This window comes from Ahaetulla prasina, chromosome 4, assembly GCF_028640845.1.
Source record: "Ahaetulla prasina isolate Xishuangbanna chromosome 4, ASM2864084v1, whole genome shotgun sequence".
Lineage (NCBI taxonomy): Eukaryota > Metazoa > Chordata > Lepidosauria > Squamata > Colubridae > Ahaetulla > Ahaetulla prasina.
Genome location: NC_080542.1, coordinates 50,627,444 through 50,771,622, shown reverse-complemented (window position 1 = coordinate 50,771,622; position 144,179 = coordinate 50,627,444). Strand labels below are relative to the sequence as shown.

Genomic DNA, 144,179 nt, shown 5'->3' with positions numbered 1-144,179 from the left:
CCAACATAGAGTTACAAGTGGCATACCTGAGTGGCGACTGTTTGTTTTGGAAAGAGAATGGCTAACGCACCACAGTTTGCTCGATTTGATCATAAAATACAGACATGGGATTCTTATTTAATCCTTTTTGACTGTATATTGGAAGCTAATGACTGTACAAATATTACAATCATAAACAAAAAAATTTTTGAGCATTTGTGGAAAAGAAGTATTTGAGACGCCGAGGGCCCTGCAGACAGTTCCTTGGGACATGTTATTAAGCAAATTGAGGGAACATTATGCTCCTCAACCATCTTGCATTGCTAGAAGACATGCTTTTTACCATAGGAACCAGGCAGAGGGTGAGTCTATCAGTTGTTTTATGGCAGCCCTCAGGAAAGCAGCTATTTATTGTGAATTTAGCAATTTAGATGAAGCCCTTTGAGACAGATTGGTCTGTGGGGTTCAGGATGTTCAGTTACAGAGACGATTATTGGCGAAACCAGCGTTAATGCTACAGATAGCAGTAGAGGAGGCGCAAGCCACTGAATCATCAAATAAATAAACGGAAGAGACACAGAAGTCAGGCAGTCCGCTGGCGGCTAGAAGGGGGGGAACCGTCCATCGAGGAGAGGTGGAATTATGGGATGACACTGGAGATGAGGGAGATAATCATGATGATGTCCATCGGTTGAGAGCGGCCAGCAAGGATGGCAGATTGACAGAGGATCAATCTCCTCATATATAGGGTGCAGCGGAAACCATCCAAGAGCTATGTGTTGCCATAAAAGCACCATTTGTACATGGTGTGGGAAGAAGGGTCACCTAGCACAAGTTTGTTGTGCTATGTTGCCTGCCCCCACAACTGGGCAGACTTTAATTTGTAATGGAGTGAGAAAGCGTGGCCCACTAAGGCTAACAACCTCAGAGAACAAGTGTTTTACTATTAACACGGATGCCTGTTGTTCAGAGAGGGTGAACAATCAAACTGGGATACTGGGAAGTAGTAAAATATATATTACTGTCCTTATTGCGGGATCTCCTGCCAGATGGAAGTGGATATGGGGTCAGCAACAACAATCGTATCCTGGCAGACTCTACAGAAATTGGTGCCACATGTAGCCAAATGGAAGCTTATGTGTAGTCCTATTCGTTTGAGAGATTATCAAGGAAATAACATCCCCATCAAGGGTAGTGGAACGTTCCATATAGAATATAAAGACTTCTCCAGCCACTTAAATTGGTTGTTGTCGAAGGTGCACTGCCTAACCTCCTGGGACTGGATTGCTTTGCTGGTTTAGGGTTAGCGATTACTGGGGGTCATAAAATCCAGGGAGAAACCATCGGAGAGTTGAGTAAAGAGTTCACTGATGTGTTTGATGGAAAGTTGGGAGAATGTAGAGGTACCCCAAAATCCTTCAGTTTGGATCCCAAGGTGGCACCAATAAGGATAAAAATGAGGAGGGTGCCGTTTGCACTAAAGCCCAGGATTGACAAACAACTAGATAAATTGATTCATCAAGGCATACTGGAAACGGTGGACCAAGCCAAGTGGGAGACCCCTATTGTGACACCAGTGAAACCAGATAGGTCAGCCCAAATTTGTGCGGATTATAAATGTACGTTGAATAGGGCAGTTCAACATAATGCTTATCTGTTACCAGTGGTGCAGCACTTGTTACATTCACTGAGGGTGGGAGTAAGATCTTTGCACTTCCTGGTTGGTGCTGGCCTCCCGAGAAATGACACAAGGCTGGCTCCAGGGGATTATCAACACTTCTTTGTTGGAGGGGGTTTTCCCTGCCGCCTTGAAGGAAGCCTTCCCTGGATCCAGCTGTTTTAGGTAATTATCGTCCGGTCTCCAACCTTCGCTTTATTGCGAAGGTTGTAGAGAGTGCCGTGGCACAGCAGCTACCCCAGTACCTGGATGAAGCTGTCTATCTAGACCCGTTCCAGTCCGGCTTCCGACCCGGATACAGCACGGAGACAGCTTTGGTCGCGTTGGTGGATGATCTCTGGAGGGCCAGAGACAGGGGTTATTCCTCTGCCCTGGTCCTGTTAGATCTCTCAGCGGCTTTTGATACCATCGACCATGGTATCCTGCTGTGCCAGTTGGGGGGGTTGGGAGTGGGAGGCACCGTTTATCGGTGGTTCTCCTCCTATCTCTCCGACCAGTCGCAGACGGTGTTGACGGGGGGGCAGAGGTCGACCGCGAGGCACCTTACTTGTGGGGTGCCACAGGGGTCGATTCTCTCGCCCCTCCTGTTCAACATCTATATGAAGCCGTTGGGCGAGATCATCAGTGGCTTCGGGGTGAGATACCAGCTGTACGCTGATGATACTCAGCTCTACTTTTCCACCCCGGGCCACCCCAACGGTTGTCAAGTGCTGTCCCTGTTTTCTTCTGATAGAAACAGGCTCAAGCTCAATCCCTCCAAGACGGAGTGGCTGTGGATGCCAGCACCCTGATACAGTCAGCTGCAGCCGCAGCTGACTGTTGGGGGCAAGTTATTGGCCCCAAAGGAGGGAGTGCGCAACTTGGGTGTTCTCCTGGATGCACGGCTGTCGTTTGAAGATCATTTGGCGGCCATCTCCAGGAGAGCCTTTCACCAGGTTCGTCTGGTCCGCCAGTTGCGCCCCTTCCTTGATTGGGATTCCCTATGCACAGTCACTCATGCTCTCGTTACCTCTCGCCTGGATTATTGCAATGCTCTCTACATGGGGCTCCCCTTGAGATGCACTCGGAGGCTTCAGTTGGTCCAGAATGCAGCTGCGCGGGTGATAGAGGGAGCTCCACATAGCTCCCATGTAACACCTCTCCTGCACAGACTGCACTGGCTACCTGTTGCCTTTCGGGTGCATTTCAAGGTTCTGGTTACCACCTTTAAAGCACTCCATGGCTTGGGGCCTGGGTACTTACGGGACCGCCTGCTGTTACCTCATGCCTCCCACCGACCCGTACGCTCACACAGAGAGGGACTTCTCAGGTGCCATCCACCAAACAATGTCGGCTGGCGGCCCCCAGGGGAAGATCCTTCTCTGTGGGGGCTCCCACACTCTGGAACGAACTTCCCCCGGGTTTACGCCAAATATCTGACCTTCAGACCTTTCGCCGCAAACTGAAAACATATTTGTTTGTTCGCGCAGGGCTTTCTTAAATTGTCTAGATTCTAAATTTAAATGTTATTTAAGTTTTAAATTGGGGTTTTTTAGATTTTTTATATATTTTAATCTCGACCAAACTGTATAATAAATTTTTAAATTTATTTTTAATTGTACATTGTTTATTTTTATCTTGGTTGTACACTGCCCTGAGTCCTTCGGGAGAAGGGCGGTCTAGAAATCTAATAAAATAATAATAATAATAAAAATAATAATAAAGTTAACGCCACTGCTGAAGCCCAAACTATCATAACACATCGGGGGGGGGGCGTTCCATTGCTGCAGCCTACAGTTTGGGGTGAGCGTGGCCCCAAAGTTGTTTCAAAGTCTGACGGAACGTTTCTTATATGGCATCCCTGGGGTTGTACCCTATTTCGATGATGTGCTCATCTCTGCTACCAGTAAAACTGAATTACTTGAACAACTACGACTAGTGCTACAAAGATTTCAAGAGGCTGGTCTGAAGGTAAAGGAGGAAAAGTGTAAAGTAGCACTTTATACTTTTCAAGTCAAATTCTTGGGATACCCGGTCAATGCATCTGGATTGCATCCCACCAAGGAGAAAGTACAAGCAATATAGGCTGCACCAACACCAAAGAATAAGATGAAACTCCAGGCCTTTTTGGGGCTCCTCAATTTCTATAGTATGTTTTTGCGACAAAAGGTATCTGGCGCTGAACCACTACATCAACTTTTGGGGAAAAAGGTGCCATGGGTATAGGGACGCCGAGAAGCAGCTGCATTTCTGGGGGTGAAAAAATTAATTTTCTCAGATAGCGTCATAGTTCAGTTTAATGAATGACTACCATTAATCCTGACGTGTGATGTATCCCCGTTTGGAATCGGGGGAGTTTTGAGTCATTGCCTTCCAGACAATCGTGAAGCTCCATTGGCATTCTTTTCCGGGACACTATGATCTGCTGAGAGGAACTACAGTCAACTTGATAAAGAGGCGTGGTTGCGTTGGCTAGAATCAAGAGATTTCATGAATATGTTTATGAGTTTTGATTTCATGGCAGATCATAAGCCACTGTTGTGACTAATCATGGGGTACTGGCAAACACCGCAGGTCCTGTCCCCAAGAATGACACATTGGACAGAGTTTTTAGAAGCATATATCTATCGACTTATACATCAAACCAGCATAGAACTCGGCCATGCTGACGGCCTAAGCAGATGTCCGCTATCTAATCTAGTGGAGGATCCAGCCCCTGCAGCATCAGTACTGCTGATTGAGACTATGCCATTCGTTCTTGTTAGAACGAATGTGGCAACCCAGTCGAGAAAACACCGAACGCTCATGCAAGTGTTAAACTGGGTGTGGAGGGGATGGCCTAAAGAGATAGGGAGCGTAAAGTTGAAGTCATTCCGGGCAAGGCAATATGAACTTTTGGTGCAGAAGGGCTGTCTATTGTGGTGGAATCAGGTAGTGCTATCCTCAAGGCTAAGGAAATCATTATTAGAGACTCTACATCAAGGCCACCCCGGAATTGTAAGGATGAAGGCGTTGGCCCGTAGTTACCTGTGTGACCAAAAAAAGATAGAGATATTGCGGAGTGGGTGGCGTTGTGTCAAGTATGCCAGGAATCAAGACCGGCACCACCTGCAGCACCACCACCACGGAACTGGGAAACACCAAAAGGCCCCTGGTCTAGAATACATCTTGATTTTGCAGGGCCGATAAGGAGGTTGTCTTTCCTAATTGTTGTTGATGAGTATTTCAAATGGCGGGAGGTGGCCATAATGAGGTCAACCATGACAGACACTGTTGTGAGAGTATTAAACAAAATGTTTGTGACACATGGGTTGCCAGACATGTTGGTATCGGACAATGGGCCACAATTTACGGCAACGCCATTCGAGGTATTCTTAGTAAACCAAGGAATACATCACGCCTTTGTCACACCATTTTAACCCGCAAGTAACGGGCAGGTGGAGCAAATAGTACGAATGACGAAAGAGGCGTTGGCTCAAATGGGTCCAGAGGGATATCAGGAGAAACGTATAAGTATTTGCTCAACCAACACGTCAATCCCTGGGTAGCCACCAGAAAGACCCCAGCCGAATTACTTATGGGTCACCTTCTGAGAACAAATTTAGACAGAATACACCCTGATTATTCGACAGAAACCCTCACAGACTGGAAAAGTACAGTCAGAACCTTTGAGCAAGATAATCTAGTATACGCCTGGAATTATAACAGTCAACCCATATGGGTGCTGGCACAGATTACCGAAGTTATGGGTCCCAGTTCGTGCTGGGGGGAGCTTGAGGATGGGGGTCTGTGGCACCGACATATCGATCAATGTCAGAGCTGAGCGAAGGGGACAGCCATAAGGGAGCTGGAAACCGGGGTGGGAATCCAGAAGAGTGAGAGGGACGAGAATGCAGTGAAAGGGTATTTGAAGGGTTGAGGCCAGTGCAGAATGAAACACCTGTTATTGAGGGTCCATTGCCACGGGGTCCATCTCGCTTTTCTCCATCTCCAATTAAGGGATATGTTCAGGAGGTAGCCTCAGAGAGTATATGTAAGCCATCTGATGTAGTTGAGGAATCATTGAGAATGCAATCGATGTGTGAGGTCCCGACAGAAATACAGGAGAGCCACCAGTCAATGCGAAGCCACCATGCAACAATATATCTGGATGATTATCTTTGTGGTGTACAAAGTTTCCTCGAGGAAGGGGGAAGAGGTGTTATGTCCATGCAGGCGTGAGCAGAGGCTTTCCCCCTGCCACACATGTATGGGACATATATTAAAGCTATTGGTTATAGGCTGACAGTCTCCCTTTAAAAGGGGCTGTTAGCTAGAAATTGCATGTTGGTTTATACTGAGACCTTATCTTTAAAAAAAATGCTACTGGAAGTTTGGCTACTCGCCTCTGTTTCAACCACACATCACAGTTTTCTCTTTGTTTACTTTTATTTTTTCTCTGAGAATCACCTTCGCATACCACTTAACCTCCAGATCTCCTGAAATTTCTCCATTCATTTCCTTCTGCATTTCCAACTCATAAGTTTTCTCTTTGTTTCCTGTTATTATTTCTTTGAGTGTCAACTTCTGCCCTTTATTAACCTTCAGGGTTCCTGAAATTTCTGTGTCCAACTCATGGGTTTTCTCTTTGTTTACTCTTATTTTTCTTTGAGTGTCAACTTCTGCCCTGTATTTACCTTCAGAGCTTCTGAAATTTCTGTAGTTTCTTCCTTTGAATCTTCAACTCATGAGTATTCTCTTTTTTTTCTCTTATTTGTTCTTTGAGAATCATCTTCGTCCACCTCTTAACCTTCAGATCTCCTAAAATTTCTCCAGTCACTTCCTTTGAATCTCCAACTCATGGTTTCTCTTTGTTTCCTCTTTGTTTCCTCTTGTTTGTTCTTTGGCAAGTTCCATCCGCCCTTTGTTAACCTTCACATCTTCTGCAATTTCTGTAGGAACTTCGTTTTGAATCTCGAACTCATTAGTTTTTTCTTTGTTTCCTCTTATTTCTTTGAGAGTTTCCGTCCGCCACTTGTTAACCTTCAGAGCTTCTGACATTTCTCTAGTTTCTTCCTTCTGTATTTCCAACTTATGAGTTTTCTCCTTGTTTCCTGTTACTTCTTCTTTGAGTGTCACTGTTTGCCACTTGTTAACCTTCAGAGCGCCTGTAATTTCTGTAGGTGTTTCATTTAGAATTCCCATCTCATGGGTTTTCTCTTTCTTTCCTCTTATTATTTTTTTGGGTGTCAACTTCTGCCCCGTATTTACCTTCAGAGCTTCTGACATTTCTCTAGTTTCTTCCTTCTGCATCTCCAAGTTATGAGTTTCCTCTTTGTTTCCTCTTGTTTGTTCTTTGACAAGTTCCATCCACCCTTTGTTAACCTTCACATCTTCTGCAATTTCTGTAGGAACTTCGTTTTGAATCCCCAACTCACTAGTTTCCTCTTCGTTTCCTCTTGTTTGTTCTTTGACAAGTTCCATCCACCCTTTGTTAACCTTCACAGCTTCTGCAATTTCTGTAGGAACTTCGTTTTGAATCCACAACTCACTAGTTTCCTCTTCATTTCCTCTTGTTTGTTCTTTGACAAGTTCCATCCACCCTTTGTTAACCTTCACATCTTCTGCAATTTCTGTAGGAACTTCGTTTTGAATCCCCAACTTACTAGTTTCCTCTTTGTTTCCTCTTGTTTGTTCTTTGACAAGTTCCATCTGCCCTTTGTTAACCTTCACATCTTCTGCAATTTCTGTAGGAACTTCGTTTTGAATCCCCAACTCACTAGTTTCCTCTTTGTTTCCTCTTGTTTGTTCTTTGACAAGTTCCATCTGCCCTTTGTTAACCTTCACATCTTCTGCAATTTCTGTAGGAACTTCGTTTTGAATCCCCAACTCACTAGTTTTCTCTTTGTTTCCTCTCATTTCTTCTTTGAGAGTTCCTATCCGCCACTTGTTAACCTTTGAAGCTTCTGAGATTTCTGTAGGTGTTTCATTTTGAATCCTCAACTGATGAGTTTTTTCCTTGTTTCCTCTTGTTTTTTCCTTGGGAGTTAACTTCTGCCCTGTATTTATCTTCAGAGCTTTTGACATTTCTCTAGTTTCTTCTTTCTGCATCTCCAAGTTATGAGTTTCCTCTTTGTTTCCTCTTGTTTGTTCTTTGACAAGTTCCATCCGCCCTTTGTTAACCTTCACTGCTTCTGCAATTTCTGTAGGAACATCGTTTTGAATCCCGAACTCATGGGTTTTCTCTTTGTTTCCTCTTTTTATTTCCTTGGGAATCAATTTCTGCCCCCTATTTACCTTCAGAGCTTCTTGCATTTCTCTAGTTTCTTCCTTCTGTATCTCCAACTTATGAGTTTTCTCTTTGTATCGTCTTAATTGTTCTTCGAGAATCCTCATCCGCCTCTTATTATCCTTCAGAGCTTCTGAGATTTCTGTAGGCATTTGGTTTTGAATTCTCAACTCATGGGTTTTCTCTTTGTTTCCTCCTATTATTTTTTTGAGTGTCAACTTCTGCCCCGTATTTACCTTCAGAGCTTCTGACATTTCTCTAGTTTCTTCTTTCTGCATCTCCAAGTTATGAGTTTTCTCTTTGTTTCCTCTTATTTGTTCTGTGACAAGTTCCGTCCGCCCTTTATTAACCTTCACTGCTTCTGAAATTTCTGTAGGAACTTCATTTTGAATCCCCAACTCATTAGTTTTCTCTTTGTTTCCTCTTATTTCTTCTTTGAGAGTTCCCGTCTGCCACTTGTTAACCTTCAGAGCTTCTGACATTTGTCTAGTTTCTTCCTTCTGTATCTCCAACTTATGAGTTTTCTCTTTGTTTCCTGTTACTTCTTCTTTGAGTGTCACTGTTTGCCACTTGTTAACCTTCAGAGTGTCTGTAATTTCTGTAGGTGTTTCATTTTGAATTCCCACCTCATGGGTTTTTTGTTTCCTCTTATTATTTTTTGGGGTGTGAACTTCTGCCCCGTATTTAACTTCAGAGCTTTTGACATTTCTCTAGTTTCTTCCTTCTGCATTTCCAAGTTATGAGTTTTCTCTTTGTTCCCTCTTGTTCGTTCTTTTACAAGTTCCATCTCCCCTTTGTTAACCTTCACATCTTCTGCAATTTCTGTAGGAACTTCGTTTTGAATCCCCAACTCACTAGTTTCCTCTTTATTTCCTCTTGTTTGTTCTTTGACAAGTTCCATCTGCCCTTTGTTAACCTTCAAATCTTCTGAAATTTCTGTAGGAACTTCATTTTGATACCACAACTCATGAGTTTTCTCTTTGTTTCCTCTTGTTTGTTCTTTGACAAGTTCCGTCCGCCCTTTGTTAACCTTCACATCTTCTGCAATTTATGTAGGAACTTCGTTTTGAATCCCTAACTCACTAGTTTCCTCTTCGTTTCCTCTTGTTTGTTCTTTGGCAAGTTCCATCTGCCCTTTGTTAACCTTCACATCTTCTGCAACTTCTGTAGGAACTTCATTTTGAATCCCCAACTCACTAGTTTTCTCTTTGTTTCCTCTCATTTCTTCTTTGAGAGTTCCTATCCGCCACTTGTTAACCTTTGGAGCTTCTGAGATTTCTGTAGGTGTTTCATTTTGAATCCTCAACTGATGAGTTTTTTCCTTGTTTCCTCTTGTTATTTCATTGGGAATCAACTTCTGCCCTGTATTTATCTTCAGAGCTTTTGACATTTCTCTAGTTTCTTCTTTCTGCATCTCCAAGTTATGAGTTTCCTCTTTGTTTCCTCTTGTTTGTTCTTTGACAAGTTCCATCCGCCCTTTGTTAACCTTCAAATCTTCTGAAATTTCTGTAGGAACTTCATTTTGATACCACAACTCATGAGTTTTCTCTTTGTTTCCTCTTGTTTGTTCTTTGACAAGTTCCGTCCGCCCTTTGTTAACCTTCACATCTTTTACAACTTCTGTAGTAACTTCATTTTGAATCCCCAACTCACTAGTTTTCTCTTTGTTTCCTCTCATTTCTTCTTTGAGAATCCTCATTCGCCTCTTATTATCCTTCAGAGCTTCTGAGATTTCTGTAGGTATTTCATTTTGAATTCCCAACTCATGGGTTTTTTCTTTGTTTCCTCTTATTACTTTTTTGGGTGGTAACTTCTGCCCCTATATATCTTCAGAGATTTTGACATTTCTCTAGTTTCTTCCTTCTGCATCTCCAAGTTATGAGTTTCCTCTTCGTTTCCTCTTGTTCGTTCTTTGACAGGTTCCATCCACCCTTTGTTAACCTTCACATCTTCGGCAACTTCTGTAGGAACTTCGTTTTGAATCTCGAACTCATTAGTTTTTTCTTTGTTTCCTCTTATTTCTTTGAGAGTTCCTATCCGCCACTTGTTAACCTTCAGAGCTTCTGACATTTCTGTAGTTTCTTCTTCTGAATCTCAACTCATGAGTTTTCTCTTTGTTTCCTCTTTGTTTCCTGTTACTTCTTCTTTGAGTGTCACTGTTTGCCCTTGTTAACCTTCAGAGCTTCTGACATTTCTGTAGGTGTTTCATTTTGAATCTCCAACTCATGAGTTTTCTCTTTGCTTCCTCTTATTATTTTTGGGTGTCAACTTCTGCCCTGTATTTACCTTCAGAGCTTTTGACATTTCTGTAGTTTCTTCCTTTGAATCCCCAACTCACTAGTTTCCTCTTTATTTCCTCTTGTTTGTTCTTTGACAAGTTCCATCTGCCCTTTGTTAACCTTCACTGCTTCTGAAATTTCTGTAGGAACTTCATTTTGAATCCCCAACTCATGAGTTTTCTCTTTGTTTCCTCTTTTTTCTTCTTTGAGAGTTCCCGTCTGCCACTTGTTAACCTTCAGAGCTTCTGACATTTCCTAGTTTCTTCCTTCTGTATCTCCAACTTATGAGTTTTCTCTTTGTTTCCTGTTACTTCTTCTTTGAGTGTCACTGTTTGCCACTTGTTAACCTTCAGAGTGTCTGTAATTTCTGTAGGTGTTTCATTTTGAATTCCTAACTCATGTTCCCTCTTATTATTTTTTGGTGTGTGAACTTATGCCCCGTATTTAACTTCAGAGCTTTTGACATTTCTCTAGTTTCTTCCTTCTGCATCTCCAAGTTATGAGTTTCCTCTTTTTTTCCTCATGCTTGTTCTTTTACAAGTTCCATCTGCCCTTTGTTAACCTTCAAATCTTCTGAAATTTCTGTAGGAACTTCGTTTTGAATCCCCAACTCACTAGTTTTCTCTTTGTTTCCTCTCATTTCTTCTTTGAGAGTTCCTATCCGCCACTTGTTAACCTTTGGGGCTTCTGAGATTTCTGTAGGTGTTTCATTTTGAATCCTCAACTGATGAGTTTTTTCCTTGTTTCCTCTTGTTATTTCATTGGGAATCAATTTCTGCCCCATATTTATCTTCAGAGCTTCTGACATTTCTCTAGTTTCTTCTTTTTGTATCTCCAACTTATGAGTTTTCTCTTTGTTTCGTCTTAATTGTTCTTTGAGAGTGGGCGTCCGCCCCTTATTATCCTTCAGAGCTCCTGAGATTTCTGTAGGCATTTGGTTTTGAATTCTCAACTCATGGGTTTTCTCTTTGTTTCCTCCTATTATTTTTTTGAGTGTCAACTTCTGCCCCGTATTTACCTTCAGAGCTTCTGACATTTCTCTAGTTTCTTCTTTCTGCATCTCCAAGTTATGAGTTTTCTCTTTGTTTCCTCTTATTTGTTCTGTGACAAGTTCCGTCCGCCCTTTATTAACCTTCACTGCTTCTGAAATTTCTGTAGGAACTTCATTTTGAATCCCCAACTCATTAGTTTTCTCTTTGTTTCCTCTTATTTCTTCTTTGAGAGTTCCCGTCTGCCACTTGTTAACCTTCAGAGCTTCTGACATTTCTCTAGTTTCTTCCTTCTGTATCTCCAACTTATGAGTTTTCTCTTTGTTTCCTGTTACTTCTTCTTTGAGTGTCACTGTTTGCCACTTGTTAACCTTCAGAGTGTCTGTAATTTCTGTAGGTGTTTCATTTTGAATTCCCAACTCATGGGTTTTTTCTTTGTTTCCTCTTATTATTTTTTTGGGTGTCAACTTCTGCCCCATATTTAACTTCAGAGCTTTTGACATTTCTCTAGTTTCTTCCTTCTGCATCTCCAAGTTATGAGTTTCCTCTTTGTTTCCTCTTGTTTGTTCTTTTACAAGTTCCATCTGCCCTTTGTTAACCTTCACATCTTCTGCAATTTCTGTAGGAACTTCGTTTTGAATCCCCAACTCACTAGTTTTCTCTTTGTTTCCTCTCATTTCTTCTTTGAGAGTTCCTATCCGCCACTTGTTAACCTTTGGAGCTTCTGAGATTTCTGTAGGTGTTTCATTTTGAATCCTCAACTGATGAGTTTTTTCCTTGTTTCCTCTTGTTATTTCATTGGGAATCAATTTCTGCCCCATATTTATCTTCAGAGCTTCTGACATTTCTCTAGTTTCTTCCTTCTGTATCTCCAACTTATGAGTTTTCTCTTTGTTTCCTGTTACTTCTTCTTTGAGTGTCACTGTTCGCCACTTGTTAACCTTCAGAGTGTCTGTAATTTCTGTAGGTGTTTCATTTTGAATTCCCAACTCATGGGTTTTTTCTTTGTTTCCTCTTATTATTTTTTGGGGTGTGAACTTCTGCCCCGTATTTAACTTCAGAGCTTTTGACATTTCTCTAGTTTCTTCCTTCTGCATCTCCAAGTTATGAGTTTCCTCTTTTTTTCCTCTTGCTTGTTCTTTTACAAGTTCCATCTGCCCTTTGTTAACCTTCAAATCTTCTGAAATTTCTGTAGTAACTTCATTTTGAATCCCCAACTCACTAGTTTTCTCTTTGTTTCCTCTCATTTCTTCTTTGAGAGTTCCTATCCGCCACTTGTTAACCTTTGGAGCTTCTGAGATTTCTGTAGGTGTTTCATTTTGAATCCTCAACTGATGAGTTTTTTCCTTGTTTCCTCTTGTTATTTCATTGGGAATCAATTTCTGCCCCATATTTATCTTCAGAGCTTCTGACATTTCTCTAGTTTCTTCCTTCTGTATCTCCAACTTATGAGTTTTCTCTTTGTTTCGTCTTAATTGTTCTTTGAGAGTCGGCGTCCGCCCCTTATTATCCTTCAGAGCTCCTGAGATTTCTGTAGGCATTTGGTTTTGAATTCTCAACTCATGGGTTTTCTCTTTGTTTCCTCCTATTATTTTTTTGAGTGTCAACTTTTGCCCTATATTTACCTTCAGAGCTTCTGACATTTCCCTAGTTTCTTCTTTCTGCATCTCCAAGTTATGAGTTTTCTCTTTGTTTCCTCTTATTTGTTCTGTGTCAAGTTCCGTCCGCCCTTTATTAACCTTCACTGCTTCTGAAATTTCTGTAGGAACTTCATTTTGAATCCCCAACTCATTAGCTTTCTCTTTGTTTCCTCTTATTTCTTCTTTGAGATTTCCCGTCTGCCACTTGTTAACCTTCACATCTTCTGCAATTTCTTTAGTTTCTTCCTTCTGCATCTCCAACTTATGAGTTTTCTCTTTGTTTCCTCTTGTTTGTTCTTTGAGTGTCACTGTTCGCCATTTGTTAACCTTCAGCTTCTGACATTTCTAGTTTCTTCTTCTGAATTTCTGTAGGTGTTTCATTTTGAATTCCAACTCATGGGTTTTCTTTGTTTCCTCTTGTTTCCTCTTATTTCTTCTTTGAGAGTTCCTATCCGCCACTTGTTAACCTTTGGAGCTTCTGAGATTTCTGTAGGTTTCATTTTGAATCCTCAACTGATGAGTTTTCTTTGTTTCCTCTTTGTTTCCTCTTGTTATTTCATTGGGAATCAATTTCTGCCCCTATTTACCTTCAGAGCTTCTGACATTTCTCTAGTTTCTTCCTTCTGTATCTCAACATGAGTTTTCTCTTTGTTTCCTCTTATTGTTCTTTGAGTCAACTTCTGCCCTTGTTAACCTTCAGAGCTCTGAATTTCTGTAGGCATTTGGTTTTGAATTCTCAACTCATGGGTTTTCTCTTTGTTTCCTCTGTTATTTTTTGAGTGTCACTGTTCGCCATTTGTTAACCTTCAGAGCTCCTGAGATTTCTGTAGTTTCTTCTTCTGAATCTCCAACTTATGAGTTTTCTTTGTTTCCTCTTATTATATTTCTGGGTGTCAACTTCTGCCCTGTTAACCTTCACTTCTGCCCTTTATTAACCTTCAGAGCTTCTGACATTTCTGTAGTTTCTTCCTTCTGCATCTCCAAGTTATGAGTTTTCTCTTTGTTTCCTCTTGTTTGTTCTTTGACAAGTTCCATCCGCCCTTGTTAACCTTCATCTTCTGACATTTCTCTAGTTTCTTCCTTCTGAATCTCAACTCACGAGTTTTCTCTTTGTTTCCTCTCATTTCTTCTTTGAGAGTTCCTATCCGCCACTTGTTAAACTTTGAAGCTTCTGAGATTTCTGTAGGTGTTTCATTTTGAATCCTCAACTCATGAATTTTTTCATTTTTTCCTCTTGTTTTTTCTTTGGGAATCAATTTCTGCCCCATATTTACCTTCAGAGCTTCTGACATTTCTCTTGTTTCTTCCTCCTGTATCTCCGAGTTATGAGTTTTCTCTTCGTTTCCTCTTATTTGTTCTTTGACAAGTTCCATCTGCCCTTTATTATCCTTCAGAGCTCCTGAGATTTCTGTAGGCATTTGGTTTTGAATTCTCAACTCATGGGTTTTCTCTTTGTTTCCTCTTATTTCTTCTTTGAGTGTCAACTTCTGCCCTTGTTAACCTTCAGAGCTTTTGACATTTCTCTAGTTTCTTCCTTCTGTATCTCCAACTATGAGTTTTCTCTTTGTTTCCTCTTATTTCTTCTTTGAGTGTCACTGTTCGCCATTTGTTAACCTTCAGAGCTTCTGTAATTTCTGTAGGTGTTTCATTTTGAATTCCCAACTCATGAGTTTTCTCTTTGTTTCCTCTTATTATATTTCTGGGTGTCAACTTCTGCCCTTGTTAACCTTCAGAGCTTCTGACATTTCTCTAGTTTCTTCCTTCTGCGTCTCCAACTTATGAGTTTTCTCTTTGTTTCCTCTTTGTTTCCTCTTTTGTTCTTTGACAAGTTCCATCTGCCCTTGTTAACCTTCAGGCTTCTGTAATTTCTGTAGGAACTTCATTTTGAATCCCCAACTCATGGGTTTTCTTTGTTTCCTCTTATTTCTTCTTTGAGAGTTCCTATCCGCCACTTGTTAACCTTCAGAGCTTCTGACATTTCTGTAGTTTCTTTTGAATCCCCAACTCATGAGTTTTTCCTTGTTTCCTCTTGTTTGTTCTTTGAGTTCAACTTCTGCCCTTGTTAACCTTCAGAGCTTCTGACATTTCTCTAGTTTCTTCCTTCTGTATCTCCAACTTATGAGTTTTCTCTTTGTTTCGTCTTAATTGTTCTTTGAGAGTCTGCATCCCCCCTTATTATCCTTCAGAGCTCCTGAGATTTCTGTAGGCATTTGGTTTTGAATTCTCAACTCATGGGTTTTCTCTTTGTTTCCTCCTGTTATTTTTTTGAGTGTCAACTTCTGCCCCGTATTTACTTTCAGAGATTTTGACATTTCTCTAGTTTCTTCTTTCTGCATCTCCAAGTTATGAGTTTTCTCTTTGTTTCCTCTTATTTGTTCTGTGTCAAGTTCCGTCCGCCCTTTATTAACCTTCACTGCTTCTGAAATTTCTGTAGGAACTTCGTTTTGAATCTCGAACTCATTAGTTTTTTCTTTGTTTCCTCTTATTTCTTTGAGAGTTTCCGTCCGCCACTTGTTAACCTTCAGAGCTTCTGACATTTCTCTAGTTTCTTCCTTCTGTATCTCCAACTTATGAGTTTTCTCCTTGTTTCCTGTTACTTCTTCTTTGAGTGTCACTGTTTGCCACTTGTTAACCTTCAGAGCGCCTGTAATTTCTGTAGGTGTTTCATTTAGAATTCCCATCTCATGGGTTTTCTCTTTCTTTCCTCTTATTATTTTTTTGGGTGTCAACTTCTGCCCCGTATTTACCTTCAGAGCTTCTGACATTTCTCTAGTTTCTTCCTTCTGCATCTCCAAGTTATGAGTTTCCTCTTTGTTTCCTCTTATTTGTTCTTTGACAAGTTCCGTCCGCCCTTTATTAACCTTCACTGCTTCTGAAATTTCTGTAGGAACTTCATTTTGATACCCCAACTCATGAGTTTTCTCTTTGTTTCCTCTTGTTTTTTCCTTGGGAGTTAACTTCTGCCCTTGTTAACCTTCAGAGCTTCTGAATTTCTGTAGTTTCTTCTTCTGAATCTCCAACTCATGAGTTTCTCTTTGTTTCCTGTTACTTCTTCTTTGAGTGTCACTGTTCGCCATTTGTTAACCTTCAGAGCTTCTGACATTTCTGTAGGTGTTTCATTTTGAATTCTCAACTCATGAGTTTCTCTTTGTTTCCTGTTATTCTTCTTTGAGTGTCACTGTTTGCCCTTGTTAACCTTCAGAGCTTCTGACATTTCTAGTTTCTTCTTCTGAATCTCAACTTATGAGTTTCTCTTTGTTTCCTCTTGTTATTTCTTTGAGTTCAACTTCTGCCCTATTTAACCTTCAGAGCTTCTGACATTTCTCTAGTTTCTTCCTTTGAATCTCAACTCATGAGTTTCTCTTTGTTTCCTCTTAATTGTTCTTTGAGTTCCATCCGCCCTTGTTAACCTTTGGAGCTTCTGAGATTTCTGTAGGTGTTTCATTTAGAATTCCCATCTCATGGGTTTTCTCTTTCTTTCCTCTTATTATTTTTTTGGGTGTCAACTTCTGCCCCGTATTTACCTTCAGAGCTTCTGACATTTCTCTAGTTTCTTCCTTCTGCATCTCCAAGTTATGAGTTTCCTCTTCGTTTCCTCTTGTTCGTTCTTTGACAGGTTCCATCCACCCTTTGTTAACCTTCACATCTTCGGCAACTTCTGTAGGAACTTCGTTTTGAATCCCCAACTCATGGGTTTTCTCTTTGTTTCCTCTTGTTATTTCCTTGGGAGTCAACTTTTGCCCTATATTTACCTTCAGAGCTTCTGACATTTCTCTAGTTTCTTCTTTCTGCATCTCCAAGTTATGAGTTTTCTCTTTGTTTCCTCTTATTTGTTCTGTGTCAAGTTCCGTCCGCCCTTCATTAACCTTCACTGCTTCTGAAATTTCTGTAGGAACTTCATTTTGAATCCCCAACTCATTAGTTTTCTCTTTGTTTCCTCTTATTTCTTCTTTGAGAGTTCCCGTCTGCCACTTGTTAACCTTCAGAGCTTCTGACATTTCTCTAGTTTCTTCCTTCTGTATCTCCAACTTATGAGTTTTCTCTTTGTTTCCTGTTACTTCTTCTTTGAGTGTCACTGTTCGCCACTTGTTAACCTTCAGAGCGCCTGTAATTTCTGTAGGTGTTTCATTTTGAATTCCCAACTCATGGGTTTTTTCTTTGTTTCCTCTTATTATTTTTTTGGGTGTCAACTTCTGCCCCGTATTTAACTTCAGAGCTTTTGACATTTCTCTAGTTTCTTCCTTCTGCATCTCCAAGTTATGAGTTTCCTCTTTGTTTCCTCTTGTTTGTTCTTTGACAAGTTCCGTCCGCCCTTTGTTAACCTTCACATCTTTTACAACTTCTGTAGTAACTTCATTTTGAATCCCCAACTCACTAGTTTTCTCTTTGTTTCCTCTCATTTCTTCTTTGAGAGTTCCTATCCGCCACTTGTTAACCTTTGGAGCTTCTGACATTTCTCTAGTTTCTTCCTTCTGTATCTCCAACTTATGAGTTTTCTCTTTGTTTCCTGTTACTTCTTCTTTGAGTGTCACTGTTCGCCATTTGTTAACTGTCAGAGCGCCTGTAATTTCTGTAGGTGTTTGATTTTGAATTCCCAACTCATGGGTTTTTTCTTTCTTTCCTCTTATTATATTTCTGGGTGTCAACTTCTGCCCCGTATTTACCTTCAGAGCTTCTGACATTTCTCTAGTTTCTTCTTTCTGCATCTCCAAGTTATGAGTTTTCTCTTTGTTTCCTCTTATTTGTTCTGTGTCAAGTTCCGTCCGCCCTTCATTAACCTTCACTGCTTCTGAAATTTCTGTAGGAACTTCGTTTTGAATCCCCAACTCACTAGTTTCTCTTTGTTTCCTCTCATTTCTTCTTTGAGAGTTCCTATCCGCCACTTGTTAACCTTTGGAGCTTCTGAGATTTCTGTAGGTGTTTCATTTTGAATCCTCAACTGATGAGTTTTTTCCTTGTTTCCTCTTGTTATTTCATTGGGAATCAATTTCTGCCCCATATTTATCTTCAGAGCTTCTGACATTTCTCTAGTTTCTTCCTTCTGTATCTCCAACTTATGAGTTTTCTCTTTGTTTCGTCTTAATTGTTCTTTGAGAGTCTGCATCCCCCCTTATTATCCTTCAGAGCTCCTGAGATTTCTGTAGGCATTTGGTTTTGAATTCTCAACTCATGGGTTTTCTCTTTGTTTCCTCCTGTTATTTTTTTGAGTGTCAACTTCTGCCCCGTATTTACCTTCAGAGATTTTGACATTTCTCTAGTTTCTTCTTTCTGCATCTCCAAGTTATGAGTTTTCTCTTTGTTTCCTCTTATTTGTTCTGTGTCAAGTTCCGTCCGCCCTTTATTAACCTTCACTGCTTCTGAAATTTCTGTAGGAACTTCATTTTGAATCCCCAACTCATTAGCTTTCTCTTTGTTTCCTCTTATTTCTTCTTTGAGAGTTCCCGTCTGCCACTTGTTAACCTTCAGAGCTTCTGACATTTCTCTAGTTTCTTCCTTCTGTATCTCCAACTTATGAGTTTTCTCTTTGTTTCCTGTTACTTCTTCTTTGAGTGTCACTGTTCGCCATTTGTTAACTGTCAGAGCGCCTGTAATTTCTGTAGGTGTTTGATTTTGAATTCCCAACTCATGGGTTTTTTCTTTCTTTCCTCTTATTATATTTCTGGGTGTCAACTTCTGCCCCGTATTTACCTTCAGAGCTTCTGACATTTCTCTAGTTTCTTCCTTCTGCATCTCCAAGTTATGAGTTTCCTCTTTGTTTCCTCTTTTTTGTTCTTTGACAAGTTCCATCTGCCCTTTGTTAACCTTCACATCTTCTGCAATTTCTGTAGGAACTTCGTTTTGAATCCCCAACTCACTAGTTTTCTCTTTGTTTCCTCTCATTTCTTCTTTGAGAGTTCCTATCCTCCACTTGTTAACCTTTGGAGCTTCTGACATTTCTCTAGTTTCTTCCTTCTGTATCTCCAACTTATGAGTTTTCTCTTTGTTTCCTGTTACTTCTTCTTTGAGTGTCACTGTTCGCCATTTGTTAACTGTCAGAGCGCCTGTAATTTCTGTAGGTGTTTGATTTTGAATTCCCAACTCATGGGTTTTTTCTTTCTTTCCTCTTATTATATTTCTGGGTGTCAACTTCTGCCCTGTATTTATCTTCAGAGCTTCTGACATTTCTCTAGTTTCTTCCTTCTGCATCTCCAACTTATGAGTTTCCTCTTTGTTTCCTTTTATTTGTTCTTTGACAAGTTCCGTCCGCCCTTTGTTAACCTTCACATCTTCTACAACTTCTGTAGTAACTTCGTTTTGAATCCCCAACTCACTAGTTTTCTCTTTGTTTCCTCTCATTTCTTCTTTGAGAGTTCCTATCCGCCACTTGTTAACCTTTGGGGCTTCTGAGATTTCTGTAGGTGTTTCATTTTGAATCCTCAACTGATGAGTTTTTTCCTTGTTTCCTCTTGTTATTTCATTGGGAATCAATTTCTGCCCCATATTTATCTTCAGAGCTTCTGACATTTCTCTAGTTTCTTCCTTCTGTATCTCCAACTTATGAGTTTTCTCTTTGTTTCGTCTTAATTGTTCTTTGAGAGTCTGCATCCCCCCTTATTATCCTTCAGAGCTCCTGAGATTTCTGTAGGCATTTGGTTTTGAATTCTCAACTCATGGGTTTTCTCTTTGTTTCCTCCTATTATTTTTTTGAGTGTCAACTTCTGCCCCGTATTTACCTTCAGAGATTTTGACATTTCTCTAGTTTCTTCTTTCTGCATCTCCAAGTTATGAGTTTTCTCTTTGTTTCCTCTTATTTGTTCTGTGTCAAGTTCCGTCCGCCCTTCATTAACCTTCACTGCTTCTGAAATTTCTGTAGGAACTTCGTTTTGAATCCCCAACTCACTAGTTTCTCTTTGTTTCCTCTTATTTGTTCTTTGAGAGTTCCCGTCTGCCACTTGTTAACCTTCAGAGCTTCTGACATTTCTCTAGTTTCTTCCTTCTGTATCTCCAACTTATGAGTTTTCTCTTTGTTTCCTGTTACTTCTTCTTTGAGTGTCACTGTTCGCCATTTGTTAACTGTCAGAGCGCCTGTAATTTCTGTAGGTGTTTCATTTTGAATTCCCAACTCATGGGTTTTTTCTTTCTTTCCTCTTATTATATTTCTGGGTGTCAACTTCTGCCCCGTATTTACCTTCAGAGCTTCTGACATTTCTCTAGTTTCTTCCTTCTGCATCTCCAAGTTATGAGTTTCCTCTTTGTTTCCTCTTGATTGTTCTTTGACAAGTTCCATCCGCCCTTTGTTAACCTTCACATCTTCTGCAATTTCTGTAGGAACTTCGTTTTGAATCCCCAACTCACTAGTTTTCTCTTTGTTTCCTCTCATTTCTTCTTTGAGAGTTCCTATCCGCCACTTGTTAACCTTTGGAGCTTCTGAGATTTCTGTAGGTGTTTCATTTTGAATCCTCAACTGATGAGTTTTTTCCTTGTTTCCTCTTGTTATTTCATTGGGAATCAATTTCTGCCCCATATTTATCTTCAGAGCTTCTGACATTTCTCTAGTTTCTTCCTTCTGTATCTCCAACTTATGAGTTTTCTCTTTGTTTCGTCTTAATTGTTCTTTGAGAGTCTGCATCCCCCCTTATTATCCTTCAGAGCTCCTGAGATTTCTGTAGGCATTTGGTTTTGAATTCTCAACTCATGGGTTTTCTCTTTGTTTCCTCCTGTTATTTTTTTGAGTGTCAACTTCTGCCCCGTATTTACTTTCAGAGATTTTGACATTTCTCTAGTTTCTTCTTTCTGCATCTCCAAGTTATGAGTTTTCTCTTTGTTTCCTCTTATTATTTCTTTGGGAGTGAACTTTGGCCCCGTATTTACCTTCAGAGCGTCTGCAATTTCTTTAGGAACTTCCTTTTGAAACTCCAATTCATGAGTTTCCTCTTTCTCTCCTCTTATTATTACTTTGAGTGTCAACTTCTGCCCTTTGTTAACCTTCACTGCTTCTGAAATTTCTGTAGGAACTTCATTTTGAATCCCCAACTCATGAGTTTTCTCTTTGTTTCCTCTTATTTTTTCCTTGGGAGCCAACTTCTGCCCTGTATTTATCTTCAGAGCTTTTGACATTTCTCTAGTTTCTTCTTTCTGCATCTCCAAGTTATGAGTTTCCTCTTTGTTTCCTCTTATTATTTCTTTGGTGTCAACTTCTGCCCGTATTTACCTTCAGAGCTTCTGCAATTTCTGTAGAACTTCATTTTGAATCTCCAACTCATGAGTTTCCTCTTTGTTTCCTCTTATTATTTCTTTGAGTGTCAACTTCTGCCCTGTATTTACCTTCAGAGCTTCTGAAATTTCTGTAACCACTTCTTTTGAATCTCCAACTCATGAGTTTTCTCTTTGTTTCCTCTTATTTTTCTTTGAGTGTCAACTTCTGCCCTTTATTAACCTTCACATCTTCTGAAATTTCTGTAGTTTCTTCTTTTGAATCTCCAACTCATGAGTTTTCTTTGTTTCCTCTTATTTGTTCTTTGAGAGTTCCGTCTGCCACTTGTTAACCTTCAGCTTCTGACATTTCTGTAGGAACTTCATTTTGAATCCCAACTCATGGTTTCTCTTTGTTTCCTCTTGTTTGTTCTTTGAGTTCAACTTCTGCCCTATTTAACCTTCACATCTTCTGAATTTCTGTAGGAACTTCATTTTGAATTCCCAACTCATGGTTTCTCTTTGTTTCCTCTTATTATTTTTTGAGTGTCACTGTTTGCCCTTGTTAACCTTCAGAGCTTCTGAATTTCTGTAGAACTTCATTTTGAATCCCAACTCATTAGTTTTTCTTTGAGTTCCGTCTGCCCTTGTTAACCTTCAGGCTTCTGAATTTCTGTAGTTTCTTCTTTGACAAGTTCCATCCGCCCTTGTTAACCTTCACTTCTGACATTTCTGTAGAACTTCATTTTGAATTCTCAACTCATGAGTTTTCTTTGAGTGTCACTGTTTGCCACTTGTTAACCTTCACATCTTCTGACATTTCTCTAGTTTCTTCTTTGAGTTCAACTTCTGCCCTATTTAACCTTCAGGCTTCTGAATTTCTGTAGAACTTCATTTTGAATCCCAACTCATGAGTTTTCTCTTTGTTTCCTGTTACTTCTTCTTTGACAAGTTCCATCCGCCCTTTATTAACCTTCAGCTTCTGACATTTCTGTAGGAACTTCATTTTGAATCCCAACTCATGGGTTTTCTTTGAGTTCAACTTCTGCCCTTATTAACCTTCACATCTTCTGAATTTCTGTAGAACTTCATTTTGAATCTCAACTCATGGGTTTTCTTTGAGTGTCACTGTTTGCCCTTGTTAACCTTCAGAGCTTCTGAATTTCTGTAGTTTCTTCTTTTGAATCTCCAACTCATGAGTTTTCTTTGTTTCCTCTTGTTTTTCTTTGAGTGTCAACTTCTGCCCTTATTAACCTTCACATCTTCTGAATTTCTGTAGGAACTTCATTTTGAATCTCAACTCATGAGTTTTCTTTGAGTGTCACTGTTTGCCACTTGTTAACCTTCACATCTTCTGCAATTTCTGTAGAACTTCATTTTGAATCTCAACTCATGAGTTTTCTTTGAGTTCCATCTGCCCTTGTTAACCTTCAGAGCTTCTGAAATTTCTGTAGGAACTTCTTTTGAATCTCAACTTATGAGTTTTCTTTGTTTCCTCTCATTTCTTCTTTGAGTGTCAACTTCTGCCCTGTTAACCTTCACATCTTCTGCAATTTCTGTAGGAACTTCATTTTGAATCCCAACTCATGGGTTTTCTTTGAGTTCAACTTCTGCCCTTGTTAACCTTCAGGCTTCTGACATTTCTAGTTTCTTCCTTCTGAATCTCCAACTCATGAGTTTTTCTTTGAGTGTCACTGTTGCCCTTGTTAACCTTCAGAGCTTCTGACATTTCTGTAGGAACTTCATTTGAATTCCCAACTCATGGGTTTTTCTTTGAGTTCCATCTGCCCTTGTTACCTTCAGAGCTTCTGCAATTTCTGTAGGTGTTTCATTTGAATCCTCAACTCATGAGTTTTTCTTTGAGTTCAACTTCTGCCCTGTTAACCTTCACATCTTCTGAAATTTCTGTAGTTTCTTTTGAATCTCAACTCATAGTTTCTCTTTGTTTCCTGTTACTTCTTCTTTTGAATCTCAACTCATAGTTTCTCTTTGTTTCCTCTTATTTCTTTGAGTGTCACTGTTTGCCACTTGTTAACCTTCACATCTTCTGAATTTCTGTAGTTTCTTCTTTGAGTGTCAACTTCTGCCCCTATTTACCTTCAGAGCTTCTGAATTTCTGTAGGTGTTTCATTTGAATCTCAACTCATGAGTTTTTCTTTGAGTTCAACTTCTGCCCTGTTAACCTTCAGAGCTTCTGAATTTCTGTAGAACTTCATTTGAATCCCAACTCATGAGTTTTTCTTTGAGTTCAACTTCTGCCCTTATTAACCTTCATCTTCTGAATTTCTGTAGGTGTTTCATTTGAATCCCAACTCATGGTTTCTCTTTGTTTCCTGTTATTCTTCTTTGAGAGTTCCGTCTGCCCTTGTTAACCTTCATCTTCTGACATTTCTGTAGTTTCTTCTTTGAGTTCCGTCCGCCCTTATTAACCTTCAGCTTCTGACATTTCTGTAGGAACTTCATTTGAATCTCAACTCATGAGTTTTCTTTGTTTCCTCTTAATTGTTCTTTGACAAGTTCCATCTGCCCTTGTTAACCTTCAGGCTTCTGACATTTCTCTAGTTTCTTCTTTGAGAGTTCCGTCTGCCCTTGTTAACCTTCAGAGCTTCTGACATTTCTGTAGGAACTTCGTTTTGAATCTCAACTCATGAGTTTTTCTTTGAGTGTCAACTTCTGCCCTATTTAACCTTCACATCTTCTGCAATTTCTGTAGGAACTTCATTTTGAATCTCAACTCATGGTTTCTCTTTGTTTCCTCTTAATTGTTCTTTGAGTTCAACTTCTGCCCTATTTAACCTTCAGCTTCTGACATTTCTGTAGGAACTTCATTTGAATCTCCAACTCATGAGTTTTCTTTGTTTCCTCTTATTTTTTTGAGTGTCAACTTCTGCCCTTATTAACCTTCACATCTTCTGAAATTTCTGTAGTTTCTTTTGAATCTCAACTCATTAGTTTTTCTTTGAGTTCCATCTGCCCTTGTTAACCTTCAGGCTTCTGACATTTCTGTAGTTTCTTCTTTGAGTTCATCTGCCCTTGTTAACCTTCAGCTTCTGACATTTCTGTAGTGTTTCATTTGAATCCTCAACTCATGAGTTTTTCTTTGAGTTCAACTTCTGCCCTGTTAACCTTCATCTTCTGCAATTTCTGTAGAACTTCATTTGAATCCCAACTCATGGGTTTTTCTTTGAGTTCCATCTGCCCTTGTTACCTTCAGAGCTTCTGAAATTTCTGTAGGTGTTTCATTTGAATTCCCAACTCATGGGTTTTTCTTTGAGTTCCATCTGCCCTTGTTAACCTTCACATCTTCTGAATTTCTGTAGGAACTTCATTTTGAATTCCCAACTCATTAGTTTTTCTTTGAGTTCTGGAGCAGGAGGCCGAGGGCTGTGCCGGTTGCAGATTAATGGGAGAGTTAAATGTGTCTGGAAGACACTGAATGGAAAAACACTACAATAACTATGAAGGGCTGATCTCATTCTGCAGATTCCATGATCGTTGAACATAGGTCCTTGTGAATTCATGTTGGGGTTTATTTTTCTTTGAGTTCCGTCCGCCCTTATTAACCTTCACTGCTTCTGAAATTTCTGTAGTTTCTTCTTTTGAATCTCCAACTCATGAGTTTTTCTTTGAGTTCAACTTCTGCCCCTATTTACCTTCAGAGCTTCTGAATTTCTGTAGGAACTTCTTTTGAATCTCAACTTATGACTGTAATTGAGCCCGGAATTATGATTGCAAGTCATGCTGGTTATTAAGTAGGTCATCAGCTGACCAACCTGATTTTACCTCTTTTGTAGCAGTTAAGCAAATATAAAAAGGAAGCCCATTGCCCAAGCAGCATCCCTCCCCCGCAAAAAAAGGTGGCTGATGGGTTTTTTTGCTGGAACCTGGACATAAATTCTAATATCCAGCAAGAAACATCATAAATTGAGTGACCTAATAGCAGGGTGTGGAAGGCTGTAAATGAGGACCATTTGCCAAGAGTCCAAAATGTGATCATGTGACCAAGGAGGGAGCAACCATGGAACTTTGAATATGGATCACAAGTATTCTATAGGGGATCCATTGTACCCTCAAATGGTCACTAAACAACCTGCTATAAGTCACGGACTACCTATATTTTTCTACATTTATTTTCTTTTCTAGTGTTAATAAATCATAATAGCAAGGCTTTCTCATTGGAAGGCAATAATTTTATATCAGTAAGAGATTTGGAAGGGACCTTTGAGGTCATCTAGTCCAACCCCCTGCTCACACAGGAGAACTGTACTAGGGATTCAAACTGCCAAACTGCCAACCTTTCTGATCAACAAGCTCAGTGTCTTAGCCACTGAGCCACCAGGCTTTTGGTGCCTGGGATTGTTCTGATTTTAGGAATAGACAGGTCAGCTGTCTCTAGTTTCATAACATTAGCCAGGTAGGAGAGTACAATCTGTGACAGTATTTAAAAAGTGCTCCTTGGAAGGGATTGCTTGCCCTCATAAGAACTTGGATACCTTGTTCCAAGTCTTGGAGTTTTTCGTAGACTGAGGTCCCAAATACAAGACTGTTTGTAAACATCCTGCTTAGAAACCGTATAGGATTTAGCCAGGACTGAATGAGAATCCATGAAAATCTCAGCAGTTCCATGTCCTAGAACAGTGATGGCTAACCTATTTGCCATTGCGTGCCATGATGGGGGAGTTGGGGGTAAAGTTCATGCATGTGTGTGCCCACACCCATAATTCTAGGCAGCCCGCCCTGCACATGCATGCGCAACCGCCCTCCCCCCTGCTCCTCGCACGCAATGGCCTGGTAGGCCTGTTTTTCTTTCTCACCTGACTCCAGGTCCTCTCTATGCATTTGGGGAGTGCGAAAACAGCCTTCCCCACCACCTCGGAGGCACTCCATAGGTCCAGCCTCCAGAGCAAAAAAGTCACTTCCTGTCCAACCGGAAGTTGGGAAACGGGCCATTTTGTGCCTCCAGAGGCCTGGGGAAGGCTATTTTCGCCCTTCCTAGATGCATAGACAGGATCCGGAGCCAGGAGAGGAAGAAAAACGGGACTTTCCCACCCCCCGGCAGGCCCTCCAGAGGCAGGAAACAGCCTGTTTCCCTACTTCTGGTGGGCCCAGAGGCCTGAAAATCAGCTGGCTGGCGTGCGCATACCCGCTGGAGCGTGCCATAGGTTCGCCTCACAGTCCTAGAAAAATAGATACACTTAAACTAAAAACTTCTGTTTTCTATCCTGACCACCGAGAGCCCAAAGAAGGAGAGCAAGGATAATAGCATTCAGTTGTCTGTCCTAAGATAAATGGCAATAGAAGTTTAACAGACAAGAAAAAATCCAGCCAGGGCAAAGCGCCTATTTTCTGATCAGTTCCTTGAGCCGGGTTTAAACCTAGTTTCTTGCTAAACAGCAGTGACACACTTTTCATTATTGCCGATCAAATCAAATCTTATTATGATCATAACCATCACAAAGTACAATTATTAAAAAAAGCACAAAGGAAAAATCTGAATAATAAAAATTGAAAAACTAGAAGATATAAAAATATATGATTTAAAAATAGGTAGGTATAGGATAGGATAAATATATAAATATATATAAATATATAGAAGACTGTATGAAATTTCAAAGCACTAGTATATTAATGTGTACTAGTGGTTCTTTAAGTCTAGTTTATAGCACAGGTCATCAACCAATGAATTTTGAGCACTGCTGCATGGAATTTAGCATATTTTAATATAATCATTATTTCTATAGCTTTGTGACCACCTTAAAGACTAACGGAGCTAGTTTGGTGGTAGTTGTTAAGACAGTCTAGAAATGAGGAGTCTGTGAGTTCTAGTTCTGCTTAGACACAAGGTCAACCAGGTGACCTTGGGCCAATCACTCTCTATCAGCCGTAAGAAAGAGGACTATCAAACTTAGACACTTTTGTCTAAGGCAGGACTGGAACTCACAGACTCCCCATTTCTAGACTGTGTCTTAACTACACAAAACTGGCAAACCATTTCTAAAATCTTGCCAAGGAAACTGGGATTTGTCAAGGCAGTCTCCAGGGGTCATAAACTGACTCAAAGGCTCCAAAATAAATGAATAACTAAAATATAAACTAGTTAGTTTATTCTTACATAAGCTTTTGTGAATTTATTTATTTATTTTTGTTTTATTTACTTATTTTGTCACACAGTATACACGCATAAGCATGAAATAACTATACAATATATAAGCATAAGTATATAATAACTATAATAATTTATTTTTTATTTTATTTATTTTTGTCATACAGTATATATAAGCATAAGCATGTAATAACTATACAATATATAAGCATATATATAAGTATGTGTATGTAATAACTATATTAATTGGATATAAGGAAAGGAAACAATAGGACAGGAACGGTAGGCACGCTTGTGCTCTTATGCATGCCCCTTACAGACCACTTAGGAATGGGGTGAGGTCAATAGTAGACAGTTTTTGGTTAAAGCTTTGGGGATTCTGAGAAAAGACCACAGAGTCAGGTAGTTTTCCAAGCGTTAATAACTCTGTTACAGAAGTCATATTTTCTGCAATTAAGATTGAAGTGGTTAACATTAAGTTTAAATCTATTGTGTGCTCTTGTATTGTTGTGATTGAAGCTGAAGTAGTCTTCAACAGGAAGGACATTGCAATAGATGATTCTATGAGTTAAACACAAGTCCTGTCGGAGTTCTAAGTTTTCTAAACCCAAGATTTCAAGTCTGGTGGCATAAGGTATTTTGTTGTATTCAGAGGAGTGGAGAACTCTTCTTGTAAAATATTTCTGGACATGTTCAATTGTATTGATGTCTGAAATGTGGTATGGATTCCAGACAGGCGAGCTGTATTCAAGAATTGGTTTAGCAATGTTTTATAAGCTCTGGTTAGTAGTGTAGTGTTTCTGGAGAAGAATCTACATAAGATTAGGTTTACAACTCTTAAAGCCTTTTTCGCGATGTAGTTGCAGTGGGCTTTGGCACTTAGATCATTGGATATGAAAATTCCAAGGTCTTTAATGGGGTGGGGATCATCTGTAAGGTAATGTCCATCGAGTTTGTATTTAGTGTTTAGATTCTTTTTTCCAATGTGTAAGACTGAGCATTTGCTGGTTGAGATATGGAATTGCCAAGTTTTTGACCATTCTGACACAAAGTCAAGGTCTTTTTGAAGGGTAACTGTATTGTTGGTGGTGTTAAATAGTTTGGCATCGTCAGCGAAAAGAACACAATTACTTTTAGTATAGTCACAGAGATCATTAATGTATAATATGAAGAGTGTTGGTCCTAGAACGCTGCCTTGGAGAACACCGCTATTGACAGGAACAGGATTTGATAGGGCACTGCCTATTTTGACCACTTGTTGTCTGTTTGGCAGAAATGCTGTTATCCAATTGTGGAAGGGTCCGGAGATGCCATAGGATTTTAGTTTTAGGAGAAGTTTGTCATATACCACTGAGTCAACAGCTTTACAGAAGTCTATGTAAATTGCGTCTATTGTTTTGCCTTGATCAAGATTTGTAGTCCATATGTTTTTGCAGTGAAGAAGTTGTAAATTACATGATAATTTTTTTCTGAAACCAAATTGTTTATTAGAGAGTAGATTGTTTGTTTCTAGTTGGAGGATAATGGATTGGTTGATGATAGATTCCATAACTTTAGAGGTGACGCAGCATAGAGAGATTGGTCTGTAATTTTCAACTTGGCTGAGTCTCCCTTTTTGAAGACAGGGATGACCGTGGCTAGTGACCAAAGTTTGGGAAGGGAACTGGTCGTGAAAGCTTTTTCAAAGATTATGCTTAGGGATTCTGCTATATTAGTGGAAAGCATTAGTAGTTCAGTGGTGGGTTGCTACCAGTTTGCCCCGCTCTGCTGTCCCTTTGCAAAGGTTGCTTTGCCCAACAATAGAAATAACCCCAGGTACTCAGACAAGGACTTGCCAAGCTCCCCAACAGTTGCCATCAAATCAGATTCCTAGGATTTTCTGTCTGCAACCTTCGACTTCTACCTCAACTGGAATGGTGTCTCTCCTGGTATCTCTCAGACATCTCAGACGTGGTTCTTAGACATCTCCTGAACACTTGTCACTTTCCCAAAACCTTTACTATGTAAGTATTGCCTTTCCCCCTTCCTTTTTAATGTGTTTTATTAATTATAATGATAGTTGATCTTTCAATCATGTTTATTTTCTTCGTCTACCACTTGAGAGTGTAAAAATAACAAGATGGCTTCACTTTGTGGCTTCTGCTATAAATACAAGGAAATGCGAATACTGCTCATGTGGTCTTTCTAATTTTCCTACAGCTGCAAGAATGCTTGTTGAACATATTGTTGTTTATCATATTATAAACCCAGATAGCAAGGCAGGCACCGTGCTTTAGCAAGTGACTGTGAATCAATAGTTCTATTTTCAAAAGAAGAACAGCAATACCTCAGGAACAAATAAGGTTCCACTTTGATTTCATTGGAGCTTTTGATACCATCAACCCTTCTATCATTCTGGACAGGCTATATAAATTGTATGCTGGAGGTGAGGCTTGAACTAGTTATATTCTTGCTTGAATTTGGCTAGTTTCAAATAGTGGTAGTAGCAGAATCCCATTAAGGATTTCCTTCTTTTTTCCATGTTAACTTTGATTTTTCAATCAATCTCGGGATGAAAGAGATCCAGAAATACCACAAAGGATAGATGACTTTGAGTTTATTTTTTTTCTCAAGAAATATAAAGAAGATATGATAATGGATAGAATAAAATGATTAGGAAACTTGAAACTAACCACAGTTAACTTGAATACTAGTGTGCATATGTGTTTAAAGTATTCATCCAGTTCTGAATGGGGTTATCAGAGAGCTTCCTGATCCAATGTTGCCGCTAAAAACTTGAGCAGCCTCTGTGATAAGAAATAAGCATTCTTCATCAGTTTTGGCTAATAAGCTAGTTGTCACTTTTCCTGCAGGTGGCAACCTGTCTACCCTTCATCCTGCTGTGGTCATCTTCCACAGGGCATTATTTTCAAAGAGCCTTGAAATTTCAGTGGGCCAAACAATGCTGCAAGATTTTTGGAGACTGAGAAATTTCCCATTCTACTCCAATGATTTATTAGCTGCACAGGATGTTTCTGGGCTCAACATATAGGGCTCTTTTGACTTGGGACCAAGATTTTGGAAATAATTTATATTCTCACATCTTTCAATTTGAACGATGAAAGCTTTTTCAAAAGCTGTTTTATTTTATTTTTTTGCTCCTGACAAGTGAAGTGAGGAAGATTGAATGTTTTCCTTGCAAAGGAGAACAGTCTTATACAGCTAACTTTGTTATTTGGCCATCAAGTGAATATTGTTTTGTTCCTCAGTCTTTTTAATATGTTACATTTTGTATTATAAGTGTTGTAGATTCTTAGTCACACTGTGAGTCTTATTTCACTCCCTGCTATTTTTTTTTGTTACAGTTTATCATCATAATTTTAGTTACAGATATAAGAAGACTTGATACTGTATTCTGCATTTTTTTTAAATTTACATTTATATCCCGCCCTTTTTTTAAATTTACATTTATATCCCGCCCTTCTCCGAAGACTCAGGATGGCTTACAATGTGTAAGGCAATAGTCTCATTCTATTTGTATATGTACAAAGTCAACTTATTGCCCCCCCCAACAATCTGGGTCCTCATTTTTAACCTAACTTTATAAGGATTTTATATTACCTACCTTATACCTACCTTGACTCAGATGGAAGGCTGAATCAACCTTGGGCCTGGTGGGATTCGAGCCTGCAGTAATTGCAGGCTGCTGTTTTTTAATAACAGGCTATCTTACAGCCTGAGCCACCACGGCCCTGGTGGTAACCTGGAAACATTATTGAAGGTTTTATAGAGATGCAATAAATAAATAAATGAATATATAAATGTGAGGGTAATCCTGCCACTACACAAATGTCATGTGAATGATCTACACATTTGTAAAACATCATTCTGGCATCAGGAAACCTATACAGATTTTATCATTGGTAGCCACTAGGGCCATGAGTAATAAGAGCCTTAGCCCAACCCAATTGCAGTTGCTCCAGATGGGAGAATAGCTATTCTGAAATGTTTTTAAGCCTCGGGATAAGGATAACAATAAAAAGGTGCATGGAGAAATGTATTTAATAATAAAATATATAGCAATAAACAATGTTCTACATAAGTAGGATTAGAATGAATGAATAAAACTTTATTAGGGTCATCGACCAGCAATAGACATACAATAAATTAAAAATACTACTGACATTAATCGTGTATAATACCATCCTTGTTATGAAAATAGATGATCTCAACCATTAGGGTCACTTCCTAATTTCCATGCGTGGAGAACCGATAAGTATGTGAGTAAATAGGATTAGTCTTCTTCATCTTCCTCTCCTTCATCTGAATTTCTGTAGATATAAAAAGAATAAAAGATGATATTACAATGTGGTTATAGAACCACATAATTTTCTAATCAGTCTGTTCAACTTCGGTCTAGCTATTATTATTATAATTATCCAGTACCCTTATTCTCAGGTGCTTCTAAAGTAATATCCATATATTGAGGTGACATTATTTTTTTGAGAAGAGCAAGAATTTCAGCATTTCAGAGCTGCATTTCAACAACACTCTCATTGCCAGTTGCTTTAAGAGAAAAGGCCTCAGTAATCACCTATAGAATCTTCTCACAGTAGCTACTATGGTTCTGGTAGCATCACTTTCTATCTATGCTAAGGGAGAAGTGAAGCCCTAAGGTGAGCTGTAAGTTTCCAGAGGCCTCGTATTGGCCTTCCAACAAGACTGAGGAAAGAAATACTGAGTTCCGGCTTCTCTTTTTTGACATGTTTGAATGAAATTAATCAATAAATGTTAAATAAATGTTATAATCCACCTGGAATTACCAATATGTGAGTTGGGAAATTATATACATTTGTTTAATGAATAAATGAAATGAATGACTATTTCTATCTCCTGTAAACAAGCATCAGTGCTAAATAAAATATTTCAATGGGAAGAATACAATGGGTGCAACTAAAAAAGCAGGATACCGCTTATTCCTAGTAAACCAGTGTTTGGGAAGATTCTTATTGTGGCATCCAAATGTAAAGGTACTTAGGAGTAAAACACACTATATTCTCTGGGGTTCATCTGTGAATTGGTTATACAGATCAGGAAGCATATTCTTGTATCAAAACCAGAATTGTAACAAGCAGAATATTATCTTGCCTACTGAGATATTTTAACGAGTCCTTTGAGTTTCTGTTTGTTTTTCACTTCCTGCCCTTTCTCAACAATCCTGGAATCTTTTCCTGTATTTTGCCAATATAGCCTCATCCTGCACCTCACAGTACTTTCTGTCCTGAGTAGTACAGCTAATTATTAATAGTACTAGTATTGCAGGCTAACTCTTCCCACAACCAAAATTTATACCCTGACTGGCACAAGGCTGACTTACCATTTTCCCCTTCCAACAGTCAACATTAATCATCAAGAATCACTTAATGATGATCATAGGGTACAAATAAGCAATCAGGAAACAATATCAATATAAATCGTAAGGATACAAACAACAAAGTTACAGTCATATAGTCATACAGTCATACAGTCATAAGTATAAGGAGATGGGTTGTGGGAATGATGAGAAGATTAATAGTAGTGCAGACTTAGTAAATAGTTTGACAGTATTGAGGGAATTATTTGTTTTGCAGAGTGATGGCATTCAGGAAAAAACTGTTCTTGTGTCTAGTTGTTCTGGTGTGCAGTGCTCTATAGCGTCGTTTTGAGGGTAGCAGTTGAAACTATTTATGTCCAGGATGTGAGGGGTCTGTAAATATTTTCACAGCTCTCTTTTTGACTTGTAAAGTATACAGATCTTCAATGGAAGGCATGTTGGTAGCAATTGTTTTTTCTGCAGTTCTAATTATTTTCTGAAATCTGTGTCTGTTTTGTTGGGTTGCAGAACCAAACCTGACAGTTATAGACATATAGATGACAGACTCAATAATTCCTCTGTAGAACTGTATCAGAAGATCCTTAGGCAGTTTGAACTTTCTGAGTTAGCGCAGAAAAAACATTCTTTATTGTGCTTTTTTGATGATGTTTTTGATGTTAGCTGTCCATTTTAGATCTTGCGATATAGTAGAACCTAAAATTTGAAAGTCTCTACTGTTGATATTGTGTTGTGTAGTATTGTAAGAGGTGGAAGTATGGAAAGGTTTCTCCTAAAGTCTACCACCATTTCTATGGTTTTGAGTGTTCCAGATTGTTTATTATTCCATTTTTTATTATTATTTATTATTATATTATTCCAGATTGATTATTGAACTTTCTGAGGAGAAACATTGGACTTAAATATATTGTTTCTGGACTTGACTAAGAACAGGACTTATTAAAATAAGACAAGATTCTATATCGGGGGAAATGAGTGAGTTTTCAAGAAAAATGGTGTTGATGTTTCAGAGCATTAGGGGCACTATAACAAAGAATCATAATGAGATAAAGAACCTAATCAAGACATAAATGAGAAAATAGAAAATATGCTACAACTGAATAATGAATGAAGATCAAAGAACCCAGGAAAGACAGGAGACAGCAGAAAGAATAGAGGATAAGATAGAACAGACAAACCAGGAAACAAAGCAAGAAGATGAAAAGGAGAAGACAATAAATATAATAATGACTGATGAAATAAATCAAAGGAAACCTACTTTAAGAGATTTAAAAATGGAATCAGAGAACCTGGATGATACCTTTGAAAGGGGAATAGGGGTTTGGGTGGACACTCTGGAGCATTTCCATTTATAAAAAGAGCCACTTGTCCATAAGTTACTGCAGCTTTTCTGACTATTCCTCAAATATACAATCCAGTATAGGGGTAAATATAGGATCCAATTTGAATACAAATCAGATAGATAGAAAACTGATTGGAAATTACATCCACGTGTATTCAACAGAAACATACAATGAATATACACTGAAAGGAGCATCTGCTCCTTTTGTAATGGGGGTTTGGTACTCCAGAATGGGAAAAGGTAAAAAGTTGTTGCTCTTTTCTAGTTTTGTTGCTTCATTTTCCTATTTCCTACTAGAACTTTTTCTTTCCACTGTTGAACAGTGAAATAAGATGATGAGATTATGAGATGTTTTACACATTAAACATCCTATAATGCATTCTGAATCATTTCAAAAATTCTTAAAGAGAAATACTCCTGACTTGCACACTGAAGCTACTTACGTTTTCTTTGATGTACCTTCAGTCCCTTCTTCTTCTGAAGCCCTGGTTAAAAGAAAAATTAAAAGCAGAATTTGGGTATTGTTCTGGCAGCAGTTGAATATTATATCTTCACCTGGTCAGCTTTCCCTAGTCATTTATCTGTTTATTAATTTGATTTGTTACCACCCATCTTCTTCCTAAGTAAGCCTGGAAGGCTTACAGCATAAAAGATAAATATTTCTAAGATTATAAAAACGGCTCTAATCAAAGACAAAGTTATAATATAATATAATGTAATGTAATGTAATGTAATGTAATGTAATGTAATGTAATGTAATGTAATGTAATGTAATATAATATAATATAATATAATATAATATAATATAATATAATATATATCAGAATTGGAAGGAACCTTAGAGACCTTCTAGTTCAATCCCCTCCTTAGGCAGGAAACCCTAAACCACTTCAGACAAATGGTTATCCAATATCTTCTTAAAAACTTCCAGTGTTGGAGCATTTACAACTTCTGGAGGCAAGTTGTTCCACTGATTAATTGTTCTAACTGTCAGGAAATTTCTCCTTCGTGCTTCTCTCCTTGATTAGTTTCAACCCATTGCTTCTTGTCAGGTGCTTTGGAGAACAGCTTCATTCCCTCTTGTTTATGGCAGCCCCTGAGATATTGGAACACTGCTATCAGGTCTCCCCTAGTCCTTTTTTTTCATTACACTAGACATACCCAGTTCCTGCAACCATTCGTCATATATTTTAACTTCTAATTCCCTAATCATATTTTTTTTATTAAAGAGTTTTACCAAAAAAATTTCAATACATCCCATTCCCCTCCCCCCACCCATCTTCACCCCCAGACTTCCCAGAGCAAAATACAGGGTATAAGATCTAACAATCATAAGCTAAAATACACTAATTATCCATAAATTCCTATCCCTCCCCTATAACCTCAACTCTCCTTCTCCATAATAAAGAAAAAAAAGGAAATGTTCGTTCATAAGATATTTGATATTTCTTCATCCAATAATTGTTCTAATTGTAGTCGGTCCATCTTCTTCATTCCAGTATATTTTCTTGTGGGTATTCATTCAGGTACACTGAAGTTTCCACCACTTCCAGCAGTTCAGTACTTTTAACATCCATACCCAATAACATCAATTACTAAACATTATCTTCTTCTATTTTTTTTAATATAATCAATCAAACTTTAACATTTTATAAAATTTTCTCTCTTAACTTTTTAACTTATATAAAATTAACATTTAATCCAATTTTTTCCTCCCCCATATCTCCGTATCAATGAATTACCAAATATTTTATAACCATTTTGTCATATAAGCCTTAACCAATTCCATTTCTTTTTTCAATTTTACCCAACACTTTATATAACCCAACATCAGTTTTTGTCCAACATAACTAAATCCACCATATATAATAAAATAACATCAATATAATATATCTCCCACATTTAAGTTACAAATTAAGACATATACACCTCAATTTAATTTCCAAATACCATCTATAAAGCATTTTATATAAGAAGGAAAAAAAAATTCCCTTGAGTTTTATACTTATCTAATTAACTACTTACTAAAGCCAAATATAAATTATCCTTTCTACGTTTTATATCCAAAAATTTTGCTTGTGATTTACCCTTTCCCATAAAAAGGTGCTCTTTTCATTTGAATTGTTGCTTCTTTACTCCTTGTTCTTTACGTTTAGTAATTACAATCATTCTTTGCTCTTCCCCTGCTGCTTTCAACCTTTCTTCCTTAGTCACAGCCTCTACTTTAGATTGTATTTGCTTTGCTACCTTCTCACACTTTTTAACCACTTCCACTTCTCTTCCCATTTTAACTTCTAGCAGTGGTGGAGTTCCAGCCTTCAATACATTAGTATAAAAATCTCTTGCTTTAAACCACCGTATTAAGTTGGTATTTCTCTCCTGCATAATTTACTGTTAGTCCAGCTGGAACATCCCATCTAAACCATATCTGACGATTTCTAAATTCATCCATCAAAAAAGCAAACTCTTTCCTATTTTTTAAAATTTTTGAGGGAATTTCTTTTAGCACTAATACCTCTTGTCCTAATATTTAAGTTTTATTTTTATAAGAAGCTTGTAAAATCTCAGTCCTAATCTTCCTAATTGTAAAATAAATCACTACATTTCTTGGGAACTATCTTTCTCTTGCAACCCATGAATTAACACGATAGATTTGTTTCAATTTGCGTTTTAAGATCTACAGGTTTCTGTCCAATCAATCATCTGTGCAAAAACCTCTGCAAAGACATCTTTTAAATTATCTCGCTTATTTTCTTTCAAACCTCTCACTCTCAATGCAGATTCCATTAGTCTATATTGCAACAGAACTTGTTCTTCATCTGCAGTCTCTACCTTAGTCTGAAGCTCCTCTTTTTTATTTTTAAGTCCAAATTAACTTGATTAACTTCTTCAACTCTTTCATCCAGCTAATTTGTGTATTCAAGAAAACTTTTTTTTTCCTCAAAAAAGTTTTATTTTTACAATCATGTCGAACAACTCATTCAGTGTACAGTTATATACAATTAGTCGGGCCTGCCCAGTCACCACCCCACTTTTTAACACTCTTCCCTCTTTTACCTTCTTTTACTTTCCAGACCTTCCTCTCCTTCTCTTATCTACATCCTCTCCTCCCTCCACCCTACACCTTCCTTCTCCCTCTTCTACCCCTCTTCCTTCCTCTTCTCCTCTTTCCTACCTCCTACTCTCTCTTTTCTCCCTCCCCACCGTTCTAAAATTGGCAACTGGGCAGACCCGACCCTACATTAATTATATTTATACATCTTCAATAATCCCTGTACATTAACCATCACTCCATCTCTACCCTCAACCCCCCAATTCCCCTCCCCCCTCCCTCCCCCCCCCCCCCCCCACCTCCCCCCACAAAATGCAGGGTATCAAAACTAACAATCATAATCTAAAATAATTCCTAAATTATAATCTCTAGTCTCTCCACACTTAGTCACACTCTCAATTCCCCTCTCCTTCAGAAATATATCTAATACAAATTATTTCCTAAATTTACTCATATGCTATTTGATATTTTTTTATCTGATACTTATTTTGAATATAATCAATCCACATTTTCCATTCTAAAATATATTTTTCTTGTGTATAGTCTTTCAAGTAAGCAGAGATTTTTGCCATTTCTGCCAGATTTGATACTTTAAGTGTCCATTCTTCAATTGTAGGTAATTCTTCTTTCTTCCAATATTGAGCAATCAAAAGTCTTGCGGCTGTTATTAAGTTCAAAATCAATTTAGTCTCTATAGCTGTACAATCCATAATTATTCCTAGTAAAAAGAACTGCGGGGTAAACTTAATCTTCTTTTTCAAAATATTCTGCATGATCCACCATACTTTAATCCAAAATGCTTTAACTTTTTTACAAGTCCACCATATATGATAATAAGTGGCATCTTCACAATCACATCTCCAACATTTAGCCTGTACATTAGGATACATACATGACAATTTTTTGGGGTCTAAATGCCATCTATAAAACATCTTATAAAAATTTTCTCTCATATTTTGCGCTTGTGTAAATTTAACATTCCTCACCCAAATTCTTTCCCAAGTTTCCAACATTATTGGTTGCTGAAAATTTTGTGCCCACTTAATCATACAATCCTTAACCAATTCAGTCTCTGAGTCTATTTCTACTAATACATTATACAACCTCTTAATATGCTGTTGGCCTTGATCTCTCATTTGTTTTAACAAATTATCCTCAATTTGCTTAACACCTATTTTTTGATCTAATTTCCATCTAGCTTGTAATTGTCCATATTGGAACCATGTATAATTTTTCCCTTCTTCCCCCATCTTTTCTCTAGATTTTAATTGTAATTCCCCCTTTTCCATACAAAGAAGTTCTTTATAGGTAACTACCTCCATCTTTTGATATATATTTATATTTTCTATCATGTGTCTCGGGATTGCCCATATTGGAATCTTTCCATCTAATTATATTGATATTCCCTCCAAACCCTCAATAATGCATTTCTAATTATATTATTTTTAAATATTTTATCTACTTTCTTATCATATAATAAATAGGCATGCCACCCATATAACAAACCATAACCTTCTATATTCAAAACTCTTTCCTCAGTTAAATTAATCCAATCAGTAATTAATGATAAGACAACTGCTTCATAATACAATTTTAAATTAGGCATTTTAAGACCCCCTTTCCCTTATATCCTGCATTATTTTAATTTTATTCTTGGTTTTTGCCCATCCATACAAATTTACTAATCCCTTTTGCCATTCCTGTAATTTAATATCATTCTTAAGCACCGTATCATTTGAAACAAAAATAAAACCTGGGCAAAACATTCATTTTATAGCCGCTATTCTTCCCAGCAAAGATAGTTGTAACTTCTTCCAACTCTCCATTTCTTTCCATACCTTCTGCCACAATACCTCATAATTATTTTGTATAATTTAACATTTGAAGCTGTAATATATATTCCTAAATATTTAACCTTTTAACGATTTCAAAACCTGTAGTTCTTTCTAACTCTTCTTTTGTTGTATATTCATATTTTTAGTTATCATCTTTGTCTTTTGCTGATTCACCTTAAATCCAGATACTTTACCATACTGACCAATTATATCTTTTAAACCAGTTACTGAGTATATTGGTTGAGATACAGTAACAACCAGGTCATCTGCAAAAGCTCTTAATCTGTAATCTTGATGTTTAACTCTAATTCCCTTTATTCGATCGGAACCAAGTATTTTATTCAGAAGAATTTCTAAAGTTAAAATAAAATGTAATGGGGACAAGGGACATCCCTGTCTCGTCCCTTTCCCAATTTTAAAAGTTTCTGTTAACCCACCATTTACTATTATTTGTGCTGTTTGCTTCTGATATATTGCTTTAATTGCATGGATAAAATAATCCCCAAATTGCATTTTTTCTATTACTTTAAACAAAAACTGCCAATCCAATCTATCAAAAGCTTTTTCAGCATCCAAAAAAAGGAATGCCGCTGATACTTGGTTGTTTCGTTCCAAATATTCAAGTAAATTTACGATTTGCCTCACATTATATCTCATCTGCCTACCCTTAATAAATCCTGACTGATCATTATGAATTATTTGATTCATCACTGGCATTAATCTATTAGCAAGTATCTTGGTAAATATCTTGTAATCAGTATTTAAAAGTGATATAGGCCTATAATTCTCTGCTTTAATACCATCTCGATCTTCCTTCGGTATTAACGAAATAAAGGCTGTCCTCCATGAAGGGGGAACATCTCCTCCCATTTGAATTTTATTAAATAACTCTTTAAGTGGTTCAACCATCTCATTTTGTAAATTTTTATAATAAACAGCTGTTAAACCATCTGTTCCTGGTGCTTTACCGATTTTAAGTTGTTTAATTGCTAACAAAATTTCCTCTGAAGTAATTAATTGATTCAGTTCTTCTCTTTGGTTTTCTGTAAGCTCACAAATATTTTGTTGTTGTAAATATCTTTCTATCTCTGTATCATCAATCATATCCCTAGAATATAACTTACTATAATACTCTAAAAATGCTTTTTTAATCAAGTTCTTTTGATAAACTTCCTTACCCCTATATTCTATTTTATCAATCGTTCGTGATTTCTGTTTTTTCCTTATTAAATAGGCAAGCCATCTTCCTGGCTTATTGGCATTATTAAACGTATTATGTTTTACATATTGTAAATTAATTGCTACTTGATCTGCCATCAACATATTAAACTGACCTCTTAATATATTTATTGATTCTTTTATTTTACTATTTCCTGGGCTATTTATCAATAATTGTTCTTTCTTTTAATTTCCTCTTCCAGTTCCTTTTTCTTTCTGCAATTTATTTTGTATTTAATATTCATTTGTATAAGATTTCCTCTCATATAAGCCTTACTGGAGTCCCAAATCATCTCTATAGATGTCTCTTTTTCATATTCATAATAAAAAATTCTTTCATTTGCTTTTTACATTCATTTACATTTTGTTCATATTTAAAGAAATTCTCATTCAACCTCCATGATCTCCTAGCCTCCTTTTCCCGATCAAATTCAATCCAAACCAGACTATGATCAGATAGAGTTCTTGAACAAATCTTAGTCTTCTTCACTCTAGAATACAAATCATTAGTAATCAAAATAAAATCAATCCTCGAAAATGATTGGTGCCTGTCAGAAAAGAAGGTAAAATCCCTCTCTTCTGTATTATGTTCTCTCCAAATATCTCTTAATTCCAAGTCCTCCATCATTTCAAAAAAAGCCTTTGGTAATTTCACCCGGCTTGATATCTTCCTTAAACTTTTTTTGTCTTTTTGAGTATCCAACACACCATTCCAATCACCCATTAATATATATGATTTATAATCCCAAAATACTATTCTTTTATGTAAAAACTTGAAAAAATTTTCTTGTTGTTGATTCGGAGCATAAACTCCTATTAATAACGTCTTCTTTCCCTCCAACAAAAGTTCAATAGCAATGTATCTTCCTTGCTTATCCACCTCAATTAATTTTGCTGATATATCCTTCTTTATATATATAACTAAACCATTTTTTCTCCAAAGAGGAGGCAACAAAATGTACTCCCAGTTTTGAATTTATCAAATATTTCTGGTCTAAAGATCTAATATGTGTTTCTTGTAAACAGGTAATGTCATTTTAAATTGTTTCAAATAATGAAATACTTTCCTTCTCTTCTGGTGAATTCAAACCATTAACATTCCAAGATAATAGTTTAATTGCCATTATCGGCCAAAGGAAACTTTTGGAACACTAGCCGCAGATCACATTTTGCTTTAGGCCTTGCTCCTCCACTGTTTCCGTTGTAGTAGTTGCCAGTTGTTGTTGTGCCTTCATCTCTTGTTCCTTGCGTTTAGCAGCAGCTCTTGTCAGCCTTTGTTCTTTTGAATCTGAACCCGTCGAGGTATTTCCAACACTTGTAATAAATCTTCTTCCATCACAATCTGTTCTTGTACCTGCTTCACTTCTCTTTCCTTCACTTCAGTCTCCTTTCTTCTAGCTTCCAATGGAGAAGACTTCCAACTTTAATGCCTCAACATAAAATTCTCTTGCTTTTCCAACTGTATTGAGACGATGTACTTTCCTGCATAATATACTATTATACCAGTTGGAATATCCCATCTATATTCAATCTGACGTTTTTAAGTTCATTCACCAGGAAGGCAAATTCCTTCCTAGCCCTTAACATTTTGGTGGAATTTCCTTTAATATTAAAATATCTTGACCAGCAATCTGAATCTTCTCCCCCTTATATGAGGCTTGCAAAATCTGATTTCTCACTGTTCTATTTGTAAAATAAATAACAACATCCCTTGGCAACTTTTTTTGCCTTGCTATCCAAGAATTCACACGATATATTTTATCAATTTGATAAGCCACATCTGCTGGACGAGCTGCTAATATCTCAGCAAATACTTCAGAAAAAATTTCCCTTAAATCCTCTTCTTTATTCTCTTTCAGACCACGAATTTTTAGAGCAAATTTCATATTTCTATATTGTATTAAAACTATTTCATCATCTGTTTTTTCCATTTTACTTTGAAATTCAGCCATTTTATTTTCTAATTTTGAATTATGTTGCTTAATTTCTTCAACCTCCTCTTCCAATAAAATCACATTTGTTGCCAAACTTTGTACTGCAATTACAAATCCTTCCTTAACTTCTTTATTTCCCACTTGAATTTCTGATATCTGCTCTTTCATTTCAGACATCTCATCAGTTATTACTTTAAATTTTTCTTGCATAAAGTCTTTTAAATTCTCTTGTACCGCCTCTAAGTTCAATGTTCTAGTCTCCACTGTATGAGCTGGAGAGGCACCAGCTGATGAGATTCCAGAGCCCTTTGTTACAGTAGACTGTAATTGTTTGGCTGCCATCTTCTATAAAATTATTTATTTATTTCCAACTTAATATTCAGTTTAAATCTTCTTAACCTCTGAGAAACACAGACTTTTAAAGCAATATTTAAAAATCTCCCCTAGATTCTATCAGCAGGCAGCAAAGAGTTAAAGAGTTAAAGTAGCAAATAACATGCAGTTTACCGGCAGACAGCAAAGGCTAAGTATCACTTTCACTTTCCGCTCATTAACTTGTTAACAATTCGCCTCCATTTTCTTGCTGTTTTCAAGCTTGTTACAAAGTAACGGGGAATTGGCTTGGCTACTTGCATAAAGTTCTCCCACTTTCGTTCTGTCCGGTATAATCCTTTATTATCCAAAATAAATCTCGGTGTTTGGTCGTGGTGATTGGTTCCGCCAAAGCAGAAAAATCCTCGGATCTGGAGCACTTCGGGTTGCTGGAGGGAACTTAAGCCACAATTCCTTGACTGATGGGGCCTGAAGCTTGCCTCCTCTGCTGATGTGAATGGTGTGGGCTAGCCTCAATGGGGCGAGACTCTTCCTCAAGTAACCTGGATTTATTCCATGCAGGGCTTTAAGGATAATAACCAACTCTTTGAATTGCACCCAGAAGCAAACCAGCAACCAGGGCAGCTCTTAGAGCAGTGATGTAACATGGGCCACTCTAGGAGCCTCAAGAACCGCCTGTGTTGCAGCAGTTCTCTGCATCAGTTATTGCTTGTATGTAAGCTTGCTTTTTTCTTCATGCACTAGAAATACTATTTGACTCCTTTCCTTCCAAATGCTTATGACTTGCTTTTCTTTGTCTCATGAGGATTTTATTTTATTTTTATTTTATTTTATCAGTAAGAAGGTTCTCTTTCATCTCACATTGTGGTTTCTTCTGCTTGGGCCTAGAGGACAGTCAACCCCATATTTAAGCCTGCACTCAGCTAGAAACTCTCATTTGGGTTTGGGGAGTGGGGCAGTCTGGAAAAAATGCTGCTTTTTGCCTTGTCATTTCAACCAGGTTAGTGAGTGCTAGAACTAGGAGGCATCCTCTGCTTCCCCCAATTTGAATTTTTAATTCTGAATGCTCTTAGAATCTGAAATGTGTTCGCCTACTAAAAAATAAACCCTTTATTGTTCCAGATTATTTCATACTATTACAGTACAGGAGAAATTAGGGTGTTACAATTCTGTGTGCAGTGTATTTTATACTTAGTTTATATATGCAAAGGTTGTTAGGTGTGTAAAGTTATTGATTTTAATAATGATGAAACTGCAATAGTAACAGTACAAATTAGATGTTTTAAACAAACACATTACTTAGAAATAAGTTGGAGGAAAAAAGTTCTAAGTTAAAGAACAGCCCTTGACAGACTGTATTACTCACTCAGTCTTTGGAGTGGTTTCACTAGTGGGCGTCTCTTTTTCAGACCTGACAAAGAACAGACAAACATTTTAGCAGAATAGAAGTTAAAAAGAATTTTGCTCTAGCTAACAATTATATAAAAATAATTTATATTTATAAATTTATATTATATAAAATATAATATAATATTATAAATTTACATTATATAAAACAATTTATAAAAAAATTTATAAAACAATTTATATTGTTTTATTTATATTGTTTATATTTAACACTTATTATATTTATATAAATATTTATATAAATTATTATATATTTCTATAAATTAATATATTTAACAATTTATATTGTTTTATTTGTTTCCTGGTATGATTTGATTGCTTATGAGTAACCTATGACTATTAGTGTTGCATTTTGTGATTCTTGATGAATGTACCGTATTTTTCGGAGTATAAAATGCCCCTTTTTCCCCAAAAAAAGAGGGTGAGAATCTGGGTGCGTCTTATACTTTGAATGTATCCCGACCCAGCTTCTCAAACGGAGGTTTCAAAGGCTGAAAAAAGCATCAGAAATGGAGCTTCAAAAAAAAAGCCCCAATTGAGTTTCACGGAGCTTAGAAAAAAGCCCCAAACAGAGCTTCAGAGGCTTTTTTGCTGAAGCTCTGTTTCATAGCTTCAGAGGCTTTCAGAGTCTTGGAGTCTTCATGTCAAATGATCTAAGTGCCAAAGCCCACTGCAACTACATAGCAAAAAAAGCTCTAAGAGTTGTAAACCTAATTTTGCGTAGCTTCTTTTCCAAAAACACCACACTACTAACCAGAGCATATAAAACATTTGCTAGACCAATTCTAGAATACAGCTCACCTGTTTGGAACCCTCACCACATCTCTGACATCAATACAATTGAACGTGTCCAGAAATATTTTACAAGAAGAGTTCTCCATTCCTCTGAAAACAACAAAATACCTTATCCCACTAGACTTGAAATCCTAGGCTTAGAAAACTTGGAACTCCGTCGCCTTCGACAAGACCTAAGTTTAACTCACAGAATCATCTATTGTAATGTCCTTCCTGTCAAAGACTACTTCAACTTTAATTGCAATAATACAAGGGCAACCAATAGATTTAAACTTAATGTAAACCGCTTTAATCTAGATTGCAGAAAATATGACTTCTGCAACAGAATCATCAGTGCTTGGAATACTTTACCTGACTCTGTGGTCTCTTCCCATAATCCTAAAAGCTTTAACCAAAAACTTTCTACTATTGACCTCACCCCATTCCTAAGAGGACCATAAGGGGCGTGCATAAGCGCACAAACGTGCCTACCGTTCCTGTCCTATTGTTTTTCTTTTCTTCTTCCTATATATGTTTATATGTGTATATACTATATAATCTTTTTGTATGATGTTGTGACAAAATAAATAAAATAAATAAAAAATAAATAAAAGAGGCAGAAAAAAAAAAGCCAAAAAAAGAGAGCAAGGCACAGAGCTAACAACCAAGGAACCTGTTGCTAAAATTCACCTCTGGGAAGAACTGATTGGGGGTATTCCGGGAGGCCAATACACCTGCCAATCAGCCTTTTTCTTATTTTCCTCCCCAAAAACTAAGGTGCATCTTATAGTCCAGTGCGTCTTATACTCCAAAAAATACGGTATTCTATTTTAGTTTTTTTTATGTACACTGAAAGCATATGCACCAAAGACAAATTCCTTATGTGTCCAATCACACTTGACCAATAAAAAATTCTATTCTATTCTATTCTATTCTATTCTATTCTATTCTATTCTATTCTATTCTATTCTATTCTATTCTATTCTATTCTATTCTATTCCCAGGAAATATCTTGGAGGAAAAAGGTTAAATAACAATCCTTGAGAGGCTCTACTACTCACTCAGTCGTTGGTGAGGTTACAGTAGTGGTTGTTTCTTTTTCAGACCTGACAACGAAGAGGAAGGTGGTTTAAGAGGAAGACAAGTTAAAAAGAACTCTGCTACAACTGAGATTGCATCCTTCCTACGAACACATTATTCTGGGAAGGATAATGGCTCATTTCTTTTCAAACTTCTTAAAATGCAAGGAAATTTTAGACTGGATTTTCTCAACCTTGGGAACTTTAAGATGTTAATATTAAGCATGGCTGGATAGGGAATTTTGGGAGTTGACATCCACTCATCTTAAAGGTTCTGTGATTGAGAAACATGCTGTAGATAAATTATCTTCTGGAATGTGGCTGCCAGGAGCGCCAATCTATTGGAGATTTTTTCCCCCTCTTGAGCAAATTAAACTAAATATTGTTCCATCCCAATTTGTTTGCCTATAGATAGGGCTAGGAATTTCGAGTGGCCTTTCTTAATATACCAACTATAAAACACAATCAGTTTATATGAATATGATTAAGAATTCAATAGCAATAGCACTTAGACGTATATACTGCTTCGTAATGCTTTACAGAGTCAGGTTTACAGAATCAGCATATTGCACCAACAATCCAAATCCTCATTTTAATGACACTGGAAGGATGGAAGGCTGAGTCAATCTTGAGCCAGTCAGGATTGAACTCCTGGCAGTGAGCAGTTGACTTAGCCTGCAATACTACATTCTAACCACTGTGCAACCATGGCTCTTTCATAAACTGAATGAATTAGAATCTAGGGGTGGATCTACCTTCAAGTAAAAGAATACTATCCCATACATGTAACTCTACAGATACTCACAGTTTCTTCGAACTGGCCTTTTTAACAGGCTCTGGAGCTGGAGCTGGAGCGGGAACAGGAGCTGGAGCTGGAGTTGGAGCTGGAGCTGGAGTCGGAGCTGGAGGTTCAGTTGCTGCTGATGGGGGTGGTAGTATTATCTCCCTAAGAAGACAAACAGAAACAGAAATTAATCCAAGTTTAAATAGTCAATAAAAAACAAAATTGTGATCTTTTATTTCTTTATGTGAACCCAAAATTTCATAATTTCTCTAAAGGTAGCAACAATTGTGGTATTTACTCATAAGAATCCTAAAATGGTTTTGATGCAAAACCCAGGACTCACCTTTGTTGAATTTGACATCTAGCTTTTCCAACATGTCTAAGCAGACTCTTCGAGCTTTTTTCAAGCCTTTGGTTCTTATATACATTTATTTATTTTATGTATTCTCATTCTGCTTCAACTTGTTGATTCATAGTTGAGAGTGTGACTGAAAGGATAACTGGGTTAAACTGTTGGACCAGGTGTTGGGAGAGCCACGTTCAAATCTCCACAAATGTCATGAAACCATCCAAGTAATTTGGAGCCAGTCAGTTCTTGAGATAAATCTACCTCACAGCTTTGCTGCTGTAAAATGAGTGGGAACTCCCCTATATCTTGAGTCCACAGGAAAAGAAATGGTAAAACATATACCCAGCAAATAAGAACATAAACAAATATGTCTCTAACTTTGGTATTAGAAGTGGATTAGCTTTCTGGAAACCCAGTGGTTCAGGTCTCTTCTATGCCTCGAGAAACAGGCATAGAACAGGACAGGTTGCAACAGAATAACAAATTAATTTTAGCTAATGTAAAATTTGTATGTGTCCTTGAACAAAATAGAATCTGATCCCAACATAAAGAACTTCTATTGCAGTTCTTTTAATGCCTTAAAGCTCTAAGGCTTTAAAGGCACATTTAAAAGCACATCTTAAAGGCACAATTGTTTGTTTAATTGGTTCTGCACCCATATGGCATTCTTGCTCTAAGTTAACCAGTTTTGAAGGATTTACATAAATATTTTGGTGGATTTATTTATTTAACTATGATTGTTGTGTGCATCCCTTTATATCAATGTTGACTTCTGGCAAATGTCTGGACTGTCCCTGCAGTTTTCGTGGAAAGATTTCAGAAATGGTTTGCTATTGCCTCCTTCCTCGGGCTGAGAGAGTGACTGACCCAAGGTCACCGTCCTAGGTTTAATGCCCAAGGTGAGACCAGAACTCACCATCTCCTGGTTTCTAGCCTGGTACCTAAACCACTGCAACAACTGGGTCTTTATTAAGTGTAGCTGTTTCTAAAGTATTATTGAATTATATCTCCACTTTTGGATTGCTAAAATATGAGGAAAATGTAGTTACGTTTGAAAAATAAAATACATTATATATATATTTGTTGTTGTAGGTTTTCATGGGTATATGTATGCAGGTTTTGGTATGTTCGGGTCTTTTCCCGTGTAAGATTGAAAATATTTAGGCAACGTTTTGATGAGATCTCACTCATCATCTTCAGGCTGGAGTTTTTTTGGCTTTATGTGAGCAAAGTGTGGATTTTAACTGCTCTTTCTCTATAAATACTGGTGGGGAGGTGTTTTTTGAATTGCTGGCCTAGCTGTTGCAAGCTGATTGGTTGGCTGTATTACTAATTGGTTAATGGGGTTTATGTGTTTCTGTTTATGTGTTATTATGTTTTTGTGGGAAGTAGTATTTTGGGTCCTGGTCTTGTTCCGAATTCAAGGTCCTGTCGTGTGTTGGTGTCAATTTTTATAGCTGGGATTCGTTTCTTGACTAGGGCTAGTTTCCAGATGTTTGGTAAGCGGGAGGTATCATCACGTTTATTCATGTTATGGGGGTGTTTCTCTATTTCTATGGCTTCCATAATTATTCTCTTGTGGTAATGTTCAGTTTTGGAGATTAATTTGGTTCAAAATCAATGTCATGTCCTGTTGCTTTAAGGCAGTGGTGGGATTCAGCCAGTTCGCACCACTTCAGGAGAACCGGTTGTTAACTTTCTGAGCAGTGTGGCAAACTGGTCATTGGAAGAAATCATTAGGGCAGAGAATCGGTTGTTAAATTACTTGAATCCTACCACTGCTTTAAGATGTTGGGAAAGAGATGAAGTTTTTTCTTCTTTTCTGACTGCAATCTTGTGTTCTGCTATGCGTGCATTTATTCTCCTATTAGTTTGTCCAATGTATGTTGCTGTGCAGATTTTGCAAGACTCCTTTATATATATATATATAAAATTTAAAAATTCAATGAAATTTTCTAATAATTTCATTTCAACAAAAATGCAGAAGAATTGCTGTGGTGCTCTAAATTTTAAATAGGAAAACAACATTTGTAATAGTTTTGTAGTACATTAGTAACTCACGTTATTTCCACAGGAAAAGACTCAGGTATTTCTGGTGATCTAATAAAGAGCAGAAATTACAGTGTTTGATGTTCAACAATAAGATCTAAGATATATTTTTTTTTGTAATTTGTATAATTTGCTCTTCATGTACAGCTTTTGTACATGACAGTTGTAAACAAACCTATTTTCAAAACAATATTACACACATGGGTCCTGCAGTGGTCTATGCCCATGTTTAGAGAAAATAGCCATTGCCAGAAAAGCTAACTGGTGTCCGCAGCAAACTACAGAAGCAGTATATCCAAATTTTGCAGTCAACAACGGCAACATCTGCAATTGCACACATTTTTCATGCTTGCAGATATGTTGTGGCTTTTTTCAGTGGAAGAAAAAAATAAGCATTTCTGTGGAATGCCAAACTTTTACCTCTATAAGAAATATTTGTATGGCTACCTATCTTAAACAAAATTCTGGGTAGTAATAACAATAAAATTAAAAAATCATAAAATGAAACAAACCATAATATGAAAACAAAAACCAGGTTCCGCATTCATGCCTTTGGGCAGTTTCACCACCAGCTTCAGATATTCTTTTTCCATCCTTGCACCTGGATTTGCTGAATCTTTTTTTGGGGGGGTGCTCCATAAGGTAGGGACAGCCATAGAAAAAGGCCCACCTCCGAGCTCCCACTAGATGGCAAGACTTCAGGAAAGCAGCTGAAGCGTACCTACCCTATCCAATCTGGTAGGAAGGGCAGATACTATCAGGGAAAAGCAATCCTGCAAATTTCCTGATCCTTGCCGTGTAAGGATTTAAAGATGACAACCAGGAGTTTGAATTACACCCAAAAGAAAACTTGGAGCCAACACAGTTCATACAACAGAGGTGTAAGATTGGCAAACGTAGGGCTGCATGTGCCATTGTTTTTGGGACCAGTTGTAGCTTCTGAGTTGCCTTCAAGGGCAGTTGAAGTGATATTCAAGGACAGCCCCATGTAAAGCGCATTGTAATGATCTCATTTTGGACAAAACCAAATTCATTCCAAGAATTTTGTAATAAAAAATATAAAGATGTTCTCTAAGTTGCAGAATAGGATGATTCCCTCTCTAGTTTTATATTGCCCAGTGCCCAGTGGAATTCACTGGAGATTGCAATTTCATTTGGAAGAGTCAGCAGTTAAAGGAAGCCAGCTGTCAAAGAACACGGTGGCTGGACACTATCAACGCCTGACATCAATCAGAGCAGACAAAAACTCAAGGAATTACTTCAAGATAGGAAGATGTGGCAATAGGAAGACCTGGTCCATAGAATTGCCAAGAATTGGACATGATTAAATGCATCCCCCTCCTCCTCCTCCTCCTCATGGGTTGTGAATTTCTTTCTTGTAATGTGTGCCAAAGGGGAAAATAGAAAGGAAAAATACCTTGCACTTTCAGGACTTAATATCACTTCCTCTTTGGAGGATTCTTCAATATGAGATTGAGCACTGGTGTATTTTTTCCATTCTTCATCAAGATACATTTCCTTAAGCCAAGGAGGCTTGTTGAAAGAAGATGGTGAAGTCTAAGTATGAGGAAAGGATGTGAACAAATGATAAAAGTTCAGTCTGAGATTGTAATGTTTGTGTTGCATTATCATATTTATATCTCAGATTCAAATTCCAGATCCTGGAATGGAGGTTCTTCCTGAACAAATATGTGGCTAGCAAATTAGAACTTAACTGTGGACTTCTAATTAGGTCATGAGTTTTAGCTCCCTCTTTATCTATGATAGAGAATTCTGGAATGTATTTTGTACTTCTGCTAATTAGTGTTAATCGCCAGTAACATTAGTAGTTAGCTGCAATTAAAAAAGTATTAGCATCCCTAAACTTTGCAAGTGTTGTTATGCTTAATATATTATTATTTTGGATTTAATTATGATGTATGAAATAAATGTATGCCTTAATGTTGTATGGAAATAAGACTTTTATCAATTCATCTGGTCGATACAATTCTGGTTTGAATTGTCACTATTATTCTTATGGAATCTTTTCAAAAGACCAATCTTGCTTCATGCATTCTATCTCCCACATTAATGGATTTGACAGAGCTGGAAAAGATGCTTGCAAAATCTTCCAAAGCCATGTTTGTTCCTCTTTGCTATATTTAATAAGTCACAAATGGTTGTAGCAAAACTTTTCTCCTGAAAAGATGCATTAAGAATAATGATAAATACACAAAATACATAAAAATGTAAGATATGGTTTCCACATTTGATTCAATACACTTCACACATTCAGATTTTCCCTTCAGGTTTTGTGAATCCGGCCATTCTGATTTATTCCATAAATAATTTTCTGGTCATCCATAGTTTGGTACAATGTGGGAACTATGTCATAAAATTCTTCAAAATAGTTCAAAATGTTTTTTTTTTACCTAAAAACTATAGTATATATTTGGACATTTCAAAATGTTAGTTATCTAGAAATTACAGGTACAGGACACGCTGAGCTCCAGACCATTGACTATTACAATGGCTTTCTTCTCATTCTACAGAGAGAAGCTAGAGTGGCTCTGAATTACTTCTACTTGAGCAGAAAATAAGGATGCCCACTATTCCTGAAGGCAACTGATTGGCTTACAGGATCTAGAAGAAATGGTGAGAAGCGGAGAAACTGGCAAATTCAGGAGGAATGGCTGGAGAGCTGCCATCTTTATCCATAGTACTGTCAATATGGAGTGATTATCCTGCCTGTCTTAAATGACTTTAAAACTCAATGAGTGACTTTAAAACAGGAAAGCTACTGTATTTTTTGAAGTATAAGGCGGACATTAGTTTTTTGGGAGGAAAAAAAGAAAAATATAATTCTGCCTCTGCCTCCCAGCATCCATTGGTATTCATCTGGCTAGTGTCCTTGCTGCAAAGAGCAAACAGCCATGTCGTAGGCACATTATCGTAGCCTGATTCAGTATGAGCAGCTGATTAGTGGTTGGATTGGCCTCCCAGTATACCACCAATCAGCTCTTCCAGGCTGTGGGGATAGCCACAGCCCATCGCGGCCTACACATATTGCATTTTTGGCCTCTGCATGTCGTGTTTTCAGCCTCTGCACACTCCATTTTAGACCCATTCCAGGCTGCAGGGATCACCACAGCACATCGCTGCCGATCACCCCCTCTATGTGTCACGTTTTCAGCCTTCACATATCATGTTTTGGCCTCCACGTGTCACGTTTTTGGCCTTTGCACACTCTGTTTTTGGCCTCTGACCATCTCATTTTTGGCCGGTTTTTAGCAGAGGCCAAAAACAGGGTGTATGGAGGCCAAAAATGCGACCTGCGGAGGTTGAAAACACAATGCACAGAGGTGGCAATTGGTGGCGATGTGCTATGGCGATCCCCACAGCCTGAACCAGGACTAAAATGGAGTGTGCAAAGGCTGAAAATGCGACATGTGTTGGCTGAAAATGGCCGAAGGGTGGGGCCTGGTGGGTGGGCAGGGCTTGGCAACATTCATATAAAACACACAGACATTTCCATCCACTTTTGGTGGGGGAGGAGTGCAATTTATACTCTGAAAAGTATGGTACATTTAGAGAGATAGCTAGAGACTTCAGTTACCAAGCACAAGCCAACCTATGTTAAGCACTGCAACCCAATCCTGAAGCTTATTTAATCAGAAGAAAACCTCATTGAGTTTAATATACTCCCAAAATGAATTAAACAAACTTAAGTAACCATCCAACTCACACAAGTGATTCCAGGCAGCTTTCAAAATTTTTAAAAATCCACCATTCAGTGACACCTTAATTTTTATTTTTATTATATCATCATCATCATCACAGTCAGCCAGATGTTCAGACTGGATTTGACATTTTTGTTTACCTATCGAGTCTTAACCAAGGAGCTGGGTAAGCATATCTGGACATTTGATGGGGTTACAAATATCATCGCAGGATGGAAGCAGCTCCAAGTAAAGCTGCCTTCTGTAATTGACTGATGGCAAATTTGTCAATGCCAATGATGGTGTTCAAGTGGCGCTCCAGTGTTTTGGGACTGCACCCAAAGTGCTTATTACTAGTTTACTACCCTTGCTTGCCTTTGCCATAGTGGTTCTATTTCTATTTGTAGTTCTTTGTATTTCGTTATCTTCCCCATCATCATCATCATCATCATCGTCATTATTCAGGCTTTCCTGAGCCACATCTGTAATACTTATGGGAATGTGAAGCCATGTTTTTCAGATCCAATAAGAAAATTGAATATAGCTGGATCATCAGTGGTTGCTTCTGCATTTACATACCTGTTTTTCAGGTGTATCTTCCTTCTGCCTATCCAGAAATGCCCTTAAAGAAAACAGTTAAAAAGAAAAATAGTGAGATCTTAGAATGGATAAAGCCCTTTTGACAATGTTCAAACCAAATATGGCATCCATTTCATGAAATATGGCATCCATGGAGGAGTATACAAACTCTTATCATTTAATGAAAGATGTATATATTTCCATTTCTCAAAATGGACTTAAAAGGCTTTTCAGGCACAAGACTCTTTTGTGCATCTACAAGCTATAACCAAGCAGCAGAAGCCTTAATTGCCTCTTATGCTGAAACATACACTTGCAATTGTCTCCAAAGTTTTAAGAGTACACATTGCAGGTAACCACATAACTCTTTGGAGTTTTACTTATTTTTGGCTTTGTTAGCATGCATGTCATCGTGGAAATCTGAACTTTAATCTTGGTTCAGCACTGAAAATGACTGAAAGTTGCCAAGAGGATGGGGGGAAAAGCATATGGGACCAACTGAAAAATGTAGCAGGAAGCCAATGCTAAACATACAAATTCAGCCAGCAAAAAATCAGATTATTTGGTGATGTTTTTAGTGTTTTCAACTTTTAGATGCAACATCTTGTGAACTAAAATTTGTTTTTTAAGACTGAAACTTTACCACCTAATATTGAGACTGTTCCTCATAAACAGGATTTTCACATCAGAGAGTTGCAAATAACTAAGTATCTCCAGGCAAGAGTTATCGTTTTACAAGAGGGGTTCCTCTGGTTCCTTTGGCAGTTTGATGACAACTGATCTGTTGAATCCAAAAAGAGAGGTGTGGTTGTGAGGAATAATGTAAAGATTTTTCACACTGAGGAAAAAGAATCAATGACTGTCACAGAGAACAATGGCTTTTTTCTCTATACGAAACTTTTCTTTTTCTCCATCTTCTGCTTATAAAAAAGTGTGGGGTCTCCAACATGGTCTTGGTAAACCTCATAACTTGAAGGTCTTATGGAGCAAATCAAGCCTACCAGCCAGACGTTCCCTCTCAGAATTGAAGATGGAATGAATCCAAGCTTGTTACACCCATTTTGTCAGGATTTGTCAATAATTTTACAAAAATCAGTCCCACCCTTTTTTTGAGGTGAGAATATATTATATTAAATCCTGGTTGCAGTAATATGGCCTCCAAGTTACGGTGTTCAAGTGGCGCTCCAGTGTTTTGGCACTGCACCCAAAGTGCTTTTTACTAGTTTACTACCCTTGCTTGCCTTTGCCATAGTGGTTCTATTTCTATTTGTAGTTCTTTGTATTTCGTTATCTTCCCCATCATCATCATCATCATCATCGTCATTATTCAGGCTTTCCTGAGCCACATCTGTAATACTTATGGGAATGTGAAGCCATGTTTTTCACATCCAATAAGAAAATTGAATATAGCTGGATCATCAGTGGTTGCTTCTGCATTTACATACCTGTTTTTCAGGTGTATCTTCCTTCTGCCTATCCAGAAATGCCCTTAAAGAAAACAGTTAAAAAGAAAAATAGTGAGATCTTAGAATGGATAAAGCCCTTTTGACAATGTTCAAACCAAATATGGCATCCATTTCATGAAATATGGCATCCATGGAGGAGTATACAAACTCTTATCATTTAATGAAAGATGTATATATTTCCATTTCTCAAAATGGACTTAAAAGGCTTTTCAGGCACAAGACTCTTTTGTGCATCTACAAGCTATAACCAAGCAGCAGAAGCCTTAATTGCCTCTTATGCTGAAACATACACTTGCAATTGTCTCCAAAGTTTTAAGAGTACACATTGCAGGTAACCACATAACTCTTTGGAGATTTACTTATTTTTGGCTTTGTTAGCATGCATGTCATCCTGGAAATCTGAACTTTAATCTTGGTTCAGCACTGAAAATGACTGAAAGTTGCCAAGAGGATGGGGGGAAAAGCATATGGGACCAATTGAGAAATGTAGCAGGAAGCCAATGCTAAACATACAAATTCAGCCAGCAAAAAATCAAATTATTTGGTGATGTTTTTAGTGTTTTCAACTTTTAGATGCAACATCTTGTGAACTAAAATTTGTTTTTTAAGACTGAAACTTTACCACCTAATATTGAGACTGTTCCTCATAAACAGGATTTTCACATCAGAGAGTTGCAAATAACTAAGTATCTCCAGGCAAGAGTTACCGTTTTACAAGAGGGGTTCCTTTGGTTCCTTTGGCAGTTTGATGACAACTGATCTGTTGAATCCAAAAAGAGAGGTGTGGTTGTGAGGAATAATGTAAAGATTTTTCACACTGAGGAAAAAGAATCAATGACTGTCACAGAGAACGATGGTTTTTTTCTCTATACGAAACTTTTCTTTTTCTCCATCTTCTGCTTATAAAAAAGTGTGGGGTCTCCAACATGGTCTTGGTAAACCTCATAACTTGAAGGTCTTATGGAGCAAGTCAAGCCTACCAGCCAGACGTTCCCTCTCAGAATTGAAGATGGAATGAATCCAAGCTTGTTACACCCATTTTGTCAGGATTTGTCAATAATTTTACAAAAATCAGTCCCACCCTTTTTTTGAGGTGAGAATATATTATATTAAATCCTGGTTGCAGTAATATGGCCTCCAAGTTACGGTGTTCAAGGAAATGCTGGTTCTTCATTAAAGCAGCATATTGAGAGTTTGGAGAAATTGGACTTTGAAATATAGCGGGTAAATAAATTAATATAAGGATCTCTAGAAAAATATTTTAGCTTACCTCAATTAAACAAATTGTTATAATAATAAGCATCATTGCTGTTGTCACCCAAATAGCCAACCTCCAATTGAAGCCATTCCCATACTGCAGAATTCCCTGCTTTGCTATCTGCAAAGAGAAGTAAAGTGAAAGATGGGCCTTTGCTTATTTTAACATAAAAGTTCTTTTCCTCAGAAGAAAAGTATATTCGGGCCCACCTAACCTTTAAAGGCAACAACAGTTTTACCAATTCAGTTTTATTAAAGTAATCATATCTGAAATTTCTGATTTAATTCTAATGAACCTCATTTGGTTTTCCTTTGTTTTCATGTTTCAGTTACTTTAGCTTTGTGCTATACGCCGCTCTCCCCAGACGCTGATCTCAATTTGTAAGAACCTTATATGTTGCTTATTCTTGTACAGTATATAGAGATGGAAATCAGGCAGAGAAGTCATCTTGGCACATGCACATTACTATACACAATCTAACAAGGGTTTTACTCAAAAATAGTAACTGTCTTTATAGAAATGAATGCACAATTTACAGCAATTGGACCTTCTGGGGAAAAAAAGGTAAAAAAAAATATAGGTAACCAAATCTTGTTATACTCCTATTAGTGCATCTGTTAGGATTATTTATGTGGGTTGCTTTTACCTCATTAGAAGGTTTCTCCATTTTTCTGGAACTTCCTGTAGTCATATTGGTTTCATTTTTAGGCAGCAACAAGTCGGATTTCAATAGAGCAGATGCTTCCTGGTTGGTTTTTCTGTTATTCAAGAGTTTTATTACAAGCCCTATTCTAGAAATGAGAAAATCACAAGACATCTGAGTAGATGGTTCTCTGCAGCTTACTATCATTGGAATCAACTGGGCAATTAGGTTCCTTGTAGGCTCATTAAGGATCACATGTGCCAACAGCTTTTGCATCTCAGCTTCAAAGGCATCGTCCTGAAGAAAATAGTTATCAGTGGTTGGCAAAGAGTCACATAAAAAGGGAGCGAAGGTGCTTTGTTCCTGATACGTCCATTGCGCTTCATTTGACACTGCTTTAGACTCCTCCATTGTAATTCTGGAATTCTCTGTGATTTGTTCATTCTGAGTACTTCTCCCTTTTGCCTGCTCACTGGTTACAAGGTGTTTTACATGGCTGGGCCTTGCTGATCTGTTGCCAAATTTCAGAATAAAGACCACTTTATCAGGCTGTTCCTCACCACCACCATCCACTGCAAAAGGAGAAGTCAAAGGAGGCAGCTGAGTTGGAAGGTGTAAAATGGAGCACTTCTGTAAGGAGTGAACGGATCCTTGAGGAATCCTCTTAAGGGAAGAAACCTGCTGAGGATCTAGTACAGGTTGACACCATTTTTCAAAGATTTTATGTGAAGCAGATTTCCTTTGCTCACCTACAGGTTTTCCAATGATTTTTCCACATCTTTGGCTTTTTATTAGCAACCGAACAAAAAAGTCATGAGATTTCTCTTTGTTTCCACTTATTTTATCCTTGAAATGCACATTTGGCCACATATTAACTTTCAGAGCTTCTGAAATTTCTGTAGGTACTTCCTTCTGCATCTCCAACTCATATGTTTTCTCTTTGTTTCCTCTTATTTGTTCTTTAAGAGTGACCTTTGGCCCCTCGTTAACCTTCAGAGTCTCTGAAATCCCTCTACTCACTCCCTTCTGCATCTCCAAGTCTTGAGTTTTCTTTTTGTTTTCTCTTATTTTGTCTTTGAGAGTCACCTTCAGCCACCATGTAACTTTCAGAGCTTGTGAAATTTCTCTACTCACTTCTTTCTGCATCTCATACTCATGAGTTTTCTCTTTGTTTCCTCCTATTATTTCTTTTACAGTGATCTGCGGCCCCTTTTTAACCTTGAGAGCTTCTGAAATTTCTGTAGAGACTTCCTTTTGAATCTCCAAGTCTTGAGTTTTCTTTTTGTTTCCTTTTATTATTTCTTTGAGAGTCATCTTCATCCACCTCTTAACCTTCACAGGCTGTGAAATTTCTGTAGTCACTTTCTTTTGAATCCCCAACTCTTCCGTTTCCTCCTTGTTTTGCCTTATTCTGTGTTTGAGAATCACCTTTGGCCCCTTGTTAACCTTCAGAGCTTGTGAAATTTCTGTAGGGACTTCCTTCTGAAACTCCAATTCATCACTTTTCTCTTTGTTTTCTCTTATTTTGTCTTTGAGAGTAATCTTCGGCCACCTTTTAAACTTCAGAGCTTCTGAAATTTTTCTAATCCCTTCCTTCTGCATCTGCAACTCATGAGTTTTTTCTTTCTTTCCTCTTATTATTTCTTTGAGAGTCATCTTTGGCCCCTTGTTAACCTTCAGAGCTTCTGTAATTTCTGTAGGCACTTCCTTCAACATCTCCAACTAATGACCTTTCTCTTTGTTTCCTCTTATTTTTTCATTGAGTCTCACCTTCGGCTCCATATTTACCTTCACAGCTTCTGAAATTTCTCTAGTTTCTTCCTTCTGCATCTCCAACTCATGAGTTTTCTCTTTGTTTCCTCCTATTATTTCTTTGACAGTGATCTGTGGCCCCATATTAACCTTGAGAGCTTCTAAAATTTCTGTAGGAACTTCCTTTTGAATCTCCAAGTCTTGAGTTTTTCTTTGTTTCCTCTTATTATTTCTTTGAGAGTCATCTTTGTCCACCTCTTAACCTTCACAGCTTGTGAAATTTCTGTAGTCACTTTCTTTTCAATCCCCAACTCATCCGTTTTCTCCTTGTTTTGCCTTATTCCGTGTTTGAGAGTCACCTTCGGCCCCTTGTTAATCTTCGGAATTTCTGAAATTTTTCTAATCGGTTCCTTCTGCATCTGCAACTCATGAGTTTTCTCTTTCTTTCCTCTTATTATTTCTTTGAGAGTCATCTTGGGCCCCGTATTTACCTTCAGAGTTTCTGATTCTTTTCTAGTCACTTTCTTTTGCATCTCCAAGTCTTGAGGGTTTTTTTTGTTTCCTCTTATTATTTCTTTGAGAGTCACCTTCGGCCCCTTGTTAATCTTCTGATCTTGTGAACTTTCGGTAGGAACTTCCTTCTGCATGTCCAATTCAGCAGTTTTCTCTTTGTTTTCTCTTATTTTGTCTTTGACAGTCACTTTCGGCCGCCTCTTAAACTTCAGAGCTTCTGAAATTTCTGTAGGAACTTCCTTTTGAATCTCCAAGTCTTGTGTTTTCTCTTTGTTTCCTCTTATTATGTTTTTGAGAGTCACCTTCGGCCACCTCTTAAACTTCAGAGCTTCTGAAATTTTTCTAATCGGTTCCTTCTGCATCTCCAACTCATGACTTTTCTCTTTGTTTTCTCTTATTATTTCTTTGAGAGTCACCTTTGGGCCTGTATTTATCTTCACAGCTTCTGAAATTCCTCTACTCACTCCCTTCTGCATATCCAAGTCTTGAGTTTTCTCTTTGTTTCTTCTTATTTGTTCTTTAAGAGTCACCTTCAGCCCCTTGTTAATCTTCACAACTTGTGAAATTTCTGTAGGGGTTTCCTTTTGAATCTCCAACTCATCAGTTTTCTCTTTGTTTTCTCTTATTTTGTCTTTGAGAGTCACCTTCAGTTCTCTATTCACCTTCACAGCATCCGAAATTTTTGCAGTTAAATCTTTTTTGAGTTCCAACTTTTGTGTCTCTTCGCTTTTGGTTATTTTTGCTTTCAGAGCCTCTTGTAGGACATTAGATGATTTGTACAGTTTTTTCTGCAGATTTTCATGAAGTTTCGTTTCGTCCAAATATTCATGAGGATTTGATTCAGTTAACCTACTCCATAATTTTAAAATTGATGTCTTAAGATATTTAATGCAATGACCAAGGGTCTCCGAAATATGAACAATATCATACCTGGGAGAATTGGCATTAATTTTGCAATTAATATTTGAGGCTGGGCATGGAAATGGGAATCCACCCAACCTTTCACAATAGAACAATAGAATTCCAGCCAGGAAAATTTGGGTCGCAAAGGGGGCAACACATCTCATGATGCCAATCCCTTCTTGCTCCTTTTACCCAAATGAAGGTTGCTTTGGAATATTGCAGCCAACAATTGAGATGATTCTATGCGGTTACCAAGCAACCACATATTATTCCATATGGAGGCTGCAGGATAATTCCACTGCTGTTTAGTTTACCATGATTCGTGACATCATAGAATTGCCAAAAACTATGGGAGCAATATAGGTAGTGGCCTCTTTCATAGATAGTGAGTTGATTTTATGATATCCCTCAGATGTTTGTGATTAATGTTTTTGGGTCAGTGTCATAGTAAGGAATACAATCTGCTTTCACTGGAAAATCAGATGTAAGACCTGGCTATCATTCTCCAGGTACTAAAACAAATTACTGCACATTATCGTAGCTAGAAAAAAGCAGGATAAGCAGGTGAGGAAATTAGTAGGACTTTAATTTGTATACCTCCGTATAGTACTTCCCAGCATTCTCTGGGCAGTTTACAATGTCAGCATATTGCTCCTAACAGTCTGGCTCCTCATTTTACCAACCTCGAAAAGATGGAAAGCTGAGGCAACCTTGAGCCATTCATGATCAAATTCCAACTGTGGGCAGAGTTAGCCTGTGATAGTGCATGTAAGATAATCATCCACAGAAGAAATATCAGAAATGATAAACAGAAATTTCTATGAAACACACAGCTGTCTTCCTTTACCCAAAGTTTATTGTATTTGTGTCACATTGCAAGCAATCCAAATCCTGGGAGTTTATATGATGAGTATCATCTCTGGGACAATTTACAATAGTCTGGGTAAATCTAAAAACATAAAATGAACCTTGAGAATTTTGAAAATGACAACTCAAGAGAAACAAAAGCAGTAACATCAAAGGTGACCCCAAAATGGTTAAAATCTTTTCCAGAAGAGCTTGATCTTTAACATCTGCCTGAGTACAGTCTAGGACATCAGCCTGATTTCCAAAGGAAGACTTTTTAAAAATAACAACAACAACAAAAACCAGTTGAACTGAAAAGCAATCCCACCTGGCTTCACATTTATCACACTTGGGGATGATAAAGACTAGGGATATTGGTGGGGAGGAGGGACCATGATGATGCTATCTGCATTTAAGTGCCATGGCAAACAGAAACATCCTTGTGTCAAATGTCCTAACGAGTAAATTGATTGCTCATTAGGAAATTAAGTTAATGTATAATAATGTATAATTTCTAATATATTTTATGTAATGACTTATATATAGTTACAATGAAATATATATATTTTGTCTAATATCTTTCTAATATCTTCACTTGAGGATTGGGACATACTGTGCTTTTATGGTTGATTTTGTGGACTTTCTGTTTCACGAACATAAAAGTGAGCCTGTAGCTGCATCATATGGACCCTCTGAACTCCATTCCACCATGGTCCATGGGTGGAGGTTCAACTATGGGTGGGAGACCGAATTCCCACTTTTCCCAACCTTGGGAAAATATCTGAATATAGTCTGACCTCCATATTGCTTACCAACTTTTGAGTTCTGGAGCAGGAGGCCGAGGGCTGTGCCGGTTGCAGATTAATGGGAGAGTTAAATGTGTCTGGAAGACACTGAATGGAAAAACACTACAATAACTATGAAGAGCTGATCTCATTCTGCAGATTCCATGATCGTTGAACACAGGTCTTTGTGAATTCATGTTGGGGTTTATTTTTCTTTTGGTCTTAAAGAATACCTTAAATTCATATAGTTTCTAGTTACAATCTTAAAATCATGAAATTTTCTTTATCAATAGCCCCATTTCTGTTAGTTTGATACAGGTAGTCTTCAACTTATGACTGTAATTGAGCCCAGAATTATGATTGCAAGTCATGCTGGTCATCAGCTGACCAACCTGATTTTACCTCTTTTGTAGCAGTTAAGCAAATATAAAAAGGAAGCCCATTGCCCAAGCAACATCCCTCCCCCCCAAAAAAAAGGTGGCTGATGGGTTTTTTTGTTGGAACCTGGACATAAATTCTAATATCCAGCAAGAAACATCATAAATTGAGTGACCTAATAGAAAGGTGTGGAAGGCTGTAAATGAGGACCGTTTACCAAGAGCCCAAAATGTGATCATGTGACCAAGGAGGGAGCAACCATTGGAACTTTGAATCTGGATCACAAGTATCCTTTAGGGGATCCATTGTACCCTCAAATGGTCACTAAGCAACTGGCTGTAAGTCACAGACTACCTATATTTTTCTATATTGCTATATTTTTCTAGTGTTAATAAATCATAATAGCAAGGCTTTCTCATTGGAAGGCAATAATTTTATATCAGTAAGAAAGTTGGAAGTGACCTTTGAGGTCATCTAGTCCAACCCCCTGCTCACACAGGAGACCTATACTAGGGATTCGAACCGCCGAACTGCCGACCTTTCTGATCGAGAAGCTCAGTGTCTTAGCCACTGAGCCACCTACTCAGGTTTTTGGTGTCTGGGATTGTTCTGATTTTAGGAATAGAGAGGTCGGCCTTCTCTAGTTTCATAACTTTAGCCAGGTGGAACAGCACAATCTGTGACTGTATTTAAAAATTGCTCCTTGGAAGGGATTGCTTACCCTCATAAGAACTTGGATACCTTGTTCCAGGTCTTGGAGTTTTTTGTAGACTCTGTCTGAGGTCCCAAATACAAGACTGTTTGCAAACATCCTGCTTAGAAACCGTACAGGATTTAGCCAGGACTGAATGAGAATCCGTGAAAACCTCAGCAGTTCTATGTCCTAGAAAAATAGATACACTTAAATTAAAAACTTCTGTTTTCTATCTTGACCTCCTAGAGCCCAAAGAAGGAGAGCAAGGATAATAGTTGTCTGTCCTAAGATAAATGGCAATAGAAGTTCAACAGACAAGAAAAAATCCAGCCAGGGCAAAGCGCCTATTTTCTGATCAGTTCCTTCTGTCGGCTTTTAACCTAGTTTCTTGCTAAACAGCAGCGACACACTTTTCATTATTGCAGATCAAATCAAATCATATTATGATCATAACCATCACAAAGTACAGTTATTAAAAAAAGCACAAAGGAAAAATCTGAATCATAAAAATTGAAAAGCTAGAAGATATTAAAAATATATGATTTAAAAATAGGTAGATATAGGATAGGATAAATGATTAGTATATGGAAGACTGTATGAAATTTCAAAGCACTAGTATATTAATGGTACTAGTGGCTCTGTAAGTCTAGTTTATAGCACAGGTCATCAACCAATGAATTTTGAGCACTGCTGCATGGAATTTGGCATATTTCAATATAATTATTGTTTCTATAGTTTTGTGACCACATTAAAGACTAAGGGAGCTAGGGTGTAGTTGTTAAGACAGTCTAGAAATGAGGAGTCTGTGCGTTCTAGTCCAGCCTAGGACACAAGGTCAACTAGGTGACCTTGGGCCAGTCATTCTCTATCAGCCAAGAAAGAGGACTGTCAAACTTAGACACCTTTGTCTAAGGCAGGACTGGGACTCACAGACTCCTCATTTCTAGACTGTGTCTTAACTACACAAAACTGACAACTCATTTCTGAAATCTTGCCAAGGAAACTGTGGGACTTGTCAAGGCAGTCTCCGGGGGTCAAAAACTGACTCAAAGGCTCCAAAATAAATGAATAACTAAAATATAAACTAGTTAGTTTATTCTTACTTAAGCTTTTGTGAATTCCAAAGGTATTTATTGGTCCAATTCATCAGGTGGTTGTTGTTGTTTTTTCAGGGCAGATTTTGTTGGAAAAGTTTAACTCAGAATTCCTCGGGAAAGAATTACTGAATGTGTATCTGCACATCTAAGTTCACTCAGGGACATTTAGTGGGAACTTGTACTTTCTTTTCAAGTGACAGAATTCTTCCTCATCAAACGCCTTCAGTTCTAATACCCTTCAATTGTATTTCTGGTCTGTTTGCTTTTGAAATAATTCAAAGTGATGCTTCTCTTACTGCTAAAGCAATAAATACCTCTGGGAATAAAAGAAAGAAGCCCCCCCCCATTTCCCCCTGCCCTTATGTTAGGATGTTCTACTGAGACTCTGCTCCAAGATGATTAAAGAAGACTTTTTCAGTGGTTTCATACCCCCAGTTTTGCCTGCCCTGTATAACTTCTAATTTACAATATTGTGTGCCACAGAAAAAATTACCACTTTTTAAAATCTTCAAACATATAGTTGGAATACCGTGTTTCCCTGAAAATATGACATGTTCCGAAAATAAGGCCAGGATCGATTTTTGGGGTGGGCATAAATATACGCCCTCCTCCAAAAATAGGCCCTAGTGAAGGGGTGGGTGTGGCCAGCACAGGAGACAGCCCTTCCCTTCCTCGGTCACTTCCTGGAGGTTCAGCCCCATAATTGCCGCCCACCGATAAGCTGAGCCAGTGAGGGCTGTGCAACTCAGCCCAGATCTCCAGAGCACCTCCCAGCTGGCGGCCTCCTTCCCCTTTTCCTGCCAATCTTTCTTCCTTTGGGATTGCAGCACAGATGCTCCTGCCAAGATTGGAAGGCTGAAGGCTTCGGATGGAGCATTTTGGGGATGTGTGTCTGTGCTGTGACCCCAAGGAAAGAACAATCGGCAGGAAAAAAAGGAGCAGGAATTTTCTTGCAGCCTATCCTTTCTTTGGGATTGCAGCACAGACACACATTTTTTTGTTTTGTTTACATTTATACCCCGCCCTTCTCCGAAGACTCAGGGCGGCTTACAGTGTATAAGGCAATAGTCTTATTCTATTTGTATATTTTTACAAAGTCAACTTATTGCCCCCCCAACAATCTGGGTCCTCATTTTACCTACCTTATAAAGGATGGAAGGCTGAGTCAACCTTGGGCCAGGCTTGAACCTGCAGTAATTGCAGGCTTTGTGTTCTTAATAACAGGCCTTACCAGCCTGAGCTAAACCGGCCCCTAAACATCCCCAAAATGCTCCATCTGAAGCCTTCAGCCCTGCAATCCTGCCAGGGGTCTGTGCTGTGATCCCAAAGAAAGAATGGTTTGTGTGTGTGAGAGAGAGAAAGAGAGAGAGAGAGAGGGAGGGAGGGAGGGAGGGAGGGAGGGAGAGATCCAATCCAACCCAACCATGGAGAGTTATTCAGGGCTGGAGCATCCCTCCCTCCCTTCTCCCTTCCTCTCTCTCTCTCTCTCTCTCTCTCTCTCTCTCTCTCACACACACACACACACACACACACACACACACACACATAGAGGTCCCTCAACCCACCCACCCCAAAACCTCGTAAGGCAGCCACATCCCTTCACTAACCTGCTTTCCAGCTCCGTTCTCCACCATCGCTTGCAAGGCAAGAAAAGTAGTCTGTGGGACTATAGTAAAAACACCTTCCAACTTTGCGAGATTTTTTTTCTTCATTTGAAGTTGGAAGGTCTGAACTACCGCATTTTTTTTTACCCTCATCCAACAGACTACTTTTCTTGTCCTGAAAGTGTAGAGGAGAGCAAAGCTGGAAAGAAGGTTAGTGAAAGGATGTGGCTGCGCTGGGGAGGGGTGACGGTTTGGCATGGGTGGTCTGGCTGTAGGGCCTTCAGGTAAGCCAATGTGGGGCCTTGGGGCAGCTCTTCAGTCCCTGCCTTGCTTTGTCCTCCACCATTGCCTTGCTTCATTCTTCTTTGCAACGTGCAGCCTCTAACAATAAGGAGAATTGCAGGCAATTCTCGTTACTGTGAGAGGCTGCACTTTGGTTCTGGGCAGGGGAGGCTTGGTATTCTTACCTGGTTTCCCTCCAGTGTTTCTCTTTTTTCTCTCTCTCTGTCATGTGCACGCGCACGCGCACACACACACACACACACACACACACTTGATCTCTTAAACTGCCGCACACTTTTCACCCAGAGGGAGTTGAAGCAGGTAAGAAGTGTTTGGGCGCCTGGAGGCTCCAGTGACGTCACCCTCCTGCTGGGTGCTCTAACAGAGCACTTCGTGTTAGAAGATTGTAAAAGTCAGTGAAACAGAAAAAAAATCACTGTTCACTGAGCTTAACATACCCTCTGGGCGAAAGAGGGATATCAGAGTTGTGGAAAAGTGGCAGGTCTGACAGGGGGTTTGCTCTCAAGAGCGAATTTTCCTGGATTTATGACCCCACCGAATTCCACTCCCTCCAACTTCAACACGCTCCTGTTTTTATCAGGAAAAAGGAGTGGGAAAGTCGCTTCTGCTCAAAAGGACTTATTAAATTGATTGATTTTCTAAGCAGACGGGAATTTCACAAGCGCTCGATCTTTGATGTAGAATCAGCACGGCAAGTACCGACTCCCTTTTTGAAACAAACCTTTCTTTGTCTTTGATTAATTGACTTTTAAAATGGCGTCTGAAAGTGAAAGTAAAATTTTTTAGTACGATAAAGTAACGTTATTTGTGGATTGTTACAAACGGAGTTTTTTTATACTGAAAGGAGGGAAGGAAAGTTATTAAGTTTGAATTCCTGAATCTTTTGAAGACAGAATGGCAGCTAAACCTTTAAAGCCTTCTGGAAGAAGGGGATCTGAACCAAGTCTTGAGGAAATATTGAAAGAACAATTAAAACTTTCTGAAGATAGGCAAAAAGAGATGATGGAGAATTTTAATGCAAAAATAAGAGAAGATATTCTCATGGCAGTTCAAGGACTGAGTAAAAAAATTGAGGGATTGGAAGTGGAAATGCAACAGATCTCTCAGTCAAATAAGCATTTAGAAGACAAAATGAAAGGTGTTCAGAAAAAAGTGGACCAAAATGAAGATCAGGTTGTGATATTACAATATAAACTTATGGAAGGAGCTCTTAGAATTCGTGGTATGCAAGAAGAGCGAGGAGAAGACTTAAGAAAAATTATATCAGAAGCATTGGCTGAATTTATTGAAGTGGAACCCCAAGAGGTAGCTTACCAAATTGATAAAATATATAGAGTTAATTCCTGGATTGCAAGACAGAGAAAGCTTCCTCGGGACATTGTGGTTTATTTTGTGAAAAGGACTATGAGAAATCAGATTCTGCAAGTTTCATATCAGACAACTTTAAAAATTGGAGAACAGGAGCTGAAGGTGTTGAAAGAGATTCCTTCAAAGATGTTAAGAGATAGGAAGGAATTTGCTTTTTTTACACAAGAACTTAAAAAACATCAGATTCAATTCAGATGGGAGGTGCCAGTTGGACTGACAGTATTCTATCAAGGAAGGAGATATAGAATTGATACTGTTTTAAAGGCAAAGGATTTTCTTTCTACAGTTTTGAAAGTCGAAATAGAAGTGATAGAAAAACTTCAAGAGATTCAAGAAGGCGTGGTGATCCAAGAGCCTTCATTGCTGCCAGTATTAGAGGAACCACAAGAGCAAAGGGTGACAAGAGGAGCTCTTAAGCGTAAAGAAGAGCAACAGTCTCAAAGTAAAAGTCAGGATCCCAGTATGGAAGCCGTGGGAGGAGCTAGACGGAAGATACCGGAGGAGGAGCTTCTGTTGTCTGCTTCAAAGCTTCAGGAGGCCAGTAATGGCAAATAGAATTTTGTCATGGAATGTTAATGGCTTGAACTCAGCTCAGAAAAGAAGGAAAATATTTCACTACTTGAAACAATTTAAAAATGATGTGATTTGTTTGCAAGAGACACATATAAAATTATCAGACCAAAAATATTTAATTAATTCAAAATTGGGTAACCATTTTGTTGCATCAGCTTTGGAAAAGAAGCATGGAATTGTTGTATATATCAGGAAGGATATACCAGCTAAGTTAATTGAGGCAGATATTCAAGGAAGATTTATTGCTATTGAACTGGTGATAGATGCAAAAAAGACTTTGCTGATAGGTATTTATGCACCTAATCAGCAACAAGAAAAGTTTTACAAAATGTTACATGAGAGGTTGACCCTCTGGGATTATAGTTCGTTTATTTTATTAGGAGACTGGAATGGAGTAATTGATACAAGAAGGGATAAGAGAACCTCCTCCAAGAAGATACCTATACATGCAAAATTACCAAAATCCTTTTTTGAAATGATGGAAGACTTTGAGTTTAGAGATATATGGAGGTTACGGAATCCAGATGAGAGAGATTTTACTTTTTTTTCTGATAGGCATCAATCTTTTTCACGTATTGATTTTATTTTAATTTCTAATGACTTGCTTTCTAGGGTGAAGAAAACGAAGATATTTCCGAGGTGTTTAACTGACCATAGCCCAGTATGGATGGAATTATTACAAGGGAAAAAAGGTGGTAGAACATGGAGGTTGAATGAAAATCTGTTTAGATATGAGGATAATGTAACTTATTGTAAGAAACAGTTGAAAGAATTTTTTGATTTTAATATGTACAAAGGGACACCTATAGGAACTGTGTGGGAGGCGAGCAAAGCGTTTATTAGAGGGATATTGATTTACTTGGACAATAGGCAAAGGAATAATAAACAAAGGCAGCGTAGGTACTTGGAAGAAGAAATTCAAAGGAAGCAACAGTTATTAATTCAAAACCCACAAGATCACAAACTTAAAGAGGCTATAAAAATATTACAGAGTCAATTTAATATGTTAATGGCAGACCAGGTGGCAACGAATATACAATATGCTAAACATAATACCTTTTGTAATGCAAATAAACCTGGGAGATGGTTTCTTAAGGAAGAAACAGAAAGCACGTCTCATACAAAAAATAGAATATAAAGGTGAAGAAATATATCAACAGGATAAAATTAAAAAGGCATTCTCAGAATTTTATACTGCACTATATGCAAAAGACAAAATATTGAATAGGGACATTTATGATTATTTGAAAGATTATAAGGTTAATATTCTAACATTAGAACAGAGGGAGGAGCTGAATCGGCCGATAGCTACTGGAGAAATAGTGGAGGCAATTAAACAATTAAAAATGGGGAAAACCCCTGGTACAGATGGTCTTACAGCAACTTATTATAAAAAAACACAGGATGAAATATTAGGCCCACTTAAAGAATTATTTAATCAGATACAATTAGGAGTGGGAATACCCCCGTCATGGAAAACATCTTTTATTTCACTGATACCAAAAGAGGAGCAAGACTGCTCTAAACCTGGTAACTACAGGCCGATTTCACTTTTAAATAATGATTATAAGATTTTTGTAAAAATAATAGCAAATAGATTAATGTTAGTTTTACAACAAAGAATTCATACTGATCAATCTGGTTTTATAAAAGAGAGGCAGATGAGGAATAATGTTAGACAGATTATTAATATATTGGAATATTTGGAAAAGAAGAATACTTCTGCAGTACTTATTTTTTTGGATGCAGAGAAAGCCTTTGATCGATTGCATTGGGATTTTTTATTTAAATTAATAGAGAAAATGCAATTTGGAGATTGTTTTGTTAGAATAATTAAAGCGATTTATGGAGAGCAAACAGCACAGATTATAATAAATGGTAGCTTGACAGAAGTTATTAAGATTGCGAAAGGAACGAGACAGGGATGTCCCTTATCACCATTATTGTTTGTTTTGACTCTGGAACCATTATTAGATAAAATACGAGAATTAACGAAAATAGAGGGAATTAAGATTAGACAATATGAGTATAAAGTTAGAGCTTTTGCAGATGATGTAGTGGTTACGTTAACGAATCCTATAAATTCAAGTAGATTTTTGTTGGAAGTAATTGATAAATATGGAAAGGTATCAGGATTTAAAATAAATCAGAATAAAACAAAAGTGATAATTAAAAATATGTCTATACAAACAGAAACAAAAACTAGAGGAAATGACAGGATTTGAGGTAGTAAAAAAGGTTAAATATTTAGGGGTCTATATTAGCTCATCAAACAAGAAACTTTATAAGAATAATTATGACTTGCTATGGCAAAAAGTTCAGAATGATATGAGTGGCTGGAAGAAATTGCAGTTATCCCTATTGGGAAGGATTGCGGCTATTAAAATGAATGTGTTACCTAGATTTTTGTTTCTGTTCCAGATGATACCAATAATCTAAAAGGATAAAAACTTGGAAGATTGGCTGATTGGGATTAATAAATTTATATGGCAGGGTAAAAAGGCGAGGTTAAAAAGAAAATAATACAGGACCCACGGGAAAGAGGTGGTTTAAGAATGCCTAACTTTAAATTATATTATGAAGCAGTAGCCCTTTCAGTAATAAGTGACTGGTTTAACTTAACAGAGGAAAGAATTTTGAATATAGAAGGTTATGACTTGTTATATGGATGGCATGCGTACTTATTTTATGAAAACAAAGTGCATAGGACTTTTAAGAATCATGTGTTGAGAAGTGCTCTTTATGGTCTGGAAAAATATTCCTATAAATTAGAATACAAGATTCCTATATGTGAGCCATGGACATGCAATAGAGAATATAAATATAGAACAGAAACAGGAAATGATTACTTATAAAGAACTTTTGTATGCTGAAGGAGGTAGATTGCAATTAAAATCATTACAGGTATTAAATGAACAAGGGAGGAATTATACTTGGTTTCAATATGGGCAAATAAGTGCTACATGGTAAGATGATCACAAAATTGGTATAATGCAAAGGGAGGAAAATTTAATAAAGCAAATTAGAAATCAGACCCAGGAGCATATAAAGAGATTGTATAATGTGTTGCTTGAAATAGATTCGGAAAAGGATTTGGTAAAGGATTGTATGATAAAATGGGCACAGAATATTCAGGAACCAATAATGTTGGAAACATGGGAGAAAATTTGGGTTAGAAATGTTAAGTTTACACAAGCACAGAATTTAAGGGAAAATTTTTATAAGATGTTTTATAGATGGCACTTAGATCCCAAAAAATTATCATGTATGTATCCTAATATCCACGCGAAATGTTGGAGGTGTGATTGTGATGACGCTACATATTTTCATATTTGGTGGACTTGCAAGAAAATTAAGGTCTTTTGGATAAGAATTTGGTGGATTATTCAAAATGTACTGAAGAAGAAGATAAAGTTCCTGCCACAATTTTTCCTTTTGGGAATTATAACGGATTGTACAGGGATTGAGACTAAATTGATTCTGAATTTAATAACAGCAGCAAGACTGTTGATTGGACAATATTGGAAGAAAGAAGAGGTACCTACAATAGAAGAATGGATACTAAAAGTTATTAATTTGGCTGAGATGGCTAAAATCTCAGCGTTTTTAAAAGACAATACGCAGGAAAGATATTTAATTGAATGGAAAAAATTGATTGATTATTTACAAAACAGATATCAGAATAAGAAATATCAGATTGCCTTTGAATAATTAGGGTAATGGGGAGGGGGTTGGGAGATGAAAAGCTTTGGATGTGGTTATTTGGATTGGAAGGGAAAATTTTATTCTATGTTTGGTTTATGTATAACAATACCTTGTGATTGACCCGGGAAGCCGGGGGGGGGAGGGAGGGGGGAAGGGTGTTTTTTTTTGGGAGGGAGGGGGGAAAAGGGGGAAAATGTTTTTGTTTTTTAAAACTCTTTCAATAAAAAAAAAAAAGTGTTTGGGCGCCTGATAGGTGCCAGCCTACATTGTCAAATGTTTGGGCTGCTGGGCGCTGGCCTATACACCTATTTGATGCTGCAGGGGCTGGGCTCTTGATAATCGATTGAGGTAAGACTGTTCTTGAAGGGAGCACGAGATGCGTGGGGCCTCCTTCTGCTTTTGCAGTCTCAAAATCGGCTGCAAAAGCAGCCATGATTCTTGCCGTCTCTTCTCTCCCCCACCCTCGCCAGGCATGGCAGGGCTTCCTGCTCCTTCCTTCTCCTCAACAAACGAGTCCCAGGCACGAAAATTGACACCGGACCGAGGTTAACACACAACACCACCACCAATCATCCTCACCAGATTCAAACCCAAACCTATCCCACAGACGAAACACAACCACCATCCAGAAGCCAGACCATGCCGGCACCACTGGCTGCTGCGGCCCCGTCCGATCCCCACATAAAGCAAGCTTACACATGCCAGGAACACATGACAAGACCTTGGATTTGGAGCCAAACCAAAACCCAGGATGCTGCATCACAGCTATCTACTCAAGACATCACATCACAGAACTCCAGAGGCCACAACACCAAAGCTCAGGAACAAAAGACTAGGATCACACCCACACAGGATGCTAGGAAACAGCCGACCAATCTGCAAACACCTACTCCATCTACTAATCAAGATGCAACCACACAGCCAACCAACCCACTCACAGCAACACTCCCCACCTCCCCACCAGTATTTATAGAGAGACGGCAGTTCCGACCACGCTTTGCTCACAGAAGCACGAAAAGCACCAGTCTAAAGATGATGAGTGAGATCTCATCAAAACATCGCCAAGATACTCTCAACTTTACATGGGAAAAGACATGAAAATGCCAAGACCTACATACCTATACCTGGAAAAACCTACGAATATATATATATATATATATATATGTTTTCTGAGGTTTTCACGGGTGTTTGTATGTAGGTCTTTGCTTGTTCGGGTTTTCTCCCGTGTAAAATTGGAAATGTCTTGGCGACGTTTCGACGAAGTCTCATTCGTCATCTTCAGGCTTCAGCTTCGTGCTTCTGGGAGCAATGTGTGATTGCAGCTGTTTCTTCCTTTTAACTGCTAGTGGGGGTTTGAACTGATTGGGTGGGAGCTTGGCTATGCTCTGATTGGATGGGGGTTTTTTTGTGCTCTGATTGGCTGGGGGTGTGTCCTGTGTTGGTGGGGGCTTGGTTGTGCTCAGTTTAGTCTGTGTTGCAGGGGGATTTGAGCTGGTGAGCTGCATGGCTGTTGTTTGGCTTTGTGGTCATGCTACATCTTCATAGTGGGTGTCAGTCTGCTGCATGTATGGATTGGAGGGGTTTGAAATGGCTAATGTTGCAGCTGCGGTCTGGCTTCTGGTCCTTGGTCGTTTGGGTCTGCTTTCTGGGTGGATGTGCAGTGGTGACATCCTGTGTGGACCTCATGAGTGTGGGTCTGGTGTCATTCCTCGTGTTAGGGACTCGTTTGTCAATAAGGGCGGGTTTCCAAATGGCTGGTAGGCGGGAGGTGTCATCTCGTTTGTTCATGCTGTGTGGGCGTTTTTCTATCTCAATGGCTTCTCTGATTATTCTGTTGTTAAAGTGTTCAGTTTTGGCGATAGTTCTGGTCTTTTTAAAGTCAATATCATGTCTTGTGACTTTAAAGTGTTGGACCAGGGAAGAAGTTGGTTCCTCTTTTTTGAATGAGTTCTTGTGTTCTTCAATGTGTGCACTTATTCTTCTGTTGGTTTGTCCAATGTATGTGGTGGGGCAGGCGGTGCATGGGATTTCATATACTCCTTGATTTTCTAACTCAATTTTGTCTTTGGGGTTTCTTAGGATGGTGGATATTTTTCTGTTTGTGCAGAATGCTGTCTTGATGTTGTGTTTGTGGAGGATCTTGCTGATTCTGTCTGTGGTGCCTTTTATATATGGGAGGAGGGCTGTGCCGTTTTCTTGTTCTCTGTCTAGAAGTCCAAAGAGCTTCCGTTTTATGTGACCTCGCATTCCTACGAAACTGCTGCGATCAAAATTTAATCCCCAAATGCTTCCAATTGAAATTCCACTCCAACTCTGCAGCCACCAAACGCATCCTAAAAAGAACAGAATTGGCCTTAATCAGAAATGAACTTCACACAAAAAGATTCCTCCTAGATCAAATCAACAAAGATCTCCTCACACGTCACCTCAAACTCAGCAACAAGATGCACCCTGCACTTTGGGACAAATCCAAACAACTTGCCATCTGGAGAGCCGAAACACAGACCACCCTCAAGACAGACCAACGCACACCAACAAACTCCAAAGACTACAAGAACGCCAGAAACAAACCCTTCCACCCTCACAGCAACACATGAAACAAACAGTGCATAACATCTCAGATAGGATCCTCACCAAAGCTGAAACGGATGTCCTTTCCAAAGGATTCAACTTTGCAGTCACTCCCAAATACATCCCCACCGAAACCATTATATGCGGAGTTGAAACCAGCCTGACCAAAATCAACCCCGATGACGCTAACAAAATCAGACTCGAGATCTCCAACATCCTCTGCACCAGCAAGCCACCCAAAAGCAACTTACCCAAAGAGGAACAGACAGCACTACTTAACCTGAAAAAAGATACCAGCATAATAATCCTACCAGCAGATAAGGGCAACGCCACGGTGGTTATGAACACATCTGACTACCAAACCAAATTAACCAACCTACTCCAAGACCCTGCATACAAGCCCCTAAACACAGACCCCACCACCTACCTAGAAAAAACCACTAGATCCAAAATAAAAGCCTCCCCCATCAGCAAAGAAATCCAACAAAGAATCATTCCCAGAGAGAAATCATCCAGATGCCCTAAGCTCTATGGTCTCCCGAAGATACACAAAGAAGGAACCCCACTTAGACCCATAGTCAGCTCCATAGGCGCACCTCTACAAAACCTAGCCAAATTTCTCGCCAAACAACTACAGCCCTATGCAGAATCCATCACCTCACATGTAAAAAACTCATTCCAGTTCATAGAGATCATAAAGAAACAAAACTTACAGCCCAGCGACCTACTCGTGAGCTTTGATGTCATATCCCTCTTCACCCAAGTGCCAATCAAAGAAGCCTTGACAGCTATCCAAAACAAATATAACCCCCCCAAGCACATCCTAGATCTGACCAACTACTGCCTATCCAACACATACTTCATCTATAATGGACAAAAATACAAACAAGTAGAAGGAACACCCATGGGATCACCCCTCTCACCTGTCATTGCCAATCTCTACATGGAACACTTTGAAACCCAAGCTCTAGAAAAATCTGATCACAAACTCTGGCTCAGATACGTAGACGACACCTTCATAATCTGGCCACACGGGAAAGAAAAACTTGACAACTTCCTCACACACCTCAATAGCCTACACCCCAAAATACAGTTCACCATGGAAACAGAAGTTAACAACCAACTTCCCTTCCTGGATGTCTTAGTCTACAGGAAACCCAATGGCTCCCTAGGACACACCATCTACCAGAAGAAAACACACAAACCGCTATCTGCACGCACTCTCTCACCACCACCCAGCACAGATCAACTCCGTAGCCAAGACACTCATCTCCAGAACAAAATGCTTAGCTGACGAACAACACCTAAAAACCGAACTAGACACTCTCACTAACGTACTAACATCCAATGGATTCCAAAGAAATAAGATTACCAAGCTAATCCAAAAAGAACCCCCCACTAAAATCCAAGACAGAGAACAAGAAAACGGCACAGCCCTCCTCCCATATATAAAAGGCACCACAGACAGAATCAGCAAGATCCTCCACAAACACAACATCAAGTCAGCATTCTGCACAAACCAAAAAATATCCACCATCCTAAGAAACCCCAAAGACAAAATTGAGTTAGAAAATCAAGGAGTATATGAAATCCCATGCACCGCCTGCCCCACCACATACATCGGACAAACCAACAGAAGAATAAGTGCACGCATTGAAGAACACAAGAACTCAGTCAAAAAAGAGGAACCAACTTCTTCCCTGGTCCAACACTTTAAAGTCACAGGACATGATATTGACTTTAAAAAGACCAGAACTATCGCCAAAACTGAACACTTTAACAACAGAATAATCAGAGAAGCCATTGAGATAGAAAAACGCCCACACAGCATGAACAAACGAGATACCTCCCACCTACCAGCCATTTGGAAACCCGCCCTTATTGACAAACGAGTCCCTAACACGAGGAATGACACAAGACCCACACTCACGAGGTCCACACAGGATGTCACCACCGCACATCCACCCAGAAAGCAGACCCAAACCCACACTGATCATGAAGCACGACCAAGGACCAGAAGCCAGACTGCAGCTGCAACCTTAGCCATTTCTTTCTTTTTTTTTTCTTTTTTTATTACTTTTTTTGCAACAAACAAACAAAAAGAAAATACATTATTACACCGTTGTGCTATACATAAAAGGAAGATTTGGGTCTTCGGATATATCCTCATGATTGCCAAAATCCACGTTCTCGAGGTACAGGTACTGAAGCGTCCAATGTTCGAAGCGCAAAGTCCACAAATGGTTTCCAAGTCTTCCAGAAAATATCTTCTTTATACACACCACTTCTAATTTTAATATCACATGTCATTTTATCATTTAAAGCTAATTTCCACATTTCAGAATTCCACTCTTCTATTCTAAAAATCACATCTAGTTTCCAATATCTAGCTATTATAATTCTACCTATTATAATCATAATTCTAATCAATTCTTTTTCATATTTTGTTAATTCTATTTCCTTAATTACCAACAATAATATAGTTTCCACTCTCAATGTTATTACTTTCCCCATCATTTCAAATATAATTTTCTCCAATTGTTGCCAAAACTTTTTAACCTTATCACAATTATACCACATATGTTCATAAGTCCCCAATTCCATCTCACATCTCCAACATTTTTTACTAATTTTTTTATCCATTTGTGACAATCTTACTGGAGTCAAATACCATTTCCAAACAACTTTATAATTGTGCTCTTTAATCCTTATAGATAAAGTTCTCATAATTCTATTCTTCCAATTCACATTCCAATCTGACTCTGGTATTTCAATATTAAGATCTTTTTCCCAATTTGTCCTCATCACTCTTTGTAATTTTTCATCAGAATTTATAATCTTATAAACCCTACTAACGAGTCCCTTTAGCCCAATTTCATCTTTCATAATCCGAGATACTAAATATTCAAATTCAGTTTCACATCTATTTATCGAATAATTTTCCCTTAGTTTTTTTGTCCATTTTTCTATCTGTATTTTTTCAAACCAATTTAACCCTAATTTTTCAATAATTTCTTTATTCCTCCTTTCATTTTCCATAACTTTTATCGAATCTCTAATAATTTCTATATTTTCCTCTTTAATCACTTCATTACGTTTTATATTATTTTTAATCGGCCAAATTCCAATTGTTTCCCCCAAAAAGATTATATCCGGAATTAAAATTTTAACAAATTTATTCCACATTTTACTTAATCCCTTTAACCAATAACTTCTACTTACACATTTTAAATTTGCTTTATCTAAAAACCACCTTGATCCAAATTTCTCTATATCCCTTAACTCTAAGTCTCTCCAATAGTTATCTTCACCTTTAAATATTTTTACCACTATCCGGATACCATACGCACAGTAATAATTAAATAATTTGGGGATTCCTAATCCACCTTCCTTTTGATTTTGATACCACATTTTCTTCACTAATCTAGGTCTTTTACCACCGTTACAAAATTTATCCAGTTTTTTCTGATATCCTTCAATATCTTTCTCTGTCAAATTTAGTGGTAGCATCTCGAATAAAAAGTTGAACTTGGGCAGCAACATCATCTTACACATTGCAATTCTACCAAACCAAGACAACTTTAAAATTTTATATTTATCTATCTTCTTCTCAATTTCGTTAATCACCACATCATAATTAAGTTTTTTCAATTCTTTAACCTTAAGTGAAAGCACTATACCCAAATATTTCAATGTGTTTTTAATCCTTATTCCAAATTGCTCTTGCATATTCTCAGACTCATTACCATTACTATCCATCAATAATTCTGACTTTGACCAATTTACTTTCAATCCTGTCATTTCCTCAAATTCTATCAAATGCTTATATATCTTTTTCAGATCTTCCTCTACATTTTTCAAAATAATTAAAGTATCATCCGCATACAAATTTATCTTATACCCCTTATATCCTTCTAATTCTTCATCTTTTTCTATCATTTTTGTCAATATTTCCATAGCCAATAAAAATAATGTTGGGGACAGGGGACATCCTTGTCTCGTACCAGCTTCTAATTTTATCTCTTCAGTTAATATTCCATTCACCTTCACTCTTGCACTGCTCTTTTGATACAATTTTGAAATAACATGTATAAACTTATTACCAAAGCCTAAAGCCTCCACAATTACTTTAATAGTTTCCCATTGTACAGAATCAAAAGCTTTAAAAATATCCAATGATACTATACCAATTTTATCACCATTATATTCAGCTACATCTATAATATTTAATACTCTTCTAACAATATCACTCATGTATCTACCCTTCACAAAACCTACTTGATTATAACTTATATATCTATCTATAAATCTATTTAATCTATTGCTTATAATAGCAGTAAATATCTTTGCATCCTGATTAATTAAAGAAATGGGCCGATAGGACTCAATCCTTTCTAAATCTTTATCTGGTTTAGGAATTAGGGATATCACCGTTCTATTCCATGACGAAGGTACTTCCCCACCATGTAATATTCCATTGAATAATTTTTGCAATCTTGGTATTATTAATTCTTTAAATTCTTTATAAAACTCAACAGGTAATCCATCCTCGCCTGGAGCTTTCCCTAATTTTAATTTTTGTATTATTCCATTAATCTCATCTTGTGTTATATCTTCTTCCATCAATTCCTTATATGTTTGATCAATTTTCACCACATACTTTTCTAGATAGCTTTGCAATTTTCCCCGATTAATTGGTTTCTTTGAATATAGATTCTGAAAAAAATTTCTAACCACTTCACATTTCTCTAATTTTTTATAACATCTTATACCTCTATCATCTATCAAAACTCCAATTTCTCTCTTCTCTCTTTTATCTTTCGCCATCTTTGCCAATAATTTAGAATTTCTATTACTAAATTCAAAAAAATTCCTATTTAAAAATCTCAAATTTCTTTTTACTAACTCTGTATCTTCTTCTATCATTTTATTTCTTAACATATTAAGCTCCTGAAAAAAATTTTTTTCTTTAGTAAGCAAAAATTGATTTTCCAATTCTTTAATCTGATTTTTATCTCTTTCCATTTTAATTTTATAATTTTTATATTTCCTACTTGATAATTTGATACTCTCCCCTCTAAACACCGCTTTCATCGCATCCCAAACAATTTCAAATTTAACCTCCCCGTTATCATTTAATCTCCAACTTTCCTCCAGTTTTTTAAGTATCCATTTTTTATCCTTTTCATTTTTATACAATTTCTCGTCATATCTCCAATAGCTTCTTTTTTTCTCAAAATTAAAATCTAAGTCCACCATAACTTCTGCATGATCAGAATCTTTAAAAATTCCCACATCTACCTTATCCACATTATTCAACAAATCTTTAGAAAGAAAAATATAATCAATTCTAGAATATGTATTATATATCTTAGAGAAAAAAGTGTATACTCTCTCAATTCCTTTAACCTCTCTCCACACATCGACCACGCCGTTTCGAAGCATCCACATATTTAAAATCCCCATTTTATTTGCTCCTCCACAGCGGGTGGGATTAGTACTGTCTATTTTATCTCTGATTAAATTAAAATCCCCAGCCACAATTACTTTCCCTACACTTTCATTCTCCAAAATTTTTGTTATTTTTTCAAGAAATTCTCTTTGTTTTTCATTCGGTAAATATAAATTAACAAGTGTCACTTTTTCCTCATTAAGATTTCCAACAATTATTACATATCTTCCATCTTCATCCAAAATTACCTTATGTTTTTCAAAGTACACCCTATCTGATATCAGTGTTGCAACTCCTCTAGCTTTTGAAGTTCCAAATGCTTTTTCATATATTTGCATACCTTTTATATACATTCTATTTGAATCTTCAGATTTCTGATGGGTTTCTTGTAGAAATAAAATGTCTGGTAAATCCCTTTTAATCTTAAATTCCAATCTTCTTTTAATCTGATTCCCTGTACCCTTCACATTCCATGACATTATTTTTATAACTCCCATTTAAAATATAAATTTTTTAATCCTATCCCCGCATCTTCCTTTCTGTGCCCACCACCCAACATTAAACTACCATATAACCTATATTTAACATATAAGCAACAATAAGAAAACAGAAAAAAAACAAAAAACAAAACAAACAATAAAGTACAAACAATCTTCTTCCCCCACATCCTCATCGGTTTCGCCTCTATAAAGAGAATGGGGGAGAGGGGACGTGCCAATGCCCGGGCCACTTCTTTCGGGCTGTCTATTTAAATTCATCACTCAAAAAAAAAGATAGCGATGATTCTCTCCCGCATTCAGCTTCGTATTTTCCAAGACTCTTATCTGCTTCTTCTCCTGCTGTATCCTCACGACTCTTCTTCTGTTCAACCAACACAGGTGATATTTCTTTCCTCTTTAACCCTTTAGAGTCTTGCCCTCCAATAGCCCCTTTTTCTTCTTCTGGGATTGATGTTTCCGCGTATGTTCCACCCATCTTAAGCATTTGATCTTTTATCTCCATTAAATCCTCCATCTCAATCAGTCCAAGCTCCCGTAAATATAATAATGCATCTATATCTGGGGTGATTGTACGCATCCTTCCTTTATAAAAAAATTTCAATTGTTGTGGTGGCCTCCAATTGTATTTAATTCCATTATCTCTCAAAACTTTTGTGATTGGTTTTAAAAAAAATCTCCATGCCCTTTCTTCTCTTGATATATCCGGGAAGACTTGAATAGTCTTCCCTTCAAACTTCAAAGCATCTCCCAACTCTCTCACCTTGGCCATAACTTCCAACTTATCACCAAGATTTGCGAACCTGACAAGCACATTCCTGTTAGAACCATTTTGCCTTCTATATCCAATTCTAAAAACACTTGCCAGGTCTGCTATTGTGAACGTAAGTTGCGTATCCAAATCATTAATCCATTTCAGAACCCGCTGTTTCAATTTATCCTCCTTTTCTTCCGAGATTCCTCTGATAACCAAATTATATTTCCTCATCTCTTCTTCCAAAAGACAAATTCTCTTATCTTGCTGCTCATTTTTATAAAATATTTTGCCAATTTGCCGATCTACTTTTGCCTCATGTACATGCATCTGCTCCATTTCATCTTTAATCATTATCATTTCTTCTTTTTGTTTTGCAAAGTTTTCATTCATCTCTTGCTTCAAATTTTGCATTTCGGATGTCAGTTTCAATGTCATATTATCTATACGCTCTGATAGTCCTGCTATTTTTTCCCCAATTTTATTTAAAGCTGCAGCAAGTTGCTGCGTTTCTGAAAGTTGTTGAGTCATTTTGAAAAAAACCAAAAAATTTCCAAACTAGGATTCCAAACCAATTTTACAGAGGGTCTTAGTGAAGATCAAAGGACGGCAGTCTTTTAATTGAAGCGAAGCGGCTTATTTGCACTGTTATCTCTCAAGTTCAAGGATACTCCACAAAGAAACACAGAACCTCTCAGCTAACATTAATCAGCGCCATTTTTCCTCCACGTCAGCAAAGCAGAAAGGAAGACAAACCAACTTAAACTTCGAAACATGTATATCAGTCCTTAATATTCACTCCTTAGCCTCAGCAATAGAAAAATTTTTTTTAACACAGAACACGATAGTTAATTTTGGAAAAACAAAACACAGCAATTTATTCCAACTTATCGTGTCTGCCACCCGGCTCGGCCATCCCACACTGTAGAAACTCCTTAATTCAAGCCGTTTCAGATGACCTACCAGTTTTAAATTCAATCTGCTGGGCTGTTAACACTTTCACTTCATGATTTATTAACTTTTATCCATAACAGTGCATTCCAAACGGCATAAATTCTCATAAATCTTCATTAATAAGCCCTGTGAAGTGAAGGAAAGGTCCTTATCCCACCACGGTCATGGCCACGCCCCCCCGCAACCTTAGCCATTTCAAACCCCTCCAATCCATACATGCAGCAGACTGACACCCACTATGAAGATGTAGCACGACCACAAAACCAAACAACAGCTATGCAGCTCACCAGCTCAAATTCCCCTGCAACACAGACTAAACTGAGCACAACCAAGTCCCCACCCAAACAGGGCACACCCCCAGCCAATCAGAGCACAAAAAAAAACCCCATCCAATCAGAGCACAGCCAAGCTCCCACCCAATCAGTTCAAACCCCCACTAGCAGTTAAAAGGAAGAAACAGCTGCGATCACACATTGCTCCCAGAAGCACGAAGCTGAAGCCTGAAGATGACGAATGAGACTTCGTCGAAACGTCGCCAAGACATTTCCAATTTTACACGGGAGAAAACCTGAACAAGCAAAGACCTACATACAAACACCCGTGAAAACCTCAGAAAACAAATATATATATATATGTGTGTGTGTGTGTGTGTGTGTGTGTGTGTGTGTGTGTGTGTGTGTAGGTCTTTGGTTATTCAGGTATTCTCCCGCATAAAATTGGAAGTTTCTTGGTGACGTTTCGACGAAGTCTCATTCGTCATCTTCAGGCTGGTGTTTACAGCTTCGTGCTTCTAGGAGCAATGTGTGATCACAGCTGTTTCTTTTTTTTAACTGCTAGTGGGGGTTTGAACTGATTGGTTGGGAGCTTGGCCGTGTTCTGATTGGGTGGAGGTGTGTTCTGATCTGTTGGGGGTTTGACTGTGCTCTGATTGGATGGTGAGGTTGGCTGTTCTCTCATTGGATGGGGGGGTGTTCTGTTTGGGTGGGGGGAGTTGGTTGTGCTCAGGTTAGTCTGAGTTGCAGGGGGATTTGAGTTGGTGAGCTGCATTGCTATTGTTTGGCTTTGCGTTCATGGTCATGCTACATCTTCATGGTGGGTGTCAGTCTGCTGCATGTATGGATTGGAGGGGTTTGAAATGGTTAATGATGCAGCTGCGGTCTGGCTTCTGGTCTGTGGTCATGCTTCATCAGCGGTGTGGTTTTCAGTCTGCTTTCCCCGTGGATGCGTGGTGGTGACATGCTGTATGGGTGTGGGTTTTGCGTCATTCTTCATGTTAGGGACTTGTTTGTCCATAAGAGTGGGCTTCCAAATGGCTGGTAGGCGGGAGATATCATCTCATTTATTCATGCTGTGTGGGCGTTTTTCTATCTCGATGGCTTTTCTGATTATTCTGTTGTCAAAGTGTTCAGTTTTGGCGATAGTTCATGTTGTGTTTTGCCCGCTCTCACCGCAGCCGGGGTCTGCTTATCTGCTTCCGAACACTGAAGAATGTCCTCCCGGCCCCAGCCCTGGCTCCATGCCCAGACAGGCTGAGGAGGGGGCATCTCCCGGCCCCAGCCCTGGCTCCATGCCCAAGCAGGCTGCAGAGGAGGGAGCACCCCCCAGCCCCAGCCCTGGCTCCATGCCCAGGCAAACGGAGCAGCTAGACCCCTCCCCCTCCTCCACAGCATGTGAGCCCGAGGAAAGTTTATTTCCAACAGCAGCTGATTGGAGTGACCCTCGCATCAGAAGACTGGATAGGCGGAGGCAACAGAAGGAAGGGAGGGGCAGGCCTTAATGAGTGCTGAGTCATGGAGCCACACCCCATGGCCTATATAAAGGATCTGCTTTCTGGCAGTCTCTGAGTCAGGCAAAGTCGAACTTATCTTGCTGAAGTCACTTTTTGGTCTCCTGCCTGCTCTGAGGACTTTGCTAGGACTTTGGGCAGAGCTGCAGAGGCAAGCCTGATTCGGATTTCCCTGACCCGGCCGTCAGCGGAGGAGTGGGACACGACAGTTCTGGTATTTTTAAAGTCAATTTTATGTCCACAGGACTTAAATGTCCACATTTAAGGTGTTGGATCAGGGAAGAAGTTGGTTCCTCTTTTTTGACTGAGTTCTTATGTTCTTCAATGCATGCATAAGACCTACATATAGATATATATGTAAGTCTTGGCATATTAGGATCTTTTCCCATGTAAGGTTGAGAGTATCATTTTGACAACGTCTCACTCAACATATTCTGGCTGGTGCTTACGGCTTCGTGCTTGTGCGAGCAAAGCATGGTGGGGAGGTGGGGAGTGCTGGCTTTGTTGCTATAAGTGGGTTGGTTGGCCGTGTTGTTACATCTTGATTGGTTGGTGGAGTTGATGTTTGCAGATTAGTCAGCTGTTTCGTAGCATCCTGTGTGGGTGTGGTCCTAGTTGTGTGCCCATTAGTCTTCTGTGTTGTAACGACCTGAGTAATGGGCTGTGTGGTAACATCCTGAGCTCTTGTCGTGTCCCACTCCTCCTCTGACGGCCGGGTCTGGGAAGTCTGTATCAAGCGTGGCCACGTTTTGTCCTCCTGCTCAGCTGCCGGCAATTCTAGCTCGTGGCTGGCTTCTTGCTCACACGCTGTAGGAGGGAGGTTTGTTTGCTCATTCTGTCTGGGCATGGTGCCAGGGCTGGGGGCTGGAGGCATGCCAGGCCATTCTTCTTCACTATCAGTCTCTGGCTCAGATAGCAGGAGATGGGAGGGACCCAGCTGAGAAGAGGAGGGCGGGTGAGGCACAACAGCTCTAGTGTTGTAACCTCTTGAGTTCTGTGATGTAATGTCCTGAGCAGATGGCTGTGATGCAACATCCCGGGTTTTGGTTTGACTTCAAGTTTGATGTCTTGTCATGTGTTCATGGTGTGTGTCAGTTTGCTTTGTGTGGGGATTGGAGGGGGGTGCAGCAGCTGGTGGTGTCAACGTGGTCTGGCTTCTGCATGGTGGTTGTCTGTGGGATGGGCTTTGAATCTGGTAAGGATGATTGGTGGTGGTGTCATGTGTTATCCTGGGTCCGGTATCAATGTTCGTGGCTGGAACTCATTTGTTGACTAGGGCTAGTTTCCAGATGTCTGGTAGGCGGGAGGTATCATCACATTTATTCATCTTGTGGGGGTGTTTCTCTATTTGGATGGCTTCCATAATTATTTTCTTGTTGTAGTGTTCAGTTTTGGAGATTGATTTGGTTCCTTCACAATCAATTTCATGTCCTGTAGTTTTAAGGTGCTGGAAAAGGAAATTTTTTCTTCTTTTCTGACTGCGTTCTTGTGTTCTGTGATGCGTGCATTTATTCTTCTATTAGTTTGTCTAATGTATGTGGCTGGGCAGATTTTAGTAATAACAATAAAATTAATAAACTATAAAATGAAACTATTAAACCATAAAATGAAAACAAAAACCAGGCTCTGCATTGGGGTGTTTCACCAGCTTCAGATATTCTTTTTCCATCCTTGCACCTGGATTTGCTGAATCTTTTTTTGGGGGGGTGCTCCATAAGGTAGGGACAGCCATAGAAAAAGGCCCACCTCCAAGCTCCCACTAGATGGCAAGACTTCAAGAAAGGACCTGGAGTGTACTTACCCTATCCAATCTGGTAGGAAAGGCAGATGCTGTCAGGGAAAAGCAATCCTGAAAATTTCCTGATCCTTGCCATGTAAGGATTTAAAGGTGACAACCAGGAACTTGAATTACACCCAAAAGAAAAGTGGGAGCCAACACAGCTCATACAACAGAGGTGTAAGATTGGCAAACCTAGAGCTGCATGTGCCACTGTTTTTGGGACCAGTTGTAGCATCTGAGTTGCCTTCAAGGGAAGTTGAAGTGATATTTAAGGAAAAGCCCCATGTAAAGCTCATTGCAGTGATCTCATTTTGGACAAATCCAAATTTGTTCCAAGAATTTTGTAATAAAAAATATAAAGATGTTCTCTAAGTTGCAGAATGGGATGATTCCCTCTCTAGTTTTATTTTGGTCATGTTGCCCAGTGGAATTCACTGGAGAATGTAATTATATTTGGAAGAGTCAGCAGTTAAAAGAAGCCAGCTGTCAAAGAACATGGTGGCCGGACATCAATCAGAGCAGACAAAAACTCAAAGAAGTAGTGCAAGATAGGAAGATGTGGCAATAGGAATACCTGGTCCATAGAATTGCCAAGAATTGGGCATGATTAAATGCATCCTCCTCCTCCTCCTCCTGCTTTGTGAATTTCTTTCTTGTAATGTGTGCCAAAGGGGAAAAAAGAAAGGAAAAATACCTTGCACTTTCAGGACTTAATATCACTTCCTCTTTGGAGGATTCTTCAATATGAGATTGAGCACTGGTGTATTTTTTCCATTCTTCATCAAGATACATTTCCTTAAGCCAAGGAGGCTTGTTGAAAGAAGATGGTGAAGTCTAAGCATGAGGAAAGGATGTGAACAAATGATAAAAGTTCAGTCTGAGATTGTAATGTTCGTGTTGCATTATCATTTTATTTATATCTCAGATTCAAATTCCAGATCCTGGAATGGAGGTTCTTCCTGAAGAAATATGCGGCCAGCAAATTAGAGCAAACTTAACTGTGAACTCCTAATTAGGTCATGAGTTTTAGCTCCCTCTTTCTCTATGATAGAGAATTCTGGAATATATTTTGTACTTCTGCTAATTAGTGTTAGTAGCCAGTAACGTTAGTAGTTAGCTGCAGTTAAAAAAAATATTTCACTATTAGCATTCCTAAATTTTGCAAGTGTTGTTATGTTTAATATATAATTTGAGCTTAATTATGATGTATGAAATAAATGTATGCCTAAATAAGGCTTTTATCAATTCATCTGGTCATTACAACTCTGATTTTAGTGAATTGTTACTATTATTCTTAGGGAATCTTTTCAAAAGACCAATCTCTCTTTATATATGCTATCTCCCACATTAATGGGTTTGACAGAGCTGGAAAAGATACAGTAGTTGCAAAATCTACAAAAGTCATATTTGTTCATCTTGGTAAATTTAATAATTCACAAATGGTTGTAGCAAAATTATCTCCTGAAAAGATGCCATAGTAATAGTAATAGTAATAGTAATACACAAATAGTATTACACAAAATACATAAAACTGTAAGATGTGGTTTACACATCTGACTCAATACACTTCACACATTAAGATTTTCCCTTCAAGTTTTGTGAATCCAGCCTTTGTGGTTTATTCCATAAATACTTGTCTGGTCATCCACAGTTTGGCACAATGTGGGAACTATGTCATAAATATTCCTATCAAAATAGTTTAAAATATTGTTTTTTTCCTAAATACTGTAGCATATATTTGGCCATTTCAAATTGTGAGTTATCTAGAAATTACAGGGGTAGGACAGGCTGGGCTCCAGACCATTGTCTGTTACAACAGCCTTCTCGTTCTACAAAGAGAAGCTAGAGTGGTTCTGAATTACTTCTACTTGAGCAGAAAATAAGGATGCTCCTGTTCTTGAAGGCAACTGATTGGCTTACAGGATCCAGAAGAAATGGTGAGAAATGGAGGGAAACTGGCAAATTCAGGAGTAATGGCTGGGAAGCTGCCATCTTTATCCATAGTACTGTCAATATGGAGCGCTTATCCTGCCTGGCTTAAATGACTTTAAACTCAAATGAGTGACTTTAAAACAGGAAAGCTTCATTTAGAGAGAGGGCTAGAGACTTCAGTTACCAAGTAAAAACCTATCTATGTTAAACACTGCACCCAAGCCTGAAGCTTATTTACTCAGAAGTAAGTCTCATTTAGTTTAATATACTCCCAAAATGACAGGATTATATTTTTATTTATTTAAACGAATTTAAGTAACCATCTAACAGCTGCTATTATTATTATTATCTCTTTTACTCATTAAACATGAAACTCAGTCAACTTAAGCAAAGCTTAAAAATGTGTCACAAATACCACTGATGGTGCTAATGGTTGATATGGGTTGCAGCCGGCATTCTAGATATCAATCAAGTATCTTCTTAAAATAAACGTTGTTCCGAGTAACGCAGTCTTTTGCAGTTCCGCTGGTGTTATTGCAGGAAGCTGCAATTTATTGATGTACTTTGCAAAATTCTTGGTTATGGTGCCAAGTGCCCCGATGATAATGGGTATCACTATCACGTTTCATCCATAATAGTGTAGTTTTGATGGCCAGGTCACAATATTTTGTGATTTTTGCAGTTCTTTTTCTTCGACTGGCATCTCCTGGTATAGCAATATCAATAAATTGTATGCTTCTGTTTTTGAAAACTCTGATATCTGGCATGTTGTGTTGTGCAACCCTAACCCCGCCCCCATTCTCTGCTATGCTATGAAAAGGAAAGCACTTTGGGGAACTAGGGAGGAAAGCATTTTCAGGTTCTTTGAAGGGGAGGGGCAAGATGCATGCTCTTAACTGCACACGCCATGGTTGGTATTGGAGGAGAAGAGGCGGAGAAGCTGGGGATGCTGATGCTTTGGCCCTCTGCCCCCCCACCAGCTGCCCCAGATAAGATCTCCACCATCAAGCTGTTTTGAGGAGATTACAGACAGCTTTGTAGTACTCACTAAGCTGGCTCTTCAGTCACAGCACCCGGCACCTCTCCACCATGCAGTCCTTGCAGAAGGCTTTCACTGAGGAAAGAGCCAAAGCCGCCACCATCCAGGAAGGTGCCCCCCCCCGTCAGCCTGGGTCCTCCCCCGTTTCTCTTGTAGAAGTAGTCAGCCACGTCCTCCGAGACCTGCTTGATGGTGTAGATTTTATCAGGGTGCAGCTTCCCCCTCCCCAAATGACCAATCAATCCCCCACCCCACCCCCATTCCCTGCTACGCTATGCAAAGCACTTTCCCCCCCAATCCAAAAAGTGCGGCTGGCGCTGCTACCTGAAAATGCTTTCTTCGCTGGTTCACCAAAGAATATTGGAGGGAAACTGGCCGCCACCTGAAACGCGGCTCTGTGAATTGCAAACACTCTGTTACAAACACTAAAAAATGAGGAAAAAAAGAATAAAGACCATAACAAATTGATTTGTCTTGCAGAATAGAATAGAATAGAATTTTTATTGGCCAAGTGTGATTGGACACACAAGGAATTTGTTTTGGTGCATATGCTCTGAGTGTACATAAAAGAAAAGAAAAGAAATATCTTCATCAAAGGTACAACATTTACAACGCAAATGATCCAATATTACCTTTAAAATGACAAACAAATAGAAGGGTTACTAGATCTAGAATAAACAATGTGGTTTCTGCTAAAAGAAATAATTGCCTGTTGAAACTATACAGTATATTCCAAGATTTTAAAATTGGCTTGATTTTATATATTCAGAGTTCTAGTATCTAAAATAAAATGCACTTCATTGGGCTAGCTGTACATATTTGCTTGTGATTAGACCAGTTTTCTTCCGTAACTTTCACTCAGTTCAAACATGAATCATTGTTTACAAATCTGAATTCCAGCTTGATTCAGATGAAGCATTTCATCCAACTTGAATCATTTTACAGGTATTTTGATTATAGGACTTTCCCCTCCCCTCAATATTTTAATTACCTCATAACAATAATCTGAGACCCAATAAATGGACAAGTTGTCAATGAACAATTCATTATGAATTCTTAATAAAGCTTGATCCATTTTCAAGTTCCACAGAGGCTGTCTGGATACATCTAGAATTAAAATGAAGGTGATTTAATATTTATGTATAAAAAAATCAGAATTGGATATTTTTGTCTAGCAATTGAGACTTGAGAATCCTGGAATGGTCTCTTTTTTCTTGTATACTTTGAGGCCTCAAAAAACATTTCAGAAAGGAAAACATAACCTTAATATAATGTGATTGTTATATGTTCTCTTTATACCAAGTAAACTTATCAACATAGCAGAATATTGCATTATATAGCAATAAAATAATTAACCAATATAATAAAACTGCATTCGTCAAGATTATCTTTGCATTTTTCTTTACTAAGTACTTGACTTACAATAGTACTGGCCGTTTGAAGTTACAACGGCACTGAAATAGTGACTTATGACTGTTTTTCACACTTGTGACCACTGCAGTATTCTCATGGTCACATGATCAAAATTCAGACACTTGGCAACTGGTTCATATTTATGACATCTACATTGTTCTAGGGTCATATGATCACTTTTCAACTTTCTGGGAAGCAAGAATCTGGAAAACCAGATTCACTTAACTGTATTACTAACTTAACAAATGCAGTGATTCACTTAATAACTGGGGCAAGAAAGGTCATAAAATGGAGCAAAACTCACTTAATAAATGTTTTGCTTGACAATAGAAATTTTGAGCTCAATCGAGGACTACCTGTACCAAGCCAAAGTGCTGATTCCATAAGTGAAAAACAGCACTTTATAGAAGTTTATATAAAGAATAAAGAAAGCCTGAATTATACTAGAAACCAGTAATTTAATATATATATATACTAATGTGCTTTTGTAGATAGGCTGCCTCTGTCCAAGCTGCAGTTTCCCAGTCTATCACTGCTTCATATCCTCTCCTTAAAATACTTCTCTAAGCATGGAATTAATTTTATTTTAACATTAAGAAATAATGATTTATTATTTATAAAAATAAAAAATTAAAGGAAAAGCCCTGGTTACTGAAGATTTTTTTTGATAAAAACAAATGCTTCCTTGTTAAATTGAAGGTTCACACAGAGAAACATTATTTCCTCATTTGTAATTTAGATTTATGTATCAGGAAGATGATAGCTGAGTGAAAGCAGAAGTAGAAAATGAAATAAGAAAGCAAATAGTTGATAGGAACGACCCATCTGATCTTCATTAGATAATATACACAGGGAAAGGGTGGAGTCAAAGTGCTAACGGATGTTTGGATTTTTTTTAAACTTTAGAATAGAATAACAGAATTGGAAGGGATCTTGGAGGTCCTTTAGTTCAACCCCCCCCCCCCCGGCTTAGGCAGGAAACCTTATAGTTTCAGGCAAACGGTTGTCCAATCTCTTAAAAACTTTCAGTGTTGAAGCATTCATAGCTTCTGGAGGCAAGTTGTTCCACTGATTAACTGTTCTGTCAAAAAATTGTTCTTAGTTCTAGGTTGCTTCTCTCCTTGATTAGTTTTCATCCATTGCTACTTGTCCTGCCCTCAGGTGCTTTGGAGAATAGGTTGAGTTCCTTTTCTTTGTGGAAACCTCTGAGATATTGGAACACTGCTATCATGTCACCCCTAGTCCTTCTTTTCATGAAACTAGACATATCCAATTCCAGCAACCCTACTTTATACGTTTTAGCCTCCAGTCCCCTAATCATCTTTGTTGCTCTTCTCTGCAATCTTTCTAGAATCTCAATATCTTTTTTACATTGTGGATGCAGTATTCCAAGTGTAGCCTTACCAAGGCATTATAAAGTGATATTAACTCTTCATGTGACCTTAATTCTATCCCTGTTAATGCAGCCTAAACTGCATTGGCTTTTGATCAGCTGTAGCACACTGCTGGCTCATATTTAAATGATTGTCCACGAGGACTCCAAGAACCCTTTGTTACTAGTATTGAACGAGTTACTACCTAAACGCTACCTGACCATTTGGTTTTTCTTGCTTAAATGTATGTTACGTTTTCACCATTGAATTTCATTTTGTTAGATAGCGCCCTTTGTTCAAGTCTGTCAAAATCCTTCTGTATCTTAGGCCTATCTTCTGGAGTGTTGGCTACACCTATAGCTTAGTGTTGTCTGCAAATTTGATGAGTTCCCCATCTATCCCCTTCAAATCATTAATAAAAATGTTGAAGAGTACTGGACCTAAAACAGAGCCTTGAGGTATCCTACTGCATACTTCGCTCCATGTAGATGCAGTTCCATTGAGGACTACACATTGAGTGCAGTTGGTCAGTCAGTTACAAATTCATCTAGTGATGATGCTGTCTAATCCACATTTTTCTATCTTTTACTCCTGCTATAATATTCCTGTTTTTTTAGCATTTGCAAAATTGATAACTTAATTTGGGCAGAGAAGAAAGCTGTGATTTAGGGGCAGGTAGGGCATCAAATATGATCATTAGCCAAAACCTAGAGTCTAAAATGAATACGACAAGGCAAGATCCCTCTTGACCAGGTGGAGAACTGGCCCACAGCTTTTTTTTTATTTTTGTGCACTGGATTTAAATGCATGTTCAGCTTTTTATTGTTGTTTTTAAGCATCTCCTAATGTCTTCAGAAAGAGAAAACAATAAACTGTAAGCCATGGCGCCCTTGAAGCAAAGAATGATTTTTTTTATTTTTTTATTTTTTTATTTATTTTATTTCTTTTTGTCACAACAGTATACACAAACTATTGTCATAAATAAAACAACATATCTTGAAGATATACATATATATATATATATATATATATATATATATATATATATATATATATATATATATATAAAGTAAAAAACTATGTATCAACTATATTAATTTGATATAATGAAGGGAACAATAGGACAGGAACGGTAGGCACTTTTGTGCTCTTATGCACGCCCCTTATAGTCCTCTTAGGAATCGGGTGAGGTCAATAGTAGACAGTTTTTGGTTGAAGATTTTGGGATTTTGAGTAGAGACTATGGAGTCAGGTAATGAGTTCCAAGCATTAACAACTCTGTTACAGAAGTCATATTTTCTGCAATCAAGTTTGAAGCGGTTGACATTTAGCTTGAATCTATCTAAATTTTGAATCTGTTCGTTAAAAGTGGGGCCTTCCCTCCCTCCTTCCTTCCCTCCCCTCCCTCCTCCCCAACCGTCGGTTGATTCCCACTGCTGAGGAGCTCTTCTCGAAGGGATCTGGAGTCGAGCATCTTTTCACCGGGCAAAGCAAAAGCAAACGAACTCTGCGCCTTTAAAAGCTCCTGCTAGAAGCGCGAAGGAGGCAGCGCTTACGAGGTACAAGAGGAGATACTGTGGCGGGGAAGGAAAGGCTTACCGTGGGGCTGAGCTAAGTCCGACACAAGGAGTGCGATAGGCGCCCCTCCGAGATAGGCGGCCGAGCGACCCCGACAATCCGGTGCCACCATACTTGCTGCTTTGCTTGAAAGCGGACGAGCGCACCGCTCTGCCTGACGGAGGAGGAGGAGGAGCTTCCTGCCGTCTCTTTCTCGTGCGCTCCGCGATATTTGGGGATAAAGCAGCGACTGGTGCTGCCGTTGGGCAGTTGCTGCAGTTGTCTTAGAGTTAGGTGGTCTTGAGCATTGAAGAGAGCGCAAAGGCTGCGAAAACGCGGCTCGGTTGACCAGGCTTAATTTAATTTTTTTTTTTTTTGCATTCACCTGGTTTTGGGTTTATTTTGTCATTTCTTGGTCAATTTTATGCAGTATGTTAAGCTGCAGACAAACTACATAAAGGCTTAGACTTAGAGCAAATAAAACATCATGGAAATGTGGTTAAGATTTAAAACTAAGCAACACTGAAAAAAAAAAGGTCTGACAATATATTCTTCTCTTCTTTGTCAAGCCAACAAATAGCTTGATATGTATATTTAATTATAGAAATATTCAATATTCAATCATAATTGGTGGGTGAGGTGGGTTGGGCTGGGCTGAAAAGAACAACTAGCCCAAAGTCACTAAGCCAACTTTTATGCCTAGGAGAAGATTAGAAATCACAATCTCCTGATTTTTTTAATTGTGGGACTCCTCGCAGGAAGTGCAGATAAATATAATGGAGCACATTTCCATCTGTCTACAATCAAGCTTTCCGCAATAATGTTAGCTTTAACCTCACCATCTTCAGTGCCTTCAATGATCTATAAACTCTTAGACCTTCCAAGCTAGAATTGAGGCAATTGTCCCTCAACATAGCTGGAGGATACCTGGCTTAAGGAGGCTACACTAAAAAACTAAACCAAGTCAGACTATTTAGGCCTTTTTCAACCTGCTGCAGATTCCCAAAACCATTCATTAGCAGTCAATTCAAACATGGATGACAGGCTCAATCCATGTTTAACATTAAACCATAACCTAACATATACCAAAGGCAGCTGGGCTTTTTATTGGAATGGAAATGTCACTGAACTTAAAAATCATCCCTAAATGTGAATCTTTGGGTGGGCAAAAGCCTATCCTAGTACGGAACAACCCTTTTTCTGATCGCACTGTAACTGGTAATATTACTTTTATATCACTTCGGGTTCTTCACTCTAGCCAGCCTTACGCTCTCCATTCCTACATTAACTTGACTGAGTTTCATATGAAGTCCAGCAATGACATTCCCTCTGGTATAAATCTCATAAGATAAGACAGGATAACTTTTATTATCACTTTTTTCTGTGACCACACTGGCACACATGAGAAAATGAAATTCTTTTTTGGGGGGGAATTTTTTTTATTTTTTAAAACAAATCACATACAGTATACTTTTTGAACAAAAATATCAGACAGGTACATAGTCAAACCCAATTCTATTTTCCATCACCCTCTTGTATACTTTATCAAATATATTTCCCTTCCCCCCTTTTTAATTTCACCATTTGCGTATCTCTAATATAAAGTTCAATCTAATTCTCTGTCCTGAATTTAACTCTTTAATCAAGTCTAGCCCACCCTTTTTTGCCCCCCTTCTTATCTCTCCCATCTATATTAAAACCCTATATTCCCATTTACAAGTTTCTTTCTTTTCAATCTTTATATCATCAGCATCCATAATTCCATTATATTTCCATAAACATTTTTTAAACTATTATCTTAATTTTATCAAAAGAAAAACAAAAACAAAGAAAAAAGACAAAATAATACCAGCTAACATTCATTATTTCAAAAGATCTCTTATGTATTTAGTTCTCATCTCTTTGATATTTCCAAAGAATCTCTTATGCATTTAATTCTCATCTCTTTAATATTTCAATCTTAGTCTATATTAATTCCCTTCTTGTTTTCCTTTAAAGTTCCTTGCTTTAAAACAATATATCTTATATTTCAGTAAATTCTGCCTATTTTCATAGCTTCAATATCAGTCATTTCTTTATCAATGAAGATTTTAAAATTATCATTCTTAAACTGATAAAAAAGCAAAAGTAAAAAGGAGCAAACGTTTCTCTTATTTCCATAATAATTCCCACAATTTGACCAGTGTACAATAAAATCACTTATCCAACAATCAGTCCTATACTCAAATTATACTCAATCAGGGCTGCTCGACTGCCACTCCCCCCTTTAATCCTTTCTTCCCTTCTCATCCTTCTTAAACTTTCCCCACCACCTTCTCCTCTTTCCTACTTCCCTCCTCTTTCCCACTTCTCACTACCATCCTTTCTAACCCTCTATCTTCTCCTTCTTCTCCTCCTCCTATCCTTTCTTCTCCTCCTTCTTTCCTCCCTACCCACCTACCTACCTACTTTCTTCCTTCTTTACTCCTCTTTCCTTACCCTTTCCCTTCGGGAGTGTTTGGACATTACACCATTCCAACTTGTTTAATTCTACCATTATTCCTGTACAATGGCAACCAATCAATTTATAGTCTTCCCTTCCCTTCCTTCCCCACCCCCGAGACTTCCCAGAACAGAATACAGGGTATTGTAACTAACAAACATAATCTAAAATATAACATAAAACATATTCCATTTCACACCATCACACTATCAATTCCCTTCTTTCTTAAACTAATACATAATAATTCCTAACTTCACTCAAAAACTAAATGATATTTTAATCTGATACTTATTTTGAATATAATCAATCCACTTCCTCCATTCCAATATATATTTTTCTTGTGTACAGTCTTTCAAGTAGGCAGAAATTTTGCCATTTCTGCTAAATTTGATACTTTACTAATCCATTCTCCAATTGTAGGTAAGTCTTCTTTCTTCCAATATTGTGCAATCAATAATCTTGCAGCAGTTATTAAATTCAGAATCAGTTTTGTCTCTATAACAGTGCAATCTGAGATTATTCCTAATAAAAAGAACTGTGGAACAAACTTGATCTTCTTTTTCAAAATGTTCTGCATAATCCACCATATTTTAATCCAAAAGGCTTTAACTTTTTTGCAAGTCCACCATATATGATAATAGGTAGCATCCTCACAATCACATCTCCAACATTTTGCTTTCACATTTGGATACATACATGACAGTTTTTTAGGATCTAAATGCCATCTATAAAACATTTTATAAAAATTTTCTCTTAAATTTTGTGCTTGCGTGAATTTAACATTCCTCACCCAAATTTTTTCCCATGTTTCTAACATTATAGGTTGTTGAAAATTTTGTGCCCATTTTACCATACAATCTTTAACCAACTCCATTTCTGAATCAATTTCAACCAATACATTATATAATCTCTTTATATGCTGTTGACCTTGATCTTTTATTTGTTTTACCAGATTATCATCACTTTGCCTTATACCAATTTTCTGATCTATTTTCCATCTAGATTGCAATTGTCCATACTGGAACCATGTATAGTATTGCCAACGGAGCCAACCAGGAAGTGAAAATTATCATTCTTAAGCTTATAAAAAAGCAAAAGTAAAAAGGAGCGAACGTTTCTCTTATTTCAAAATGCTTTGAAATAAGAGAAATGCTTATATTTATATATTCTCATCTCTTAGAAGTTTTAATCTTAAACTATTTCAATTCAGTTTTTATACGCTTAAAATTCCATGTTTTCTTAGCTTATTCTATATTTCTATTAGATCTCCTTTTTTCCTCTTCCCCCGTTCTTTATGTCTCTCTAATAACCTCTGTATAATCCTTTAAGTTTATATTTTAACATCATAAATTCTTTATTCACTGTCACTGCTAAAAACATCTCTAGTTTTTCCTGAATCATTATTTCCCATCCAGTCTTATAGTTGTTTCTTATATTTCTTGCTTAAAAATCATTTATGTGTTTCTCTTGTTTTCAGTTGTTCTCTGCTTCATTCTTTGGAGTTGTAGCTTGTGTTCTTGTGAAGGTCAGACACCTTGTTGATAGCGACCTCCCTTAAAATTGTCACAATTCTTATCACAGTCATAAAAGATTTTCAGCAATGACCAGGTGCTTCCCCCTTTAGATGTCGCTTTTTAGTCCACAAATCCAATCAACAATTAACAAAAGTATCCATTTTGTTTCCTTTACGTACAGCCACGCCTTGTTTTGTTTCAGCTTGTTTTTTCTTTTTTCCAATTTGTCCCATTTAAAATCTGTAACTTCAATTTAATAATTTGCTTAGTTCAAATCCATAGAGGATAGAGGAAGTCGGAGATGTTCCATCAGAATCCAATTTTAAATCCTCAGGTTTTTTTTCTTTTTTCCCTCTTTATAATCCTTAATCAATTATTAAAAACTTCCAGATTGTCCAAATTCCAACTTTAATTGAAAGTTCTATTTTTCTCTTTTTGTTTAAAGGCTCTAGACTTCAATTTTAAAGCCAAATTTTTGTCAGATCTTTGGGTACTGTTTCCTTTTCTTTTAATCAATTGTATTAACAGTCCTTGTCAATTTAGCCGCTATTCCAGGGTTTTGAAAGTTCGTTGCAAATATCAATTTTAAGATGCCTCACCGTGAGTTGATGTTCACTCACCCAGCTTCAATATTTTGTTCAATTCACTGCTTCAACCTCCTGCACGACCTTATGTGGCCATCCCGACTTTGGCAGCTTGTAATGGCTGCAGTCCTCATTGCTGGGTCGAAGGCTGAAAGGCCAATGCTGCAGGGAATTTGCATATTCCCTGTTCACTCCAGCGGCTCCTTCTTTCTTTGCTGTCCCTGCAGGACAGCTATGGTCCATTACGGACCCCCATAACAATGGGATTTTTGGTGCTCCCCCTGGAGCTTCTGGGGTTTGCATCTGTCTCGTCGTGACACTGGCCATGTCTCCAGCCGAAAATGAAATTCTGATACTTCCTCTCAAAAGAAAATATATAACCATACATATACATGTACACACATAAAATATGCTATACACACACTCGAACACATATTAATCATATATATATATAATTAATATACACCATGTTTTCCCGAAAATATGACCTACCCCAAAAACAAGCCCTAGCCTGATTTTCATGCCTGTGCCTAAAATAAGCCCTACCACAAAAATAAACCCTAGTCAAGCCCCACTCACTGACTGGCAATACAAGATGGGGTGAGGCACAGGCTTAAAAATCAAGCTAGGGTGGGTGGTGGGTGGGAGGAGCTGCTCCATATACTGTGCAATCACTTATCTTAGGACTGCCACAGCCAGGCCTCCCGTGCCTCGACACCTGTCACGCTGCTGCCCAATGTCTTCTGTAGCAGCTCACAGCCACTCTGCTTTAGCTTTGTCCTTAGTTGGGAGCGGGGTGTTTCGTGGCAAAATGGGTGCACATGCGAGGTATTCAAGGTGCAAGGCTGCACTGGTATGATGAACCTCATGGTGGTGCTGCTACTTGCGTGCGCAAAAGCACAAGCCTTGCAGTGTCCTGCCATGAGACGCTGCGCTGGTGCAACGAGCCTTGCGAAGAACCATTTCTGGTGAAGTTTCGGGGAGAGAAACAAGCCAGGGTCTCTGCTGCTTCTGCTTTCCTTGTGTGCAGCCAAAAGTTTGCAAAAGACAGGAAGGTGAAATGCCAAGCTCGACCCATAACCATACCTCGTGTATTAATCCCACTTTCTCAGCCTACTACCCAAGTGACCCTCCCCTCCTGATGAGGCTTTAGGAATACCTTGTAGGCGAATTCACCACCATTTCTCCATGAATTACCCTGCTCCCGACTGAAGGCAAAGCTAAAGCAGGAAGAAGCTGTACTTGTGGCTCCCACCGTGCCTGCTAGGTGGCCTTGGAGCAGCAGAGGCCAGAGCCGAAGCCCCATTTTTGGCTTCTCTGTGATACTGAGCAGCCCTGAAGGATAGGGCAAAAAAAATTAAGACATCCCCTCAAAATAAGCCCTGATGCTTATTTTGGAGGTCAAAAGAAAATAAGACCGGGTCTTATTTTTAAGGAGACACAGGTATAAATATATATTAATCACAGTCCATTTTGAATACATAGTGGGAAAAAGAGTCTTGAGAGTTAACAAGAGTACCGTATATACTCGAGTATAAGCCGACCCGAATATAAGCCGAGGCACCTAATTTTACTACAAAAAACTGGGAAAAACTATTGACTCGAGTATAAGCCGAGGGTGGGAAATGAGGCAGCTACTGGTCAATGTAAAAAATAAAGATAGAGCCAAGTAAAATAACATGAATATTTATTTGAACGAAAAACAATAAAAGTGCAAAAGGGGGAAGGAGGATTCCCAGCTCTAAACAAAGGGAAATCCCGGAATGCCAGCGCGAAAGGCGGTGCTCGCGTTCCTCCTCCCTTGCTCAAAAGCCCCAACATGATATTGGAATTGGATGCCATTATATACCTGCTGAGGGGATAATTTGAATAACTTGAAAGATATAAAAGCTCTAAACATATTTGTTTAAAAATCTAAAATCTATACTTAAAATAAATGAATATAAAGTAATAAAGTTCTTTAAAGTTGTAATTCACTTTGCTGCTGAAAAAGAAAGGAAGCTTAACACCTTAAATGGTATTTATTAACTGAAATATCATCAAATCAAATATATAATGAGGTATATTATAATGACCTTTGTTTTCAGAAAGAAGCATGATGGAAGTTTTTCAATAAAGGGGGAAATATAGAAAAAACTTAGTGTCATGCTCATATATCATCTTTACAGATGTTGTTAACACTATACTATGGCAGCATATGATGGTACAATGTTTCAATCAATTTCAGGATGAAAAACTCATCAATGAGGAGGAGGAGTATAATTTATTAACCTTGTATGATATCAGTTTCTCAAGGACTCTAGAAGGACCCGAGGAAGAAATCTCTGCCCCCTCCCCACTTTCCCTTTCCAACCCAGCCTTCCAAGGGGACCCGAGAGAAAGAAATTCTGCCCCCTCCCCACTTTCCCTTTCCAACCCAGCCTTCCAAGGGGACCTTTGAGGGAGAAATCTCTGCCCCCTCCCCACTTTCCCTTTCCAAGGCAGCCTTCCAAGAGGACCTCTCGAAAAGAGCGAAAGCTTTCTCCTGGCCGTTTTACCACCACCATACCCTCCACGCCGGCCATCCTAGGCTGGGTTAGAAACAAGGAGGGGGAAGTTCAAGGACCACATCGATGGCACGAGCTCAGATTGCCGGCTGGGGATGATGGGCGCTGCAGTGCGATCTCGGGAGAGACTAGGGGGAAGAAAGAATGACTGTTTCCCCACACCCTAGGATTGGGGAAAACATTGACTCCCCCCTTTAGTTGCGGGAGAAGGGTTGCGCTTCAAAGCGGTCGCCTCCATCCATCAATCCATCCTTCCTTCCTTCCTTCCATCCATCCATCCATCCATCCTTTTTTTTTTTTCCAGCGAGCGGTGCGTGTGTGTGACATGCAAGCAAGACGTCTCACGGGGCATGTGAACTGGGTATGTCTAGTTTAGGGGTGACATGATAGGAACATTCCAATATCTCAGGGGCTGCCACAAAGAAGGAGGAATCAAACTATTCTCCAAAGCACCTGAGGGCAGGACAAGAAGCATGGGTGGAAACTAATCAAGGAGAGAAGCAACCTAGAACTAAGGAGAAATTTCCTGACAGTTAGAACAATTAACCAGTGGAACAACTTGCCTCCAGAAGTTGTGAATGCTCTAACACTGGAAGTTTTTAAGAAGATATTGGATAAGCATTTGAAGTGGTATAAGGTTTCCTGCGTAAGCAGGGTTAGACTAGAAGACCTCCAAGGTCCCTTCCAACTCTATTATTCTGTTTTTTTGTTCTGTTTTCTTTCTAATCTATCTATCTATCTATCTATCTATCTATCTATCTATCTATCTATCTATCTATCTATCTATCTATCTATCTATCTATCTATCTAATTAGCTAGCTAGCTAGCTATCATTATCTCGCTTCAAAAGACAAAACCTAAACACGAAGTTGTAGCTGAATAGCCCTACATAATTTAGCTTTTTCCAAGCTGGTGATTTCCAAAGGCTTTGAAATGCGACTTTCCTCATCCTCTGCCAGGATAAGCTGATGTGCTCAGAAGGCTGGGAATGGTGGCATTTCCCTACATTTCTTGTGGGCAGAAGGTGGACCCCTATGTTTCCTTGAAAACACCTCCCAATATTTATTAGAGTGACTTCTCTCCCCAGAAGAAAGGTCTGGCTGTTTAACAATCCCGTCAGCTAAATCCTATCGAGTCAAAGGGGCCAGTCAATGGGGCTAGGATGAAATCTGGGTCACCAGGGACCCTTTTTTTGTGCCCGTTCCCCAACCAGGGCGGGCCAAGCAGCCGCTCTTTTAGCGGCTCTGGAATGGATGTTGAGGTAACCCGAAGAGGCAGCCTCTTTTCAACTCCCCCGCCCCTTTTTTTTAAACGCGTCCTGCCGGGCGGCGACACCAAAAGCGGCGCCCCGTTCTTCTCCGCTCTTTTATTTTATTTTAGTATTCAATCGGCAGCAGAGGCTCGAGCCTTCTGGGGCGCCGGGAAAAGGAGCCGAGGAGCTGCAGCAACGTTGCAAGAGAGCAGAAAAGAGTGGGTGGGGGGAGAGAAGCAAAAAAGAAGAAGAAGCAGCAAGCTTTCCAGCCGACTTCGGTGTGGCGCGAGAATCCGATCCACCGCCTCCTTCCCCCGGCCGACAGGGCTGAACTGCCGCGCTGCACCACCACTTCCCAAAACAGATTTCCAGACTTGGAAGCAGCCCGCCACGAAAGGAGGAGGAGGAGGAGGAGGAAGCGAAGGCGAGCGCCGGCTGCTCCTGCTGCTGTTTCGCGCTCTCCGCCCCCTTCCAGCGCCTTGACGCAGAGCGAGAGAGAGTAGAGAAAGGAACTGCGCCGTCCGACCGGCTGTGTGTGTGTTTGTGGTGGGGGTCTCGTCCCAGCCACCCACCCACTCGCTCCCTTTCCCTCTTCGGAGCGTGGGCTGGTCTTAGAAGCCGCGCTGTCCCGGCGGGGCCGTCGCCTCCTCCTCTTCCTCCACGCTCGCTCCTCTTGCACGCCCCTCAACCCCCCCATCCCCCACCCTCTCCGCGCGTGAAGGTCACCTCCTCCCTCTTCCAGGCGGCGGCGGCGGCTCCGAGCGGAACGCCACAGCCGGCAGCTCTGCTTCCCTCCCACCTTCCTCCTTGCTAAAGGGCCAAAGTCGGCTCCCCCGCCCCGCCGCGGGGACCCGAGCCAAGCCGGTCCCAGTCCAGCCAAACGGTGAAAGCGACATGCGACATGCCCGGCTTGGCTCGGGTCCGCAGTAACTCCCGCCAGGCTGTGCCACGAAGAAACCATTTAAAAGCCCAACTTCTGAAGCACGGAGGGAGAAGAAAGAAAGCCCTGGCGGGGCTTTTAAATGGTTTCTTCGCGGCACAGCCTGGCGGGAGTTACTGCGACAGAGCCAAGCGGTCCCAGTCCAGCGAGCGGTGAAAGCGGAGCGGCGCTCGGCATGTCGCTTTCACCGTTCGGCTGGACTGGGACCGGCTTGGCTCAGGTCCGCGCGGCGAACTGCTCAGCCTTGGGCAAATCCCGCCGGACGATCTCGCCGCCTCTTTGGCATCTCCTGTGCGGGGTTCCCGAAGTACATCGAGACGTAGACTCGAGTATAAGCCGAGGGGGCGCTTTTCAGCACAAAAAACGTGCTGAAAAACTCGGCTTATACTCGAGTATATACGGTAATTCTATATGGCAGGGGTCCACAACCTTTTGGACTTCAGGGACCACCAAGTTCATAATTTTAAATCCTGCAGACCACTAATATGAATCCAGCGCGCCACTTACTGAAGAACTTGGACTCCCAGGGATGGGATGGAGTTCTTCAGGCACTGAGGATTTTGTACAGTATCTGTCCGATAAAATCACTCGGATCTGGGATGGACTGGATGCTGATTGGATAGATTCGGGCGGGATGGCGAGGACAGGTCTTGAGGATATTATCTGGGCTGAGTTTGATTCTGTGACTCCCGATGACACGGACAGGTTGTTGGGTAGGCTGAATCCCACCACATGTTTATTGGACCTGTGTCCCTCCTGGTTGGAGCTGGCCACACGGGAGGTTACACGAGGCTGGCTCCTGGGAGTTACCAATGCTTCCTTGCTGGGGAGCATTTTCCCCACCACCTTGAAAGAGGCGGTGGTGAGGCCCCTCCTCAAGAAGCCTTCCCTGGATCCAGCTGTATTGGCGAACTACCGTCCAGTCTCCAACCTTCGCTTTTTGGCGAAGGTTGTTGAGAGCGTGGTGGCATATCAGTTTCCTCAATAAATGGAGGAAACTGTCTATCTGGACCCGTTCCAGTCCGGTTTCAGACCTGGATACAGCACGGAGACGGCTTTGGTCGTGTTGGTGGATGACTTCTGGAGGGCTCGGGACAGGGGATGTTCCTCTGTCCTGGTCCTTTTAGATCTCTCGGCGGCTTTTGATACCATCGACCATGGTATCCTGCTGTGGCGGTTGGAGGGATTGGGGGTGGGGGGCACCGTTTATCGGTGATTCTCCTCCTATCTCTCTGACCGTTCGCAGACGGTGTTGGCAGGGGGGCAGAGATCGACCTCAAGGTGCCTCACTTGTGGGTGCCTCAGGGGCCGGTTCTCTCGCCTCTCCTGTTCAACATCTATATGAAGCCGCTGGGTAAGGTTATCCGTGGTTTCGGGGTGGAATACCATCTGTACGCTGATGATACTCAGCTGTACTTTTCCACCCCGAACCACCCCAACGAAGCCGTCAAGGTGATGGGCCGGTGTCTTGAAGCCGTGTGGGTCTGGATGGGGAGGAACAGGCTCCAGCTCAACCCCTCCAAGACCCAGTGGCTGTGGGTTCCGGCATCCCGATACAGTCAGTTTACGCCATCACTGACTGTTGGGAGGGAAGTATTGACCCCCAGGGGAAGGGTGCGCAACTTGGGCATTCTCCTGGACGATCGGCTGTCCTTAGAGGAACACTTGACGGCCGTCGCCAAGGGAGCATTTTATCAGGTCCGCCTGATTCGCCAGTTGCGCCCCTTCCTTGACCGGGACTCCTTACGCATGATCACTCACGCCCTCATTACTTCCCGCCTGGACTATTGCAATGCTCTCTACATGGGGCTCCCCATGAAGAGCACCAGGAGGCTCCAGCTAGTCCAGAATGCGGCTGTGCGGGTGATAGAGGGAACACTGCGTTGCTCCCATATAACACCTATCCTGCGCGGCCTGCACTGGCTGCCAGTAGCCTTCCGGGTGCAATTCAAGGTGTTGGTCACCACCTTCAAAGCGCTCCATGGCTTAGGACCGGGTTACCTACAAGACCGCCTTCTGCCACCGATAGCCTCCCTATGCGCTCCCACAGAGTGGGCCTCCTCAGGGTGCCGTCGACCAAACAATGTCGGTTGGCGGCCCCCAGGGGGAGGGCCTTCTCTGTGGCAGCACCGGCCCTATGGAATGAGCTGCCTCCGGGGTTGCGCCAACTCCCTGACCTCCGAGCTTTCAAACGTGAACTGAAGACTCTACTATTTCATCGTGCGGGACTAGCTTAAGTATAATTTTAATTGTAATTTTAAACGGGTTTTAAGTCGGTCTTTGACCGTTTTAGCTGATTTGGCCATTAAATATTTGGTTTTAATTTGTTTTTAAAATTGTTATTTATATTTGTACTTTTAATATGGCTGTAAACCGCCCTGAGTCCTTTGGGAGAAGGGCGGTATAGAAATTAAATTATAAATAAATAAATAAAAATAAACTCTCCCTCCTCTCTCTCTCTCTCTTTCTCTCTCTCTCTTTCCCCCATTCTTTCCCTCTCTTTCTCTATTTTTTCTCTCTCTCTCCCCCCCCCCTTTCTCTCTCTCCACTCATTCTCTCTCTGATTCCCTCTGTCTCTTTCTTTCTCCTTCTCTCTCTCCTTCTCTCTCTTTCATTCTTTCATTCTCTGTCTCTTTCTGTCTCTCTGTCTCTTTCTCTCTCTCTCTCTTTATTCTCTCTCTCTTTCTTTCTCTCTCTCTCCCCCTCTCTTTCTCCCTCTCTCTCCCCTCTCTCTCTTTCTTTCTCATCTCTCTAACCCCTTTCTTTCTCTCTCTCTCTCCCACTCTCTCTCTTTCAGTGTCTTGGGGCTGAGAGGAAGTCAATCGTCCACCTGAGAGACTGAGGTGCAGGAACACCAACAAGGGATGGAAGAAACTGCAACTTTGCAGTGCAGCCCTCGCTGGCTGGAATGAAGTAATCGTGCAAGGGGTGTGTGTGAGTATGCAGGCGGGCCAAAGTAACAGATGGCGGGAACCCCAGGCTGTTTCTTCCCCTGCTGTAGCTTCCTGTCGGCTGAATCCACCAGCGACTGTCCCCGCCCCTCGCCCTCCCTTCCCAGTCACTCCTCACCTGGCAAGGGGAGGGGAGGGGGATATGGAGATTCGCTCCATATTCCAGAATGGGAGCGAAGCTTCATCTCTTGCTGGATCTTTCTCTCTCCCTCTCACTCATTCTCATGGGCCAGCCAGTGTCTTGGGGCTGGGAGGAAGTTAATCGTCCCCCCCGAGAGACTGAGGTGCAGGAGCACCAACAAGGGCTTGAAGAATCGGCCACAAGAGGTTGGTGACCGCTGCTATAAGGTACAAAACTAATACAGAATCTAGTTGTTCTGCTTTGGATAGCACGAAGCTCCTCCCAGAAGGTAACAAAGAAAAAAGGTCATGGAAAGGAGATGTAGCATCCATGACAATATTGCAGACCCCGTCCAAGCAGTATTCATATGCCAGGTCCTGAACAGAAAGAAATGAACATCCATCTTCACCATTCTGCCGTGTTCACCATTCTCTGCACATCCTTTCTATCTAAAATGATAATGCTTCCAAGCCATAGAGTGTTTAAGTATCCCAAATACTTAATTCTTGCACACAAAGATGCTTTGAATAATGGTGCCTGGCCAAAGTTCGTTCTCCTTTCTCACCATCTTCAAAGCCAGATATATTCTGTATCTGTTCCATTATGCAAGCAATACTCAGAAGGGAAAGCAGGAGTCCATGCTTTTATCCACCCTAGGTTGATTCGTCTTCCTTCCCCTTCCCTTAATTGCATTGCAGAAGATTTACATTCTGTAAACTAGAGTTCTGCACTACGAGCACAGTTCTTGTTTTGCATGTACCCCTAGCAAGATCCTGTGCTTGAGAGAAAAGAAGTACCTGGTCTCTCACATAGAGACAGGATCTAAAACTGGTCAGAAGCAGCTAGAAAAAGTGAGAGACTGTTTCCCTCTTCTTTGGAATCTTCCCTCAAGGCAGGGAAGGATGGTAGGCTGTATCTGTTTCACTAGCCTTTGAAAGCCTTTAAAAAACATCTTGGCAAAGCTCCTGAACATTTTCTCCTTTTCCTCAGGAAAGAAAAGCACTACAGGGCCCATACCAGATAGAAGCAATGACCAAAGAGGGAGAGAAAAAAAGAAATGCATGCTTAGGCCAAATTCAATCAAAACCTACAAGGGGGCATAGTCCCTTTGGGATCCCCGAGACCCACCCATGTTACATCATTGCTCTATGAGCTCCATTTCCTGCTGACTTGCTTCAGGGTGCAATTCAAGGTTTTGGTAACATCTTTAAAGCCCTTATTGCATGACGAATTGCCATTGCAATGGGATTGGTCTGTCCCAGCAGGGCCTGCAGAGGAGGCATGTTGTGGGCCTCATCGCCCAGGGTATTTCAGCTGCCAGGATCCAGGAAATTAGTTCAATGGTATTTCATTGTGTAAAATATTACTAAGCAAATTATGGTTTAATATGAACTGTAAACTCCATGTCCTTAGATTATGCAGTGAGATACCTTCAGAGCAGTTTTTTGAAATGGTGCCCTCTCATTGCAAGCCTGTTGTGCCCTGCTGGCATCTTGTGCAGAGTAAAGCTTAATGAAGGCAAGACGGCCAGGCCCAGTTACTGGAGCATTTCTGTGCAGTCTTCCAGAATGGAGCAATCCAAAGGCAGAGAAGGTAAGATTCAGAGCATGCTGGAGGAAAGAAAGGCAAACACAAAAAATAATCTATTAGAAAAGGCAATATTTGTGGAAAAGCCAAAGGGTCTCAGATTGTGGGTTGTGAACAAATAGGAGTCACAATTTTCATGAAAGCTGATTAGCCTTGGACAGGAGGAAAATTGAAGATTGCTAATTCTTGCTTTGCTGGGCAAATCTGTAGTAGTGATTCAGTTTCATGCTAGATGATGATTTCCAATGTGCTTTGGTATGCAAGTACCATGTTCCGCCCAAAATAAGACCCGGTGTTAAAAAATCTTTTGCTCCAGAAGACACATTAGGGGTTATTTTTGGGGAAACATGAGATCAGTGTGATCAGCCTGGCTGGGTGCTCCACCCTCCGATATGCACATAAGAGATGAGCGCATGGGGGCTGATAATGTCCGGCAGCAACAGTGGTGGGTTCCTACCGGTTCTGCCTGGTTCTACCGAATAGGTAGTAACTTTTGGGACTAGTTCTCCAAACCGGTAGTAAGGGCAGCCTGGCCACGCCCCCAAACCAGTTCCCCGGTCGCTGCTTGCTCGCCCACCCAATGCATCCAAAAAGCCTTTCAGTTGCCTGGCTACAGGCGCCAAAAAGTCCTTCAGCCGGTGAGAAGAATGGCAGCAGCAACCGGAGGTCTTTTCAGACCCTGCACCAGCGGCTGGGTGGAAAAGAAGCCTCTCGGCTTCCAAGTTCAGCAGCAGGCTCAGTCCCTTCACAGGGTCGCTTTTCTCTGCACCCAAGAAAGATCAAAAGACACGGAGCAGCCTTTAAGGAGAAAGTTGGCATAGCCGCCTAGACGAGGTAAAAACAAACACACCACTGAGGGAAGGAACCCCACTAAAGCTGCTGGCGTTGCAGTCACCCCTCCCGCGGCTTGGAGCTCCAACCAGAGGAGGCCCTCGGCTGTTGCGAAGAAGCGGCAGCTCCGGGTGCGCCATGCCCACTTCGTTCTCTTTGAGAGCAGCTTTGCAAAGAGAATGAAGTAGGCATGGTGCCCGCAGAGCTGCCGCTTCTTCACAACAGCCGAGGACGGAAGAGTTCGTCAGGAGCGACAGCAGTGAGGAAGGCAGCCGGATCCTCCGCGTAGCCCAAGCTCTCTGGGATGGGTAAACAAGTGTGAGGAGGTGAAGGGGAGCGGGCTCAGTCCCCCACGTGGTGCACCCCCCTCCCAGCCTTCATCTGCGCCTCTGTGCCACTAGCGTCTCCTGAAGCTGCAACCGTTGGAGCTGTGACAGGGATTGGGACAGCCCGGTAAGCCGGGCGCCCGAAAACAGTGTGGAAGTTCCCCACAGTTCCTTGGCTCGTCTGGGCTGCAATTGAGTTCTAACCACTCTGGGTGGCAGAGGGAAACAGGAGCTTTTCTCTGCACAGAGCTTTTCGAATGAGACTTGGAGGAAAGCATGGCTCATGGCTGTTAAATTTTGCTGTGCTGCACCAAACGCTTTCCATAAAGAGTAATGAAGGAGAGAAACAGCCGCTGACCTGGAGAAGACGTGGACTGGAGCAGCTCTGTACACTCCACTGGCTGTTTCTTTCTCTTTGCTTGTCCAGCAGAGCGAAATGTAGCAGCCATGAGCTGCGCTTTCCTCCAAGTCAAATCTGGAAAAATCTGGCTGGGGAGGGGTGCCTCCATCTGCTGGATCAGGGCAGAGGACTCAGCTGCAGTCCAGACAAGCTGAGGAACTGTGGGGAGCCTCCCATGTGTTGTATCCCCCCCAGCCTTCGCCCGTGCCTCCCTGCTGCCAACATCTCCCGAAGCCACCACCGTTGGAACCGTGACAGGGATGGGGACAGCCCAGTAAGCTGGGCACCCAAAATTGATGCAGAGGCATGGGTGAAGGCTGGGATGGGGGGGGGTGCAACATGCAGAAGACTTCCCAAAGTCCGGCACTTGGGGAGGGCAAGGTTAGTGAAATCCCATCTCACCTTGCCCTGCACGGCCTCCGCTGGCTCAGCTGCAGTCTGAGCTGCAGCTGTGCCAGTGGAGGCCATGCAGGGCAGGGTGAGATGGAAGCGCGCTAACGTTGCCCTCCCCAAGTGCCGGACTCTGCCGTTGCCATCGCCCCTGGCCTGCCCGCTTTGGCTGCAACCATGAGGAAGGCCCATCAGATGCGAGAAGGAGTGCTTTTCAGCCAGGAAGGGCAATGGAGGGAAAGCTGAGATGACCACTGCCACCCCACTGTGTCCCGCCCTTGATATGGGGTCGGAGTGTCAACAAAAAGTGTCAAAAAGTCCCAAATTTTTTTGCCACTATTTTGGTGGGTGTGACTTGGTGGGGGTCATGTGACCGAGTGCATGAGTGACATCAAATTGGCCATGCCCACTCAGTCATCTCCCCCCAACCCACACCCATGGAACCGGTAGTAAAAAAATTTAGAACCCACCCCTGGCTAGTACTACAACCCACCAACCCTTGGTCAGTGCACTCTGGGGCTGTGCAGCCCAGGGGTGGGTTCCAAATTTTTTTACTACTGGCTCTGTGAGCATGGCTTATTTTGTGGGTGTGACTTCCTGGTCATGTGACTCAGTGGGCATGGCTTCCTGTTCATGTGACGGTGGGCGTGGCTTCCTCATGTGACTGGGCAGGTGTAGCTCACTGGACATAGTGGTGACTATGTGGTGCTCACTGGTGGGCATGGCCAAGTCAAGGTCACTGACTTCTTTGCCCTAATGACCCCCAGGCAAATCACCAGCTGAAAGGAACACTTAAATACAGCCATTAAGATAAAGGAAATCAGGTTAAAATAGGCTAAAAATAACTTTCCTGGAACTCCCCATTTTCTCTTTCATGGCAGAATTAACTTCCAGGATAGAAAAGACCAAGATTAACCCAGGTAAACAGGTAAGCAGCACCCGGGGCAATCAGAAACACATCAAAACCCATCAAGCTGCAGGAGCTCAGAAAGCTTCAAAAAGCTGAACATATGAAAGCAGCTATTGAGTCACATAAAACATGGTTGATGCAAGAAACAGCCACCACACAAAAATTACACAATCTCAAAAACCACTTATATACACTTACACACAAAATCTCACAAAGCTCTACATATGAAAGCAGCTATTGAATTTGAGTCACATAAAAAAACATAATCATGTTTCATGTGACTCAATAGCTTCCTTTTGTATGTGCAGCTTTGTGAGATTTTGTTTCTGTGGTGAGTGTGAATCATCACACAAACACACAGAATCTCACAAAGCTTGCACAAATCTGAACATATAAAAGCAACTAAAATTTCCTAAATTTTATGTAACTCTATTTCCTAAAAAAAAAAATTAAATTTCATAAAAACAATAACATTTCCCAAAAAGATACATTTTCTAAAAATAATGTTTTTAAATCATAAAGAAAAAAACCCAGCCACTTACCCAACTGAAGGTACAAGGCAGGCAGCAGGCAGGCAGATTCAGTTGCTCGCCGATGAAATGGATGCCTTTCACTTCAAGCCAGGCAGGTCTGCCTGCCAGCCTCTCGGGATTCAGCTCCTGAAGGCTGGAGTCTGTACAAGGCAGGCAGGTAAGGCAGCCTGGAGGGACAGTGGAAATGTTAGGCCACCTGGGATGGAGCCGAGATGGTCCCGAAGCCTACTGGAAGCTGGGGATTTGGCCTGCCAGCCAGCAGAACTTCAGTCAAGCTCCAGCTAGCTAATAGAGGCCGGGGATTCGGCCTGCTGGCCAGCAGAGCTCCAAGAGAACCCTAGATGGCTCCTAGAGGCCGGGGATTTGGCCTGCAGGCCAGCAAGGCTCCAAGCGAGCTCCGAATGGCTAACAGAGGCCAGGGATTTGGCCTGCAGGGTTCCAGGTGAGCTCTAGACAGCTAGTAGAGGCCGGGAATTCGGCCTGCAGGCCAGCAGGGCTCCAAGAGAGCTCCAGTTGGCTACGGGAAGCTGGGGGTCAGGCCAGCTAGTGCTTACCTTTAAGCGGGAGGAGGCAGCTCTGTTGGCAGAATGCACAGACGTAAGCGAGTTCTGCAGGGGAGGTCACCACTGAGACCAGGAGATTGAGAGTTCAAATCTTGCTTTAGCTATGAAAGCCAGCAGGGTGACTTTGGGCCAGTTTCTTTCTCTTAGTCCAACCCACCTCCCAGGGTTGTTGCTGTGGGGAAAAAGTTAAAAGCCCCCATTACTATTGTGATGTGCTTCCTACGTACCTTAGTTAACTGACTAGCAAAAAGTCCATCTCTTTTATCTGTTTGGTTGGGTGGCCTATAGTATACACCTATGGCAATGTCATCCCCCCCCCCCCTTAATATTGATCCAAATGCATTCAAGGCAGTTTTCATCATTGTTGTGCTCTATTTCTGTAGAGATGTACTTATTTCTTATATATAGTACAACTCTACCTCCTCTTTTAAATAATTTAAATCCCTCTAGCTATATGTTCCATTTGTGGGTTTCAACCTGCCAAGTTTCCATAATGGCAACAATATCATATCTTCCCCCATTTACTTGAATTTCTAATTCACCCTATTTATTCCTCATACTCTGTGCATTAATGTGCAGATATTTGAGTCCATTTTGACTGACTCTGTGTTTACTTTCTACAAACCTGTATTGTGCCTGACTTCCCCTACTTCCTTACCACCTGTTTGATTAGTATACATGGTGTGGTACTCACTATTAAATGCTTGATTTTGCTTACCCACACAAAACATCTATGTTCTTACCCACACAAACATCTATGTTGCGTACACTGATAATCCTATTCATTTTAGATTGTTGGGGACAGAATGTTTTGTATCAATTAATTTTCTGTCCCCGCTGTTTAGTTTAAATGTTTATCAAGAAAATCTAATGCCAAGTAACTCAGTCCCTTTCTTTGATGGATGCAAACCATCTCTTTTGTACTGTTTTTCATTGAATATGAATATAGTCATTGAATATCATGACTAATATAACCAAACCCTCCCTTTTACACTATTGCTTTAGCCATACATTAAACTCCACTATATGCTGGCCTTTTCCTTTTTGTTCCTTATATGCTGGTAAAACCTCTGAAAAGGTAAGCCTACAGCCTATACTACTAAATGAAGATATTGAATATGTTCAATATTCATATGTTGAATTATCTGTAAAAATAATAAACATGGGTTAAAAATAAATAAACGGGCATCTGAGCTTAAAACTACTGATATAAATTGGATCTGATCATTTTTAATATGTAAAATGTGTTCTGGGGAATATTTTGCAGTACGAGGGGCATATGAAAGAAAACTTGACTATGGAAATAGTTAGGCCTTGTTCATAAGATGTTTGAATGGTTCTCACACTATTGGTGTTGTGAAGTGCTTTGAAGACATGCCTCTTCATTCAGGCCTTTGCTGAGGGTGAATGACACTTCTTCTTTTTCTGTGTTCCCATCCAGAGTTTTTTCCTGAGAAATTTTATTCCCTTTTTGTTTTTTTTTGAATGCTATTTATTTTTAAATGTCTTTGTAAATTGCCCAGTTTCTGGGAGTTAAACGGCATAATAATTTAATAAATTATTATTATTATTTTTTTAGAGCAAAATTTTTTTATTTTCCATAATAATTCCCACAATTTGACCAGTGTACAATAAAATCACTTATCCAACAATCAGTCCTATACTCAAATTATACTCAATCAGGGCTGCTCGACTGCCACTCCCCCCTTTAATCCTTTCTTCCCTTCTCATCCTTCTTAAACTTTCCCCACCACCTTCTCCTCGCTTTCCTACTTCCCCTCCTCTTTCCCACTTCTCACTACCATCCTTTCTAACCCTCTATCTTCTCCTTCTCCTCCTCCTCCTATCCTTTCTTCTCCCTTCCTTCTTTCCTCCCTACCCACCTGCCTACCTACTTTCTTCCTTCTTTACTCCTCTTTCCTTACCCTTTCCCTTCGGGAGTGTTTGCCGAGCAGTCCCGACATTACACCCTTCCAACTTGTTTAATTCTACCATTATTCCTGTACAATGGCAACCAATCAATTTATAGTCTTCCCCTTCCCCCCCTCATTCCCCCCCCCCGAAACTTCCCAGAACAGAATACAGGGTATTGTAACTAACAAACATAATCTAAAATATAACATAAAACATATTCCATTTCACACCATCACACTATCAATTCCCTTCTTTCTTAAACTAATACATAGCAATTCCTAACTTCACTCAAAAACTAATTGATATTTTTTAATCTGATACTTATTTTGAATATAATCAATCCACTTCCTCCATTCCAAAATATATTTTTCTTGTGTACAGTCTTTCAAGTAGGCAGAAATTTTTGCCATTTCTGCTAAATTTGATACTTTACTAATCCATTCTCCAATTGTAGGTAAGTCTTCTTTCTTCCAATATTGTGCAATCAATAATCTTGCAGCAGTTATTAAATTCAGAATCAGTTTTGTCTCTATAACAGTGCAATCTGAAATTATTCCTAATAAAAGAACTGTGGAACAAACTTGATCTTCTTTGTCAAAATGTTCTGCATAATCCACCATATTTTTAATCCAAAAGGCTTTAACTTTTTGCAAGTCCACCATATATGATAATAGGTAGCATCCTCACAATCACATCTCCAACATTTTGCTTTCACATTTGGATACATACATGACAGGTTTTAGGATCTAAATGCCATCTATAAAACATTTTATAAAATTTTCTCTTAAATTTTGTGCTTGCGTGAATTTAACATTCCTCACCCAAATTTTTTCCCATGTTTCTAACATTATAGGTTGTTGAAAATTTTGTGCCCATTTTACCATACAATCTTTAACCAACTCCATTTCTGAATCAATTTCAACCAATACATTATATAATCTCTTTATATGCTGTTGACCTTGATCTTTTATTTGTTTTACCAAATTATCATCATTTTGCCTTATACCAATTTTCTGATCTATTTTCCATCTAGATTGCAATTGTCCATACTGGAACCATGTATAATTTCTTCCTTCATTCCTCATTTTCTCCTAGATTTTAACTGTAATTCCCCTTTTTCCATAGTCAAAAGCTCTTTGTAAGTGATAACTTCCATTTTTTGTAATATATTTATATTCTCTATCATATGTCTGGGGATGGTCCATATTGGTATCTTTCCATCTAACTTATATTGATATTTTTTCCAAATCCTCAACAACGCACTTCTGACCATATTATTCTTAAATGTCTTATCAATTTTCTTGTCATATATTACATATGCATGCCATCCATATAACAAACCATAACCTTCTATATTCAAAATCCTTTCCTCTGTTAAATTAATCCAATCAGAAATTAAAGTTAAAACAACTGCATCATAGTACAATTTCAAGTTAGGCATTTTAAACCCCTCTTTCCTAACGTCTTGCATTATTTTTAACTTTATCCTCGGTTTTTACCCTTCCATACAAAATTATTAATCCTTTTGCCATTCTTGTAAATTTGCATCTTTCTTCAATATTGGAATCATTTGAAACAAAAATAAAAATCTAGGCAAAACATTCATTTTTATAGCTGCCACTCTTCCCAACAATGATAATTGTAACTTCTTCCATTTCTCCATTTCTTTAATTACTTTTCCCCACAATACCTCATAATTATTTTTATATAATTTTACATTCGATGCTGTAATGTATACTCCTAAGTATTTAACCTTTTTAACTACTTCATATCCAGTTATTCTTTCTAATTCTTCCTCTGATGTGTATTCATATTTTTAATTATCATTTTGTCTTCTGTTGATTCACTTTAAACCCAGATACCTTACTATACTGATCAATTGTCTCCATCAAATATACAGCTGAATGTATTGGTTGAGATAAAGAAACAACCAAATCATCTGCAAACGCTCTTAATTTATAATCTTGATTTTTAATTCTAATTCCTTTTATTCGATCTAAACCACGTATCTTACTCAATAATATTTCCAAAGTTAGAATGAATAATAATGGTGACAAGGGACATCCTTGTCTAGTCCCTTTCTCAATCTTGAAAGATTCTGTTAATCCACCATTTACTATTATTTGAGCTGTTTGCTTTTGATATATAGCCTTAATTGCTTGAATAAAATAATCCCCAAATTGCATTTTTTCTATTACTTTAAACAAAAACTGCCAATCCAATCTATCAAAAGCTTTTTCGGCATCCAAAAAGAGGAATGCTGCTGAAACCTGGCTGTTTCTTTCCAAATATTCAAGTAAATTTACAATTTGTCTCATATTATATCTCATCTGTCTCCCCTTAATAAATCCTGATTGGTCATTATGAATTAATTGATTCATCAGTGGCATCAATCTATTCGCTAGTATCTTAGCAAATATCTTATAATCAGTATTTAAAAGCGATATTGGCCTATAATTCTCTGGTTTAACACCATCCTGAAGTGCTTCCAAATTTAGTGATTTTGTATCTGCTGTATGTGCTGGAGAAACTCCCGGTGTTAATGTACCTGGGGTTTTTGTAACAGTTGACTTTAATTGTTTTGCTGCCATCTCTTAAAATTTCTCTTTAACTTAATATTACGTATAAACCTTTTAAGTCTTTTTTTTTTTTAAATCAGTCTCAGTATCTCTTCTCCCTTCTCATTACAATGTTTAAAAAAAATTTCCAGCTGGCCTTCAGCAATAAACAGCAGACAGTGAGAATTGTAACACTTTCGTTTTCAACTGCGTAGCTCATTAAAGAACAATCGCCATTTTCACTTTGAAGTCAAATCCAAAACTTAAAAAAAAAAAAATAACAGGGAATTGATTGATTACTTGCTTTTATAATTAGAGCTCTCCTGTTTCTGTTCAGTCCGGTATTATCTTCTTTAAGTTAAAATTGGTCCTGGCTAATATTATGTATAAACCTTTTAAGTCTTTTTTTTTTTTTTTAAATCAGTCTCAGTATCTCTTCTCCCTTCTCATTACAATGTTTAAAAAAAAATTTCCAGCTGGCCTTCAGCAATAAACAGCAGACATAATTTAATAAATTATTATTAACACCATTCTGGTAGGAAAGAAGGAAGGAAGGAAGGAAGGAAGGAAGGAAGGAAGGAAGGAAGGAAGGAAGGAAGGAAGGAAGCAGGGCTGAAATGTAAAGTTTGTTACTGCCGGTTCTATGGGCATGGCTTGGTGTGGGTAATGTGATTAAGTGGGCGTGGCCAACTTTTTTTTTTAGTTTTAAAAGCATTTTTTCTACAACCTCTTCGGCTGTAAAAAAAAAAGCTTTTAAAAGGCTCCTCTGGCGATCCCAGCTGAGTTGCCTGATCACCAGAACCTTTTTTTTACAACCTCTTCAGCCGAACAGCTGGTAGAAAACATGTTTTTAAACCAGTGGTCACCAACTGGTGGGCCACGGACCATTAGTGGTCCCTGAGAAAATTTTGGTGATCCACAGAGAAATCTTTCCATTTGTCTCAAGGAACCCAGCCAAGGTTTCCTGTGCTGCTTGCGCTTCAGCGCTTTGACTCCCAGAGACAGGATGGGGTCCTTCAGGCAGTTAGATTGCCTGCCTGTTAGCAGAGAGAAACAGCCGGAGTCATCCCTGGCTTTGCTGTCCATTGTAGACCCTAGATTGGCTCCCTGCAAACTCTCATCTCTCAAGGAGCGCTCGCTGAAGCGGCACGGGAAAACTTTGGCCGGGCTCTTTGAGAGACGAGAGTTTGCAGGGGGCCAATCTAACAACTGCACTGGACAGCAAAGCCAGGGTTTACTCCAGCTGCTTCTCTCTGCTATAGTGCTTCCTGGACGTGGTTTACTGCTCCGAGCCCTAAGCACTCCAAGCCCCAAGCACCTCCTCATCAGTCCCCCGCAGCAGCTCCCCTCCAGCCAGCAGGTCGAGGCCAGCGCCAAGCTGATCCCTTTGTCTACTTCAAGCCATCCCCAATCGGGGACCTCACAAAGTCCTTGCCGCCCCTTCCATCCTTCTGCCCCAACCAGCCTTTTGGATGAGGTGGAAATACTGGATCTTCAGGGGTTGGGTGGCTACCGGGAAGAAAAGGAAGAAGAGCAGCAGCGCTTCCAGGAGGAGGAGGAGGAAACCTAGTAGTAGGGTATCTTTGCCTGACTTTTCCGCACAAAGGCTTGTCTCCCGCCTGGCTCTTTCCCCTTCTTTTCCTGCGGCTCTTTGTGAGGAAAAAAAAAAAAGACCTTTCCTCCTTTTGTATCCAGCTGGCAGTTTCCAAAGTTCACTTTTCCAGCGTTAGCTGCTCAAATCCCCTTTGATTGTGATTTAAAAAAAATATTATTTACATCGGCCATCCCTTTCTGACATCTCCCGTTTTCTCATTGTTTCCCACCCCCCAACCATAACTTTCCCAAGTTCTCCATTTGCTTCTAACCTGCTTTTTTTTTTTTTTTGCCTGTGTGATTTTAAAACAAAGATTTAGAAACACCAGGCTTTAAAGACTTCTCTTTGTATTGGATTGGTGGATAAATCCCAGGTATGAATATAGCTATGCATTTAATATGGGAATGACTATAAATTCTTAAAAGAAACTTAGTGTGAAGCGGAGGAACTGAGATTTGTTAGTTTTGCTTTCTTTGCTGCATTGCCTTGGTTATGTTGTGCAAAAAATAATAATGGTGCACTGGTTAAAGGCGGCTGAGCCTCCCCCCCCCCAGTGGTCCCCAGGATTTAAAATTATGAACTTGGTGGTCCCTGAGGTCCAAAAGGTTGGGGACCCCTGTTTTAAAGGGTTCTGATGATCCCAGCTGAGTTGCCTGATCGCCAGAACCTTTTAAAAGCACATTTTCTACAACCTCTTCAGTTGAAGAGGTTGTAAAAAAATGCTTTTAAAAGGTTCTGGCGATAGGGCAACTCAGCTGGGATCACCAGAGGAGCCTTTTAAAAGCTTTTTTTTTACAACCTCTTCAGTCGAAGAGGTTGTACAAAAAATGCTTTTAAAGGGTCCCAGCTGAGCCGTGTGATCATCAGAAGCTTTTTTTTTACCTTTAAAAGTATTTTTTCAGCCAAAGAAAAAAAATGCTTTTAAAAGTAAAAAGAAAAACCCACGTCTAATGATCCTGCGGCTCAGCTGGGGTTGGATGGGGGCAGGGATTTTTGCTACTGGTTCTCCGAACCACCTGCCGCCATCGCTACTGGATCAGGCGATCCGGTCCGAACCGGGAGCATTTCACCCCTGGAAGGAAGGAAAGAAGGAAGGAAGGAAGGAGAATAGGATCAAGACTCAGGGGAAGAAATGTCACGATATGTGTTCACTACCAAAGTCAGAAAGTAAAGCAGTTTAGTGTTGAAAACTTGACCAGACATAGCAGGGTTTTTTTGTTTTTACAAATAATGTTTATTTGTATCATTAATCCACTATTAATAACAGTGAGCAGCAGATGAGTCCCTTTTATCTGCCCTATCTTCCTTATCCTAGAAATTAAATATTTTTATGGGTGGGAAAGGGAATCTAATACCCTCTAGCCTGACACTGTTTGCAAGTAAATAAAGTCCTCAACTTACAACAGTTTGTTTAGTGACCATTCAAAGTTACAATGGGATTGAGAAAAGACCTATGACCATTTTTCAGTTACAACTTTTGCAGCACCCTGATGATCATGTGATCAAAATTCAGATGAGTGGTAACTGGTTCATATTTATGACCATTGCTGTGTCCCAAAGTCATATGATCCCCTCTTGCAACCTTTTTACAAGCAAAATCAATGGGTAAGCCAGATTCACTCAACAACTGGGCTACCAACCAGTGGTGGGTTTCAAAATTTTTACTACTGGTTCTCTGGGCGTGATTGGGTGGGCGTGGCTTGGTGGTCATGGCAGGGGAAGGATACTGTAAAATATCCATTCCCACCCCACTCCAGGGGAAGGTTCCTGCAAAATCCCCATTTCTGTCCAATCAGCTGGGACTCCGGAGGCAGAGGATAGATTGGGGCGAGGCCAGTCACAATTTTTACTACTGGTTCTCCGAACTACTCAAAATTTCTGCTACCAGTCAGAACCTGTGGAAACCTACCTCTGCTACAAACTTATTAACCGCAGCGATTCACTTAGCAACTGAGGCAAGAAAGGTGCAGAATGAGATAAAGCTCGCTTAATAAATGTCTCCCTTAACAACAGTAATTTTGGGCTCAATTGTGATCATAAGTCAAGGACTACCTGTATCACAAGTCTGTTACTTGTCCCTTTACATTATTTCTGCATTTGGAAGATTCACTTGACCCGAATGATCTTTAAATGAACAAAAAACTTTATAGAATAAGCCATAAAGTACTGATAGTAAGCACATTATGATGTGGGTGGGGGGAAAAAGGAAGCAAAAAAAAAAAATTAGATTCCATTGAGTCCTATTAAAATGTTGCCTTAAGTGGAAATCAGTGGAAGCGGAAGGAACATTACCTTCATTATGAACTGGGATTGTGCCAGCACTTTCTGCCTCTTATATCATGTTTCCCTGAAAATATGACATGTCCCGAAAATATGACATGTCCCGAAGCCTGATTTTTGGGGTGGGCGTAAATATACGCCCTTCCCTGAAAATAAGCCCTAGTGAAGGGGTGGGCGTGGCCAGCTCAGGAGACAGCCCTTCCCTTCCCCCGTCATCTCAGGGCTTCTCGGCCTCTTAATGGGATCAGCTGAGGTGCTCCGGCCACCATTCAAGAAACAGCTGGTTCGCGGGTGCTGCTCAGGCCCCGCCTCCAGCAAGCACAGCCAATTGGGGCTACAAAAAAAGCCAGAAGCCAAGCGGCACACCCCACACACCTCGCGCCCTCCTTAACTAATAGTGACAGTCGCAATTTCGTCCACGGAACAGGAAAGGAAGGCATGGAAATCCATATAGCTGGGACATTGGAAGAAGTCCTGAGAGGAGACGTCACTGCCAATGTGCAGGAAATCTCCTGCACATTTCCTGCACATTGGCAGCGGCATCTCCTCACAGGGTTTCTTCTGATGTCCCAGGTGTATGGATTTCCATGCCTTCCTTTATGGGAGATCGCTTCACGCCTGCATATTCACACTGAAGGCTCAAAATGGGGTATTTTTGCAAACTGCTTGAAAATGGGGAGGGGGGATTTTGCCTCTTATCCTGTCACAGTCTGTGCTGAGCTTCAGAACTAGGTGAGAGCAGGAAAATTCCCCCCATTTTCAAACCGTTCGCAAAAAATGCCCCATTCTGAGCCTTCAGCATATTCTAGGTTTGCAACATTGAAGGATCCAAATGGGGCGTTTTTGCAAAACAGCTTGAAAATGGGGAGGGGGATTTTCCTGCCTCTCATCCTGTTCTGAAGGAAAAGACAGTGTGTATGTGAGAGAGAGCCCTACCCCCTCACCCCACCCCAAGGCAGCCACATCCCTCCACTAACCTGCTTTCCTGCTCCATTCTCCACTGCCATATTCAGGGCAAGAAAAGTAGTCTGTGGGACTACTTCCAACTTCACGAGATATTTTTTTTTTTTGCAGGAAGTTGGAAGGTCTGAATTTCTAGTTTGTGTGGAGAATTTGGGTCATTGCGGCCACAGGCAAGCTCAAAAATAATAACACGTCCCTGAAAATAAGGCCAAGCCCTTATTTTTTTTGGGGGGGGGTGTCAAAAGAAAATAAGACCCTGTCTTATTTTTGGGGAAACACGGTAATATTTACAAGGCTGAAGAAAGCCAGCTACACAATCAAAATGGAGCCTTTGGGAAATAATTCTGATAGCCTTTGGGAAATAATTCCTGAATAATCTTAAAATGAAAGTTTCATTCTAGAATACAATAATGCTACTTACTGAAAGACAAAGTTATTACATTTATACAATTTTTCAATGGAAACAAAAGTGATTTAAAATACTCTTGTTATTTTCTTCATATTATGGGGAACATACAGCCGTGGTGGCATAGTGGTTAGAATGCAGTACTGCAGCCTGATTGTGCCTACTGCCAGGAGTTCAATTCTGACCGGCTCAAGGTTGACTCAGTCTTCAACCTTCCAAGGATAGTAAAATGAGAACCCAGATTGTTGGGGGCAATATGCTCACTCTGTAAACTACTTACAGAGAGCACTATGAAGTGGTTTATAAGTCTAAGTGCTATTGCTATTATAAAAAAGATTAAACTACAAGTTAATAAGATTATCTGAGTGGGGGTCTTTTAGAGGCTGCTTTGTGTAGGTTTTTTTTTAATTTGCTTGTCTTAATTGTATAGGAATTAAAGTGAAGGAAAATCACATTTATAAACAGGTTTAGAGACATTTTTGAGCAGAATCTCTGTTCTGACGCAAGTTTGTGATCCTGTATAAAATGAGGTCAATGCCTTTAAGATTGTATTCTTTATCATTTAAGAGGCAGATCTAATTGAGACAGTCACTTTGGACACTAATTCTTCAGCAGCAAAATTGCATTTATTTTTGCACAGATATCAAGGGGTATCACAAACAGAAGGGCTTTGAAATGCAATAGGTTGTTCTTTACTTGACTCAGGCATGTAGGCTCACAGCAATAGTACATTCTCTTTCCCAGGTTCTAGGAAACTGCGTAGGAAAAGTGGAATGGAGAGACGGGTCTTTTCTGCCTTTAGGGGACACAGCTGATTTCTCTAAAACGACGGCATTTCATCACTCGCAGGAAGGTCTCCACTTTGTGCAGGTCTTTCTTGAAGCAGGACAAGAGATTGTAGTTTTTCAGCAAAGCGACTTCACTCCGGAGATTTAATTCAAATTTTTCATAGGTGGGTCTAACCAGCTGAAGACTCTGGGAAGTACCATCCTGCACCTCCTGGAAATAGATGTTGTAAGTGGAAAGAGTAGTACGAAAGTATTAAGAATCTCATTCTGCTTCCAAAAAAAAAAAAAAAAAAAGCACACACACACACACACACACACACACCCCTTCTCAACTCAGAATTACTGAGTTAAGTACTTAAGCTAGGAAATTAATTTATAATAATGTATAATTTCTAATATATTTTATGTATATAGTTATAATGAAATAGATATATTTTATCTAATATCATTTCTAATATCTTCAGTACTTGAGGATTGGGACATACTGTGTTTTTATGATTGATTTTGTGGACTTTCTATTTCATGAACATAAAAGTGAGCCTGTAGCTGCATCATATTGACCCTCTGAACTCCATTCCACCATGGTCCATGGATGGAGGTACAACCAGTGGTGGGATTCAGCCAGTTCGCACCACTTCGGGAGAACTGGTTGTTAACTTTCTGAGCAGTTGGTAAACTGGTTGTTGGAAGAAATCATTAGGGCAGAGAACCGGTTGTTAAATTACTTGAATCCCACCACTGGGTACAACTATGGGTGGGTGACAGAATTCCACTTTTCCCAACCTTGGGAAAGTATCTGAATATAGTCTGACCTCCATATTGCTTACCAACTTTTGAGTTCTGGAGCAGGAGGCCGAGGGCTGTGCCGGTTGCAGATTAATGGGAGAGTTAAATGTGTCTGGAAGACACTGAATGGAAAAACACTACAATAACTATGAAGGGCTGATCTCATTCTGCAGATTCCATGATCGTTGAACACAGGTCCTTGTGAATTCATTTTGGGATTTATTTTTCTTTTGGTCTTAAATAATACCTAAAATTCATATAGTTTCTAATTACAATCTCAAAATCATGAAATTTTCTTTATCAATAGCCCCATTTCTGTTACAGTTTGATACAGGTAGTCTTCAACTTATGACTGTAATTGAGCCCGGAATTATGATTGCAAGTCATGCTGGTTATTAAGTAGGTCATCAGCTGACCAACCTGATTTTACCTCTTTTGTAGCAGTTAAGCAAATATAAAAAGGAAGCCCATTGCCCAAGCAGCATCCCTCCCCGCCCCCCCCAAAAAAGGTGGCTGATGGGTTTTTTTGCTGGAACCTGGACATAAATTCTAATATCCAGCAAGAAACATCATAAACTGAGTGACCTAATAGCAGGGTGTGGAAGGCTGTAAATGAGGACCGTTTGCCAAGAATCCAAAATGTGATCATGTGACTAAGGAGGGAGCAACCATTGGAACTTTGAATCTGGATCACAAGTATCCTTTAGGGGATCCATTGTACCCTCAAATGGCCACTAACCAACCGGCTGTAAGTCACGGACTACCTATATTTTTCTATATTGCTATATTTTTCTAGTGTTAATAAATCATAATAGCAAGGCTTTCCCCATTGGAAGGCAATAATTTTATATCAATAGCCCCTGCTCACACAAGAGACCTATACTAGGGATTCGAACCGCCGAACTGCCGACCTTTCTGATTGACAAGCTCAGTGTCTTAGCCACTGAGCCATCAGTCAGGTTTTGGGATTGTTCTGATTTTAGGAATAGAGAGGTCGGCCTTCTCTAGGTTCATAACATTAGCCAGGTGGAACAGCACAATCTGTGACTGTATTTAAAAAGTGCTCCTTGGAAGGATTGCTTACCCTCATAAGAACTTGGATACCTTGTTCCAGGTCTTGGAGTTTTTCGTAGACTCTGTCTGTGGTCCCAAATACAAGACTGTTTGTAAACATCCTGCTTAGAAACCGTACAGGATTTAGCCAGGACTGAATGAGAATCAGTGAAAACCTCAGCAGTTCCATGTCCTAGAAAAATAGATACACTTAAATTAAAAACTTCTGTTTTCTATCCTGACCTCCTAGACCCCAAAGAAGGAGAGCAAGGATAATAGTTGTCTGTCCTAAGATAAATGGAAATAGAAGTTCAACAGACAAGAAAAAATCCAGCCAGGGCAAAGCGCCTATTTTCTTTTCTTTTTTTTTTTTTTTATTGAAAGAGTTTTAAAAAAACAAAAACATTTTCCCCCCTTTTTTCCCCTCCTCCCAAAAAAGCACACACACACACACACACACACACACCCCTTCTCAACTCAGAATTACTGAGTTAAGTACTTAAGCTAGGAAATTAATTTATAATAATGTATAATTTCTAATATATTTTATGTATATAGTTATAATGAAATAGATATATTTTATCTAATATCATTTCTAATATCTTCAGTACTTGAGGATTGGGACATACTGTGTTTTTATGATTGATTTTGTGGACTTTCTATTTCATGAACATAAAAGTGAGCCTGTAGCTGCATCATATTGACCCTCTGAACTCCATTCCACCATGGTCCATGGATGGAGGTACAACCAGTGGTGGGATTCAGCCAGTTCGCACCACTTCGGGAGAACTGGTTGTTAACTTTCTGAGCAGTTGGTAAACTGGTTGTTGGAAGAAATCATTAGGGCAGAGAACCGGTTGTTAAATTACTTGAATCCCACCACTGGGTACAACTATGGGTGGGTGACAGAATTCCCACTTTTCCCAACCTTGGGAAAGTATCTGAATATAGTCTGACCTCCATATTGCTTACCAACTTTTGAGTTCTGGAGCAGGAGGCCGAGGGCTGTGTCGGTTGCAAATTAATGGGAGAGTTAAACGTGTCTGGAAGACACTGAGTGGAAAAACACTACAATAACTATGAAGGGCTGATCTCATTCTGCAGATTCCATGATCGTTGAACACAGGTCCTTGTGAATTCATTTTGGGATTTATTTTTCTTTTGGTCTTAAAGAATACCTAAAATTCATATAGTTTCTAGTTACAATCTCAAAATCATGAAATTTTCTTTATCAATAGCCCCATTTGTGTAACAGTTTGATACAGGTAGTCTTCAACTTATGACTGTAATTGAGCCCAGAATTATGATTGAAAGTCATGCTGGTTATTAAGTAGGTCATCAGCTGACCAACCTGATTTTACCTCTTTTGTAGCAGTTAGGCAAATATAAAAAGGAAGCCCATTGCCCAAGCAGCATCCCTCCCCGCCCCCCCCAAAAAAAGGTGGCTGATGGGTTTTTTTGCTGGAACCTGGACATAAATTCTAATATCCAGCAAGAAACATCATAAATTGAGTGACCTAATAGCAGGGTGTGGAAGGCTGTAAATGAGGACCGTTTGCCAAGAATCCAAAATGTGATCATGTGACTAAGGAGGGAGCAACCATTGGAACTTTGAATCTGGATCACAAGTATCCTTTAGGGGATCCATTGTACCCTCAAATGGCCACTAACCAACCGGCTGTAAGTCACGGACTACCTATATTTTTCTATATTGCTATATTTTTCTAGTGTTAATAAATCATAATAGCAAGGCTTTCCCCATTGGAAGGCAATAATTTTATATCAATAGCCCCTGCTCACACAAGAGACCTATACTAGGGATTCGAACCGCCGAACTGCCGACCTTTCTGATTGACAAGCTCAGTGTCTTAGCCACTGAGCCATCAGTCAGGTTTTGGGATTGTTCTGATTTTAGGAATAGAGAGGTCGGCCTTCTCTAGGTTCATAACATTAGCCAGGTGGAACAGCACAATCTGTGACTGTATTTAAAAAGTGCTCCTTGGAAGGGATTGCTTACCCTCATAAGAACTTGGATACCTTGTTCCAGGTCTTGGAGTTTTTCGTAGACTCTGTCTGTGGTCCCAAATACAAGACTGTTTGTAAACATCCTGCTTAGAAACCGTACAGGATTTAGCCAGGACTGAATGAGAATCAGTGAAAACCTCAGCAGTTCCATGTCCTAGAAAAATAGATACACTTAAATTAAAAACTTCTGTTTTCTATCCTGACCTCCTAGACCCCAAAGAAGGAGAGCAAGGATAATAGTTGTCTGTCCTAAGATAAATGGAAATAGAAGTTCAACAGACAAGAAAAAATCCAGCCAGGGCAAAGCGCCTATTTTCTTTTCTTTTTTTTTTTTTTTATTGAAAGAGTTTTAAAAAAACAAAAACATTTTCCCCCCTTTTTTCCCCCTCCCTCCCAAAAAAAAACACAAAACACCCCCCTCCCTCCCCCACCCCCCGGCTTCCCGGGTCAATCACAAGGTAAAGTTATACATAAACCAAACATAGAATAAAATTTTCCCTTCCAATCCAAATAACCACATCCAAAGCTTTTCGTCTCCCAACCCCCTCCCCATTACATAAAATAACTTTCTAATTATTCAAAGGCAATCTGATATTTCTTAATCTGATATCTGTTTTGTAGATAATCAATCCATTTTTCCATTCAATTAAATATCTTTCCTCGTATTGTCTTTTAAAACAATGAGATTTTAGCCATCTCAGCCAAATTAATAACTTTCAATATCCATTCTTCTATTGTAGGTATCTCTTCTTTCTTCCAGTATTGTCCAATCAACAGTCTTGCTGCTGTTATTAAGTTCAGAATCAATTTAGTCTCAATCCCTGTACAATCCGTTATAATTCCCAAAAGGAAAAATGTGGCAGGAACTTTATCTTCTTCTTCAGTACATTTTGAATAATCCACCAAATTCTTATCCAAAAGACCTTAATTTTCTTGCAAGTCCACCAAATATGAAAATATGTAGCATCATCACAATCACACCTCCAACATTTCGCTTGGATATTAGGATACATACATGATAATTTTTTGGGATCTAAGTGCCATCTATAAAACATCTTATAAAAATTTTCCTTAAATTCTGTGCTTGTGTAAACTTAACATTTCTAACCCAGATTTTCTCCCATGTTTCCAACATTATTGGTTCCTGAATATTCTGTGCCCATTTTATCATACAATCCTTTACCAAATCCTTTTCCGAATCTATTTCAAGCAACACATTATACAATCTCTTTATATGCTCCTGGGTCTGATTTCTAATTTGCTTTATTAAATTTTCCTCCCTTTGCATTATACCAATTTTTTGATCTTCTTTCCATCTAGCACTTATTTGCCCATATTGAAACCAAGTATAATTCCTCCCTTCTTCATTTTAATACCTGTAATGATTTTAATTGCAATCTACCTCCTTCAGCATACAAAAGTTCTTTATATGTAATCATTTCCTGTTTCTGTTCTATATTTATATTCTCTATTGCATGTCTAGGGCTCGCCCATATAGGAATCTTGTAATCTAATTTATAGGAATATTTTTTCCAGACCATAAAGAGCACTTCTCAACACATGATTCTTAAAAGCCCTATCCACTTTTTTCCCATAAAATAAGTACGCATGCCATCCATATAACAAGTCATAACCTTCTATATTCAAAATTCTTTCCTCTGTTAAGTTAAACCAGTCACTTATTACTGAAAGGGTTACTGCTTCATAATATAGTTTAAAGTTAGGCATTCTTAAACCACCTCTTTCCCGTGAGTCCTGTATTATTTTCATTTTAACCCTCGCCTTTTTACCCTGCCATATAAATTTATTAATCCCACTCTGCCAATCTTCCAAATTTTTATCCTTTTTAATTATAGGTATCATCTGGAACAGAAACAAAAATCTAGGTAACACATTCATTTTAATAGCCGCAATCCTTCCCAATAGGGATAACTGCAATTTCTTCCAGCCACTCATCATTCTGAACTTTTTGCCATAGCAAGTCATAATTATTCTTATAAAGTTTCTTGTTCGATGAGCTAATATAGACCCCTAAATATTTAACCTTTTTTACTACCTCAAATCCTGTCATTTCCTCTAGTTTTTGTTTCTGTTGTATAGACATATTTTTAATTATCACTTTTGTTTTATTCTGATTTATTTTAAATCCTGATACCTTTCCATATTTATCAATTACTTCCAACAAAAATCTACTTGAATTTATAGGATTCGTTAACGTAACCACTACATCATCTGCAAAAGCTCTAACTTTGTACTCATATTGTCTAATCTTAATTCCCTCTATTTTCATTAATTCTTGTATTTTATCTAATAATGGTTCTAGAGTCAAAACAAACAATAATGCGCCTATTTTCTGATCAGTTCCTTGAGCCAACTTTTAACCCAGTATCTTGCTAAACACACTTTTCATTATTGTAGAGGACATGTATGGCTAGTAATAAATAAAAATGCTTCCTGGATGGCTTTTAGATATTTATAGATAGAATATATCTGTTTTGCTTCAATGAAAACATGACGTGTAAAACTAATCCATAATACAATCTGATTTCTTTTTGGCTTACATTTGGAAGCTTCTCTATATAGGAAATAATTTTTTATAAGCCACAGTGGATGGATTTTTAGACATTTAATTAAGCCAAAAACAAACCGCATTCTTGCCTAGCTTAGGTATGACATTAATTAAATGAAAGAAGCAATCAGGAGAAAATTTGCAGAGGTACTATTTGGAGAATTGCATGCCCTGGGATGGATTGGCATAATATGACTGAGTTCGTTATAGAAAATCATAATCTGTGTTTGCCTTTAATCATGTGCTGTATGAATCCAGGCTTGTGATTTGTAAAGTATGACTTTGGCTTAGTGAAGTAGGTGTCTTTAGCTTTGGTCTTTCTCAGTGTTGATTTCAAATGCTATATAGAAGATACTTGCATTGACAGAAAAGTACAATTTGTTTGCAGAAAATGTGTTGCCTCTAGTGCTTATCCTCATTCTGATTCATTGTTTAATGGTATTATTCTGATTATGAGTATAGCTCATGAAAGCAAAAGGATGGTGTCAGGGGTGAAATCTACTTACCTTCCTTACCCGTTTGGAAATGTACGTGCCACGTGTGCATGTTCACTTTGCTCGCACGCATGTGCATGCAGACCTGTGCATGTGCAAACATATTACTTCCTAGTTAAAACCAGGAAGTAATGACACCTGGGCGGATGGGCGGAGCTTTGCTCTGCCATCGCTACCGGATTGCTGAACCGTCGGTCATGATCGCTACCAGATCGCACGATTCGGTCCAGTCCGGGAGTATTTCACCCCTGGATGGTGGCTTTGGTGCCTTCCTTCTTCACATCACTAGCTGAGTGGAAAAACGCCTACTAATTGTGCAGCAGATTCACATTATTGCCTCACAAGATCCTCTATTTGGGTTGGGACATGTGTTTGACAGTACAAGGAATGTAGAGAAGGGATGGGGCTATGATGTTACCCTCTTACCCCCTTCTCTGAGGCACTGATGTGCTCACAGCACTCCAGCAAGAAGAGGAAGGATATAATTTCAGAAGTGTTGTATCACACAACACTTTTTGTGCTACCTTTCCAAGCTGAATAAAGAAGATTTAACATCCTTCTCCCTTCCTACATCCTTTTTTATATCAGATACTTCTGTGCTGGAAAGGGTGGAGATATGGAATGAGTTGGTCCCATCACTCTATTGTAATGCTACATATAATACTGCTCGTTAAGCAGTTGGCACCGTCATGTAATTGTGATGGATCACTGCCAAGAGCTGCTCTATCAAATTCTTTAGGGAAGAAAAATGCAGAATATCAGCAGAGGAGTTGGATTGGATTAGAGAGAGGCGCATGCCTGCATCATCCAGACCAGTCAATAAGTATTTTTCTAATCCCACTCACTGTTGATCACCTGACTTTACCTCTGAGGCTTGGTGGGGAAGCATAACAGATGTTACACATCTTAAGGGTATTGGATGCTTTTGGGTTAAAGAGGAAACACAGATTAGCCAAAAAAGCTAAGAAAAGACATACTACATCTGGGGTACAAATCAAATTAAATGATGGCAAAAGGTTTTCTGTATTTCTGTACAGAATTTCTATTTCAGAGAGATATGGAAAACTGACCTGTGGAGCCAGGAAAGTATGCCTAGATAAAAGATACCTTAAATATGACTTACTCATGGATTGTGGTCAAGATAAAGGTAACATCAGTGATGGCAAACCTATGGCATGCATGCTAGAAGTGGCATGTCATCGCTCTGGTTACGCCAGCTATCACCCATTGCTCTTCTGGGTTCTGGCGTGCACATGAGCACTGGCCAACTGGTCTTTGTGCACATGGAAGCACCGGAAACCAGAAGAGCAGCTCCCTGGCATGAATATGCACGTCAGGAAGCTGAATTTCTGGTTTCTGGCGTGCACTTGCACGCCAGCCAGCTGGTTTTGCACATACATGCATGCGAGAAACTGGAAGACCAGGTGACAGCACACGTGCACACACCAAAAGCTGGAAGCTCAGCTTCCCGGCGCTTGCATGCGTGCCAGGGAACTACTGTTCCAGTTTCCAGTGCTCCCATGCCTACATCTAGATCTTTGCCTGAATCTTGGCCAAAGATATTTGAACTATGCAAATGTAATAAAGCAGAGTTTCTAATGTTCTGTTTTCTAAGGAATCAGATCCTGTAACATAGAAATGAGAACCTGGCAGCCCTTCAGACGATTGACTATGGCATCTAATCCCCCTTCACTTTTACCCGGGTGTCTGACTAGCTGACTCTCCTCCAATGTTTAGGATACACTTATTGCTCTTTGTTAACACTTCTTGGAAACTTTGTGAAAGTGGGAAGTTTTCAGATGGGCAACACAAGATTATATATTTGGGGCTCCAAAATAATTCTTCTATTGAATAAAACATGATAGGAATCGGCTTACTGTTTTTTGTTGAGTTTCCTCTTTCCTCGTGGGTGAAGGGATAGTGTCAGAATAACAATATACAGTCTGAGAATTCTTCATGGAGTATCGCTGCTCTTCTGGGATATAGGAACGCTCCTTCATAAATCCCATAAAATGCCACCATTTACAAAGAAGTAGAAACAGTGAGAGTGTACAGTCTTGAATAACATTATCTAAAAATTTACTAACTGAGCAAAGACATTAAATCAGAAGCAATGAAATACTAATATTACTTGGAAGAATAAGCAGATAGTAAATATTTCAAAAGAGAGCCTTATCTAAAAATTGTTCTGCTTTGTGGCAACTCTAAGTTGATACGGTAATGGAAGATTTGAGAACGTATAAAACATGTGAGGGGAAAAAAACACTTTTCCATATCATTTAAAAAATTAAAGTGCTACTTGTCATACTTTGGATACCTCTTTTTTTACGCTTTAATATATCCTGTGACCCTAGAGAATTCCCCATGTTACTTTTAGATGAACCTGTTCTGCTTCCAAACTGGTCAACATTCTAGCTTGCTATTACCAGAAATGATGATGCAACCTAAAAGTTTAGCTGACCTAAAAGATGGACTGCTACTCACAAATTCTTTGTAGGTATTTGTTGCGAGCTGATGGAGGTGCTGTGCTCTTAACACAGCATTGGTAAACAGACTGGAGAGTGGTACTGTGGGGAAGGCTCCTCCGTCTGTCCATTGCATAGCCAAGATAAGCAAGCCAGTGGTAAGCAAAGAGGACGGTCTACTGGTCCCTGCAGAGGAAGATGAAGGAGGTTGGCTTCTTAAATAAAGATGACGTATTGGTAAGTCCTCTGCTCTAACGCGTAATGAAGTATTAAGTGCAAGTTCTTTTCATGACTGGAAACTTAACACATGCAAAAGACACACACGCACAAAGATTCCACCTCTGCTGATGCTTCAGTTAAACATTGCACCAGTTGACAGAAGCAAATAGGAACCCATGTAAAACAGAAGCATTGCTATACACAACCACACAGGATGCATGATTTGAACATCCACTCCCTCTTTCTCTTCAAACTGACCATCACAATGCTTCTAGGTGAGTTGATAAATAGGAGGCTTTACAAGTTGCCATTGCAGCAGTTTCACACATATATGCAGTTCTTGTTCTCAATTTGTTAGTTGAGCATTTTTTCAGATACCTGTTTGTGCCGAGTAAACCACAATTAGTGGCATTCTCTCTTTGTTTTTTGCTTCTCCCTTGGGAGAATTGGGTCTCACTATTGCTTCAGGTTTATACTCACCTGTATAAAATTTTAAAATTTCAGTAAAGAAAATAAAAATAAACACACCTTCTAGCTCCCAAATTTAATAACCAGAACTGCTTCCTATATTTTACTTAATAATATGTTTTGCCTGAAAAATTAATAAAACAAGATTTTTTTCAATATAAAGGCTGGACCCACTGAATGGATGTCTTATAGCTATTAAAGATTCCAGTTCTCCCATCCATTAAAAAGTAGTAACTTCCCTATTGATATTCGGAAGCTTACCTGAAGCCATGTTGTATCAGCAAATCACAGAGGTGTTCTTCAGTTTTCTTGTTTCTGCTGCCCCTTCCATTCTGAGCTGTTTTTATACACGAATATAATAATACATATATACACAACCATGTAATTTATTCATCTCTGGAAGCTCATCGACATGCACTGATGCATATATGGAGGGGTAAGACATGTGAATGAATAAAACGGGAATGCTGAAGCCTGGACTGTATCACCCAAAGGGATGTGAAGGGGAAATTGTCTCAGCTGTGGCCCATGGGCTTTTGTGGCAGCACCATCATAAGATTGCAACAATGGATGGCGTATTAATAATAAACAACTATCACAATATATAATATGCCATTTGTTGTTAGTTGCAAAGTCGTGTCCAACCCATCGCGAACCCATGGACAACGTTCCTCCAGGCCTTCCTGTCCTCTACCCTCCTCTGGAGTCCATTTAAGCTCATGCCTACTGCTTCAGTGACTCCATCCAGCCACCTCGTTCTCTGTCGTCCCTTTCTTCTTTTTCCCTCAATCTTTCCCAGCATTAGGCTCTTCTCCAGTGAGTCCTTCCTCCTCATTAGGTGGCCAAAATATTTCAGTTTTATCTTTAGGATCTGGCCTTCTAAAGAGCAATTAGAGTTGATCTCCTCTAGGACTGATTGGTTTGATCGCCTTGCAGTCCAAGGGACTTGCAGGAGTCTTCTCCAGCACCAGAGTTCAAAGGCCCCAATTCTTTGATGCTCAGCCTTTCGTATGGTCCAACTTTCACAGCCATACATTGCAACAGGGAAAACCATAGCCTTGACTATACGCACTTTTTTTGGCAGGGTGATGTCTCTGCTTTTTAGTACACTGTCTAGATTTGCCATAGCTTTCTTCCCCAGGAGCAAGTGTCTTAATTTCTTGGCTGCAGTCCCCATCTGCAGTGATCTTGGAGCCCAGGAAAATAAAATCTGTCACTGCCTCCATTTCTTCTCCATCTATCTGCCAAGAATTGAGAGGGCCAGATGCCATGATCTTAGCTTTCTTAATGTTGAGTTTCAAGCCAACTTTTGCATGCTCCTCCATTCACATCAAGAGGCTCTTTAGTTCTTCTTCACTTTTTGCCATTAGAGTGTATCATCTGCATATCTGAGGTTGTTGATATTTCTCCCAGCAATCTTAATTCCAACTTTTGATTCATTTGGCCCTGCCTTTCTCATGATGTGCTCTGCATATAAGTTAAATAGGCAGGGTGATAGTATACAGCCTTGCCGGACTCCTTTCCCAATTTTGAACCAATCAATGATTCTGTGTCCAGTTCTCACTGTTGCTTTTTGACCCACATACAGGTTTCTCAAGAGACAAATAAGATGGTTTGGTACTCCCATCTCGTTAAGAACTTGTCACAATTTGTTGTGAATCACACAATCAAAGGCTTTAGCATAGTCAATGAAGCAGAAGTAGATGTTTTTCTGGAACTCCCTAGCTTTCTCCATGATCCAGCTTATGTTGGCAATTTGATCTCCAGTTCCTCTGCCTCTTCGAAATCCTGCCTGTAAGATTTCTTGATCCACATACTGCTGTATGAGGGGGAAGTATAGATTGATCGATTATATTAGCCCACCCTTCATTCAGGAGGTCTAGGTGGAAGAAAGAGCTCCGTCTCCTGTTTTTCCCATATGCAAACCATTTTCCTACCCAGCAACCTCCCTGCTTGAATTTTTTATGAAAACACCCTTGGACATTCAAGCAGTGCTATGAAGCCTTAGGCTACTGGTCTGGGGTGAGAGTGACATATCAGCAGAAGGTTCCACAGCCAAAACTTAGCATTTCCATTTCAAAGAATCAAGTTTCCCTTCCTTCAACAATACGGAATGCTTAGATTGCTGGGAACATGTGGCCACTGGCCAAGCAGCCTTTTATGTGGCTTACTGAGACTGGAGAACCACACCCACTTCCCAAAATCTACTTTAAAAATGGGTAATAGTGTTTCTCCCTACGATGCTATGCTTTTCCTTTATATTCTGCCTGGAACCCCAGGACTCATGGCACCATTGGACAGGTTGTAGCTAACAGGTCAGACTTCTTTGAGGGGACTTAAAGAATGACATACAGAACTTCTTTCAAACTGGGAAAAGTAAACTTGTTTTGTGTTGCTTGTAGTGGTGGTTATGAAATTGTTATTAAAATGTGAAATGGGTAGCATATCTGTCGGCTTTCTACCTCCCTCTCACAAATCTTTAAAAGGTCTACCAATTTTGGCTTGCCACCTTGGGAACTTGGAAAAATGGTTCTTGGAATTGGGGGGGCGAGAGATGACAAATTACCTGACTGTGATCTAGCTAATCAACCAGAATGCTGGGGAAAAGATAAACAGCAACACCAGGTGTTTTCATAAAGATTCAGTATGGGGAGCTTTAATTTTGTTTCCCCAGCACGTTGGGGTATATTGGATGTTGCATAATTTTATTCTTTTATGCTGCCTTCTATCTTCTAGCTCTTCCCGGTTGCCTACATGGCCTTCATCAAGAAGATACTTTAAAAGTCAGGAGTTTACACTGCCAGAGTTCCACACTCTGAGGACTTGAACATGTATGAAAGGAAAAATTGTACTTTCAAAATGTGTGTGCAGAGGAAAAAACAGGTATGAATATATTTCTGTGTGCTGGTTTGCTTTATGTGGGTGAAAAGGCCCCATTTCTTATAGTACTGTTTTTATGCTAATTTAAATGAATGCTAAAACAAGTCTAAAAGTTTGTTAACTTCACATCTTAACTGTGTAAAAACATTTTTAGAAGAATAGTTGTGCAATTACTGTGTGTAAAGGCATTATTTAAATATTTAAAATACTTTGCAAAATGTTCTTTAAAGCAAGAATATCAGAAAAGTGAAAATTTCCTGAAAATTATTTCTTTACAATATTTTTATTCTGCCCACAATGCTATATCTCTCCCTAGAGAGGTATCACTTAAACAATTTCATCTACAGGGATCCAAGAGAAGTGCTTCTCTGTTGACATGCCTGCCGTATGAAACAGTTTGAAATGTGGATGGCCCTGATGCTGCTGTCTATCAGGGGCATTTAAAACCCACATTTTTCCTAAGTACTAAGTCTGGAGATTTTGTACTCATCTGCATTGTTCTTGATCGGATGAAGTTGTCCATGATATACTTATTAATTTTAATGTATGTTTTGCCATTGTCAGATGCAAAATATCTGGAGCATACATTAAGTTGCAGTTCAGAAGATGTATTGTTCAAGCCTATATGCAAGAATCTAGACAACTAAAAGTTCAACACTAAATTGAAACCAAATAAGAGTCAGCGAAATTCAAGAGGGTTTGGACCATTTATGGGAACGTAAGGTGATACTTAGCTTCATCCCCTAGCTCTGGCTGCGTCTTCTCTTGCAGTTATTATACCGTGTTTTTTGGAGTATAAGATGCACTTTTTTCCTCAAAAAAAGAGGCTGAAAACCTGGGTGTGTCTTTCTTATACTCTGAATGTAGCACACACAGCTTCTAAAACGGAGGTTTCAGAGGCTGAAAGAAGCTTCAGAAAAGAAGCTCCCTTCTTTTCTGAAGGTGCTTTCCTCAAGGCAGCGTCCTTGGACCAACACTCTTTATTCTATACGTTAATGACCATATCTCAAGTAATTGTGTTCTCTTTGCTGACGATGTCAAACTATTTAACACCACAGACAATACTTCTATCATTCAAAATGACCTTGATCATCTAACTGCTTGGTCTAAAAATTGGCAGCTCCAAATTTCAACCAGCAAATGCTCAATCTTACAAATAGGAAAAAAGAACCCAAACACTAAGTACATTACCTTACATCCCGTTAAAGACCTTGGAGTTTTCATGTCAAATGATCTAAGTGCCAAAGCCCCTGCAACTACATAGCAAAAAAAGCTCTAAGAGTTGTAAATCTAATCTTGCGTAGCTTCTTTTCCAAAAACACTACACTACTAACCAGAGCATATAAAACATTTGCTAGACCAATTCTAGAATACAGCTCGCCTGTTTGGAACCCTCACCACATCTCTGACATCAATACAATTGAACGTGTCCAGAAATATTTTACAAGAAGAGTTCTTCATTCCTCTGAAAACAATAAAATACCTTATCCCACCAGACTTGAAATCCTAGGCTTAGAAAACTTGGAACTCCGTCGCCTTCGACAAGACCTAAATTTAACTCACAGAATCATCTATTGTAATGTCCTTCCTGTTAAAGACTACTTCAGCTTTAATTGCAATAATACTAGAGCAATTAATAGATTTAAACTTAATGTCAACCGCTTTAATCTAGATTGCAGAAAATATGACTTCTGTAACAGAATCATCAGTGCTTGGAATACTTTACCTGACTCTATGGTCTCTTCTCATAATCCTAAAAGCTTTAACCAAAAAATTTCTACTATTGACCTCACCCCATTCCTAAGAGGACCATAAGGGGCGTGCATAAGCGCACAAACGTGCCTACTGTTCCTGTCCTATTGTTTTTCTTTTCTTCTTCCTATATATATATATGCTTATACCTCCTTATATTTACTCATATATGTGTTTATATACGATATAATCTTTTTCGTATGATACCTATATATATTGTTGTGACAAAACAAATAAATAAAATAAATAAATAAAATAAACAGAGCTTCAGAAAAAAAGCCCCCAAACAGAACTTCAGAAAAGAAGCTCCCAAACAGAGCTTCAGAGGCTTTTTTCCTGAAGTTCTGTTTTGGAGGCTTTCAGAGGCAGAAAAAGTTTTTTCTGAAACAGTTTCAAAGGCAGGGGGAAAAAAGCAAAAAAAAAAAAAAAAAAGCAAGGCACAGAGCTCATAACCAAGGAACCTGTTGCTAAAATTCACCTCTGGGAACAGCTTATTGGGGGTATTCCGGGAGGCCAATCCACCTGCCAATCAGCTTTTTTCTTAATTTCCTCTCCAAAAACTAAGATGCATCTTATACTCCAAAAAAATACGGTATGCAATTTCCATTTGTGTGTGCTGCCCTAAATCACTTGCTGATTGGGTAGATATATAAACTGTCTGAATACATAAAATGTACAACTTTAAAACATCTTTTGCATAATTTAAAAAGTTGGTAATGATTGTCATTGTGGAAGAAAAGACTGAGTTCTTGTCCATTCCTTAAAAATCCTTTTTGTATTCCAAACAATGGTAGCAACCATTTGTATAATGTTTCATTAGGCACAATTATGGCATTGATTTATCTCTCTGTATACTCAAATGAAACTTTTAGGCTTTAGTCCCATTGAGAAGTAAAAACTTTGTTTTCTTTTGAAAACCAAAACTAAAAACACTCAATGTTCAGAATATGGAGGATTTGATAATTGAGAGAAAAGTTCTGTTATTTAGGTCACGATGCTGAGTATGTTAATCTTTGCATAGTAAAAAAAAGGTTTGATGTCACTCCATTAATAAACACAGATTTAGGAGGTGAGTTGTGTGCCTCTTCCCAGAAACCCCTCATATGGGCATGATGATAACATCATATAAAGGTCATCTCCTAGGAAAGCCATTGTGGGAGGGAAAGAAAGAAGTTGCATCCCATCCATCTTTGATGTTTAATAACTGAGGAGGCAGAAACACCTGGGACTATTTTTTTCTTCCTTTCCCTCAGAGTTGGCTTTAGATAATGGCCATATTTTGAATACTTGAATAAAATTCTGGTCACTTGCACCTCATGAGGTTGCATCATTGCTGGAGACTACACAAAAGACAAAATGGAACACACTTTCTTTGAAGAAATATGTCCTAGCTTGGCAGCCTCCAATGTATTCAATTATGAGGCTTGCTCATTGGGATTCTCATTAGGAGTCTGGGAGTTGTAACTAACCAGAGGGAACTAGGGTGTGGAAGACAGTGTGGCTCAGGAAATTATCAGTGAAAGAAAAGGATAGGATAGGAAAAATGCTTCAGAGGTTTTCATTAGCACTTAGCATTTGGTCAGTAAATTGCATAAATACTGTGATGGGTTGCATTAAGTATCAAATCAAATAAATTCTTCATTATGCTCAAGACCATTACAAAGAAGGTGGGATACAGTTATTAAAAAAGCACAAAGGAAAAATCTGAATCATAAAAATAAAAAGCTATAAGATACAAAAGATATGATTTAAAATTAGTTAGGTATAGGAAAGGATAAAAGGTTTGTATGTGGAAGACTGCTCTCTAATACATAAACTAGTGGCTCTTTAAGTCTAGTTTATAGCACAGGTCATCAACCAATGAATTTTGAGCACTGCTGCATGGAATTTGGCAAAGTTCTATAGTTTTGTGATCACCTTAAAGACTAATAGAGCCAGTTTGGTGTAGTTATTAAGACACAGTCTAGAAATTAGGATTCTGTGTCCTGCCCTAAATCACTTGCTGATTGGGTAGATATATAAACTGTCTGAATACATAAAATGTACAACTTTAAAACATCTTTTGCATAATTTAAAAAGTTGGTAATGATTGTCATTGTGGAAGAAAAGACTGAGTTCTTGTCCATTCCTTAAAAATCCTTTTTGTATTCCAAACAATGGTAGCAACCATTTGTATAATGTTTCATTAGGCACAATTATGGCATTGATTTATCTCTCTGTATACTCAAATGAAACTTTTAGGCTTTAGTCCCATTGAGAAGTAAAAACTTTGTTTTCTTTTGAAAACCAAAACTAAAAACACTCAATGTTCAGAATATGGAGGATTTGATAATTGAGAGAAAAGTTCTGTTATTTAGGTCACGATGCTGAGTATGTTAATCTTTGCATAGTAAAAAAAAGGTTTGATGTCACTCCATTAATAAACACAGATTTAGGAGGTGAGTTGTGTGCCTCTTCCCAGAAACCCCTCATATGGGCATGATGATAACATCATATAAAGGTCATCTCCTAGGAAAGCCATTGTGGGAGGGAAAGAAAGAAGTTGCATCCCATCCATCTTTGATGTTTAATAACTGAGGAGGCAGAAACACCTGGGACTATTTTTTTCTTCCTTTCCTCAGAGTTGGCTTTAGATAATGGCCATATTTTGAATACTTGAATAAAATTCTGGTCACTTGCACCTCATGAGGTTGCATCATTGCTGGAGACTACACAAAAGACAAAATGGAACACACTTTCTTTGAAGAAATATGTCCTAGCTTGGCAGCCTCCAATGTATTCAATTATGAGGCTTGCTCATTGGGATTCTCATTAGGAGTCTGGGAGTTGTAACTAACCAGAGGGAACTAGGGTGTGGAAGACAGTGTGGCTCAGGAAATTATCAGTGAAAGAAAAGGATAGGATAGGAAAAATGCTTCAGAGGTTTTCATTAGCACTTAGCATTTGGTCAGTAAATTGCATAAATACTGTGATGGGTTGCATTAAGTATCAAATCAAATAAATTCTTCATTATGCTCAAGACCATCACAAAGAAGGTGGGATACAGTTATTAAAAAAGCACAAAGGGAAAATCTGAATCATAAAAAATAAAAAGCTATAAGATACAAAAGATATGATTTAAAATTAGTTAGGTATAGGAAAGGATAAAAGGTTTGTATGTGGAAGACTGCTCTCTAATACATAAACTAGTGGCTCTTTAAGTCTAGTTTATAGCACAGGTCATCAACCAATGAATTTTGAGCACTGCTGCATGGAATTTGGCAAAGTTCTATAGTTTTGTGATCACCTTAAAGACTAATAGAGCCAGTTTGGTGTAGTTATTAAGACACAGTCTAGAAATTAGGATTCTGTGTCCTGCCTCAGACACAAGGTCAACTAGGTCAACTGACTTTCTATCAGCCTTAAGAGGGAGGCAATGTCAAACTTAGACACTTTGTGTCTAAGGCAGGACTAGAACTCACAGACTATATTATCTGTAACACCATCTGTATCTGCCTATTCCAGGTCCTCAAAAAGGACTTGAAAGATAGATAAAAATGACAAATCCAGCTGACTATCTGGCTGACAATGTGACGGATAACAACAACAACAACAACTGGGCCTGGATGGCTATCTGGTGTGGTACCTATAGTTATGGAATTACCACTTTCGGATTAGTAGTGCCTTAGCAGCCATGAATCAACCCAGGCACCTACTATCACCAATGATGAGAAGAAATCAAGAAAACCGGTAGTTCCAATGATCAGCTGGCCCCTCCCACCTGCCTCTGCTATATTTCCTTCTTTCTGGCTCAGCTGACTCACGCGGTACAGCTGATTTCCGTGCCTCTGCTGTTCTATTTACCAGGGCTGCCTTAGAATATAAGCAGCTGAGCTTCAAATTGCTGTATTTTGAACATTGCGCACAAGTGTGTTAGGCGCGCGCACACGCAAAGCACGCATTCACAGAATTGGTGTTAAACCAGTTGCAGCTCACCACTGCCTGTAACACCTTGTGAAATATAGATATTGGTTTCATGTTATAAATAGGAAAGTGAAGCTGGGAGAGAGACCATCTTGTGTGAAATTTAGAACTAAATCAGTTCTTCTTCCTTGAGGATATAGTATTTATTTGAATATTTCCACTGAAGACATAGTATTTCAAATAATCCTATTTAGCCACACACACATAGATTCCTTCTCAACATTTTATGGATTACCTGCAACCTAAGCTAGCATCTCCTGAAGGTATCAATTTCAGTCGAGACATTTAATTCCGATTCTAAATACACATGACTGGGAGTAAAGAAAAATAATCCTGAGCTTTCTTGGGTAAGATGTTTTTATCTGATTCTGTGCAGATAACTTATTTTTGAATAACACCGCTTAGAAACTGTGTTTGAAACTATTTGATTTGCAGATGCAGGCCCTCTTAGCTACAAAGGCTTGTGGCACTCAGGGAACTTGCTTGTCTCCAGAGAGCAAATGCTAGGAGAGGAGGAGGCTGACCCACAACAGCAGACTTCTCATTCCAAAAAGAGCAAACACCGGGCTAGTGCAAGAATCTGTCTTAAAGGTCTTTGAGAAGTTGAAGAAAAGGCCCTTTTCCACGAGGGCCATTGGTGGGTAAACAGTGCTCTTTTATCATTTTGTTGCCTATTTGAATTATATTATGGTATAGTTTTGGATAGGTTAGACTGTTTTCTCCTTTTGTGTAAAGACAGATGAAAAAAACAAGTTAAGCAGTTCTGCTTTCTCCCTGTTGCTTGTCACCTTCTTGCCATTTTCTCCCATTAATGGAACAAATCATTTCTTTGGCTTTTTTCTTGTTTTTTACATGTTCAAAGAAGCTTTTAGACCCCTTACAATTTGCATACCGAGCAAATAGATCAACAGATGATGCTGTTAATATGGCTCTGCACTACATCCTACAACATCTTGAGTCTCCAAAGACCTATGCAAGGGTCCTTTTTGTAGACTTTAGTTCAGCATTCAATACCATCATTCCAGACATTCTTCTAACTAAGCTAAACCAGCTACAGGTACCGGAACAGACTTGTAAGTGGATCACAAGCTTCCTAACAAACAGGAAGCAGCAGGTGAAGCTAAGCAAGATCACATCGAATACCTGTACAATTAGCACAGGGGCGCCCCAAGGCTGTGTGCTCTCCCCACTTCTCTTCTCTCTGTATACCAATGACTGCATCTCCAATGATCCATTTGTTAAGCTACTGAAGTTCGCAGATGACACAACAGTGATTGGTCTCATTCGAGACAATGGCGAATCCGCATATAGACGAGAGGTCGAACGACTAGCCTTGTGGTGCAACCAAAACAATCTGGAACTGAACACACTCAAAACCGTAGAAATGGTGGTAGACTTTAGGAAAAACCCTTCCATACTTCCACCTCTCACAATACTTGACAACACAGTATCAACAGTAGAAACCTTCAAATTTCTGGGTTCTATCATATCGCAAGATCTCAAATGGACAGCTAACATCAAAAACATCATTAAAAAGGACAACAAAGAATGTTCTTTCTGCGCCAACTCAGTAAGCTCAAACTGCCCAAGGAGCTGCTGATCCAATTCTACAGAGGAATTATTGAGTCTGTCATTTGCACCTCTATAACTGTCTGGTTCGGTTCTGCAACCCAACAAGAAAAACACAGACTTCAGAGGATAATTAGAACTGCAGAAAAATAATTTATTATGGCTAACACATAGCCACCATTTCTGTCATTTTAAGGCTATTCCTCCCCCAGGAGAAAATCTATATTTGCTTAACTGAATTCATGCTGACCACTGAATAAGGCAGTAAATGCATTCGGCCAGCTAGACAGATCCAGGCAGCTGTCCACAGGATGGAGTCATGGGCATCAAAGCAAACCTCTTGAATCAGAGAGTGGGTGCTGCCTAACTCATTCTCTGGGTGCCAGAAATATTCCTGAAAACTCCCCAAAAGGAGATGAGGGGGAAAGGTGCATCTAATAGGATGCCCCAATTCAATGTCTGACTATTCTTCGTGAATGCAGCTAGCATTTATGAAATTGTTTCAGTAAAGAAAAATAATCCTGAGCTTTCTTGGGTAAGATGTTTTTATCTGATTCTGTGCAGATAACTTATTTTTGAATAACACCGCTTAGAAACTGTGTTTGAAACTATTTGATTTGCAGATGCAGGCCCTCTTAGCTACAAAGGCTTGTGGCACTCAGGGAACTTGCTTGTCTCCAGAGAGCAAATGCTAGGAGAGGAGGAGGCCGACCCACAACAGCAGACTTCTCATTCCAAAAAGAGCAAACACCGGGCTAGTGCAAGAATCTGTCTTAAAGGTCTTTGAGAAGTTGAAGAAAAGGCCCTTTTCCACGAGGGCCATTGGTGGGTAAACAGTGCTCTTTTATCATTTTGTTGCCTATTTGAATTTTTTTATGGTATAGTTTTGGATAGGTTAGACTGTTTTCTCCTTTTGTGTAAAGACAGATGAAAAAAACAAGTTAAGCAGTTCTGCTTTCTCCCTGTTGCCTGTCACCTTCTTGCCATTTTCTCCCATTAATGGAACAAATCATTTCTTTGACTTTTTTCTTGTTTTTTACATGTTCAAAGAAGCTTTTGTTATTTTTGACTATTTTGAGCCTTAGCTTTCCTGACTTTATCTTTGTAGGCTTGGACTATTTGCTGATATCCTGCCTTTAGTTATGTACCCCTCTTTCCACTTGGTACTTGTCCTTTATCACTTTCAATTTAACAGAGATGTTATTTTTCTTCATTGCATTGTGCTAGACAGGGCTTTTATAAGTTCACTATTCAAAAATTCTCAAGCTTCTTGGGTTGTTTTTCCCTGGAGGATTCTTATCCATGGAATACTTCCCAAGGTCTCTTTAAGTTTATTGAAACCAGCTTTCTTAAAGTCCAAGACCCTAGATTGACTTTGGTCTATTGTGTGTGCTTGCATAATGTTGAATTCCACTATTGCATGATAACTTCCCCCCAAGCTTCCTAAAACTTCAAAACTTTCTATCAGGACATCTCTGCTAGTGAGATTAATTCCAATATGGCTGATCCCCTAGCTCCCTTCTCTACCTTTTGGGAGACAAAGTTGTCTGCTAGGTTTGTCAGGAACCTGTTTGATCTTCCACTTGGTGCAGTTTGTCTCCCAGTTGGCATAATTAAAGTCCCCCATTACTATTGTGATGTGCTTAGATCAGTGGCCCCCAACCATTTTGGCAACAGGGACCAGTTCTATGGAGAGGGGTTTTTCCATGCCCCGAGAGAGGATGGGTGCTGCGGATGGGGCTTCTCTTGTTTGCATCACCTGGTTTCTGGCTTACTGTGGACCAGTGCAGATTCACGGCCTGGGATTAGGGACATCATTAAGATGCCTAGGACTTTAAACCATCTTAATCAAAGGATTTGGTGAATGAGATGGAAGAACTACAAGCAAGAATCCCAGGGTGGCCCCAAAGTCCTTGCAAATCCGGAAGGAAGAAGCTGCCATAGCTGAGCAAAAGCTGAGCTAGAAGGACCATATCTTGGATTGGATTAAATCAGAGGTTTGCAAAAACACCTTCAGCCTTCAATTTCTTATATTCTTTTGACAAATGGCTGACACTCATGGGATGAGCTCTTGTTTCCTATCCATGTAAATTCAGTCGTCATGGGACAGTTCCTTGGGTGATTTGTGGGCAAGGGAGAGCTTTGAACAGGATGCAGTCAGTCACGTGCTGAGCAGTTTGATTGGTAAGAGCTGCACTTAGTGACTGGGTCTCATATGGAAAGTGGAGAAAGTTACTCTGATCCACCAACATTTTTCTTGTTGAGGATATTGTGCTTTGAATTGTTTTATTTTATCTGGTGGCTCAGACTAAGACAGTCTGTTATTAACAGCAGCTGCTTGCAATTACTGCAGGTTCAAGTCTCACCAGGCCCAAGGTTGACTCAGCCTTCCATCCTTTATAAGGTAGGTAAAATGAAGACCCAGATTGTTGGGGGCAATAAGTTGACTTTGTATATAATATACAAATGTATGAAGATTATTGCTTGACATAGTGTAAGCCGCCCTGAGTCTTCGGAGAAGGGCGGGATATAAATGCAAATAATAATAATAAACAAATAATAATACCATGCTTTCCAAAGACTCCAGAACAATATATGGAAGAAAAGCACAACTAAGAATAATAAGCAACAGCAAAAACAGGAACAGTAATTGAGTACAATAGTTGAAAATAATTTATTATGGCTAACACATAGCCACCATTTCTGTCATTTTAAGGCTATTCCTCCCCCAGGAGAAAATCTATATTTGCTTAACTGAATTCATGCTGACCACTGAATAAGGCAGTAAATGCATTCGGCCAGCTAGACAGATCCAGGCAGCTGTCCACAGGATGGAGTCATGGGCATCAAAGCAAACCTCTTGAATCAGAGAGTGGGTGCTGCCTAACTCATTCTCTGGGTGCCAGAAATATTCCTGAAAACTCCCCAAAAGGAGATGAGGGGGAAAGGTGCATCTAATAGGATGCCCCAATTCAATGTCTGACTATTCTTCGTGAATGCAGCTAGCATTTATGAAATTGTTTCAGTAAAAGAGAGTTGTCTTGGATGTTGGGTCAGATGGATTGAAAAGACTCCATTATTTGTTTCTTTCTATAAGCTTCAAATTGGTGGCTTCTTCCTTCCTGCATAAAATTCACAGAATGGGAATTTCCCTCTCTTCTGGCTGTTCCTATGGCTATCCCATAGTGGTAGCTGTGCCTCTGCATTTTACCAGAGAGAAGCAAACCTATCCCTGCAAGGCAATTCTTCTCCAGACTTGATGCTGATCAGGGCTGTCTACTTAAAGGGTTAACTTGACATGCATGCACAGCTGCCCACAAAGCTAGAATGGATCTTTAAATTTATCAGCCCCTTCATCATCCATTCCTGTTCATCTCCAAATCTGGTTTCATGTTAATTTCTTGGTGCCAATAAAAACAGGCATTGTCTCAGATGATGAACTGTATGGATCCTCCCCCTTACTCTGTTGTCTGCACTCTTTGTTCTCCCAGGACATTTCTTGGACATTCAGAATTAATGTTCAATAGGGACACACCGTTCCCACAAATGAGGAAAACATTACATCATGGATATATTAGCAAAAGAATTGAAAATAGAAAACAAAGGACATCATCAAATGGTCATGGAAAGAGATTTC

The 144,179-nt window shown here is 39.3% G+C and overlaps 3 protein-coding genes across 4 annotated transcripts; 1 reads left to right on the top strand and 2 right to left on the bottom strand.

Moving 5' to 3' along the window:
- Positions 1-31,261: 31,261 nt before the first annotated feature.
- Positions 31,262-92,036, bottom strand: LOC131198417 (protein TsetseEP-like). 2 transcript variants are annotated; one of them, XM_058183033.1, is made up of 11 exons: positions 56,241-56,427; positions 55,607-55,714; positions 55,044-55,096; positions 52,871-52,913; positions 50,011-50,150; positions 48,606-48,644; positions 46,217-46,357; positions 45,394-45,438; positions 43,518-43,562; positions 34,223-34,264; positions 31,262-31,397 (listed from the first exon to the last, which is right to left on the bottom strand). In XM_058183033.1, the coding sequence occupies exons 1-11, from the start codon at positions 56,409-56,411 to the stop codon at positions 31,361-31,363; spliced, it is 864 nt and encodes a 287-aa protein (XP_058039016.1). In that variant the 5' UTR covers positions 56,412-56,427; the 3' UTR covers positions 31,262-31,360. The 2 variants fall into 2 exon arrangements, 1 of the variants encoding a protein (XP_058039016.1); XR_009155076.1 differs by lacking the exons at positions 31,262-31,397; positions 34,223-34,264; positions 43,518-43,562; ... (6 more) ...; positions 55,607-55,714; positions 56,241-56,427 and adding exons at positions 88,006-88,630; positions 91,909-92,036.
- LOC131198416 (uncharacterized) lies at positions 66,007-67,137 on the top strand. The gene is made up of 2 exons (XM_058183032.1): positions 66,007-66,250; positions 66,344-67,137. The coding sequence occupies exons 1-2, from the start codon at positions 66,007-66,009 to the stop codon at positions 67,033-67,035; spliced, it is 936 nt and encodes a 311-aa protein (XP_058039015.1). The 3' UTR covers positions 67,036-67,137.
- A 28,273-nt stretch (positions 92,037-120,309) lies between the features above and the next one.
- On the bottom strand, positions 120,310-130,649 carry LOC131198195 (somatotropin-like). Its single transcript, XM_058182694.1, has 5 exons — positions 130,640-130,649; positions 129,711-129,940; positions 129,104-129,220; positions 124,156-124,317; positions 120,310-120,510 (listed from the first exon to the last, which is right to left on the bottom strand). Exons 1-5 carry the CDS (start codon positions 130,647-130,649, stop codon positions 120,310-120,312), a joined length of 720 nt encoding a protein of 239 aa, XP_058038677.1.
- Between the last annotated feature and the right edge of the window lie 13,530 nt (positions 130,650-144,179).

What these genes read in the sequence shown, in the direction of transcription:
- LOC131198416 (XM_058183032.1), top strand. Translation starts at nt 66,007, where the DNA reads ATGGCAGCTAAACCTTTAAAGCCTTCTGGAAGAAGGGGATCTGAACCA. An exon ending in TTTAGAAGACAAAATGAAAG is followed by an intron (nt 66,251 to 66,343) that starts GTGTTCAGAAAA and finishes GTGGTATGCAAG; the next exon opens with AAGAGCGAGGAGAAGACTTA.
- LOC131198417 (XM_058183033.1), bottom strand. Translation starts at nt 56,411, where the DNA reads ATGTCTTGTGATTTTCTCATTTCTAGAATAGGGCTTGTAATAAAACTC. An exon ending in TCTTTTCCTGTGGAAATAAC is followed by an intron (nt 46,358 to 48,605) that starts GTGAGTTACTAA and finishes TTGTCTTCTTAG; the next exon opens with GGAGATAATACTACCACCCC. An exon ending in AAGGCCAGTTCGAAGAAACT is followed by an intron (nt 45,439 to 46,216) that starts GTGAGTATCTGT and finishes CTTCGTTGTCAG; the next exon opens with GTCTGAAAAAGAAACAACCA.
- LOC131198195 (XM_058182694.1), bottom strand. An exon ending in CAAATACCTACAAAGAATTT is followed by an intron (nt 129,221 to 129,710) that starts GTGAGTAGCAGT and finishes GGATTTATGAAG; the next exon opens with GAGCGTTCCTATATCCCAGA. An exon ending in GTATCCAAGTTCTTATGAGG is followed by an intron (nt 120,511 to 124,155) that starts GTAAGCAATCCC and finishes ATCTATTTCCAG; the next exon opens with GAGGTGCAGGATGGTACTTC.